The following is a 119,734-nucleotide window of genomic DNA, read 5'->3' as shown; positions in this document are numbered from 1 at the left end:
AGACCTGATTGAAATAAGCTTGAAAACCTGTTTTCTTAAAAGTAGCAGTAGAACAGAGTAATAATTTTTTTACATTTACTTTATAATGAGAACCATCCTCAAGATGTTTACATATTTGAATGTAAAAAGCTTAAGTAGTTTGTAATAGAGATTTTTAAAACAAACACCCTGGTTTTTTGTTATCTTGAATATCACATTAACCTTATAACAGCACTTTAAGAGCCATTTTGAAGATGCTTACATGTACACACACACACAAGTTTTATAAATTAAGTATGCCAGGAAAAACTGTCAACTTAAGAGTGCATAAGACAAGCTGGAATTTCAGGAGTAAATTAAATATTGCCCACTGCTTTAAACAAATTCACACACATACCCACAAATTAGAGTGCACTCTCAAAAAAAAAAAAGAAAAAGAAAAAAGTGTTTAAATTATACCCACAGGGCTATCCAGTGGAATGGTGGATGATGCATCTGTTCTCTTGGGAGTTTCCCCCCTTTGGAACTGATTTTTTTTAATCCATCCCTTAACCTCAGTTGTGATTATTTCCCAGGAAAAGCTCAAGTCCCCATTAACTCTTGGAGGTGTCTTTTGTATTGCACAGCGCTTCCACCCCACTCCCCAAACCTGAGAGACCAAAAGGTGGTTACTAATGGTCTCTGGGTGGTGATCAATCTCCCTTTCTGCCTCCTGAGGAAAGCCTGAGTTTGAACCTGGGTTCTTATCAGGCTGATGAGCAGTGCTTCCAAATTGGTTCCTGCTCCTCACTGGGTTCCACTGTGCATCTGAGGCCTTCACCCCAACTCACTGGGAGGACAAATCCCCCTCCAGATAAAGCTGTCCATTGGCACCTGGTGGGATCTCCTCCCAGCAGTCTGGGGAATACACCCCAGATGATAACTCATCATCTCCACAATCCCAGACAATCCCCCAAGTAATGTTGCAGGAAATAAAGAGCTGAGATACGAGACTCTGAGGCAGATTAGCAGGAAGAAACATTTTATTGTGCCAGCACAGATCCAGAGGACTCGTGTTCAAAGGCTGAGCCCTGAGAACAAAGAGGACGCACCTTATATACCCTTGCAAGCAGGTTATAGAAGCAGAAAGCAAAGCTCAACCCACATGTGGCTGCATGTGACTTTATTGGCTATTTCATTTTCCCAGTGCTATGTGACCTTCATATTTCAATTCTTTAAGTTTTGTCTATCTGCTTTGCCATCATCCCTCCCCCGTCTCATCAGAACACAGCCTGTTTCTCTTTTAGCCTTCCTCCCTGTTACACTGATAGTTCAATGCTGAGATTAGCTTTTTGCCCCTCCCCCCTTCTCTGGTGCAGTTGCAGAGTTCCACCCTCTGCTGTCCATGTTTGACTACAGTTTTCTGTTTGTTATTCAGTTTTGTTGGGTAGGGGATCAGTCTGGCCAGGGACTGTGCTGGTTTATGTTCCTGGGGGTGGATAGGGGATTCCCTCGTGGTGCATGTTGCTCACCTGTTTGTTCTGTCAATTGATGTGCAGGCAGGTTTGGAGCCAGCAGTGGTGGTAGTGGTGAGAAATGGTGCCAAATTTTCTCAGCGTAATGTGGTGTGAGGAGGCTTTCCGCGGGCTAGGGGTTCAGGGTGTCAAAAGTTTGATTCTGATTGGTGCTTTATTTCTGCTTGATCAAGGAAGGAGAAGAGAAGGAAAAGAAAAAAGAAAAAGTAAAAAATCACCATGGGGGAGGAGGGTTTCCTGGGACTGGACCTGCCTTGCTGGCTGTGCAGCAGGTCGCAGTTGTTAGGTGCAATTAAAGGCTGATTTGAGGGTCAGTGTTTGAATTTTTTCCTGCACCTAGTTTGATGGCAGTTATTATTTTGGCTAGAAGCAGTCAGAATTACCCAAATGTGGCTCCAATGTCTCAGGGAAGTTTTGGAGTCTTGGAGCTTAGGCTTTCTGCTAATGTACCCTAGTTTCCATCTTGGATCCCCCCACCCCCCACCATGCTTGTCTCCTTAATGTAACTTTTTTTGAGAGCTTTGAAGCTTAGAGGGATCAGAAAAATCACAACCATGAATAAAATCAGGAACTGGCTCATCCTAAAGCAGAACCATCTTGTGGCATACTATTGGAAGCTATTCTAGAGTAAATGAAAAACTTCATCTAAGTGCTGCTATCAGTGGGAAAAGAAGTTGTGGGAGCTGATGTCAAGATGGATGCCACCAAGAGCTACTGAACTTACTGAAGGGACCAATTATGAACCAGGAGAATAATGTTGAGTTTTCTAATTGTGGTCAAAATTACTAATAGAAGTTAAATTGAACAAGGGGAAGAAAAGGAATTTTTGGTGGCACTGGTGTTTGAACTCAGGGCTTCCTGCTTGCTACTCAGGCACACTACCACATGAGCCACTCTGCCAGTCCAAGAAAAGGAAATTTATTGTATGGTAGTCTCCTTCCTTTTCTCCATTGTATGGAGAAAAAATCAAATTTTTCTCCACAATGGATTGTTTGTTGGGTAGGTGATTGTCTCTCATTGGGGAGAAAACAATTTTGCAATTCTACCTTTTCCATGTGAATAAATGACTCATATGAATGCAAATGTTTTAAAAAGTCACTTCTTAATCTGAAATTGTATAGTATGGGTGAATAAAATGCATGAACTCTTGGGAAAACAGAAAATAAGTATATAATTATGAGGAAATAGATATGGTAACATAGTCTCAAAGGGGTAGAACAAAGAATATCAAATAGATATATGTCAAAAATCCAATCCTATATAGCATCGTCATTTCCTTTCAAAATACTTTCTTTTCCTTCTGTGTAGGCCTCTATTTTTAGCACCTATTATATATTTACATATTCAATAATGCAGCTCTGCATGTTTAGCAAGAATTAGGGTTGAATTTTGTAAATCCAAATGGTTCAATCATTTATTTTAGATATAATATGTTAGAATTGCTTGCCAATACAGTTAGTTAAAATGCAGGTACTCAAAACAATATTGAGGTTATTGAATGAATGCATTTGTTCCTTGATTTAATATAAATGAGTCGTGTGTGTGTGTATATATATATATGTGTATATATATATATATATATATATACAAATGAATCACACACACACACACACACACACACACACACACACACACACATATATATGTATGAGTCATACATATCCAGACATATATGGATGTTTAAACTTTTTAAAAATTTTTAGAGGTTATACAGCATACCGTGGGGTGATGGACTCTGGGGCATCCCAGAGATGTGCTGTCTCCACATGTCTGGTTCTGTGAATCCAGTCCTACCCTTCACACCTTACATTCAATTACCCAAGAACTAGCAAATCATTTCATGACTTGACTTGTATATATTCATTAGAATCTCTGGCCTTTTACCTTACCAAACCTCCAGAAATTTTAATTTATACTAAAGAAAAATATTCTTTCACAGGAAACTTCTTTCAAGGAAATTGTTAAAGGCAACTTTCACATCCTTATTTCTCAGACTGTAGATCATGGGGTTCAACATGGGCACAACAATGGTGTAAAGCACAGAGGACACTTTCCCTTGGTCCATGGAGCTGACTGAGGATGGATGCAGGTACATGACTGTGAGAGAACCAAAGAAGACAGCAACAGCAGAGATGTGAGAGCTGCAGGTGCTGAAGGCTTTGGACCTGCCCTCAGTGGAACAAATGCAGAGGATGCTGGCAATGATGAAAATGTAAGAGCCAAGGATGATCAGGGTTAGAACAATAAAATTAAATGCCCTGAAGCACAGACCTCCTACCTCATTGATAAAAGTACTAGAGCAGGAGAGCTCCAGTCATAGAAGATCACATTAGTAATGGTTTGTTACATCAGCCTTACAGAACATCAGTCTTACCATGCAGACTGTGAGGCACCAAACAAGCCCATGCCATACACCCCACCCACCATTCAGTAACAGACTTGATAAGACATTGTAACAGTGTAAAGTAGAAGGTTACAGATGGCAACATAGCAGTTATAAGCTATTGCAGCCAACATGTAACATTCTGCAATAACAAATATAGTTAGGAAGTACAGCTGAATAATGCATCAGGGTAGGAAATGATGTTCTTCTCTGTTACAAAGTTTGCCAGCGTTTTGGGGGTAATTTCTGTGGACTGACACAGTTCAGTAAAGGATAGACTGGCGAGTAAATAGTTCACGGGTGTGTGCAGGTGAGAATCGAATTCAATCAAGATGACCATGCATAAGTTTCCCACTACTGTGACCATATAGATTCCTAGGAAGAGGAGAAAGAGTGGCAGTTGGAGCTCTAATTTCTTTGTTAATGCAGCAAGGATCAACAAAGTCACTGTGTAATGATTTCCTTCGGCCATTTCCACTGGGAATCTTGTGTAGGAAGAGAAGAAAATGCTTCATATATGTGTGTATTATGGTTTCATTCAATGAATTGTAAACCAAAATTTATGTCTTTTCAGCAATGTATCTTCAATTCTCTGCATTCTCTTCATGTATTTTAGCAGTCAAAGATCTTAGGATTCAATAAATATGAAACATATAAAGAAATGTCACATAGTGCTACTCTTGTGTCCAGCTACTTGTTGTAACTCAATCCCTTATATCCAAAGATTATTTCCCTAAATTGAGTGAGTTGTAGAAGAACTCCCCATGCCTTATTTTTTGATACTCTCCCCTGTTCAGTGACAATGTGGGTTTATTTTTGCTAAAATAACATAAAACAGCATCCACAAAAATCTCACAGTCAATACTGAGTTTAATGGTGAAGGACTGAATAACTCCCATGTATGATAATGAGCAATACAAGATATCAACTCCCTATACTTTAATTCAGCATTATACTGGAATTCTTAGAGAAGACAAAGGCAGAAAAATGGAATTAAAGGGAATTTTGGAAAGCAAGAAGTAAAATTATCTGAGTTTATAAATAACACAATCTTGAATATAGAAAATCCTATGGAATATGTCCAATGTAATATAAGAACTTACTAAAAGTTAACCAATGTATTAGAAAGCAAGGTATACATAAAACTGAATTGTATTTCCATATAATTTTAATCAATAATAAGAATTGCATTTGGTATGCCATGAAAAAGAATAAATTACTTAGGAATTAAACACAATAAATATAAGATAATGCATATAAAATTACAAAACATTGTTAAATATAATCAGAAACTTATGTAGAAAAACACTCCCTTTTCATGAATCAAAAGATTAAGTATTTTTAAATGGCAGTATTGTGAAGTGGATTTGCAAACTCTGTGTCCTCCCTATCAAAATCCCCGATTTGGACTGGGTGAGGAGTCTTAGACCTACAACTCCATCTGCTTGGTAGGTGGAGACCAGGAGGTTCGTGGTTTGGGGCCCTGGGAAAAAAAGTGAGACTTAATATCCAAAACCAAAAGCCAGATGTGGTGGTACATGTCTGTATTTCAGCTATGTAGGAGATATAGGTCGGAGGATAGCAGATAGAAAAAACTATGTCATCTACCAGGTAATATAAATTAACAGGGACACAAAGGAATAAAAATAATTAAGGAGGACTAAAACCATGGTGCTTTTGAGAGATTGTGAGAAGTTTTCCAACAGATATAAGTAAGGAACCCAGTTATTTATTGAGTGACCCCTTTCTTTCTTCTGCCTCTCCAGTTGGTCATCTCCTACAGAGAACATGTCTACCCACATTCTGTGTCAATTATGTACCATAGAAGCTCAACTATGTCTAGAGGACGAAAGAGTTGACTCGTGTTGTTAAGTTGTAAATTCAGAGCTGACAGTTCACTATGCTTCATAAAACCAAATTCATTTATTTTACATCACCCAATTTTACCTCCATTAAAGAAGCTAAGATTTCACATTGCTATAGTTTTAATCTGTCCCTGAGTTTATGTCTTGGAAACTTAGTTCCCAATGCAACATTGTTGAGAGGTAGGGCCTCCAAGAGAATATTCGGTTATCAGGTCATGGATTAATATTTCTATTAGAGCAAGACATCACAGAGGTGGATACTTCATATAAGGATGAGTTTGACCACTTCTGATAACTCTCTCATGTGTGCTCCTTTGATCTTCAACCTTACATCACAGCATCATTCAGCATGAAGGCCCTTGACCGATGCATTGTTTTGACCTTGGACTTCCAGATCCCCTACTTTGAATCAAATAAATTACTGATCTTTGTATATTATGCCATCTATAGTGTTCTGTAGTAATAGGATAAAGCAGAGTAACACATATATCCATCCATATTTCTGATTCTTTTCATTGCTGTGCTGTTTCTAGAATTCATCACCCCTCACCAGGGTATCCCATTTTCACTTGCCCAATCATTGTAGTTTTGACAGCAGGTATAGAGTTGTGACTCGTTTTATGTTCCCAGCTCCTGCTAAAGTTTTGCTCTGGCACATGCTTTTAATTTCTACTGCTTTCTGTTCTTCTCTGTTATTACCACCAGTGTATTTTCCTGGTTTGACCTTGGTAGAGAATTCCCAAGTCACTTGCCCTGCGTCAGTTGTCCTAGTCTTCCTTTGTCTTATGTATCTTAAAGATGAATGAATCATGAACACAATTCCTTTCCAACACTAAAAACTATATTAAACAGGGTTTAAAGGAAATTAAAACAGAACTAGGAGAAGTACAGTTTTAGAATAGTATCAAATTTCTATAACAATTTTATACTCAGTGGGGAAAATAACTGATTCCAGTGATGATCATTTTGCTTTCATCTGTGATAGTCATGGTATTCTTTTATTTTCCTTGGGGTATTGAAAATGAGCTGGAGAAACTGAACAAGTTTTCATTTCTTTCTACAATATTTTTATTTGGTTTGTGAGCTGTTGAAATTGTAACTTTTAATTGCCTTCTTAAAAATGGAGATTTAATATGATGTCTGATCTCAACTGAACAAGTTAGATATCTCAGTTGCTCTTTGGTTCAACTGGCTTATAGCCTCTCCCTTCCCCTCCCACCCCCCCTCCTTCTTTCACCTCCCCTGCCCCATACACACAATTTCATCACATTTTCAACTGAACTTGATTCAACTGATTATGCTTAATACTCAAGAGTCACACTACAGTACTACAGTGCATCAGATTTATTTTTGCAGCAATAATTCCTAGTTCTTTGTTTATGATTCCACTTAACAAAAAGCTTACAAGGAGTTGTTTATCATTTGAATAACTGGACAGAATATAATTGTTGGTTTTCACTCCATACACAGGTGTGCTTCGTTGTCAAGTGCATATTTAGATTAGATTTAAAATTAGCTAGCATTTGTTTCCCTTAACGCAGAGAAACTAAAGCAGATACCTTAAAAGCAACTGAGACCAATAGGAGAAGGGGACCAGGAACTAGAGAAAAGGTTAGATTGAAAAAGAATTAATCTAGAAGGTAACACACATGCACAGGAAATTAATGTGAGTCAACTCCCTGTATAGCTATCCTTATCTCAACCAGCAAAAACACTTGTTCCTTCCCATTATTGCTTATACTCTCTCTTCAACAAAATTAGAGATAAGGGCAAAATTGAGAAGGAGGGGGCGGAGTGGGTGGTAAGGGAGGGGGTGGGGGTAGGGGGGAGAAATGACCCAAGCCTTGTATGCACATATGAATAATAAAACAATAAAAAAAACTGTAACTTTGATCTGTTTTTAACAAAATAATATTTGAAAATGTTCCAAAAATAAAAATAAATGACACAAGTGTAAAATAGGGGGATTGTTTGGGAGTGGGAGCCAGGGGAGGGAGGAAGGTGAAGTGGGGATAGACTAAGTACTTCATATGCATGTATGAAAACAGAATAATAAAACCCATTAAAATGTTTTGAAAAGGGAGAGAGGAAGAAGAAAGAATAGTAGAGGGGTGAATTTGATCAAAGTACATTATATACATATATGGAAATATCACAGTGAAATCCCTTTGTACAGTGAATATATGCTATTGAAGAGAAAAAATTTCAACAGAAACTTCGCACAGCTAAAGAATCAACAGAGTGAAAAGAGTATGCAAAATGGGAAAAATCTTTGTCATATGTTCATCTGACAGGGATTAATAGAATATAAAGAATTCAAAAACTTTTAACACCAAAAATAATAAGCCAATCAACAAATGGGTAAATGAACTGAAAAGACACTTTTCAAATGAAGAAGTACAAATAGACGATAAATGCATGAAAACGTTCTACTGTCTTATCCATCAGGTACATGTAAGCCAAAACTACACTGAGCTCATCTCACCCTAGTCAGAATGGCTGTCATCAGGAAAATAAATAACAGGATTGGCAGAGTGGCTTACATGGTACAGCACCTATCTAGCAAGCGTGAGGCCTTGAGTTCAAACTCCAGTACTGCAAAACAAACAAACAAAAAACCAGTGCTAGCAAAGATGAAGGGGGAAACGAACACTTACTCGCTGCTGTGGGGATGTAAATTAGTCTAATCCCGATGGAAATCAGTATGGAGGAGCCTCAAAACATTAAAATAGAATTTCCATATGATCCAGTCATACCTCTTCTGGGTATATCCTCAAAAGAATCAAAGTCAGCTTACTACAGAGATACCTAAACACTCATGTTTATAGCAGCACTATTCACAGTAGCCAAACAATGGAACCAGCCTTGATGCTCATCACCAGATGAGTGAAGAAAATATATACACAGTGGAATTTTACTTGTCATGCTCACCGTGTTGGCCAACAGTTCTGGAGTAGGTCCAATGAAGCTAGGGGTAACGGCATACAGGAGGCTTTATGGCAAGCAACACTACAGGGAAGTAGAGCCCCTCCCACATTCTTACCTCAGCATGCAGTTTATTTTCTTCATAGCCCACTGCTTTCTGAAATGAGCTTCTGCATTATCTCATGGCTTATTTATTTTGTTTTAGCTTTTTTTTTTGTTCATATGTGCATACAATGTTTGGGTCATTCCTGCCCCCTCTTACCCACCCTAACCTTTCGCTTCCAGGCAGAAACTATTTTGCCCTTCTCTCTAATTTTGTTGAAGAGAGAGTATAAGCAATAATAGGAAGGATCAAGGGTTTTTGCTAGTTGAAATAAGGATAGCTATACAGGGAGTTGACTTTCCTGTACATGTGTGTTACCTTCTAAATTAATTCTTCTCGAGCTAACCTTTTCTCTAGTTCCTGGTCCCCTTCTCCTATTGGCCTCAGTTGCTTTAAAGTATCTGCTTTAGTTTCTCTGTGTTGAGGGCAATAAATGCTATCTAGTTTTTTGGGTGTCTTACCTATCCCCATACCTCCCTTGTATGCTCTCACTTTATCATGTGATCAAAGTCCAATCTCCTTGTTGTGTTTGCCCTTGATCTAATGTCCGCATATGAGGGAGAACATACGATTTTTGGTCTTTTGGGCCAGGCTAACCTCACTCAGAATTGTGTTCTCCGGTTCCATCCATTTACTTGCAAATGATAATATTTCATTCTTCTTCATGGCTGCGTAAAATTCTATTGTGTATAAATACCACGTTCTCATAATCCCTTCATCAGTAGTGGGGCATCTTGGCTGTTTCCATAGCTTGGCTATTGTGAATAGTGCCGCAATAAACATGGGTGTGCAAGTGCCTCTGGAGTAACCTGTGTCACATTCTTTTGGGTATATCCCCAAGAGCGGTATTGCTGGATCATACGGCAGATCTATGTTTAGATTTTTAAGAAGCCTCCAAATTTTTTTCCATAGTGGTTGTACTAGTTTGCATTCCCACCAGCAGTGTAAAAGGGTTCCTTTTCCCCTGCATCCTCGCCAACACCTGTTGTTAGTGGTGTTGGTAATGATGGCTATTCTAACGGGGGTGAAGTGGAATCTTAGTGAAATAAACAAGTCTTTAGGCTAAAGTATATCCTGTGAGATTTCTGACACATTTTTACTAGTTTGTTGTTCTTCTTCTTTTTTTATTTTATTTTTATTTTTTGTTCATTTATTCACATGTGCATACATTGTTTGGGTCATTTCTGCCCCCTGCTCCCCCTCCCTCCCATCCCCCCTCCACCCCACTGTTCCAGGCAGGTCCCGTTCTGGCCTTATCACTGATTTTGTTGAAGAAAAGACATGAGTATAATAAGGAAGACAAAGCATTTTTGCCAGTTGAGTTAAGGATAACTATACAGAAAGATCCCTACTATTGCTTTTCTGTACCCATGTGTTATGAACCATGTTGACTCAACTCTAACTGATCTTTATGTTGGCTCCTGATCCCCTGCTCATGATAACCTGTTGTTTTTAGGTTTCTGTACTAGTTCCTCTGGAGTGGGGACATCAAATGCTTTCATGTTTTGGGCTTTCTACCTATTCCTATATCTCTCGTATGTGCTCTCCCCTTGTCTTGTGATCCAAGTTCAACAACATTGCTGCATTTGCCCTGGATCTAACATCCGCATATGAGGGAGAACATATGATTTTTGGTCTTCTGAGTCTGGCTGACCTCACTCAGAATGATGTTCTCCAGTTCCATCCATTTACCTGCAAATGATAAGATTTCATTTTTCTTCATGGTTGAGTAAAATTCCATTGTGTGCAAGTACCACATTTTCTTGATCCATTCATCAGTAATGGGGCATCTTGGTTGTTTCCATAACTTGGCTATTGTGAATAATGCTGCAATAAACATGGGTGTGCAGGTGCCTCTGGAGTAACCTGTGTTGCATTCCTTTGGTCATATTCCCAGGAGTGGGATTGCTGGATCATATGGCAGGTCTATGTTTAGATTGTTAAGAAGTCTCCAAATTTTTTTCCATAGTGGTTGCACCAGCTTGCATCTCCACCAGCAGTGGATTAAGGTTCCTTTTTCCCCACATCCTTGCCAACACTTGTTGTTGGTGGTGTTTTTGATGATGGGTATTCTAACAGGGGTGAAGTGGAATCTTAGTGTGGTTTTGATTTGCATTTCCTTTAGGGCCAGAGATGGTGAGCATTTTTTCATGTGTTTTTTGGCCATTTGAATTTCTTTTTTTGAAAAAGTTCTGTTTAGTTCAGTTGCCCATTTCTTAATTGGTTCATTGATGTTAGGAGAGTTTAGTTTCTTAAGTTCCCTGTATATTCTGGTTATCACTCCTTTGTCTGATGTATAGCTGGCAAATAATTGCTCCCACTCTGTAGGTGATCTTTTTAGTTTAGAGACCATTTCTTTTGTTGTGCAGAAGCTTTTTAATTTTGTGAAGTCCCATTTATTCATCCTTTCTCTTAGTTGCTGGGCTGCTGGGGTTCTATTGAGGAAGTCTTTGCCTATACCTATTTGTTCCAGAGTGTTTCCTGCTCCTTCCTGTAGTAACTTCAGTGTTTCAGGTCTGATATTTAGGTCCTTGATCCACTTTGAGCTGATACTAGTACAGGGTGATAGACATGGATCTAGTTTCAGTTTCTTGCAGATGGGTAACCACTTTTCCCAGAAACATTTGTTGAAGAGGCTGTCTTTTCTCCATCTTATATTTTTGGCACCTTTGTAAAAAATGAGGTGGGTATAGCTGTGTGGATTCATATCTGGGTCCTCTATTCTGTTTCACTGGTCTTCATGTCTGTTTTTGTGCCAGTACCATGCTGTTTATATTGCTATTGCTTTGTAATATAGTTTGAAGTTGGGTACTGTGATACCTCCAGCATTGCTCTTTTTGCTGAATATTGCCTTGGCTATTCGTGGTCTCTTGTGTTTCCAAATGAACTTTAGGGTAGATTTTTCAATTCTGTGATGAAAGTCATTGGGATTTTGATGGGAATTGCATTAAACATGTATGCTTTTGGTAGTATAGCCATTTTTACTATGTTGATTCTACCGATCCATGAGCACGGGAGATCTTTCCATCTTCTGTAGTCTTCCTCGATCTCTTTCTTTAGGAGTTTGTAATTCTCCTTGTAGAAGTCATTCACATCCTTTGTTAAATTTACTCCTAGGTATTTGATTTTTTTTTAGGCTATTGTGAATGGAAATGTTTCCATGTGTTCCTTCTCAGTTTGTTCATTGTTGTTGTATAGAAAAGCTAATAATTTTTGTAGGTTGATTTTGTATCCTGCCACCTTACTGTAGCTGTTTATGGTGTCTAAGAGTTTTCAGGTAGAGTTTTTTGGGGTCTTTAAGGTATAGGATCATATAGTGTGCAAATAAGGATATTTTGACAGTTTCTTTACCTATTTGTATTCCTTTTATTTCTTCTTCTTGTCCAATTGTTCAGGCTAGAAATTCTAGTACTATGTTGAATAGGAGTGGGGATAGTGGGCACCCTTGTCTTGTTCCTGATTTTAGGGGAAATGGTTTCAGTTTTTCACCATTAAGTATGATGTTGGCTGTAGGTTTGTCATATATAGCCTTTCCAATGTTGATGTACATTCCTTTTATTCTTAGTTTTCCTAGAGCTTTTATCATGAAGTGGTGTTGGATCTTGTCAAAGGCTTTTTCTGCATCTATTCAGATGATCAAGTGGTTTTTGTCTTTGCTTCTATTATGTGCTGTATTACATTTATACATTTGTGTATGTTGAACCACCCCTGCATCACTGGGATGAAGCCAACTTGGTTGTGGTGTAAGATCTTTCTGATGTGTTGTTGGATTTGGTTTGCCATTATTTCATTGAGGACTTTTACATTGATATTCATTTGGGAAATTGGCCTGTTTTTCTCTTTTTTGGAGGTGTCTTTGTCTGGTTTTGGGATGAGAGTAATATTGGCTTCATAAAATGAGTTAGGCGGTGTTTTTTCCCTTTCTATTTCACAGAACAGTTTAAGGAGAGTTGGTATTAGTTCTTCTTTAAATGTCTGATAGAATTTCAGCAGTGAATCTGTTAGGTCCTGGACTTTTCTTTTTTGGGAGGCTCTTGATGGCAGCTTCAATTTTTTTTGTGTTATAGATCTATTCAGATGATTAATATCCTCTTGGTTCAGTTTTGGGTGGTTGTAAGTTTCTAGAAATCTGTCCATTTCTTCGAGCTTTTCAAATTTGTTAGAGTAAAGGCTCTTAAAGTATCTCTGATGATTTCCTGGATTTCTGTGGTGTTTGTTGTTATCTCTCCTTTTGAATTTCTGATTTTACTGATTTGGGTTTTTTCTCTCCTCATTTTAGTCAGGTTTGCTAGAGGTCTGTCAATCTTACTTAGTTTTTCAAAGAACCAGCTTTTCCTTTCATTGACTCTTTGTATTTTTTTTTTTTGGTTTCTATTTCATTGATTTCAGCCCTTATCTTAATTATTTCTTTCCTTCTACTTGTTTTGGGATTTGTTTGTTCTTGTTTTTCTAGGTGTTTGAGCTGTAGTGTTAGGTCATTGGTTTGAGATCTTTCTGTCCTTTTAATATATGCACTCATGACTATAAACTTTCCTCTTAGGACTGCCTTTGCTGTGTCCCATAGGTTCTGGTAGGTTGTGTTTTCATCTTTTTCACTTCCAGAAACCTTTTAATTTCCTCTTTTATTTCATCAGTGACCCATTCATTGTTGAGTAATGTGTTGTTCAGCTTCCAATTGTTTGTGTGTTTTTTAAATTGTTTTATTATTCATATGTGCCTACAATTCTTGGGTCATTTCTCCCCCCTGCCCCCACCCCCTCCCTTACCACCCACTCCGCCCCCTCCCTCTCCCCCTCACCCCCTCACCTCCTTGATACCTGGCAGAAACTATTTTGCCCTTATTTCTAATTTTGTTGAAGAGAGAGTATAAGCCATAATAGGAAGGAACAAGGGTTTTTGCTAGTTGAGATAAGGTTAGCTATACAGGGAGTTGACTCACATTGATTTCCTGTGCATGTGTGTTACCTTCTAGGTTAATTCTGTTTGATCTAAACTTTTCTCTAGTTCCTGGTCCCCTTCTCCTATTGGCCTCAGTTGCTTTTAAGGTATCTGCTTTAGTTTCTCTGTGTTGAGAGCAACCAATGCTAGCTAGTTTTTTAGGTGTCTTACCTATCCTCACCCCTCCCTTGTGTGCTCTCGCTTTTATCATGTGCTCAAAGTCCAATCCCATTGTTGTGTTTGCCCTTGATCTAATGTCCGCATATGAGGGAGAACATATGATTTTTGGTCTTTTGGGCCAGGCTAACCTCACTCAGAATGATGTTCTCCAGATCCATCCATTTACCAGTGAATGACAACATTTCATTCTTCTTCATGGCTGCATAAAATTCCATCCTGTATAGATACCACATTTTCTTAATCCATTCGTCAGTGGTGGGGCATCTTGGCTGTTTCCATAACTTGGCTATTGTGAATAGTGCTGCAATAAACATGGGGGTGCAGGTGCCTCTAGAGTAACCTGTGTCACATTCTTTTGGGTATATCCCCAAGAGTGGTATTGCTGGATCAGATGGTAGATCAATGTTTGGCTTTTTTAAGTAGCCTCCATATTTTTTTCCAGAGTGGTTATACTAGTTTACATTCCCACCAACAGTGTAGAGGGTTCCTTTTTCCTCGAATCCTCACCAACACCTGTTTTTAGTGGTGTTGCTAATGATGGCTATTCTAACAGGGGTGAGGTGGAATCTTAGTGTGGTTTTGATTTGCATTTCCTTTAGGGCCAGAGATGGTGAGCATTTTTTCATGTGTTTTTTGGCCATTTGAATTTCTTCTTTTGAGAAAGTTCCGTTTAGTTCACTTGCCCATTTCTTTATTGGTTCATTAGTTTTGGGAGAATTTAGTTTTTTAAGTTCCCTATATATTCTGGTTATCAGTCCTTTGTCTGATGTGTAGCTGGCAAATATTTTCTCCCACTCTGTGGGTGTTCTCTTCAGTTTAGAGACCATTTCTTTTGATGAACAGAAGCTTTTTAGTTTTATGTTAGCATATTAAGATAACTAGTATTGTTGATTTCTAGTTTTAATGCATTGTGGTCAGACAGAATGCATGGGATTATTTTTATTTTCTTATATTTGCTGAGGTTTGCTTTGTGCCCTAAGACATGATCAATTTTGGGAAAGATTCCATGGGCTGCTGAGAGGAATGTATAGAGTGCAGAAATTGGATGAAATATTCTGTAGACATCAGCTAGGTCCGTTTGATCTATGGTATATTTTAGATCTAGGATTTCTTTATTGATTTTTTGCTTGGATGACCTATCTATTGATGATAGTGGGTGTTAAAGTCTCCCACAACCACTGTGTTGGATTTAATATATGCTTTTCAGTCCTTCAGGGTATGTTTGATGAAATTGGGTGCATTGACATTAGGTGCATATAGGTTGATAATTGTTATTTCCTTTTGGTGTATTTCCCCTTTTATTAGTATGGAGTGTCCTTCTTTATCTCATTTGATCAAAGTAGGTTTGAAATCTACTTTGTCTGAGATAGGTATTGCTACCCTTGCCTGTTTTCGGGGTTTATTGGCTTGGTAAATCTTCCGGCCTTTCACTCTCAGCCAGTGCTTATTTCTGTCAATGAGATGGGTCTCCTGTAGGCAGCAGATTGTTGGATCTTCCTTTTTAATCTGAAATTAAAATTTACCTTGGCACCCTGTATTTTATTGTGGCAACTTCACAACAAGCCAAGGTCCCTGGGAGTTAAGGATGACATGGAGACCAGCAGCCAGAGGATGTAGTTAAGGAGCACCTTAGGAACAACTCCTGTGGAAGGGAGGATCTGGCAGCAGGAGAGACACAGAGTGCAAATTTGTGATGCACACAGATTTGGAAGAAAGAAGGGGGACTCTGACACTAGAATGGCCCTTTACCATAATTCCAAGGTGGGCTGCAATGTCTAGGCCTTTACACTCATGCATTGATCAGTCATCGGATGAGGGGCACATCCTTGGGCTATGTGGCTTTGTGCAGCTCTAGCAAATCCTGCAGAGGCTGACAACTGAAGGTGGTGGGCTGACAGCAGTTCCAGCTCCAGAAGCAGGAAGTGGATCCATGAAAGCGAGTGCATCAGAATATCAGCTACATTTGGGGAGGATTTAAACATGGAGTAGAAAAGAGATGCTTCTGGGGTTTTCACTTGGGCATCTCTGAGTAAGTGAAGTAATTTGTGCAAATGGTCTAGAGCTGGTGAGCACCACATGGTGGTTACTTTGAAGTTTCTAGAACTTTGGGCAAGGAAGGGCCACCTGGCAGCATAGGCAGTTTTTAAAGTAACAGGTGGTGCTGGGCTTCGTCCTGCCCATGTATTATTTCCCAGGTGATTGTTGGCATTTCTGAGTGATGAACTCAGAAATGTCTGACTAGGCTGGTTTTGGCATATTCTGCTACATGTAGATTTTAAAAGTGGAGTGTCAGCTGGGTGCTGGTGGCTCACACCTATAATTCTAGCTACTTGGGAGGCTGAGATTGGGAGGATTGTGGCTTAAGTTCAGCCCAGACAAATACTTCATGAGACCCAACTCCAAAACAGCCAGAGCAAAATGGACTGGAGGTGTGGCTCAATTGACAAGAGTGCCTATTTTGCATGAATGAAGGCCTGAGTTCAAACCCTAGTCCCACAAAAAAATGTCTTTTACAAACAAGCTCAAAGTTAATTATTTTCACTTTCCAATGATAAGAACCATGGCAGAATAAGGTGGGAAAGAAAGTAAAGTGCGTCTGTTCTTAACTCTGGCACTTCACTGTAAGATGGGGTGAGTTAGTTGTCCTCTCTGTTTTGTTTTGGGTAGCACTGGGGTTTGAACTCAGGGCCTCAAGCTTGCTAGGCAGGTGCTCTATCACTTGAGCTACTCTGCCAGTCCAGTCATCCTCTCTGGTCTTGCTTTCCTAGGCTTGAGAATGAGGGGTTGGATGAAGTGTTCTGTGAGGGTCCCATTTAGGGTTGACCTCTTATCATTCTGTGATAGTGGACATGGCCCCTTGGCTGCATTCAATGCCAGACTGCTTGACACAAGAATCAGATTTGAGATGTAGTTTAAACTCTTCTTGACTTGACTCAGCTGTTAAGTTATATTTTTCTCCTCTAGGTCTTCAGAGACTGCAGAGAAAAGCAGTGAGACAGAGAGATGAATTTTACCCTTATCTTCAATCTACAGTGAACAGCTCCAAGATTTAGATATCTTAAAATCACATGCAAGGCCAGAATGGCCCACTAGTTTTTGGACTTCTCTTTTAGATTTGTAATATTTTAATTACAAAAGTCATTGTCAGCCAGGCACTGGTGGCTCACCCCTGTCATCCTAGCTACTCAGGAGGCAGAGATCAGGAGGATTGGTTTGAAGCCAGCCAGGGCAAACAGTTCATGAGAAAAAAATCCATCATAAAAAAGGGCTGGTGGAGTGACTCAAGGTGTAGGCCCTGAGTTCAAACCCCAGCACCGCAAAAAAAAAAAGAAAAAAGAAAAAAGTCATTGGCAGGTTGTAAGGAGGTCAGAGCAGAAGGTTTCTGAACTGTCTTTCCACTGTTTGAAGGCAGGTTTAATGTAAATTCATTGTCCGACTAAGGGACCATTTTTGGTGGTCTGACAATGTTACCTACCTGATCAAACAGATCAGCATGAGGAAACTATTGTCCTTGTGTCCCTTTTCTGTAGCCCTAGATAAGGCTGTAAGAATAGCATGATTCTGGCTCCCTTAGGACAAACTAGAAAAGTAAGAATTATAATTTATCAAGAATTGTATAATTATCAGAGCAATTCACAGAAAAATCAAGTGAAGTAAGTCCTACTACCCACCTTTCATGAATGAATCTGAGGCTCCAAAGGATTGAGACTTGTCCAAATTCACACAAATCTAGTTTTTAAAAGTGGTTATTTTTATTCTTAGCCCCAAATACTGTTTTCAGGTGTCTTGTCCATGCTGACATAGAAGCAAATCTCCACATGTATTTATCCAGAATCAGTAATTCTACCAAGAAGATTTCTATTTTTCATGTTTTTCTATAGCAAAAACAGTCCAGGCCAACAGTTCTTCCATATTCAGAGGGAACTAGCAAATCATGAAAGTTCCTACAGAGCAGCAACCTATATAATTCTATTATATTGTTTAGATTTATTTTTTTCTTTAAAATATTACATATAAGTTAACAAGAGACAAAAGTAACAAAATACTTGTTTCAACATGGGGTTGTTTTATGTGATTATTTTATTTGACTAAAGTTATATAAATTACAATAAAAAGACATTCACCATTATTTATTTGTTGCTCAGAATCTGTGCTTACGATTAAAACTTACACAAGGTCATAGCAGCTGGGTGGAAATTACGATGCCTTGTCACTCACTTCTCCTTCAGATAGTTTGACACCAGATAGTTATAGCCAAAATGTACTTTGTGGATGGAAAACAGCACTTCCCTCTTCAAGAATTATATGGATTCAATTATCTTTCACCTGGTGACACTGAAGGTAATAACTCCTCATTTAAAATCTTTCCACCCAGAACTTTTTCTCTGTCCCAACACCAGTGTCTCGTGACAGATGGAGGCCACAGCCACCTGCACAGCTGCACAGCTTTTATTAGCTGAAAGAAAATGCTTTGAAATAGGGTCTGGCCTAGCTGTGAAGTTGGAATGACTGGTTTTATTTACTTTCCAGTGGTAAACTATCTACTTTAGATTCGAGCGAATTAGAGAGTTATTTGCTTTGCTGCTGACATCAGAAGCGCAGAGAATTGGAGGGTGCTTTAAAGCAACTTTGGTTATAAGTGAGAGTGTGAACTGCTAAAACAGTGTCTTGACATAACATTAGATTGTGCATTCTCTTTTATCAGTGAGCCTGAAACTTTTAAAAAATCAAGTAAAAATCTGTTTGCGGGAAAGAATAAATCAAATCTTAATTCCTTTTATTCTAAAGACAAACTGTCAGATTATAAAATTCCCCACTGTCATTAAACACTGATCAAATTAACTTGTTTTTATATTAACTGTACCATTGCAAAAAAAGAAAAAAATCAGGGCTGGCGGAATGACTCAAGCCCTAAGAGCACCTGCTTAGCAAGTGTGAGGCCCTGAGTTCAAACCCCAGGGCCATCAAAAAAAAAAATCAGTATGAGATTCTCTAATAGTAACCATGATTCCCTGCCCACAATTAAGAGAACCAAAGAACCAGGGTCAGTGGTGCCTGCCTATAGTGCCAGCTGCGAGGGAGACTAAGCAGGAGGACCACTTGATACCAGGAGTCCCAGGCCACCATGAGCAACAAAGCGAGACCCTAACTCCCCCCATACCCCCAAAAGCTAAGACTGCTCAGATACCAAAATTGGGTCTTCTAGAACATTTTCTTAAAAGGAACATGTGTTTATTCAATAACTAAACTCTTTTACTTGCTTTATATACATTAGTATTTTATATTTCCACTGACATTATTACCATGAAATTGTGTCCATATCCACGTCTACTGTCTTCAGAAACAGCAACACTCATTTAAATACTTTAAAAGAACACTATTATTTATTAGATACAATGATCAAAATGAAACTCATTACAAAACAGGAATCTAAGAAGAGTATTTTCTAAAAGCAGTGGTGACATGAATCTAATTAAAAAGTATACATGTGTGAAGTTTCAAAACCCATTCTCTTGAGAACTTGACAATAACAAACACATCACGAACAGCTGCCTGGGTATTTTCAGGGGATGTAGAGATTTAAATATTTAAATCTGCACACCCCCTAGGTTTACAAATGCGTCTATTAATATAGTATAAACAGGATTCAGAGTCACTGAGGATGGACGTGAGCCCAGAGAAAAGGCTTCAGAACATACAAACAAGTTGGGGCAGATTGCTGACCGATCTTTTTAAGAGTTTTCTAGCTTCTCTTTCTAGGGCGCAGTGAATTTTACAGGTGATTCTGTATTCTCAGTGACTATACCCAGAGCTCAGTGTTAGGTGGAAAGATGACTGAAGAATCAAGATGGCCAAAAATATGCATGTTTTAGTGCATTTAGGAGCAAATTAAACTGGATCCTTTTCCTGATACCCAAGGGGACGAGATCATCCTTTAAAACTGTTTGGGAAAGACAGCTCCAACTGCTTTTGCGGAGGCCCACTTCATTTTATGCTGTTCTCAGTCTTCCCCTCTGCCAACAACTCAGATCATATCAAAGGCCACTCCTTAAAACAAAACAGATTCTGGAGAGTAAGCCCTTCAAGAAACAGGCTCACTTTGTATTCCAGATCCACATTTTCTGGAAAGGGCTAGATAGTAATGTTTTGGATTTATAGAGCCACACAGTGTCTATTGCAACTACTAAACTCTGCTGTTGAACAAAAGTAGTCATGAGCTATAATACATAAACACATGAATATGACATGTTCCAATAAAATTTTATTTACAAACAGGTGAGGGGCTGGCTTTGGCTGTTTAGCCATGGTTTGCTCACCCTTGTTCTAGATAACCACAAATGGTACCTCTTCTGAAAACTGAAAAGTGCTTCTTATGATTCTAGCCAGATTAATGTCCACTCACTCAGTATTCAGTACCCTGAGAGTGATCCACAGTTATGGTAGAAGCAGCCAAAGTGATCTGAGGGCTCAGGTTCATGATCTTCAGCACAAATCAACATGTTTAGACATTGACAGGAACCTGAAAGAGCTCGATTCTGTATCATTCAACAGAAACCTGAGCCTACTACTGTTCCTGGATTTTGTTAATCTTAGAGTTGCAATCAGGAGCTGAGGACAATGGCCATTCTGTGGTAGCATTCAGAGAAAAGCAGTAAATTATTGATAATGTGGCACTTTAGATGCCTTAAAGGATCAGTGAGCCTTCCCAAGGTCCCAAATATAAGTCAGCACTGAGAAATTCACTGCTCAAGCAACAGGGACTGTCAACTACAAGGAAGATTTTCTCACATGTGACTAGCCCCCCGATCCCCCCAAACAAAGCAATATATATATATATATATATATATATATATATATATATATATAAAATACGTTATATATGTTATACGTTATAAGAATAGTAACAACTAAGAATTTCATAATTTCCTACAGGTAGAGGGACTCTTACCATTCAATTTAGCCAGCTGTTTCACATCACCAATGTGGAAACCAAGCCCCAAGAAAGGAGAGCTAACTTGCCCAGAGAGTTTGTGGAGGAATCACCAAGACAAGTTTTCTGTGGAGATGGAAATGGCCTCAGAAAACACATGGAAAGTACTGAGGGGAACAGAGAGGAGGGCATCACTGGTTTAATGTAGTTGACAGAAAGTGCACAGGATAAAGCATTAGATGGCCATCTTCCCAGGAATACAAATGCTGATCCCTCATGTTGTATGATAACATGGCAAGAACAGACTGGGAAGTTCTTAAATCAAAGTTGGCGTTGATCTGTTTCCCTCCTAACAAATCAAAGGCAAATGTGATCCTCACATCTTTGGTGTCTGTGACATAGAGGATTCCCTGAGCTATGAAGGCATTGCCAGCCTTGGATTTGGGGTACGTGGTGTTGACGTGCTGCAACACAGAGAATGTCCTCTCATCCAGCTGTGCTACAAGAATGCTTGAGCCATCCACACTTGAAGCATAGATAATCCAAAGCCCCTTTTCATCTACAGCCAGGTTGAAATAAGTCTTGGAATTTGCAAAAAGGTATTTGCGATCAAAATACAAGGCGTTTTCAAGCTTCAGAGTTTGGGATGTTTCTTTGCCAAATTCAAATCTGAAACATAAAGAATAGAGATGAGTTAGAATTTTGTGAACAGCAGGAGTTTTCTAGGCTCCTTAATAATGTGAATTAGTAGTTCTGGGGTGAGGTCTGGTGTTCTGCACTGCTGCCAAGATCCAAGGAGTCCCTACTCTACTGGTCTTTCCAAAGAGCTATGAGTAGCAAGGCCCTGAAGAACAGTGGTGGCAGAAGAAACAGGAGGCAGCAGTGTAGTGTGAAGGACCAGTGGGTGTTAGAATGAACTTGGATCTAAGCAACTGCTCACTAACCATGTGAGCCTGGGAAAATGAACCCCACTCATCCTTTCGCATGTTGGACCAACTGCATGACCTCTCAAAGGTCCAGATCTTTCCTTTGACATTTGAAAAGGAAGTGGCCAGTTCCTGATACAAATAGCAGAGCCAGAGTTTGAACTTAGGTTTCCTAACTCCAACTTTTGTCAGTTATTCTTTTATTGCATGTTGGGATTTTAAGAAAAAATAAACCAAACTCACAGTATTTCAAATTAAGGAAAAAGTTACCAGCCTAGAAGAAAAGTAGCAAAGTTAGGGCTGAGTAGACAATTTTCTTGTCAGGTAGGCAGTTGATAACTTAAACTATGGTGTTGAATTCCATCACCTTAGCTCCTGGGGGCTGCCTGACTTGGCAGATTCCAACCACAGATGGCATCCAAAAAGTGAATTATGATTCAAAAACTACCTAAATCCAGGAATGACAATTCAGTGATGTTAGGCTAAAAGCAGACACCAGAGGATGCTATTGAGCAGCAGAGGAAAAGTGGAACGAATGACTCTGAGGCAGAGCATTTGAGCACAGACCTAAAGTTGATTAAGAAAACTTGAAATGAATCTGAACAGAAACTAGAGAAGAATGAGGACTCGGGAAGCGCCCTGGCCATCTCAGGTCACAGGAGTTCCCCTTCCTCTGAGTGCTGCTGTGAGCTATGAGCACCTGGTGGCTGCATTTCTTGTGAGGCTTATCTCTCCCAGAAAGAGCAGGCCCTGATCCAGCCTCCCAGCCTGTGGCATGGCACGGAGCAGGCCTCTTGACTGGTCCCCTAACCAGCTAGCAAAGTTGAGCTTCCATAGAAGACAAACTTCCTTAAAGAGGCCAATCTTCATTCTGAGACTCCTTCACCCCAAAACTCCCCTAGTATGCCACCCCTGCACCAATGGCAGCCCAGAGCCCCAGTTTAGATGAGAAGCATCAGGCAGGAGTGTGTCTTGTGAGGTGAATCAGTTGTCCCTTTTCCACCAGCATGAGACTCTGCCCAAGTGGAGTGACAGGGAAGACAAAGGAGAGGGGACTTCCTGCCACAGCTGACACCTGAGTCTTATGTCGTAGATCCAACTGCAAGCTAACCTGAGCTCTCAAATGCCAAAATGATTGTTAGGTAGGAAGAAGATGAGAAAGAAGGGGCCCAGTCCCTCCTCAAGGTCATTGTCTTGAATGACTAGGAGCATGGTAGTCTTAATACTGGGATTATGTTTCACATGGGGGTAGAGCTGGAAGGAGGCAGAGGATATATTTCACTCTTTATTGAGGTGAGGCCACAGAGTCCATTATCTGTCTTATCAAGGAATAGGTGCAAGAGTTGGAACCAGAAACCAGGTGTCCTGACTTTCTGTTCATTGCTCTCTTGATTCGCCCAAGATGACCTGCTTCTACCTCTAAAGCTCAGAGCTTTATTTCTTCTTGAACCATAAAGATAAAACTTTAACAATTCTTGTGGGGTGGCAGGAAGACTCAGGTATCTGCCGAGGTAGCTCCCTCCCTTCTCCTGGGGAAAGCAAAGGAGAAGGCGAGCTGGTCCCCAGGTCGGCTCCATCAGAATGATAGGTTAACCAGAAGGTAAAGACACCTGACTTTGGGTTACAGTCCTAGTCTTCAATGATCTCAGTTGTGACATGAAATTTCTTACACCCCAGTTTCTTCAAAACAAAACTGATATCAGAGCCAGGCATGATGCTGTAATCTCAGCACTCAGGAGGCTGAGGAAGGTGGATGGAAAGTTCCAGGCTAGTCTAGGCTACATGGTGAGATCTTGTCTCAAAAGAAACAAAAAAACAAAACAAAGCAAAACTCAGATATCAAGGAGTACCACCTTGCAATCAGAGGGAGCTCTGGGTTCTCTTTCTTTTCTCACAGGGTGAGTAAGCTGGAGCTCTCAGCGTTCATGTGTCCACCTGCTTGCCTCTGACCTTCCCTCACAGTGTTCAGATCCCAGGAAGGGGCTGGGCATGAGATCTCTCCCTGTCTCCTGCCATTCATTTGGTCAACAAACCTTGGTTAACTTCCAACTATGTGTCAGCCTTGGAGACAGAAAGATGGCAGAAACACAGTCCCCACTCTTAAGTGGCTTAGGAGGGTACCACATAGTAGGCACTGTCCGGGATGTGAGAAAGGGGCTGTGGGACATGGGGAGGGTGGTCCAGGTGGCTCACCTCACTATGGTGTTGGAGCCCCCTTTGTGGTAGTAGAGACAGTCATTGTAAACAGCATGCCCACAGCCATGGAAGTAATGCGGGAGGTGGATGAGTCTATAACTGCCGTTCAGAAGCGCAGGCTGGTCTTTGAATTCCTTCACCATGATGCCTGCAGGAGGGAAGGCAGGGGAAGGTGGTTACCTGCTGCCAGCAGTCCCTTTTGGACAGTGAGTCAGGGAGGAAGGTGACAGGAGGGAACTTGAGAGTGAGATCTTCCTTCCCTGAGGTCCCTTGTCCAGTGCGAAGAGCCGGAGACTCCCAGACTTAAAGTCTGGTCCACCCTATGGGTTCCTGAAAAGTCTTCTGGACATGGTCATTGCAGCTTTTGCTCCTCCTGAGAGAATACATGCCTCCCTCCATAGTGTTTATAAAACCTTTGAGCAGCGTGGGTCTATACCACGAACAGCAAACACTTGGCACTGTGAAGCAGCTCTCTCTGTCCCCAACCCCTTCCCGCACTGTGGCGGCCAATGCGGATGTTCGGCATGAGCGCCAGGTTCTTCTCAGCTGGTAATCTGGGCGGTTACTACCAGCTGACCAGTTAGCCCTGGTGAAATCAAAACACTGTTTCTTCTCAGCAACTTTGCCAAGCAGTGCAAATGGCCTGACCCCTTACTGGAAGGAGAAATGTTGTAACCACCATAGGCAATCTCTGATCCCAGCTCTTTGCAGGGTGACTGCAAGGTGGCCCTTTGCCTTCTTGTGCAGCAGATCCCCAAGGAAGATGGTGCCCACTGTAGACAGACAGTGCACAAATAATTTATCTCTAACACCCCTTCTCAATTGTGGCCTTGGGATTCTTAAGGCCTCAGTCATCATGCTTTTTGTTTGCTGCTGGGTATTTTCCCTAAAATTGAATAGGCTACATTGTCCTGCTTATGTCCCCGTGACCTGAACTACAAGATTTGTCACCAATATGCTCAAAGGAGGAAAGGATTCTGCCTCCACTTTTATGCTTTCTAAAATTAGGGGCAAGTGGCTGGGCCCAGTGGCTCATGCCTATAATCCTAGCTACTCAGGAGCTAGACACTGGTTTGAGGTCAGACCCTATGTCGACCAATGGCTGGGCACAGTGGGGCGTACCTGTCATCCCAGCTACATGATCAAGCATAAATAGTAGGATTGCAGTGCAGGCTAGCCTGGGCATAAAGATAATCAATGCAAAGAATCAATGCAAAAAGGACTGGTAAAACGGCTCAAGTGGTAGAGTGCCTGCCTAGCAAGCATGAGTTATGAGTTATGAGGGCGTGAGTTCAACCCTTAGTATTGCCAAAGTAAAACAAATAAAGAGCAACATAGTATACCAGTAATAGCGAGGATTTCAGACACAGAAAAAAGTCTGAAGGTGGGCAACAGATGGAAAATACAATTAATTACCAGGCACATTTGGATCTTCTGTTGAGTGAAAGTACCTGAAAAATGTTCTGTCACCCAAATCCGGTCATCACTCTTGTTAGCAGACTCTCTTATCCAAGTTCCGAATGTCTCTCTAACTTTTAGTACTTGTGTTGGGTTTCCAATGGAAGTGATCATGGATTCTGCCAAAAGAAGAGAAAGGAAAGTTACTTACCTGGCAATTCTAATTTTAAGGCATCCAATGTATGAATTTCAAAACAGGTTTTTTGTGAGGGGTGGGGGGTTGGAAATGAAACCCAGCTCTACCATTGAGCTACACTTCCCCCCCAGCATGCTTTGCTTCTGTACCTGCTTGTGGGGAACGGTGCTCACTGACTTTCTCATCAGCTTTTCCCACCAGGGTATCATCATTTGGTATGGTACATGTCTCACCTAGAACAACAACAGTAATAATAAAGCAAATTACAGTTGGCACAGTGAGATCGTTTAGCTTTATAACTATATCCCCACCTCATTCTAGGCCACATCCCATAAGCATCCCTGTCACTTGTCCACTAGATTTCATGGCTGCTTGCTTTGAACAACCATAGTTATGCTTCCAATTCCACCCCACCCCCATGACTGCTGTCCCATGACCATATGTTAGTTGTTATGACAATGCAATTCTAAGAGGATGTCAGCATCTTATTCTGTTTTGTACTGCCACAAAAGAACACCACAGGTTGGGGAATTTATCATCAACACTGCTCTGGAGACTGCGAAGTTCAAGATGGAGGGGCTGGATCTGGTGAGAGCCTTCTTGCTCGTCATACGTGGTAGAAAGCATCACATGATGACAGAGAGTGGGAAGGGACTAAAGTCCTCCTTTATAAAGAACTCTCTCCAGTGATAGAGGCGTAATCCATTCAGAAGGGCAGAGCCTTTGTGACCTAATTACCCTTTAAGGATCCCACTTTTCAATGCTATTTCCAATATATGACTTTGGGGTACATGTTAAAACCAGAGTGGTCAGTGATGGTGAAAAAGGGCCCGAGCCAGCTCATTAGGCCCTCTGCAGTTTGAGGAAAGAGGCTTTTTCAGCCTCCTGCCTCTCTGTTGGGCAGCACCTCTCTCAGAGTGGAAGGATTTTTGCTTTTAGGAGAGTGGGTTGGGAAAGGTAAAGGAGCAGCCTCCCAGATGGAGTGGCTCACATGACCATGTCTTCCTGGGAGAGCCTCAAAGGAGGAAGGAACCTACAGGTAGCCTGGCCCAGAGACATCGGAAGGCCCTCGAACTGTTTTCCCACCTATGTTCCTCTGCTTGAAGACCTTTAGGGACACAGGACTTTGACAGGTGTCAAAGTTATTCATCCTCCTTGCTTCATCAAAGGTCCCCTCTAACAAGTGAGCTGAACGTGGGCCTTTAGTGAAGAGGTGTGTTAATGTGACAAAAGCAAGGCAGGTGAAGGGGAGAAATGTGCTCAGTGGGAAGGTGATGATGGGCAGGGCCTTGGGTTGGAGGTAGGGACTGTGGGCTGGGGTAGATTGGGCAAAGCCAGGCCCACTCACCTAGACAATCCTAGCCGGACAGAACAGGCAGCCCCTCCATTGTCATTAGGGGAGCTCACAGAATGGTCTGAAGGGGTTTCTTGGTCAGTAACACAGAGGGGCCAGGTACTACATGATAGCTAAGCTTGTTTCTAGCTGGATGAGCCTGGGTTTCTCTGAAGTCCTCTGTCACCCAAGGAGAGCAGTCTCGGACTTTTTCACCCCCAACATTTGCAATCTTGCGGTCTCTGGCTTACATCTGGAATTTCCACTTGGGACTTTAAAGGGTGTTAAAGAAATGGAACAGGAGCAGGAGAAAGGGCCAAGTTCAGATGCAAATGCCTGACAACCACCGACTCATTTCTAGGAGGCAGAGTAATGGCCTCTCATTTAAAGCAGTTTTCACAATTCTGCGCCCAAGCCCTGCCAACCAGTCTCTTGGAAGAAAGGCTAAGCAGAGGAGAATGTTTCTCCAGGTCTAACTGTTGACCATCAGAGCTAACTAAGCCTTTGGCAAATTAGAATTCTGCAAACACTCAGGTTAGACCCATGAAGGTCCCTGCTCTGCTCATTCTAGAGAAGCCGAATAAAGGGCTGATGCTAAGGGATGGGGTGGTGTTGACCCCAAGGAAGGAGCCAGACTGTCTCTTGCTAACTGCCAGACAGAATCATTCTTAAATCCATCTACTGGGGAGAGAGGAGGTGACATCTTTAAAAGCACAGACTCACTCACTCTGACACAGTGCCCCATATACAATACAGACTGTTAGGAAAGGCTGAGAGGAGCCCCAGTCAGGATCTTCCTCAAAATCTTTTGCTGAAGTGAAGTCATCAAGCTGTGCCCCTCCTGGTCTAAGTGAACTGACATGTCTGGGGTCACCACTCTTGGGTGACTAACACCACCCCAGAAATCTTCTCCATGAATATGATTCTTGATTTCTAATTAATGGTCAAACCTGCGGCTACCTGGGTCACAAATTGGCTGAAGAAAGTTCTTTAGGCCTGCTGGAGGTCAGGCATTCCCTGCCCTTGGATGGCCTGACTTGGGTCCCAAAGTGTAACTTTTTATCTCTGACAGGATGATGATCTGAGAGCCAGGGCTTCCCAGCAAGTCAGGTCTAGATTGAATCCCAGCACTGCTACCTACTAACTGAGCGACCTTGGGAAAGTGACAAAGCTTTCTGTAAGTTGAAGACAACACAGGATAGTTGTGAGAAACAAAAGAACTAAGCACACGTGTGGCTTATTATCAACACTCAAAAACTAGTGGTGTAGCTCAGTGGTAGAGTGCCTGCTCAGCATGTGCAATGCTTGGGTTTGATCCCTACACCAAGACACTACACACACACACACACACACACACACACACACACACACACACACACACACACTAGTGGTGGTGATGGTGGTACTGTAGTTACTACCTATGGGGAGTTAACCAATCTGAGTGCATCACAATCTCTGGTGCGCATCTGTCAAGCCCTTCACGCTCCTGCTGCAAACGTTTACAACTTAATGACCAAGACTACTCCAGGGGAGAGGGAGAATGGAAATGTCTGGAGGAGGAATAGTCTGGTGGTAAGTGACAGGCGAGGGAGGAGGGAAAGGAGTGAGTTCAAGTTCGGCTGCCCCCAGTCCTCATCCTCAGGAGCAAGCACTGACCCTCCCCTTAGCCTGTTGTAAGAGGAACTCTCATTGGAGCAAAATCCCCTCCTGTTTCTCAGAATTTGTTTGCAGAGCCTGGGGGCATCATTAGCGCAAGAGGCAGGTTTCCTGGGGCAGGGGCTGGTGACCTGCACACTGGCCATTGAACATGTTTGGCTGCCGAGGGCCTTTGGATCTTCTGCCTCCAGGGGGCCCTGGAGGGCCTGGAGGGCCTGGAGGGCCAGGGGGTCCAGGTGGGCCAGGTGGGCCTTGGTCACCTTTGGCACCTGGAGGGAGAGAAAGAGAGAGAGAGAGAGAGAGAGGGAGAAATTGGTAAATTGCTATCCACAAAGACTGACTTTCCCATGACAGAAAGGACAAGCGAGCAGATCCAGAGGCCCCACTGAGCTCCCCCCTTACCCAGAGGCAACTTACCTTAGCATTTGTCTCTACTGAGTTGAGGAGCTGCTGTGCGGGGTACTGAGGACCCACTATGTGCCCGGATCTGTGCTACAAGTTTTACAAATGTGCCCCGAGTTCTTCCAAACCACTCTGTGAGGAGTAGGAGGGTCCATCCTCCCTCCCCCCAGACAGTCTTGGGAAGTAAAGCAGTTGGCCCAGGCTCACAAGATGAGTGGAGCGGGAAGTGAACTTCAGCGGGCCTCCCTGCTTAACCTGGACTGCTTCACAGAACCACTAAGGAGCCTTGGTAGCTTCTAACGCCTGGCCCCATCCCAGACCAGTCACAATGCTTGTGGGGAAGTTGGTCACCCATACGTTTTAAACCCTTCTTATATGCAGCCAGGAAGGAGAAGTATTGCTCCATGCAGTGGAACAATCACAAGCTCTTTGGACTCTTCTCTGTTCAGCTTTGTGACCTTAGCAGAGAACTTGACTCTTCTGAGGCCTGTTTCTTCATCTCCACATTGAGTCTCACAACCCTCACTCTGCCCTGTGAGAACCTATGAGGTCACTGCTGTGAGTGCTCCAATAGCAGCCACTCCTCTAACTTAGGAGGCCAACGTGGGTGCCACCCTTTGCAGGGATGTTGTGCTGAAGCCTTCTTTCATGAAGATGCCACTCTCAGTCAGGTACCAGTGGCTCATGCCTGTAATCCTAGCTACTTGGGACACTAAGATCAGGAGGATCTTGGTTTGAGGCCAGCCCAGGCTAATAATTAGTGAGATCCCATCTCCAAAATAACCAGAGCAAAATGGACTGGAGGCATGGCTCAAGGGGGAAAGCTTTGCAAGTGCGATGCCTTGAGATTAAATCCCAGTTCCACCAAAAAAAAGAAAAAAAAAAAAAGCCAGCCTCAAAGGGATGTTCATCCCTTTGGTTTTACCATTCTGGGCAGAGACTGGTGAGCTAAGGTCTTGTCAGCTGCCTCTTCCCAGCAAGACCAAGTACACCTTCCAGTCCCTCTAGAATGGGCAAGTGTGTGTGTGGTGGGGGGAGACCACAGAAGCTGCAGATGGGACTACATCTACTCTGGATAGGGTAGAGATCTGGAGGCAGGACAGACAATGTGCTACCTCTAGACCCCTTCTCCTTTCTCCCAGAGGAAACATTCATTTCTGGCTTAGTCTCTGGTGCTTTTCTGAATGGGTTCTCAGCACCCCTAGTCTGCTTAGCAGTGTAGGGGAACTCAGGGCTCTGGATGTGTAGGTTTCCTGTGTAACTGAAGTGAGACAGTATCTTCACCTATATGTATATTGCCTGCCAAAGCACTTCTTAGATTTTACAGAGTCTGCGTAGCAATGTCCCATTTACAAAACAAAGTATGCTACACATAATTTGATCTTTCCTTGGTGTTTTGGGCTTAGCACAGTGCCAGGAAAAGAAGAGGTACTCAATCCATCTTGAACTGGGAGATTGGCAGTTGGAAGGGAGACTGATTAGAGTCATTATTTTGAACTTCTATTATCATCCTAGCTTCTGGTGAGCTGACACTATATATACCTCCCTCATTTTCATATTTACACTTCCAGCTACTGGCAAAGTTCCTGATTTATAAAATGGTGTTCTTGGGTATCCAATAAATGTTTATTGATCACATTGATTGGATAGTTATGTTTTCATGATATAGATGGTTTCCAAAGCACTGTGATTTTTAAATTCTTCTGCATCCTCCTTCTCCATGACAAGGAGCTGTCACCTACTTTTCCTGACACGTGATTGTCGGGATGGCTGCTGCCCCACAACCTCCTACCCCACAAACATCAACTATCTGCTGTTTCTCTGTACTGGAAAGACAGCCACTGAATTTCCCCCAATTCTAAGTCCAATGGCTTAGGATCCAGGGCTTAAAATGACTCTACCTTGACTGAGAAGTAAATGTTGTGCCTTTGGTCAGTTGTCCTCTGAGACATCTTACGTGGCTTCCTTACTTGTCCTGTTCTGGGTTATGCTGGATTTCAAGAGACATCTGGACAAGGGAGCTTCCATGATCTTGTTCAATCCAACCCTGGCTTTTGGACCTGACTTACTTGAACGACTCATGCTACATTCAGATCTGGTCTTGCCTAGATGGAGAAACATTAACTAACAGCCTTCTCTCCTCTACATGTACAAAATTCCAGAACATGCTGCAAAATAGATGACCACAGAAGTCCAATAAAGAGAGAAGACACAGAATAGCTCTTGGTCTGAAAAACGGGCAGATCTGTGGCCCACAGACCCTGGAAGAGAGCCGAGACTTCCTACCTGATGGAAGCACGTCATTGGACACGTCTCCTTTGTCTCCCTTTTCACCCTTCTGTCCTGGTGGGCCCTCGTTTCCAGGTGAACCAAGTTCACCAGGGTCTCCCTTTTCTCCCTTCTCCCCTGGATTTCCTGTGGCTCCCGGTATCCCTGAGAAGAAAATAACATATTAGCCTGCTGTGCAAGAAATCCTGATAGAGCACTTAGCACGTTATCCTTCACTACCATTTTAGAGTGGCAAGATGGCTATCCATTCATTAAAGAATAGTGTTTGAAAATGATTAAAAAAAATTAAAAAGAATAGTGTTTGCAGGGCTGAGGATATGGCTGAGTAGTAGAGCGCCAGCATAGCGTGCACAAAGCCCTGGGTTCAATCTCCACTACTGCCAAAAAAAGTACTCCCGTAAGAGGTGCTTAAACTGCTCTTGCTGAAAAGCACTGACTCCTTACTTGGGCACACAAATTAACTAAAAACAGGAGGAAAGCTTGGCATCTCTGTCTCCATCTTGTTTCTGCCCTGAGTCATTCTCTCCCGCAGCCACCTTGGAATCAAGGAAGGATAAAAATGGTTGATAATATCTTTATGACAAGGGACTGAAACTTCCCCTAGGGAATAGCCTTGCAGACAATTACCTATAATTACCTATAATGATAAGGCTGCACCCTGAAGCAGGAGTAATCATGTCTTAGGAATCAGATCGCTCTTCTCCGGAACCCTTCTTAGAGACCTCAGATTGAGATAATGGTCAACCAGAACACACCTGTGACTAGGACTGTTCATGCGTACCTCATCCCCTGCCCCCAGTTCTTTGTCTACTTAAACCTGTAGCTTATGTCTATACTCTGAAGATGGCTAAAGATGGGTTTAGTGCTTATTTTGCCTCTTCCCACGGCATGTCCTAAAGCGTGTGATAAATTTCCTTATTGTGCCCTTCACCAAACCTCTTTATTTGGCATATAGGGGTGAGTTGCTGGACTTGGCATGTGAAATCCCAGGATTTTGGGCCTTGGGTCCAAAAGTCCAGTTTCATTACCAGGTGGACTGTTTTTAGAGAAATTTGGTTGGGCCAGCAGGTAGGAGAGGGAAGAAGAGGAGGAAAGCCCTATCCCCACATAGGATGTCCGTGACCTCAGAGGGATAACAGTATTATCTTTATTCTTTAGCTCATTTCTCACAGCATATTGGAGTGCTGGGTGTATAGTCACCCTTACTTTCATTTTATCAAAGATGGAACCAGTCCTACAGTGATTATAACTGATGCTAAGCCAATAGCCAAGGGCCTTTGATTCCGTCTCCACAGCCCACTCCTGTGACGTTCCAATCAAAGGCTGTTAATCACGATAGCAAAGCATGTGAAGCTGCTTTAGAACAACCATAAATAGGGATGGTGATGGTGTGAACAAAAGATAGTGGGTAAAATTTCTGCTTCTGTTTGTGGGGAGCCGTGACTACAGGGATTGCCCTCTGTCCTCCCTCAGACAGCTAGAAATTAGAGAAGATCAGAGGGACAGTGCCTCAGCCTGGACTGTGGGCAGGGCAGGGCATCCAAGATTGTCTCAGCTTTCTGCAAGGAGGTGGTTCCCAGCAGCATGGCAATGGGGCCCCAAACAGAGACCAGCAAACTCTGAGTTGAGGAGCCAAAAATCAGTACAGGGAGATGGAGGTGCTAGAATATGTGAGATAGAATAGCAGAGAGGACAGAGCTGTTCAGTATAAAAGGAAAAGGAAAATTACAGTAAAAGCCTTGGAAGATGATGTTGTCTGGAAGCTTATGCATAATTCTACCTGCTGCCTTCAAGTGGAACTTTTGTCCCTCCACCCTTTAATCTGAAGGCATCTAGAACAATGAGAAAGGAGAGTTACATTGTGCCCAGATGCTGATGATACCTACCAAGAGGTCATGGGATTCTTACCTCATGGACATTACCATTCTGTTTATACATTCCTTTCTTTCTCTTCCATTAGTCTCAACACTCAATAAGTTGCCACCTTTCCCACCTTCCTCAGAAATGCAATTCGGATATGGCTGAACCCATGTATTCCAAATAAAAATCTTTTTACTTTTGCAGTTTCTGAGTTTTCATTGATTGACAGTAGAAAGAACCCCAGAGACTCCCATGAGGCTTTCCTCTCCACAGTACTGGGGTTTGAACTCAGGGCCTCATGCTTGCTAGGCAGGCCACCCTACCACTTGAGCCACTCTGCCGGGCCTTTTTTTGTTGTTGTTGTTTATTTATTTATTTATTGGTAGCACTGGGGTCGGGCTTTTTTTTTGTGTTGAGTATTTTTGAGACAGGGTCTGGCTTTTTGCCTGGGCTGGCCTTGAACCATGATCCTCCTGATCGCTGCTTCCTGAGTAACTAGGATTACAGGTGTAAACCACAATCAACAGTACAGACTCTAAAATTTGAATCATTCAGTCAATTAATTCATAAAATAAACAATTTAAGCAAGAAAAATCATATCATCTCAATTGATGCAGAAAAGACATTTGATACAATTCAACATCATTTTTAATCAAAATTCTCATCAAAATAGGAATAAAGGGAATTGCCTCAATTTGACAAAGGTATCTGAAAAACCTACAACTAGTCTCATCCTTACCAGTGAAGGAATAAATGCTTTCCCACACATCAGAAACAAGACAAGTGTGTCTATGCTCATCAATTTGTTTAATATTCTACTAGAGGTAGAATGCAATAAAGCAGAGGAAAAAATAGAGGGCATATTGATTGGAAAGGATGAATTAAAACTACTCTTACTTATAAATGATTGTTGTTGTAGAAATTTCAAGAACTGTATAAAAAAGCTACCAGAACTTACGAGTACATAGGAATCTCAGGGCTCTGAGAGGGAAGTGGTTGCCTAATATTGTACAAAGACATTGCTAGCTATGGATCAGCCTACCATGATACCCATCCCAGGGAATATTTGTTCACGTTGATAAGAATCTGATGAAGACATCGCTTAACGGTGAAACTGCTCAAAAGGACAGAGATTGCAGGATAAAGGAAGAGCCTGAGACATATAAGCAAAACTGCAGAACCTCTTGAGTGCTGGGGTACCACAACACCCAACTTCTCCCTCCAAATTTAAAACCATATCTGGACCACCCTATCTATCTCTTGCCAGTTCTCCTAGAATCCAACATAGTCATCCAAAGAGAATCCCAGAATTCCAGATGGGAAGGTACTTTATGGGTCACTTAGAACAACCTGCCATCCAGTCCTAGAGTTCTATGCTATCTGGTTAGCTCATCTCAAGCCCTTTCTGTGATGGGGAGGGTGTCACCTAGAACACATCATAGTTCATACTCAATACTGTACTTCCATCAAGGTCAATTATTCCTTAAGATATAAATCTGGAGCTCTTAGAACCTTGCATTTACTCCAGGAGAGTTATAAATACTCCAGGAGAGTGGGTTTTGCTCTTCCACATTCAAAGAACCATCTACAGACCATCCTAAGAAAGGCAACAATGTCTAAAAACCCCACAAGGTATTAATCACTGTTAGAAAGTACAGTGAACAGGGCTGAAAGCATGGCTCAAATGGTAGAGTGTCTAACTAGCAAGCACCAGGTCCTGAGTTCTAACCCCATACCTCCAGAAAAAAGGTGAACAGCTAGGGTTGTGTCTCAGTGGCAAAGAGCTAGCATAATTGCCCATTAAATAATAACACAACAAGGATAACAACTTAGTGAAAAGCATGACATTCTATAACCTAAGTCCTTGTGGAGACACCCTTCACAACAGCACTGCAAACTCCTGCTCCCCGTGATCCCTACCCATGGACACCAGGTCATCTGGCTGGAAAGTGACTCACTCGTTTGACAAGAGCCCTTATGCAACGCTCTCTGTATGTGAAGATGTTTCTTTGTCAATATTTTAAACGGGCAGTTTGGCGCATTATCGGGAGGAGACAAAAGACTAGATTGTTGCCATAGATTCCAGCCTGCACCCTGTGCCAAGCGCAACCGACACCTTTTACAGGTTTCACACGCCCCAGATTCAGCAGCGCTCAGGGAAATGGTATCTGCTGTCTACTGCAAGGTTTTCTTTCTCAGGCATTTATCCGAGCCCAAAGAGTCTTTTTTCATCAGCATCTGATTTCACCTTCCTTTCTTATATTTCTTCCTCTTGTTTTCTTTCTCAAAAAGTCCACGTGTGGAATAGGAATGTGGTCATACTATAATGTAGCCCCTACGGAGCTGGTTAAAGCACTAAAGGCCATTGCTGCAGGCTGTATTTGGTCTCGTAGCTGTGTGTGGAGGGGGGCAGGGGAGCATTGTCATTTTCCAGCTTTCATTAAGAAAGGGTGGGAGATTTTTTTGGCAGGGGCGGTACTGGGTTTGAACTCAGCCCTAGGCAGGTGATTTATCACTTGAGCTACCCTCCAGAATGGGACGTTTTGTCTGTGTGCAATCTGCCTTTGCCATCTGATTGACCATCAAATATGACAAAGCAACTCCTCACCTTTGTGGGCAAAATCACCTTGGCCTTGCATTAGCCAAAGTGTGTCAGTGGGCATTCACCATCAGAGGACCTGAGTACAACATTTTCTGCTCTGACTTAGGGAAGGCCAAGACTGCAGGCCCTGTGGCTATGTAGTCTGCACCCTGTCTCTATCAGTCCTGTGACTCCTGGCTGGCTGAGTCAGCACATTCTGCCAGACAGAAAAGGCCAGACTCTGCATGCATAACTCACATGCTAGAAGTGGCTCTCTGCTATTTTTCTTCTGGTGTCACCCACTCAAAACAAACAGTTCCACCTGGATTAGAGTTTGGGGTGTGATAGCTCCAGGCTGGGGTCAGTTCTATCATCTTCACAACAGGGGGTGAGGGAGGACAATTTATTTTGGACAGATACCATCTGTCACCAACTAAGGCGGAGGGAAAGGGGGCCAGGGGTGTCACACAAAGCCCAGTCTCAAGCATGAATAGGGAGGGGGGGAATTATTTTGTTTGTTTTTTTACTGAAGATTTGATTTTTTAGAGAAGACACTGCAGCATTAACTCTTCAGTGACAAAAGGAGAGAGGTGGAAAGAGAGAAGATGCTGATTTTGATGTACCAGACTTCACAGAAGATGTTAGTTGCATAACTGGGAATGTATAAGTCTCTTTCAGTTTTAACTCTCCTCTCCATGTCTAAGTCTGTGTTTTCACTTAGTTTCCTTTTGTTCAGGACATTATGTTACATGAAATAAGCCAGGTAAATACCACACATTCTTACTTATATGAGGTAGCTAAAGTTGATCCCGAAGAAGTAGAGTGGGAACTGGGGATGTTGCTTAGTGGTTAAGAGTTTGCCTAGCATGCACAAAGCCCTGGGTTTGATAACCAGTTCCACAAAAAAAAAAAAAAAAAAAAAAAAAGAGAGAGAGAGAGAGAGAGAAGTAGAGAGTGGAATAGTGGTCTGGGAAGGGGTGAGGGATAGAGAGAGGATGGCTAATGGGTATAGGAGTGCACCTGGATGGGAGAAATAACTTCTAATGTTCTACTGCAAAATAGAAAAATGATGGTTCACCCAATTAACTGAATATTTCAAAATAGCTAATTCATTCATTCTTCATACGTCAGTTATATATTAAGCCTGGCTAACAGCTATGATGAACAGTGAAATCTAGAAGACATAATCCCTGCTTTCATAGACAAACACTATAGTGGAATATTTAAAACAGGAAACCATGATGGAAGTGTTGTCCGGGCCCCGAGGGTGGGCTGTTATGCCCAAGACCTTAAAGCCAGAGAAGGACAGAGGCAGGTGCTCCCAGAACTCCTTCCACTGTCTCTTTGCCTTGAAAGTGGGGAACAGAGGCCTGAAACCAGCTCTATCTGACAGGCAAGTCATCACGATGGAACCATGTGCTCTCACAAATGTCCTCAGGCCTCTCTGTGAGGCTGGACATCTGCCTAGCTTTACCAGTAGGACTCAGCTTCGGGGTTCAGGGTGGAGTGTTTGAAGCCCTGAGTCTTACAGTTAGCTACACCAGCTCTGGAGGCCCAGGCTGCCTCTCTGCTGCTGCTCTGTGGTGCCCCCAATAACCTGGGCTCACAAACTGGGCTCCATCCTCAGGTAGGGAAAATGAGTGTCATTGTGGGTGTAGGAGTCAGAGACCTGGGCTCAAGTCTTGCTTGCTTTATTTATCTTATTCTTTCTTTCTCCTCTTTCTCCCTCCTTTTTCTTCTTCTTCTTTTCATTTTTGACAGAGTTTCTCTATGTAGCCCAGGCTGACCTCAAACTCTCAATCCTCATGCTTCAGGCTTCTAAGTGCTGGACTTACAGATATGCAGCATCAGACCCGGCCTTATTAGCTTTTATGTTATACAAGTTACGCTCATCTGTGACTATACTGACTCCTTCACTGGCATCAGAGGGAGGGATTAAACAAGACAGACATGGCTGGCTCTCACGGATCTCATGGTCTACCTAGGGACTCAGATAAATACACACTGTGAAGTAACTTCAGGGAGGGATAAGGCCTTCATAGAGAGCAGGAGCAGTGACTGGGTTGGGGAGGCAGGGGCTGGATACAGAGGTCAGGAGTAATCTTGCAGAGCAGGTGACATCTGAGCTGAGATCTGCACCATGGAAGGACCAGCCAGGGAAGGAAAGGGAGAGGGCACAGCAGTGCAAAGGCCCTTGGGGCAAGCGTGGGCTAGGCTGCCTGTGAAACAGAAAAGTAAGGAATATGGCTAACAAAAATATCCTCCCCTTGGGTTGTGCTGTGAGGACCAAGTAAGCTAAGTATACAGAGAGCTTGGTAGTGTGCCTGTCATCAGCAGTAGCTGTTTATTATTCAGAAGACTGCTGCTAGAGCACACATCCCACCTTCACCGAGTCCCTGTCTCTGTGGAACACAGATCCTTTTTCAGCACTTGTTCCCTCCTTCTGGAATGTACTCCCACTGCTCCCCACTCCCTTCCTTACCTGGCTAGACTCTAATGATCTTCAACTCTCAGCTTACAGGGAGGCCCTTCCTTCTCTGGGGTCACATCTCTGCTTAAGACTGTGCAGTGCTCTTCTGGGAGGTGACAGGAAGACCTCTACTGCTTACTTGAAGGTTTTGGAGAGGCCTGGCCCCTCTTCTAGCTTCATGCCCTGTTCTGCCCACCCCGCTAGTCACAGTGGCAGGGTCTTTGGTTGCATGGTGCCCTCCCTATGGGCCCCTCTCTGCTTCCCTCTCATCCTTCATATCTGACTTAAGGTGTGACCTCCTGGGCTCTATTATTGTTTGACACAGGGCCCTGTTTCCTTGCAATATGAGTCTCCCCTTGTGACTGTGCTATATATGACTGTAGACTATTAATGTCAGCCTCTCTTCCAAAGATGGAAGGTTCCAGAACAGGAGTGCCTCTGTTTGTTTCCCCACTAAGCATTTGAAACGGGCTCAATAAATACCTGCTGATGAATATGCCCTCCCTCTCGAGGCCTCCTGCCCATGCATAGTGCCCTCCTTGGTCTCCTTTGCCAGCTGGTCCCTTTCTAGCTGTCAGGAGATGCTGCAGATTTTTGGGGCTCCACCAAAGTCCCCTCCTACCATGCTCCCATTCTAAATGACTGCACTCAGGCTCAATGCCCAGTTGGCCACAAGGCCTGGAGCCCCCAGGTCTCTTCTGACGGCAGGCCTGCCTATATCCCAGGGCCCCAGACATCTCCTTCTGGATGGGTACCTCAAGGCATCTCAGCTCAGCATATCCCTAAGTTCAAGTCAGGAGCAGGGAAGCCTACTGCCCATCCAGCCAGACAGGACAGAAACCTTGGCATCAGTCTTGATGCTTCCCTTGCCCCTCGCTCCTTACTTCAACCCACCACCAGGCCCACTGACTTCACCTCTAAATATCACTCCCTTTATCGGACTTGGCACACCCCACCTGCTATCCTTGCCTCTTGTTCACTCCTGTGTTGTGTCAAAGTATGATCGGCAGGCAGCAGGCACCACGGGAACCCCTCAGGGGCTCCTTATTGATCTCCTCCTCTCTTTAGCCTTCCTTTACCCACAGTCCCTCCTAGGGCTCAGGAATGGTGGAGGGGGGAAGGCACAGCCTTAGAGTCTGCTGCAGGGTGACCAAGACAGTGTGGCTCTTGCTCTGGAATGTGAGCTGGCTCAAGGCTGAGCAATACTTCGAACAACCTCTTTCCATGGCCAGGCTCTTCAGAAATCCTTTGCCTCTGCACAACTGGTCTCCCACATCCCCTGGCTGGGACATAGACTTCCTGATTGGGCCTTAGGTGCTCTTACTTCTATCTTAAACCTTAGTGGAGATTTCTGGACCTAGTGTGGTTGACCCCTGGCACAACCTCTTCTCCCTAGGAGGTCACTGAGGAGGAGGGTCTGGTCTTTGCCATAGCTCTGATGGGTCAAGGTCTACAAACCTCACTCTTCTGGTTGTCCCTGTCCTGATCCTCCCTGCTTCCCTTCTAGGCTGACAGGACTGTCCTCTCACAGAATGTCAGGAGTGGCTTTCTTTTCTTCAGATCCTCCCTTCCTTGCTCTGAGCACTTCTTCAAAATGCCCAGAGCCCACCTGATTTCGTCTTTTTGCTGCATTGATTTCTTCTAGACTATGCTAGCCTCACATTTCACCATCCAGTACCCTGTTCTCCTTGCTGTCCCTCAAGCTGGTCAGGCACACTGGACTGATGCAAAACCCTCTCCCCAGTGGGAACTGAAGTTCTCTGAAGAAGCTCTATCTACAGTCAAGATCCTACAGACTGTGTGACCTTGGCTGAGTAGAACGCAGTGATGTGTACAGATAGAAAGTTGTAGGTAAAGAGCCCAAATTATTTGGGCTATTTAGCCCCTGACCATAGCTATTTGCTATCAACTTCTGTATCTGACCAAATATCTTCTTGCCTTTTAGATAAAACTCTTGGAAAGTGCCTGCCTAATAAGCACAAGGCCCCAAGTCCAAACCCCAGTACTGCCCTTCCTCATCCCCCAAAAAATTTCTTGGAATCTGAGCTTGACACACCTCTATCCTCCACCACCTGTAAGAATGTGATTAAAGACAACATCTAAATCCTATAGCAGAGGGCAGGGCATGGTGGGGCATGCCTTATAAGTCCAGCTAATTTGGAGGCAAAGATCAGGAAGATAATGGTCTAAGGTTGGCCCTGAACAAAAACATAAGACTCTACCTGAAAAATAGCTAAAAGCAAAAACAGGGCTGTGACATGGCTTAGGTGGTAGAGTGAGAGCCTTCCTAGTAAGGATGAGGCCCTGAGTTCAAACTCAAGTCTCGCAAAAACCAGTATCTTATACATTCCCCCATCTTGCTGTAGCCCACCTACCTGATGATCCCTCTTATGTATTTGATAAATGCATTGATTCATGGCGCTCTTTTCTGTAACTATAAGAGGTCATGTAATCTTTTCCATTGTGGAACAAGTCATTCAGGGTAACTTGAATCTATGTTCCTTGTAACTTGACCAATTTATGTTGGTTACTCATATTTGGCACAAAATAAACTCTTTTCTTTTCTTTTCTTTTTTGATGCTGGGGTTTGAACCCAGGGTCTTGCACATGGTAGGTGGGGGCTCTACCACTAAGCTACATCCAAGCCCATAAACTATTTTCTTATTTCCTTAAAGTAGACACTAAGATACCCCCATAACTCCCTCTCTCACCTCCTCCAAGAATTTGCTCAAAGGTCTTTTCTCAGGGAGGACATCTCTGGCCTCCCAATCCAAAATGAGCGCTCCCAGCCCCAACTTAAACCTTCTGTCCCTTTCTCTGCCTTGTTGTTTCTTTTTTAGCTATTACTGAACCGTTGTGTGACAGGCCCTATATTCTACTAATTATCTTGCTCATTGTCTGCTCTCCCAGCTAGAACACCAGCCTCATAAAGTTGGGGCTCAGAGACTGCACCCCCAGTATGATATTTTTTGGCATGCTGAGCAAACTAATCTGAAGTAAATTAAAGATTCAGAATCAGGGTCCTCTGAGCTTGCTTTGCTTCCACACGCGCAGGGAGAGCCTCTCTCTGGAATTCCTGCTCTCTGCAGGAAGTCCAGACTACAGGACGATATCTGGACACCAGTGCCTTCCATCCCAACCCACACAGAATTACCTATCTCAGAAAAGAAGCCTGAGGACTGCACCAGTGCCTGGATTCACTTCTCTGCCAAGATAATGGTCGTCACTTGGGCTCATTTGAACTCCAAAGAGAATCTTTCTACAAGCTTATTTCATTCCCCCTAATAATCAATGGCAACCTTCTGAAACTGTCATCATTCCCCCTTCTCCCCTCTGTCATAGGAAAAGGGACATAGAAGCTTCTGGAAGTTGCTCATAGGGGGTAACTACACCTTGAGACTGCCTCCTGCCCTAGTGAATGGTATATACCTTGTCTCCTGTTTAGCGTCTTTGTCAGGTGACCCTTCAGAGGGTGGAGGGGTATTTCCCTTTGTCCCTACAAAGGCAGGGTGTTGTCAGTTTTGTCAATTTTGGATCTCCAGTGTCTGGAAAAATATCTTTCATATTAAACTTATACTCCATAAATGAATGAACTTTTTCTTTTTTGCCCTGGTTTGTGGGTTGCACCCTGAGCACATCTCCCTCAAGGCCAAGAATCTGTGTTAAATCTTTTTGAGAACCAAACCCTTTTTAACTCCTTCCTTGCCCAGCTCTAGCATGGTGTCTCCTGCCGTAAGTCTGCCTTCATTGTTCTCATCACTGAGCACACGGGACCGGGATCGTGGGTTTGGAGTCTTCCCAGAATAAACTCGTATCTGCACGTGATGGTCATCATTATTCTCTGCCAACGTTCATGTGTAATTATCATTATCCCACATGAATGGCCCACCCTGGCTCTGTAATTCCAGTTGTAATTGTTGGCCTCCCTCGGCTGAGCCAACTTGGACTGTGCATGTGATTTTCATCCACAGGGCTGCCCCCGGGAACAGGGGCAGGTGGCTTGCCAAGGGGCATAGATGCACAGCAATTCCTCCTTCCCTGCTGCTCTCGCTTAAATTGCTTAAGGGAATAGCAGCAGAGGTGCTCAAAGTGGTAACTGTGCTGAATTTTCTAGAATTTCTTCTAGCCCAGTGCCTATCCAAGTGACTTTGGGTACAGAGCCAAGAGGCTGAACATAAGAGGGTGGGGTGGCATCTCTAGCTAAAAATCAACTTCTCCCTGCCTCTCTGCAGTGGCCTTGACTGGTGTTAAAACAGGGCCTTCTAGAAGCTTCCTAAGCAGTCTCTACCATGCAATGTGCCAGCTTTCTTCAGGTGGTTCTGCCTAGTGCTTCTCCACAGACCCCCTAAACTGATGCTCACAGCTCTTCAGAATCCATTGCACACTGGCCCCAGCCTCTACACCAGCCCCACTGCTCCCTAAATGCACCTGACACCTGGGTCCTTCTGGCCTTTGCTTAAACCATGCCAATGCCCCTACTCATGGGAGGGCAAAGGAAGTTCCTTTGAGGTGGCAACCATATCTCTGTAGACCTTCCTCAGAGGGAACCCTACAAGAGCTGAGTGTCAGCCTTGGGAGGCTTGGGTGCTGCCTTTCTGTTCAGATAGTTAGAGCTGCTCCTTTAGCCAGGGCAGTCCTTCACAGGGGACAATAGCAGTCCACTGATTATCACCCAAACACAAGGAACAGAGGGCAAAGCAGGAGCTGAGCCTTGAAAGAACACGGAGGTGTCAGCACCTACGGCTGTCACACAGCTCATAGAGAGTCCCTCCCAAGATTGTTGGCCCCTGCTCCCCAAACATTTCCATCTGCATCAGAGAAAGGAGAAAGGTCAAATCATTCTCAGGGGACAGCCTCCTCTGTCTGACATAAACATCTGTCAGGGTCCAACAAGATTAGTGCCCTAGGCATCTAATCTCCAGGTGGGAGGTAAACCAGCCTCTGTGCAGAAGACAGACACCCTACCTTCTCCGCACACAGCATTAGCCCATTGCAAACGCCATCACAGAGATAAGAAATAAGGAAATTAATCAGAAGAATTGCCAGAATACCCATTTTTCCTCTCTTCCCATTTGCTCCTTTTTCGCCTTTTGGGCCTTGGGGACCAGGCTGCCCATCTGATCCATTGTGTCCTGGTAACCCACCTGCTCCTGGAGGCCCTGTGTCAAAACATGAAAACAGGAACAGTTAAAAGAAAATCTTAGCCGGACATGGTATGCACACCTGTAATCCCAGCTACTCTGAAGGTGAAGATTGGAAAGATTGTGACTCAAGGTCAGCCTGGGCAAAAAGAAGAGAGACTCTGTCTCAACAAAGCAAGCCAGGTCTGTAATCTCAGCTATGCAGAAGATGTAGGTAGGAGGATCAAGGTCCGAGGCTAGACCAGGGGCAAAACTTGAGACACTTTCTGAAAAAATAACTATAAAGTCATAAGGAGGGAGGGTGTACAGGGTGGGAGTACGTGTGCAGCAAGCATGAAGCCAAGTTCAGATCCCAGACCACATCCCCACAATTTTCCTGAAGTTGATATTTTCTTTAGCCCGTGAAACTGGGCCAGAATCGGAGCCTTCCCACATCCTCTCCTACTCCTTCCCATCCTTTTCCTGAAGCAGTGACAAGTGGTGGAAGTGGTGACAGCTGGTTCTTGATTGAGAAGGGCACAGAGAAGGATGGAGATCTAGCTAGGATGCCTCCACATCCTTCCCCGACCTGTGTCCCAGGAGATCCTTGGAAGGATCCCGGGGATCCAGCCACCCATATCCTCCCCTTGAACTAGGAAAGCCCATGGGCTCTTACCTGGTGGGCCAGGTGGTCCTACAACAGAAAAAGAAAATCAGAGAGTTAACAACAAGTACAAGAAAGAAAACCAGCACCACAGACCCCCTCCCCTCTCCTTAAAATGTCTTAGTCACTTACTGACACCCAGAAACCAATTCCACACCTTTAATTTAGAGCTCATTATATTCGTCCAATTCAACAGAGACCTATTGCTAATCAAACCTCTTCTACTTAAGTTTCAACAGACCAAGAATAACTTCTGAGCTGGTTTCAGTATGGAGTCATACACTAGTTATCTCTGAAGCAGACACCCTAATTGGCTGAGAGTCAGGGACAATGCAGGTGGCTTCTGTGCAGCCCAGGCACAGGATAGGTGTCAGCACAGCATTCCCCACCTCCAATGGAGCCATATCCAGAGGCACAGATAGAAGAAGGATATTTGACTGCAAAAACCAAGTTGCCTCTATGTAGTAGCATTCAAGAGCTCCCAGCAGAGCCCCCAACAATGTCCATGGGGGCGGGACTTGGTGAGAACTCCCTTGAAGCTGTACAGGTAGGGCAAATTAGTCCTGGCCAAGTCTCAATACCATCATCACTTCATTTCAATGCAGACCTGATTGGCTTTGAACTCATTATCCTCTTGCCTCAGTTTCCCCGTATGAAGTGTTTAGACTAGAGGTCCTCAAAAACTCCCTGAAACCCTGGCAGCATGAATCCACAGAACTGCTTGCTGTGCTTGCTAGAATGCAGATACCTGGGAGAATGATGGTGGGGTGCACCTAACCAAGGTTCATTGTAAGCACAAATGGAAATATCACAATGAAACCCCCTGTGTAACTAATATATGCTAATAACAATGTTTAAAAATAATAAAAGCCTTTGAAAACATAAAAAAAGAATGCAGATAGCTGGGTCCTGTCTGGAGATTCTAGTTCATTCTGGATTTAGAGTGAGGCCCAGGAACCTGCATTTTTACTAAACACCACAAGTGATGGGGATGCGGATGATCAAGGGATCCCCTGATACAGTATGAAAATTTTCTGGCAAAATAATTGGCCACTATTGGCCAATCCTTACGGGGGTCCCTGGCTGGTGGACCCCCTAACAGGCCTTGGCAGCCCTCTGAGGGCTGTGGAACCCCTCAGAGGAAGTGAGACACTTCTATACTTGGTCTTCAAGAGCACTGAATGCCATCCTTCTGTCTTCTCTTCTTGGGAGAGTGGGGGGCTACCTTGGTGCCTGTGCTGAGACGATGGAGCCACAAGAGGGCAGCAGCCTGGTTCCCTAAATCACCAGAGAAAAACGAATTTCCCAGGAGAGCTCTGCACACATCACTGGACTTCATGGAGTGAGAAATATGCTTTTGTTGAGGCCTCTGTCCTCACTTCATGTGCCTGGAACACCCTCTGAGCTGCCCCCTGCCACCACCTATTGAGCCAGTTCTAGAACACCTGACTTGGGAAAGTATTTCTTCTCACGTGTCCCCAACCACAGCTTCAGTTCAACATCATTTATTGGGTGCATTTCAACTTTGGGTTGTGGCCGTAGTAACCTTAAAACATTAGAGCATGGTGGCTCATGACTGCAATCCCTGCACTGGGGATACTGAGAGAGGAGTCAGTCTAGACTATACAGCAAGACCTTGCCTCAAGCTCCCACACTCCAAAAAAGAATTAGTCCAGGGATAGCAGATAGGTTTGAAGTGCCAATTCTAATCAATTCATAGTGGCTTTCTAGAACACCAGGAGAGAATGACAGGAGGCCATTTTCAGCAGAACCTGACATCCATGACTGATGCTTGCCTGGGTAGAGGATAAGGGAGTAGTTAGTGACAAGTACCATCACTGGGTTAGATCACTAAGCTGCAAGGGGACTGATGCTGTGGATTTGACGTGCTCTGCCCCTAAAAGCAGTTTGGCAACACGATGGCTTAGGCATTGTCCAAGTCCATGTGCAAAAGCCACTGTAAGTGAAGAATAACCCAATTTCTTTGAGCCATCTGTTCTTCTAGAAGATGTGCTTCTGGGGTCAAAGGAAATCTGGGCCTGGGAGTGCAATGTATCCAGAAAAGCAACTGTCATATGTCGTCTGACAAATTCTGCACCAGAAAAACACCTAACCACTGCAGCTAGGCATTACCCTCACTACTGATCCTGGATGTCACAGGCTACCCCAAACTACATGGAATCTGTCCTGATCACAGAAACTACGACCAAGGTAAAAAGAGGAAACAGAAACAGGGTTTCATGGTCACAGCTCAACTAACCCCCAGTTAGCAAGCACCTGCTTATTTACTTATTTTTGTGGTATTGGACTTTGAATTCAGGGACTTGGGCTTGCTAACCAGGTACTCTACCACTTGAGTCACACCCTCAGCAAATTATTCATTTGTATTTATTTATTTTTGTGTGGTGCTGGGGATTGAATCCAGGGCCTGGGGCCTATCCCTGAGCTATACTCCCAGTTCCCAGTATTCTTTTGGTACTGGGGTTTGAACTCAGGGCTTTGTGTGTGCGAGGCAGGTGCTCTACTGCTCCAACCCCTTTTACTTTGGTTATTTTGGAGACTGGGTATTGCTTTTGGCCCAGGCTGGCCTGGATGGTAATCTTCCTTTTTGGCGTCTGGCTATAAGTGGGATGACAGGTGTGCATCACCATGCCCAGCCCTAAAGAAAACTGAGGTAGAGGTCTCACAAACTTTTTTTGCCTGGAATGACCTGGAAATGCATTGTTAGCCTCCCAAGTAGCTAGGATTATAGGTGTGAGGCACTAGCACCCAGCTTCCCATGTGCTTTTTAAAAGATGACTCTTGTAAAGTTTAATCTTGTTCTGGGGCTCAAACCCAGTCTCTGCCCTAGAGAACCTTCTGCTTAGCATCCTCTCTGGTCTGTATACCCAGGGTTGCCCATTCAGTCCTGGTACTGTCACTCACCCTTTTGTCCCTGTTCCAAGATGGTCTGGGAGGTGTGATCTCAGGGAGTTCAGAAACATGGTGCTTCAGGCATTTTCCAAAGCAAATCTTGCTTCTCTTTGCAACTTGTACTTTTCTCACCTGGGTTTGTAATTGGAGAGCTTTCTGTGTAAAGGGAGGCCTGCTTTCAAGCTGTTATGAAAGGAGAAAGTGCTGGCTTTTGAGAATATTTGAGGTGTCAAAGAATCACCTATTCAACCCATTTCTAGCAGGGCCGCCATCTGTCACTCTCTCTAAGTGCTCTCTATAGCTCTGTCCTGGGCATCCTTTGTGTAGCCTGGCTTTCACACTGTCACTATACAAATCAGAAAGGAAGAGGCTTTTCCTGTGCCTCTTGTCAAGGCTTTTATGCTTGTCATTCCATCCATCTGAGTGTTTCTCTAGCACTCATTACTGTCATACGTGGGAGCTCTAAAAGGGGACTTCCAGCGATGGAAGGAAGGTGCTTAACTTATGAGAGTTTCAGAACAAAAGACCAGGCTGTTCTGAAGATACTTAATTTTCTGTGAGGGCTGAAATGTGATTTGGGTAACTTAATTAGCATTTCTCAAGAAACCACAGGATTGCAGTTTTTCCTTTCTGGGGCCAAAATAAGCAAAGGAGGGTTAGCCTTGGATTTGGGATTCCTTTGGGATGCTCACCACTTCAGTCACTCAGAGACTGCAGGTTTATTCTTTTTGTGGGACTGGGATTTGAACTCAGGGCTTCATGGTTGCAAAGCAGGCGCTCTACTGCTTGAGCCACACCTCTAGTCCATTTTGCTCTGCTTTTTTTTGTTTGTTTTGTTTTTTTTGAGATTGGGTTTCACGTTATTTGCCTTGGTGGCCATGAACCTTGATCCTCCTGATCTTGGCTTCCAAAGTAGCTAGGATTACAGTGTGAGCCACCAGTGCCTGGTTCATAGGTCTATTCTTTTGACAAACTCTTATTGCACAACACAGTAATGAGAAGAACTGGGGGTGATGTCATAGAAGATGGCCAGGTTCCTTACAGCCAGGCATGGATGTGCTGGGTCTGTCCTGTGAAGTGTTAATGTGACCTCCCCTGAGTCTGGGGCCAGAAACCCAACAAAAGCTTCAGCTGATTCATGATCTTCTGATCAGGTTTTAAAGCCCAAGGAAGCTGTACTTCTCCCTCACAGTCTACTATTCCAATGTAAATACAATTTCCCTATTTCCTCAGAGTGCTGCCCCCTCCCCCACACGCATACTCCCCTAAGGGGCAAGGAATGCAGTATCTGGAGTTAGGGGCTGTAGGCCTGTCCTTGGCCTGGCCAGAGCCTCCCTTGGCTTGAGGGGGCAGTGTTGAGTGACTCTGGGGTCTGTGCTTTCCCTTGCCCTCACCTTTTGAAGGCCCACACCTTTGCAGGGCCCCTCCCTCAGGTGAGACACAGGCTTCTGTTAGACTCACATATGGCAAATCTTACCCTCCCATCAGCCATTCCTGTCTCAAGGCTTTGTGTTCCTCCTGGCTAGTTTCTTTCCTCCTCTCTATGTGTCCTTGAGTCATTGAGTGAAGGGGTCAGGGTATGGTCAGGCTCCAGGTCCACTTAGCACATGGAATGTGCCACCCAGAAAATTCTTTTTTTTTTTTTTAATAGTAAAGTTTATTAGGAAAGCAATATACTTTTTTGTTTCTGTGTGTGTGGTACTGGGGTTTGAACTCATGGCTCCCACTTGCTAGGCAGGCACTCTTCCTGCCCAGGAGCCACACCTCTAGTCCAAGAAAATTTTTTGTGAAAAGAACTTAGCTGGGTACCAGTGGCTCATGACTGTAATCCTAGCTACTCAGGAGGCAGAGATCAGGAGGATCTGGGTTTGAACCCAGCCCCTGCAAATAGTTCAAGAGACTTTATCTCAAAAATACCCTACACACACACAAAAAAAAAGGTGGTGGGGGGCTGGCAGAGTGGCTCAAGGTGTTGGGTCTGAGTTCAAGCCCCAGTATCACAAAAAAAGAAAGAAAAAAAAAAAGAACTCTGTCTCTCATAACCACTTAGCAAACTCTTTTCCCTTCTTTATTTCTCCTCTTAAACCTAATGGGAATAAAAAAACCTCTGGTCCTGGTTCAAGGTGCCACATGTTTCTAATTACCCAAGTCCTAGGGATTTTCTATGGTTCTATTTCTATGGCAATACCAGAAAATATTACTTTTCACAATTATATTACAATTGGTTTCCGTTTCATTAAAAACTATCTGGTTAAAATAAAGCAATGCGTATTTTTTATAACAGTGAGTGTTCCGAGGTGTTCACTCTGCCGCTGGCCCCTGGGCCAGCACTGGCATTGGCTGAGTGAGCAGCACTCGGTCAGCGGCCAGCCTACCTGTCAGGCAGATGCCCTTGGTGCTGTTGCACAGGTCCACCATCACTCGGATCTGCAGGGAGACAGGGTGGTCAGCACACAGTAAGCAACGGACCCTGAACTTGCCCTGTATTCAGACAGGCAGAAAGCAACCACAGAAATCTACCAGATAACTTGAGGAGAAAATGCAGAAGTCTGAGGGAAACAGTTAACTTCAAACTGAAAAGAAACCCTTAAAAAAACCCTAAGGATGTTAACGTACATTCTTATCTACCAACACCATCACCAGAATTCCCTTGGTTTCTGTCAACTCTGAGAAGTCAGAGAGTTGTGGAGGAATTACCAAATCCAATTTCCCCCAATGGAATGAGTTGACACTCATCCTTCCATGGGCCTCAATATAAAAGGGTGGTGAGCTTGCTGGTCAGAAGCAAACACTTGCTAACTGAGTAAGGACAGAGGAGGTGTTTAACCTTTTGTGTGTGTGTGTGTGGTGCTGGGGCTTGAATCCAAGGCCTAATACCTGGAGCCACTTCACCAGCCTTTTTTTGCACTGGGTTTTTTTTCAAGATGAGGTTTTGTGAACTATTTTGCCCAGGCTGGCTTCTAACCTCAATCCTCCTGATCTCTGCCTCCTGAGGAGCTGGGATTACAGGCATGAGCCACCAGTGCCAGGTGTGTTTAACCTCTTGATGGTCTGGTTCCCTTTTCTGAAAACGCAGTAAGATGAGCACCTACCTTGAGGCTAAGCTCCTAGGTAGCAGTGATTCTCACACTGTGTAGACACTGCCTGTTCACCCCTAGGTAACCACCATCCTGGGTGGTCACTGTTGCAAGGTATTACTTGATTTCTGGTTCCCTCACACCCACTTGCACTCCTACTAGTCTCTTTCACTGTCTCCCTAAACCAAGCTTGGTCATGTCAAATCCATAAGCTGATATTGACAGATCTCTAAGATGAACGATAAAATGCAAAGTACAGAGCAGGATAGAGAACATGATTTCATTACGTACAACAGTGGTCCACACACAAATGCCACTCGAGGGCTGGTTTTAACTCCCTTTGTCTTTTGTCTTTCTAGAATGTGTCTGCAGACAGAACAGAAAAACCTCAAGGAGGGGGAGTAGAGGGTCAGGATGGAAGGGAGCATGATGTGTCCTTTGTTTTCTTCAAAATTTTCACTGATGACACTTTCATTTAATCTATTTTTTAAAAGAACATTTTTGATTTGAAGGAAAGATGATTTTTGTCTTTAACACTTTTTTTTTTTTGGCAGAATTGGGGTTTGAACTCAGGGCCTTGCACTTGCTAGGCAGTTGCTCTACCACTTGAACCATGCCCCCAAAACCATGATTTTGTCTTTTATCTAGGTCTGTTCTGTTTGCTAAAAGGCAAACTAATTCTACATTTACTTTTTGCCTGGTATGTCAACAGGCTTTCATTAGAAGCTTGCTGTGAACTACATCATACATATCACCGATAGATGATATGTGTGAACAACTGAAAGATGAATTATATAAGAAACACATGCAGGTGGTCCTCTCTACCTGAGAGTCTACCCCCACAGATTCAAGCAATCAACTGCAGGCTCAAAACAACTGCATCTGTACTGAACAAGTACAGCCTTTATTTGTTGTCGTTACTCTCTAAGCAATATAGTCTCATAACTACTTACACTGTATTAGGTATTATAAATAATCTAGAGATGATTTATTTATTTTGTCTTTTATCTAGGTCTATTCTGTTTGCTAAAAGGCAAACTCATTCTACATTTACTTTTTGCCTGGTATGTCAACAGGCTTTCATTAGAAGCTTGCTGTGAACTACATCATACATATCACCGATGGATGAAATGTGTGAACAACTGAAAGATGTTCTAGGAAGATGTGTATTGGTTATACGCAAATACTCTACCATCCTCAGAATTTGGTATCTGAGGAGGGTCCTGCAATCCCTCCACCCTGTGGATACTGAGGCCTGATGTCCACTACCCTAGCCTAAGAGCTGGCAACTTACTAAAACCTTCGAAGCATCTTGGGTGCTCTTATCCACCCCATGAACTCTGTGATCTCCCCCCAGAGGAGAAAACAGAGGCTTGGAACGGTGACATCTTTTGTGCAAGCGCACGAAGCTTGCTGGCAGAGAGGTGAGGCTCAACTCCATTCTCTATTATGGTTCTGGTGTTTGTCTTAACATGACCAGACAGAAAAGAAGTTTTGATTCACTGCTTTTTAGTCATTTTTCATAAATGACTGTAATCAGATACACTATGGATAAAAATGTATTATCTTTAAAAATGTGTAATTGGTCATTGAGAGGACCAGAAAAGACTTCACAATGCTTCATTTGCTGCCTGGGGGATCACAGCGGGAGTGGTTAAAAACAACAGACACATCAATAGGAAAAATTAGTCTTTCTCTGTGATACTCCTCACTGGCCTGAGACCAGCACCGCTACAAACCTCGAGAAAAATGTTCATTTCCTCACTTATTGGCTTCATTTCTACGCTAAATGTCAATTTAGGTATTTTCCAGTAAATTATTGCAATCTTCCCTTAGAAATATTTTCTTAACAACAAACAGGCTGTGTAACGTTATATTGGAATGAAATGTACAGTATGAAAACGTGTGGCCATAAAGCCAGAAGCTTTTTTCCCCCCGCTGATCACAAAGATTAAAGAACTTAAGTGAAAATATGAAAATTCAAAATTGAAAGCCACACAATCTAGACTGTCAAATGAAGGAGTCACATTTGCATAGAGGGCTTCTTGGGTCTTGGCTTAGCACTGGAGGATGTTGAAGCCAGAAAAGGCCTTTGAGGATCCTTCTATGACATGGCCCTGCCCCTTCTGGAGGCCACTGTCCATCACGCTCTCTTGCCCCTTTGTCTATCACAGGTCATGTTGTGTCCCCACAGCTGTCCCTGGTCAGCTCCACTGAGGCATCAAGCCAGACATTCCCTGATTCCCAGGTAATAGAAGCCCAGGCAGCACCCTTCCCCACCACTACCACCATCTCACCTGGCTTTTATCTTAGTAGCACTTACTACTACCCAATATTATCTTGCTTATGTATCTATTTTTTTATGTACTGAAAAGGTTTTTTTCTAATTCTTCATGTATATAGTTTTACAAGCTATGTTTGAATGTGTATGACTTTTACTTTGTAGAGCCCTTTATTTTTTGACACACTGGGGTTTGAACTCAGGGCCTCACATTTGCTAGGCAGGCATTCTTAACACTTGAACCACTTCGACAGCCCTTTTTCGTGATGGGTTTTTTTCAAGATACAGTCTCTTGAACTATTTGCCAAGGCTGGCTTTGAACCTTGATCCTCCTGATCTCTACCTCCTGAGTAGCTAGGATTATAAGTGCGAACCATCAGCTTTGCTGTGCTTTTACTAACACAGAAAAAAGAGCGGGTGAGTGGAATGTGGGGGAGGGGGTTCTAACCACACAGATTTCCTTGGAGGGGGGGGGCGGTGCATTCAGAGGCCCTAGAGTGAGGGGAGGAGGGATGAGAACAAGTGGGGTAGCTAGCCCAGGCTCACCCAGCACCTGCTAGAGCTGACACCACTGCCACTCATCCACTTTCTCATACTGCTTAGTATGGACTTGCAGAAGGAACTGTCTGAATGCAACTTGAAATGCAGATTTTTCCTTTACTTTGCATATGATCAGGATGTTAATTTTTTTTTAAAGATGCAACTGAAATTGCGTTCGTTTCTGTATAAAATTGAGAGGTTTAAACAAAAGTATACATACATTTTGGGGGGAGTGGGGTGATTTAGAGTCTTACTGTGATCTTCCTATCTCATGCTCCTAAGTGCTGGGCTTACAGGCGTGCACCACCATGTACGGCTGAAGTATATCTTTCTTATCAGAATGAGTGGAGCACTTACAGTAAACTGCCACTACTCTTTTGAACTCAAAGCCTCACAGAGGCTTTTTTTTTTTTGGCTGCCCTTTTGAACTGCCTCCCTCTCACCCTCTACCCCGGGGATGAATTCCTGAAGGAGTGAGTCGCAAGCTGCCCATCTTCAAGCTCACTCTGGTGCTACAAAAACAATAGGGCTTGTCTGGTTTCTCTGCATTGCCCCCACTCAGCCTCCCATTACTACTTGGAACATTGTTTAGATACTAAGTCACCTTTCAGATCTGACCTGTTTTATAACTTAGATTCTTAGACAATTGAATACTCTTTATGACTCTCCCTAATTATGCAAATTGCACTACTATGTGCATGAAAGTGATCCCTTTAGAGAAAGGAACCTGATAATCAGCCTGTCATTGACAGGGACCTTGGGCTATGAGTGGGGTGGCCCAGCTTCCTGTCACTAGAAGGTTAGGCCACAGATGCTGGAGGAACCTCTTGGAGTCTGAAGCTGAGCTCAGACAACCGGGACTCACCCTGGAAAAGGCAGGAATTGAACAGCAGCCAAGACACAGCACAGACAATCTACAAACCTCAACGGGCATGTGGTTTGAACGTTTTTAGATACCCAAAGCCAACAGCTCATGGCCTCCTAACCAAAACTGAAGTCTTTGTGATTTCCCTTTACCAAACACTAACCCCAAACATAAACAAAACACAAGTATGCCTTTTGTCATTGTCAGCAAGACTCAGTGAAATTAAACCCATCAGCCATGGACAAGTCAGCTTACACAGCTGTTTGCCTTTTTTTTTAGTTGCTTTTGGCAATACTGCAGTTTAAACTCAGAGCCCATGCTTCCTAGATAGGTACTGTACGGTTTGAGCCATGCCCCTTTTGGCTTTGGTTGTTTGTGACATAGGGTCTGGAGTTTTTGGCAGAGCTGGCCTGTACCACAATCTTCCTATTTAGCTTCCCTCATAGTTAGGATGACGGGTGCATGCCACCATGCCCAGCTTTTTTGTTGTTGTTGAGATGGGGTCCCACTGATTTTTTGGGCAGGCTGGCCTTGAACCATGGTCCTCCCAATCTGTGCTTCCTGAGTAGCTAGGATTACAGACATGAGCCACAGAGCCTGGCTTAGTTTGTTTTTCAGATAAGGTCTCATTCTAATTTTGCCCAGGCTGGTTTTAAACCTTGATGCTCCTATCGCTTTCAATAAACTCTTAAAATTATAACCTGACTTGATTTTGGATTTGGGACCTTGTATGGAGATGTCCTGAGGTACACGCAACAGTGAAATTCTGGAGTCTGACATCTAGCTAGTGTTGACTTGCAACCCCTGTGGAAGACCAGCAAAGGCCCGTGTATCAGGTACTTATCAGCACAAGTCAGCATGTCCTGGCCAGCTTCTGCCAGCCCGGGGCCAGGGCTCCTGAGTTCATTCTGCTTGGGATGCTGGAAGCACAGTTGAATGTTACTCCAACTTCCCTGAAAGTCCAATTTCACTGCCTGCGCCTTCTGAACCAGCAAGGCAAGGGGACAGTTCTTGGCTCACTTTGTCACTTATCTGGCATCTTGGCCAGGCTTTTCCTGTAGGAACTACTGAGTTCTGTTTGCCCACTCATTCATTCACTTCCTTCCCCTGCACTAGAATTCTAGGTGCTCAATAAATACTGCAGGATCACTTGCTTGCTCAGTGGAGGGGAATGTGACCCTCACCCAATGATATTATTTCTTTCTGACTGGCAGTGACATTGTTTAGTGTCGGGCCTCAGAGAACCATACCTTAGCTGGTTGTGCCTGTAATCCTAGCTACTCAGGAAGTGGAGATTGGGAGGATTGTTGTTCAAAGCCGGCCTGGGCAAAAAAAGTTTGTGAGACCCCATCTCAACCAATAAAAAAGCTGGACACTATGGTTTTTACCTGTCATCCAGTTACACAGGAAGTGTAAATAGGAGGATTGTGGTACAGACTGGCCTGAGCATAAACATGAGACTCTATGCAAAGAATAGTTAAAGCAAAAAGGACTGGAGGCATGGCTATTGCGGTAGAGCACCTGCCTAGCCAGTGCAAGGCCCTGAGTTCAAACCCTAATACTGCCAAAAAGAAAAGAAAAGAAAAGAAAGCCATACCCCAAAGAATGATACTTTGGCATGCTGAGTATTTTTTCATTCATTAATTTATGTATCTATAATTATCTATATCTATCATTTATTCTTGTATCTCTCTATCAATCATCTCACATGTAGCCCCAGCCAGCCTTAAACTCAAATCCTCCTGCCTCAGCCTCCTGAGTCTAGGGATTACAGACATGCACCACCACACCTGGCTTAAGAAATTGTCTGAAACACTTTCTTTTGGAGTCTCATAAAATAATTGGGAAAGTTTCACTACTAGAAAAGAGAGAAATTAAAAGTCACCATCATAGAGACTTTTTAATCTCTTTATCACAGGGAGCCTCAGAGATTCCCCGGGAGACTTTATCTTCATAATAACTTTGTTCACAAAGAAGTTCCAGCTGTCATGCTACTGTAACCTGCTGCCACCTTCCCTCAGAAGCCTCATGCCTCTCCCCTCCCTCCCTCCCTCTCTCCCTCCCTCCCTCCCTTCCCTCCTTCCTCCCCTCCCTCCCTCCTTCCTTCCTTCCTCTTTCTTTCTTTTTTGGTGGTACTGGGGTTTGAAGTCAGGGCCTCAAGCTTGCTAGGCAGGTCACACTCCCATACATTTTTGCTTTAGTTATTTTTCTAATAAGGTCTTGTGGGGTTTGCCCTAGCTTGTGGACTGCGATGCTATCTATGCTTCTGCTTTCTGCATAGCTGGGATGACAGGCATGCCTACTACGACGGGCTCTTTACTGGTTGAGATGGAATCTTGCTAACTTTTTGCCTGGGGTGGACTTGAGCTATGATCCTTTGGATCTGTGTGTCCTGAATGGCTGGGATTTCAGACGTGAGCCACATATAATTATCTATATCTATCATCTATTCACGTATCTATCAATCATCTATCTCTCTTTTCCTTTCTGTAGTTCAAAATGCTGTCTAAGCTTCAACCCTCTGGCCGTTTCTCGGAGTTTCATTCATATTCTGTGCAATTCCTGGCTCTGTATGCTTCTATTTATTAATCTGTCTATTGTCGGTTCATTGCAGCAGCCTCAATTTGAGCCTTTGGAGGGAAAGTCTACCTTCCCTACAATAGGAGCTACAAGTCTGTTATGTGCTTACTTGTTCCTCTTCATGCTTGCTGGTTTATAGTACTTTTATTTTTTCAGACACTCCAATACTCCCTAGAAAGCAGAACCAGGCTGATGCTAGGGTTATCTAGAGTCCCAAAGACATGGCTGTTACCCTGCTGCCCAAATCATCACCATAGCAAGACCAGAAACTGTTGATGTGCCCTGGGGATAGGGTAAGAATGCACAAACTTGTCACACTATCAGGGTGCACGAGGTTCTGCATCCAGGGCTGGCAGGGCCTGGGCTGTTGGTATGGAGAGAAGACTGAAACAAAAGGCACTCACCAGATTTCTTGCTTTCCCTAGTGGATTAGGTGGGGGGGGCAGCCTCCTTCCAAGGGGTGGGGCTCAACTCACACATATTATTTTGCTGAACAGAGTCCTAAGAGCTGGGTAGAACTACTGCAAGCTGAGTGCAGCCTCCAGCAGCCCTCTTTCTTCTCCCCCCACCTCAATCATTGCTTGGATCTGTAATGTTGGACAAATACTTAACAAGCGTTTGCTTGAAATCCATCCACAAACACTGGCCTGCTCTCTTGCACACAAGCACTGTGAGAGTCACAGAAGCGGAGGCAGCATGGGCTGGGCCCAGGACTGCTCCACACTCTCATATGCAAGAGGCATTCCAGCAAACATCTGCATGCCAGTATCTCTGGCAAAAATCTTTTGACAAAGACAGAGCCTGTGGAAGGACCCTGAGGGATGCTGATGACTATCGGGAGCATGTGAGAGTGTGAGGGTGCTTGGCTAAAGTTCCAAAAGGAGCACATTCTCCCCCTAGGACTTCAAGGCCATCTACGGGACTTGACCTCGGGTCCAAGGAAGGCAGGGCAAGCCTGACAGGGGCTGCGGATAGCCTGGTTGCTTTTTCTAATTAATTGTGAGGGCCCTGACCAGGTTCCCCAGCCCCTCTGACCAAATAGGAAACACTGTTGAAAAATGACAATACTTGCCCCATGGGGCAGTTGTGAAGATTAAATGAAGTCCTTATAAAACTGAGTCAGTGGCCAGGTGCCAGTGTCTCACGCCTATATGTAATCCTAGCTACTCAACAGGCAGAGATCAGGAGGATCGAGGTTCAAAGCCAGCCTAGGCAAGTAGTTTGAGAGACCCTCTCTCAAAAAACCCTTCACAAAAATAGGGCTGGTGGAGTGGCTCAAGGTGAAGGCCTTGACTTCAAGTCCCAGTACCGAACATAAATAAGTAAATTAACTGAATCTATAATCTGCTGTTACAGAACATACTTGCTCATGAGTTGCTCGTAAATCAGCTGATTCTGTATTCTGATAAATCAGTTCACACTGGGGTTTGAATGCTTGCTAGTGAGCATTTTACCATTTAAGCCATGTCCCAGTCCAGTTCATACTATTTCAGTAAAGACATTTCATTAAAGTCTAATTACCTGCCTGGCTCATCAATTGAATTCAAAATGTAATCCAAAGTAGACCTATAGAAATAACTGGGCACGTAAGTGTCAGGACCCACTAAAGCAAACCATCATTGGTTATTATAACCCCTGTCCTCTGCTCTGCCCTTGTTCTGCCTGAAGCCCAGCCTGGCCCTGCCTGCACTTGGACTGTCACTCAATAGTAAAAACTCTTGTTTTTTCCTCCTATTGCCTGGCTCTTTGGAGAGTCAGGATCCTTGCAGCCAGGATGACTGGTTGCACTAACTTTCTGACCCAGCTCCAGAACCAGAAATGCTGGGCCATTCTCAAAGGAGACCCTGGACGTGTGCAGCTCAAGGGCACTTGTCTAACAAGGGTAAGGCCCTGGGTTTGATCCTCAGCAAGCAAAAATAAAATAAGTTAAAAAGGAGGCTCAGACCAGACTCTGCCAGGTTTCCTGTGCTTGATCCTTCTTCTTTAGGGTCAGAAACAACCACACGACAACTTGATGCTATATCTGATTAAATAGGATATCTGATCCCGAGATGGTTCTCCCTCAGTAATTAAAAAAAAAACAAACAAAACAGCAGCTACATATCAAGTTACGAATCTCAAATCCTTGTCAATTATTTCTTAAGAAGTTGCTTTGTAGTGAATTGTCTATTTGCAAGACCTGCAGTTTTAGAACTTATTCTGACCAATTTCCTTTTTTTTTTTTTTTGTTAATAGGGTTTGAACTTGGGGTCTTGTGCTTGCTAGGCAAGTGCTACCTCTTGAGCTGACCCCAGTCCTTTTTGTTCTGTTGTTTGGCTTTTGGTTTTTTTAGTGAGGTAAGTGTTTTTTATCCTCCTAGTTATGCCTCCTGCATAGCTGGGATGACAGATGCATATATTAGTTGAGATGGGGGCGGGGGAATCTCATGAACTCCATCCCCCCCATCCCCCCCATCCCTCTTACCCACCCCCCCATACCACGACCCTCCCAATCTCTGCCTCCCAAGTAGCTGGAAGCCACCAGGCATGGCTACAGGACTCTTCTTGCTCTTATTACACACAGTTTGTACCTGCACTGTCTATAATGGGCCCTAAGCCTCTGCTATATTGACTTAAATTTTACTAGGCTGCTAAAGGTTTCAAAGCTTCTTTCGAAGATTTTTTTTGACTGGTTTAGAAGTACTTATTTATTCATCAGAAAACACTTGATAAGCCATGTCCTAAGCTTTTCAAGGTCAGACAAAAATCTCTGTGTACAAAAGGTTCACAGTGTGGTTAATTAACTTAACTTGGCTGTATATAAAAGAGCTCTCTTGCCCCCTCCCCCATCACCATGCAGTGTAGCTCAAATGAGGAGTATACAGATTCCTGATGAGAGCCTCCCTGTGGCAGGTAATTAATTATGTCATGGTCAGCATCTCTACCTGTCATGGTGAGTATGTCACTGGGACTCCCTCCAGACCCATATATGAAGCAACTTCACTTGGACTGATGGTGTCCCAGGCTGAACTCCTGATCCTCTCCCCACACATGTCCCATCTGCAGTTCTGCTATCTCACCCAATGCCAATGACCTAGGGGTCACTTAACTCTTATGTTTAAACTGTCAAAAAATGTCATCAGTGCAAATCTCAGGCATATCTAGATACTATCTACCTCTTAGCTCACTGCTACCACCTGGTGTAGGCCACAGTTCCTCTTTTACCTGGATTATTGCAATACCTAATTGGTCTCCTACTTCCACCATCCAACCTTCCCCTCTCCCCCAGTCTATTCTTAATGTAGAGAAATCAGAGTGATTTTTTGGTTATTCCTCTGCTCCAAATTCTCCGAAGATTCCTTACAACAGTTTGCAAGGCCCATGCTCAGAAACTGGTCCCCTTGTTCCTCCTCCTCAATAATCTTTCTGACCTCCTTTCTTATCACTCACTCTGTTCCAGTCTCCTTGATATTCCCCGAGTTCTCTAGACACCATCTGACCTCAGGGCCTTTGTACTTGCCCAAATGGCCCTTCTCCCATAGCTCACACCCTTATCCGCCGCCCCCCCCCATTGAGAATTACATCTTCTAATCCCCTTCCTTAGTACTTGTCACCTTCTACTGTTGCAGATAATCTATTTACTTTGTTTCTTTTTGGCTGCCTTTCTCCCCCTCAACCTAACATAAACTCCAATAGGACTGTCATTTGTATGTTTTATTCGTACCGGTTCTTGGCTTCTCCAGTGGTGCCTGGGATGTACGTAATAGGAGCTCAGTGACTATATTTTGAATGAATGAATGAATCTTTGTGGGTAGAGCAGGTCTCTAAGTCAAGCTTACCAATGCTTAGTGGTATTTCCTGAGTTATACTTGTACTTGTTGAGTTGCCCAGTCAAGCAGGTATCCATCAGATACCTCACTAGAGGCAGTTAAGGACTGGGAGATACATGTAAAAAGACAAGGTGCTGATGGTGAAATTGAGACCAAAACATACACAAATGTTTAGTACTATGCAAACAAATATGTGCAGAAGTTAAGGTGGGAAGAGATGGGTGTTTTGAAGTGGGCTGAGAACCACTATGTATCCCCCAGGCCGCTAATGGATCGTCTGAGGCAAGGGGGTTGCTAGAATAATCTTTTGCTAACCACAGATAGCAGTGTTTTGGGCTCACAGTGGTCCCTTCAACAAGCATCTCAGATAACATCTGATATTTATCTAAGCATTCTTACCCTTACCTCATAGTCAGTAAAGTGTGCATAAACCACAGCTAAGGAACTTATTTGATATTAGGGGGAATGGGCAAAAAAAAATAAAATAAAAACTAAGCCATTATCCCTCAACTGTGCCCTGTGGCATTCTTTGTCCCCAACAAAAGCATTTGTGAAGAGGTTTCATCAACCTACTCAGCCCCTCCCCCCAGCACAGGGAGATCTACAAGTGGCTACTCCAGAAAACATTTGGGTGTAGTGAGGTACTCACAAACAAAACAATTGTTGATGTTCTTAGCATCAGTTTGATGGATGGCTTGGTCTAACAAGATTTAGTCAGTGAAAGAACAAATACGTAAGTTTACTTTGGACATAATGAATACAAAATTTGCAAATTATGCTTAGGGTAATTAACGTCTCTAAATTTAATACCCAAAACATACCCCCCCCACACACACACCTTGAACCCATTAACCATCAAAAGAACTATCTGGGAAAGAACATTTTTTACTAGAAGTCTGGGTGTTGCCCCAGTTGCCTGAGATTCTGAACTTCAGAGTTGTCCTTGATTTTATTTCCAAATTCTTTTTATTACAAGGTTTCCAAATTCCCAGAAGCACAGAAAGGGAGCATGTGAGAAGTACAAAAACAATTGCAATGAAGGGCACATACTGAGCTGCAGGCAGTGTGTGACGGCCTTACCTGGGTTATCTACCTGAATCCTCATGTCAACATGCAAGTTAGGTGCTGCTGGGGAAACTGAGATGCAAAGAGGTTGAATGATCGGGTGAAGGTGTCGAAGCTAATTGAGAGCCATCTGATTCCAGTGCTCACATTCTTAACCAGGGTAAAGGGCTGAATCATTAGGGGGTCTGCCTCTTTTATTTTTCAGATTTGTAAAGTCCTCTGTCAGAGAAAAGAGTTCTGGCAAGTAAGATGCTTTCCTTTCCCCAAATCCTCTCGTTTTGTCTCAGATTTCCTTCCCTGTTTTCTTTTTTTTCATGTCATACTGAGTCCCCAAATGCACTCAGCATCTTCACTTCTAAACTAACCTGTCTCCACGATGTCCTCTGGAGGAAGTGGTTCCTTTTCTTTCTGTCCAATTAGTTATTGTGTTCAATTCATCCTTCTTTCTTGGTTACTTCTAGGACATAGTCAACCTTCCTCGTTCTCAAGGACAAAGTGTTGGCCAAACATGAACTTTTTCCTGCACAGATTAATGTAATAGTTTCTAGCTTTCTTCCTACCTCTGGTCTTGAGGCAGGTTAGTGACAGGGAAAATAACCTGTAAATGGACTCCCTTCTCTTAAACAAACAGATATCCCCATGCTAGACTTTTTTTCACTACTCCCCCAGCACCACCTTGAGCCATCTCTAGAGCAATAAATCCCCTCTAAGCTGTAAATACCCTGGCAGTAATAAATATCTTTGCAAGATAGTGTCCAAAGAAGCACCTCTGAGTCGGTCTGCCCGGTAAAAGAGAGGTCTGCCCCCAATTTGACTTCTCAGGCAAAGACCTCTACATAAGACCTAAATCTAAGAATATTGGTTGCATCCCACACATACAATTAAAGACCTAAAAATTAGCATAAGCACATATGCAAAACACCCCATGTTATGTGATAAGCTGTGCTAATTAAACCTGCCAGCCACCCTAGCCTCTCCCTAAGGACTGCCTAGATCTTTCCTGTCTTACAACTTATAAATTGATCTTTAGACAAAGAGGTCAATGCTTTTGTGCCACCTGGCAGGAGCCCATCACTTTTTCTCTTGCAGAATTTCCTCTTACTCTTTCTTCCCTTTTCTTTCAGTAAAGTTTTACAATTTGCATCTCTGTCCAGTTTTCTGTTCAGGTGACACAAGAACTTGGGATCTTCTGGACTAGTGTCTTAGACTACTCAGCTCAGTACCAGTCTCTCCCTACTTGTCTTTCTAGTCCATTTCAGCTGTCATCTTGTAAACCCACTTTTGTTATGATATCCCTTGGTAAAGGGTCTATGATGCTCCCAATTGATCACCAAGTTAATTCTCAACTTCCCAAAAGTAGATATTCAATGCTATCTCTAACCTAGCCAACCTTAGTTCCCCTCTCCCCAGCCCAGGAAGGTCTTCCTGGGTTTCCTGCTTTTCCTGACCGGCATTGCTGTGTTCTAGTTCCTAGATCCTCAGTCAAGTTAGTACCTACACTTGGAATGATTTGTCCTCCTTGCCAGCCCAGACTCATCATTCAAATTCAGTCTCCTCCATGCGACTGTCCTTTATTACTTTTGAGAGGATTGATTTCCTCTCTTATTTTTTTTCCTGACATGCCGGGGATTGAACCCAGGGACTTCTGCACACTAGGCAAGCCCTCTACCACTGAACTATACTCGAGTCCTAGATTCCCTCTTCTTGACAGTTCCTGTGCTCATCACACAACTCACTGTTCAAAAGATTTTTGTTCAGAGAATTTGATTTCAGGGTCCTCAAGAGTTACCTTATGGGGAGAGGGCATTTTCCATCTTCTAATGAACAGGATTTCAGACTCCAACATTCACTTGTGGAGTTACTTTGCAGTCACAGAATTTTTGCTTGTACAGTTAACCATCATTCATTCCTAGGACTTTACAGTCTTTATATATAGCCCAGGCAGGGCTTCCAAAGTTCCCAGCACTTGGGTGTACACAAGTCAGTTTTAAGAAACTTTATTCTGAGTGGCAGATGAAGGGGTTACTCTATTGCATTCAAGAACAAACTCTACAAATTGCATTTTGAATGATCTTTAGTTGGGCTGTTGTTTTAATTCTACTTTTCAGTAAAGGAAATTGTGTCTTGAACTTTAGTTAAACTGGAAGCAAATTATGCCTGTTTAAAACATAGAGCCATTAAAACACAAAGATCTACATAAAAGCCACTGATGGGCTGAAAAATACTCTTTTTGTAGCTGAATCACAACTAACAGCTTCAGCTTGTTTTATACAACATGACCTTTAGTCTGTAGATAAAATGCATGTAAATTAAGCTTGAATGTCAACTAGATTTGGCCAAGGATTTCTTTTTTTGGTGGTGGTGGTGGGGAGTTTGTGGAATGTAGAGAATCAAGGAAAAAAGAATGTCCTTTTCCAAAATCACACAAGTTTTTTTTTTTTAAATCAAACTAAGTATTGTTCTGATGGTATGATAGGTAACCATATCCTGGTAAGCACGAGACCCCTAACAAGTACATTGCTGTCTTTTCTTAGAAGTTGTCTTTGTTTTGCCTTCCCCTCGTATTTTCTCAAATTTCCAAATGCCACCAACAGGAATCGACAGAAGTTGAAGGGGCGAAGATGTCTCTGTCAGTAGGCAGTGGGACACAGCGTGTGGGGGCGGAGGGGAGGTTTGGGAAATCCTGAATCATTAGAAGCCCATTTGCCATATCAAGGGTAATTCTGTTTTGTTGTCATTGCTGAGATGACTACTGCTTGTGTGGTCATAATCTAGGCTTTGAGAGGCCAACTATCAGGAGGAATAGGGAAGAAGATTGTTGGCTCAAAGTCATCCTGGACAAAAACTCAAGTTCCTATCTGAAAAATAACCTAGAGCAAAAACAAACAAACAAAAGGGCTAGGAGCAAATCAAGTCACACAGTGCCTAGCAAATATAAACTCTGAGTTCAAACTCCAGAACCACCAAAGGAAAAAAAAAAGCCAAATACTTTCACAGAGCAACAGCTGATGGATGCAGAGAGATGTACAGATGTACAGTCAACTGACTGCCTGAAGCAATTGGGAGTAGAGTAAAAATCAGGAAATCAGGTGCAAAATGCCCAGGAGATAGGGCAAGAAGGACTAACAATTAAGTAATAATGACTGCTGAGGCTTGAATGTTTTCTATTTCCCAAACCCCAAATTTATATGTTGAAGCCCATGTGATGATATCAGAAGATGAGGCCATCAAATGTGATGTGATTAAGACATGAAGGTGAAGGATTTGTGAGTAGGATTTGTGTCTTTATAAAAATAAAAACAAGGCCTCAGTGAGCTGCTTTGTCCTTCCACCATTGGAAGGTGCCGTCTATGAACCAGAAACTGGGCCCTTATCAGACACTTGAATATGCTGGCATTTTGAGCTTAGATTTCGCAGTCATCAGCACTGTGAGAAATAAATTTCTGCTGTTTAAAAAATACCCGTTCTATGGTATTTAGTGATAGTAGCCTGAATGGGCTAAGATAGCAATTCATCTTTTTGCTTTGTTTTTTTGTGGTGCTGGAGATTGAACCCAGGACCTTGCACATGCTAGGAAAGGACTCTTTCAATGACTTTCACCCCCAACCCAGTGATTAATCCTTTTTTTTCCCCAGGACTATAGTTTGAACTCAGGGCTTCACACTTGCTAGGTAGGGCCTCCACCACACCTCCAGTCCCCAGTGAGTAATCTTAATAACAGCAACAGTGAACACTATTGAAGGTCCTGACTAATCCATGTACCATGCTTTACCTATATTATACGTAAGTCTCCTGACACTATGAGCTAAACATTCTCTCATTCCTGCAGATGATGAAACTGAGGCTTGGAAAAATCAAAAGCCTTGTCCAAGGTCACATGGCTACTAAGCCATGGGGCCAGGATGAGTGTTCATCTGACTCCTGGGTCCACACACTTCAGAGTCCAATTAGGAAAGAGAGTTCATCTGGGAACTTAAGCGTGAAGAAAGGATGATGCCAGGTTGCTTGAGTTGCTTGCACCTCGGCAGGCGCACAAGTGGAAGTGAGCCTGGGCCTGCTGCAGAGAGATGCTGGGACAAGGGCATTGGACCCGTGGTCTAAGAACTCACCCAGGAAGGGTTCTTTGCCCAGGATGTCTTAGCCTGTGGCCTAGTGCATGGTGCTGTTCCATGAGGAGCTGGGCTGAGGGGTTCACTCATCTCCCCAGAGTGAAGAGGAACTTTTCAGAGAAGCCTATGGCTTTGAGTTCTAAGACACAAGTCCATTTTGTCCTCAGCATGGTGTCAGTGAAGTGGAGGGAGAGGCAGGAAAGTAATAGGCGTAAAGATGAGACAGGCAATTCAACAGGCCCCAGAGGGCTCCATCCAGCTTAGGCTATAAGGGCCTGGCAGGCTTGCTCCTATGCCCTCCACCCGTGCTACTTTGCTTAGAAAGAGACCAGGGGCTTACTAGGTCTGGGATCTGGAAGCAGGTCCAAATTTTTGCATGCTATTCATTTGCTGAACCCAATTGTCCTTTTCCCATGGGTCCAGATGCTCAGTCATGACCCACTTGTTCCTTAAAGTTCCTTAAAGTGTCAGGGGGCTCTATCTCCAGGGGAGGTCTTAGACCCTAGAGTTAATCAAAGCTGAACAATGTTGGTTTAGCTGCTTGGGCTCTCTGTAGGATCCCCACTAGAGCCACGCCAGAGGATTACAGTGTGCACAGGTTGGCTGGCAAACTTTTTCTGTAAAGGATCAGACAGAAAATGCTTTCAGCCTGTGGGCCACACGGTCTCTGCTGTTACTATGAAATTCTGCCACCGGGGTGTGAAAGCAGGCCTAGACAGAATGGAAGCAGGTAGCCAAGATGCATTCCCAATAAACATTAACTGTGGTTACTGAATTTGATTTTGCTGTATTGCTCACATCACAAAACGGTTTTGTTCTGTTGATTTTTCCTCCAACCATTTATAAATATAAAAACCATTCTTACTTTGTGGACTGTAGAAAAACAAGAAGCAAGCTACGTTTGGCCCATGGGCCACAGTGTGCTAATACCCACTCTAAATCTGTAGCTTTTATACCATCTGAAAGTCACTTAATCCAAGAAAGTAAGAAGGGAGGCAGACCCTGGGACAGCCAATTGAGGGAAATATTGTCCCTAAGCAAGCTGGAGCTGTGACTACAGGTAATGTCACGTTTCTGCTACGAACAAAAGCATGTACAGATCCGCACAAGTGTGGTATACAGTACTAAAAAGCTGTATGTTTGTGTAACATGTTATGCTTAACCAAACTCAAGTCCTCCTTGGAACTATGATCAGAATCACAGCCCATGTTTTTGAAAGCCACAGTGACAGGTGGTAGGAAATCTCCACTGAAAGTCAAGTTGATTCTTAAAAGCAGAAACAAAACAAAACCCAAGCCAAACCAATGCAAAAATTCACTTTCACCTCACTCAATGATAACAGCCATAACAGCTCAGACTAGCGAATACTGGGGCTGTGGCCAAGCTAAATAAAGCCAATTTTGTTTAAAACCACTCACGATTATATGACGAGACTGTCAGAATCTCATGACCGGATGTCCGAACATGGCCTCCAAAGATGTGAACATTGTGCAACCACACAGTGTTGGCCAATTTTTTGAAAAATGACTTTTGCATTGCTCTCAATACTTAAAAGGCAAGAGATTTCACAAAAAGTGTCAGCTTTTTCTTCTCAATTCTCTTGAAAAACATCAAAAGATCAAGCATGTTAGGTTCTGGTTCTTTGAAGCAACCATCAGTGGAAGAGTGGCTTTCTAAAAGGAAGAGTGATTTGAGTTAACAAGCTTGCTCTGTTTTGCCAGGTGGTGCCTTCTCTCGTGTTCTGATGAAGCTAGAAGGCCCTCAGCAGATGCCAGCCTCCAAAACTATGAACCTAATAAACTTCTATTCTTTATAAACTATCCAGTGTCAGGTATGTTATTACGCAACAGAAAATGGACTAAGACAGAATCTTGGGAAGCCATCATCCCTATTAATGCCAAGTAGCAGGTGCTGAGTAATCTGAAGTTTATGGGCCTTTTTACTCACATTAAGAGAGTCACACAGTCACATGGTTCAAGAGTCACAACACACACACACACACACACACACAGGCCTATTTTCACCCTCTAGAAGTAAGCACTTTTGTTAATTTATTTTCCCCCTTCTTGCTTACACAAGGAAATATAATATATATATTTTTCTCTGCCTTGATTTCTTCACCTGGAATACACCCTGGGACTGTACCAAGAAGTACACAGAGAATTTCCTCATTCTGGCTTTCCAGCTCTCTAACAGCGGGTGTAGGGCTCAGCTCGTCTAACTGGTCCTGGGTTGAAGGACATGGTCACTTACACTCTTTTGCTTTTGCAAATATTCTGCAGTGAATGGCTACGTACATGTTATTCTCAGGTGATAAAGTCTATTGTGCAGGATAAATACCCATGGGTGAGAATGTGGGTGAGCGGCTTTGTGATTTTTCTAGATTTTTGCCAAATTTCTTTCCACATGGGTTGTATCCACTCCAAACAGCAAAGCAAGAACATTGCTTCAGCTTCCTCAGTAGACCATGTTGTCAAACTTCTGTAGTTTTATCACCCTGACAGGTGAAAGTTATATTTCAGGGTAGTTGTAATTTGCATTTCTAAACTAAGAAATCTTTTCCCACATGCTAAAAAGACATTTGCATTTCTTTTCCTAAGAAATAAATGTCTGCTCCATTTTCCTACTGGGTTCTTACTTTTGTTGCTGATTTTGTTATCAAATTCCTGTATGTTTTTATCAGCTTTTTTCTTTTATTTTTTTGCAGTACTGGGTCTTGAACTCAGGTCTTTCACCTTGAGCCATTCCTGCCAGCCCTTTTTGTGTTAGGTTTTTTTCAAGATAGGGTCTCAACAACTACTTGCCTGGGCTGGCTTCAAACTGAGCTCCTCTTGATCTCTGCCTCCTGAGCAGCTAGTACAGGCAGGAGCCACCGGCGCCCAGCTTCTTATCAGCTTTTAAGAATGGTACACTTATTAAGAAGATTACGTATGGGTTGCAAGTACTTTTTCTAGTTGGCCATTTACCTTTGCTTTGGTTTACAGTGTTTCTGTTTGTTTGCCATGTAAAAGTTTTGTTGTGGTTCCTGTGCTTTGAAAATGTTACGTTCGTGGTTGCAGACATACATGGCTCAGTGGCAGAGCAAGAGGCTGGCCTGAGACTCTGAGTACAAGTCCCAGAGAAGCCACAAAAATGTTGTCTGTCTGTCATCTATCTATCTATCATTTGTTTGTGTCCAACTTTTGAGTCACAGTTTGAAAGACCTTTCCTTATTCATATTTTCTTTCAGTAATTTTAGTTCCATTAAAAAGTACGTCTTTGATTCATTTATTCCTTGCTAAGGTGCACATTGTGAGAACAAAACTATATTCAGACCTTCACTCTCTTCTATTGTCTCTCTTTTTTTTTTTTTCAAAAGACGGTTTTACTATGTAGCCCAGGCCGGCAGTTAACTCATGACTCTCCTGCCTCAGCCTCCTGAGTGCTGGCAGTGGTGGGATTATAGACACGCCTTACAGCATACACTTCAACATCCTTTATTAAATCATTCTTCCCATCGATGTGAGGTGTGATCTTTACCATGTACTACGTTGACATATGTATTTGGGACTATTTGTGGACTTTCTCTTCTGTCCTATTGATCTGTCTATTCATACCTTGTACTGTCTTAACCACTCAAGTTTTAATTATATTTTCACACCTGATGGCACTAGTCCTCTTCATTCTTCTTCTTTTTCAGACATTCCCTTGCCAGGTATGCTTGGCAACTTTATTTTTCCATGTGAACTTTAGAATTGGTGTCTAATTCCAGGGGGAAAATAACCTATTGGTATTTTAATGTTGGGATAGCATTATATTGACAACTAACTTAAGGAGAGGTACTTAATATGATGCTAAGTTTCCTATCAAAAGGCATGCTATTTACTTTCTTTCCATTTGTTTGACTCTCTTGGCAGTTTTCTTTTTCCCCCCAGAAATGGGGATCATACTCAGGGTCTTGCTCATGCCAGGCAAGTGCTGAAATACATCCTCAGACCTTGCTTTTTTGAGATAGGGTCTTAGTATTTGGCTCAGGCTGGCCTTGAACTGACTATGTGGCCCAGGCTGTCTTGAATTATCAGTCCCGCCTTTATCTCCCAGGGTCATTTGTTTGAATCTTTTGTGATCTTCAAGAATGGCCCTCCCAGCCCTTTCTTAACAGCAAGGATAAAGATATACACGGACACAATCTTTTGTGTATCTTCTCTCTCATTATATTTTTCAACAGATTGCTGTTTGGATGTAACAAATCCACTGATGTCTTTTTAATACTTTTATTTCTTCCTCCTCACTGAATTCTGTTATTGTTTATGGTAGATTATCAACAGGGTCTCTTGGCTTTCCAGGGATATAATCATATGATCTGACTGTAGTCAGACCTTAACTTCCTAACACATTTTAAGACCACTTTCCTTTGTCTGTCTGACTCTTCTAGAACAACTTGAGATAATAATAGTAATAATGGATAGCCCCGACTTACATCTAATTACTAGAACTATCTCTGGGGTTTCTCTGTTAAAAGGAAGGCTAATTCTGGGGGTGAGAGATAAAAATTATACTTTTTCAGGTTAAGGAAGAATTCACTGATATTCGTAATATTACATATTTAAAAAAAATCAAGTTTGGTAGTGTACGTCTGTAATCTCAGCCCTTCCGAAGCTGAGGTAGGAGGACTGACGGTTCAAGGCCAGTGAGGGCTATGTATTGTGACCCCTTCTTAAAAGAAAAAAATCAAGCATAGCTGTAAAATTTTGTCAATGCCTTCTCAGTACCTGACAGTCATTGAATTCTATTTGCCTTCCTTGAATAAATCATTTGAATTATCAACCACTAATTTTTCAATGGTTTAACTTTCTTGTTGGAGAGGTGCTCAGATTTTTAAACAAGGTCTTAGGTATAGCAATGCATATGACCCCCAAAGACGATGACTATTGTGGACATCAGCCATGATGCACTATGTCTTCCCTACGTTTGAGTTTCAGGAAATTCCTGGATGCTTTGGATTTGGAACAAGAAAAGACAGGATGATAAAAGCACCAGTAAAGGTGGGATTTGAAGAGTGGAACAGGAGAGAGCAGCTGCTGGGAAGAGATGCAAGAATATGAGAGGCTTGGAGAAAGTGACTCAATGGAGGCAGCGGGGGAATGTGGGGGAATTGCTCTACTCCCCTGGGCTCACTGCACCCCCAGGTCTCCATTCCCCTTTCTGACCTGGCTCCGTACTTCCCGAGCCCCAACCACTTTTAATCCTTTCCTCCAAAGCACCCACTTGATTTTTAAAGATTTAGTATTCTTGGCTGTAGCAAATTAACTGCACTTCGGGAACAATTAATTGTCTTGTCTTTTTAACAAAGACATTCACCGTTGCCAAGCAGCTCTGGACAGAAGGTGCCGCTCAGAATCATCACGCTGATTGATGTACTTTCAGCCAGTTAGCTTGAGGAGGCTCATCTTGGATAAGCGGTTCTGGAAGGTTCTTTGAAATCCTGTCATTAGTCTGCACAGATCTCTAAGGACATAGAGCCTCAGAGTGAGGCCCTCAGATAGGCCCTGGAATCTCATTCTCATTCAAGATCTGAGCTGTGTGAAAAGGACTCATGATATAATCTAAATCATCTCTTAGTTTCTGTATAAGAGGTGACTTAATTATTATTATTATTATTTTTTGGCAGTACTGAGGTTTGAACTCAGGGCCTTGTGCTTGCTAGGCAGGTGCTCTACCACTTTAGTCACTCCCAAGCCCTTTTACTTTGGTTATTTTTGAGTAGGGTCTTGTTTTTATGCCCAGGCCAGTCTGGACCACCATCCTCCTATTTATGCTTCCTGCATAGCTAGGGTGACAGGTGCATGCCACCACACCCAGCTTTTATTGGTTGAGATGGAGTCTCTTAAACTTTTTGCCAGGGCTACCCTCAAGCCTCCATCCTCCCGATCTCTGCCTCCTGAGTAGTAGCTAGTATTACAAGTATTAGCCACTGCACCCAGCTCCAGTGATGTTTTTTTAAAGAATTATTTTCTCATGTGACTAATTCTCATTTTTGGACAGCAGGGAGTAAAGATGAGATGATTTGTAAAGATGGTGAGAATATCGCAAAAATAAGAGGCTTTTCAGCCATAAAACTGCCTCCTCTGCTGGAAGCAAGGTGTTGATTTCGAGTGCCATGCTCACCCAACCGAATGGCATTAGGAAGTCATGCCAAGCTCCTGCCTGCTGATGATTCAATCAGAATCTCTGGGGTTGGGATTTGAGCATCAGTCATTTTGCAAGGTGCCCAGGTGATTCCAATATTCAACCTGCACTCCAGGACCTCTGTACTACGTGGTCCACAGACTGGCAGAATCGTATCTGCCATCGTGGTCGCCATGCAGACTCTCAGGCCCCACCTCAGGTCTTCTGAGGCAGAATCTGCATTTTAACAAGATCTCTGAGATACTTGTGTGCAGGAAAGTTGGAACTGCAGTTTCTTGGTGTGGCACCTGGACCACCTGCATCAGAGCCGTGAGGGAAGGAGAGAGTGAGGGATGGGTATGAGTGTATGAGTGTGTGAGTGTGTGTGTGTGTGTGTGTGTGTGTGTGTGTGTGTGTGTGTGTGTCTCTCTTGGCCTCTGAATCTGCTTTCTGGAGGTAATGAGTCCATGGGTTTGAGGGTGGGGCCCTGGAATCTGCATTTTAATGAACTTGCAGGTGATTCTAAGCCTGCCATGTGAGAACTGCTCCCAAAAGGAAATTCAGCAGTGTGACAGTTGCTTTCTCCTGGCCTCCTGGCAAGTCCCTCAGTTACTCAGAAAGGTCAAAACACATGCATGCATTGTGGCGCTTGCCTTGCAAGCTCCAGGCCCTGAGTTCAATCCCCAGTACAGCCAAAACACAAACATTGCCGGAGAGGTGAGAATCCACAAATACTCCCCACCCCCCTGCCTGGCAATTCCTGTGTTCCTGCCCTCTGAGTTGTAACAGCTGGTGGTGGCTCTGCCAGGTCACATAGAGTTAAATCTAGCTTTCAGCACGAGACAGAAATGACTCTCTCCACTCTTTGTGGTAGTGACTGAACAGGTTGCAATTTGAATACAAATGCCTCTACCTTAAAAGCAGAATTAAAAATATAAAGTGTGGGTGCTTAGAGGGCATTTTTTCTCTTGGAGAGTAAAAAAAAATCCTTAATCCTTAAAATGCAGGACAGAGAGCCAAGAGAAGACAAGCGAATTTCCCAAATAGGTTTCTTCTTATTTTTGCTTGGGCTCAGATTTTTTGGGGGGAACTTGGCCTCACATTGGGCTTAGATTTTTCAATGTAAGAAAATGAAGCCAGAAATGAAAAAATGTGAACCCTCTCTACGATGTACTTGAAGTGTGTAGTACTTGTTTGTAATTTTAAAAAGCACTCAAGCTCATGTAAGATATTTGAAAGCTTCCATAAGGGATGCGTTAAGTAGATTTCTTTCTCTTCAGGTACCTAGGATTCCAAAGTATGGCTCACTGGATCTGCGGTGACAACTGAAAAATCTCTAATTATGAAGTGAAATAAGACCATAGCTATTGGAATGGATGAGATGGAACGGGAAACTGCAATGTGACCTAAATGTTCTTGTGAAAGAATTATTGACTTAAAATCAGCAAAAGCAAAGAAACTCAAAACTGGAAAAAAGATTGAGAGTGTTATTTCAAGGTGGGGGGGTATAATGGGGCTGTTTTGAAAATGTCATAAAAAGCAATGGATGGTCCTGCAGAAATACACACACACACACACACACACACACACACACACACAGAGGCAATTTTAGAGTTCCATCCCCTTTCTAGAGCCTACGTAGAGAGCAATCTGCGGGCCCCATATTAAGAGCCTCAGCTTGACAGTGCGTTTTGTTTTTGTTTTTGTTTTTTTGAAGTTGCTTTGTATTAATTTCTCCTGTTTGGACCAGGAACAATTTTCTCAACATCTAGGTCTCAGATGGGAAATAAAGTGAGGGCTGGTTGTTTTCATTTAAACGAAGACAATTCTGTCTGCAAAGTTTGGGGATTTGGTGAGGACCAGGTGAAAAGCTGGGTCACTAGACTGTACCAAGGGAAGAATCCCTTCATTGAAGAAGCTTGCACTCTCTCAGAAAAGTCGCCTCCATCCTTTCAGAGGGCCCTTGCCACAGGGAGAGCCTGGAGGCCGCCGTGCCTCCGTTCCCAATAGGAGGCGAAAACTTTTGCCAAAAGCTGGGAAGGCAGTAGGCTCTTAAAGCCTGCCCAGGTCCTCCATTTCCCTTCACACTCAACATATGCCACCCCGCCACTTCTCCGCCGCGGAAGAGGACGATCGCACCAAAGAGTTAAGACGCTGCCTGGCTGACCTCCCTAGCCACACCCCGCGCCAGGCTCTGCGCAGCTCAAGGGGAGTTGCGGGCGGCGGGCGCCCTTTCCGGTCCCCTCCCTCCGCCCAGCCCGGCGGGGGCGCCACGGGAGGCCAATCCCCCGCCTACCGGCACCATGGAGTAGGTCATCATCATCAGCATGTCCTGGCTCTCGGCGCGGATGTGCGGCGCGGGCTCCCCGCCGTGGCTGCGCTTGTTGCGGGCGGCGCTCGCGGGGTCCGGCGGTGGCGCGGGCGCCCGGCGCGGCGCGCGGCTCAGCTCTGCCAGGAAGGCGCGCAGGGCGCTGTCCTCGCGCTGCTCCCGGCCGCGCTGCGCCTCCAGCGCCCGCAGCGCCGCGCTTAGTCCGCGCCACTGGCACAGAGCGAACACGGTGCCCGCGGCGTTGAGCGCCGAGAGCAAGGCCACGGCCGCCAGCGCGCCACGCAGCCCCCAGCCTGCGGCCCCGCGGCCTCGCTCGGCACCGCGGGCCATATCTGCGTGCTATGGCCGGGCAGGGCAGAGATGGGTAGGGCAGGGCAAGGCTCGCCCGCCTCTTGCAGGGCAGTCTTTATACGCCTAGCGCAAGCCGTGGGCTGCTGGCAGCTGTGTGAGTCACGCCGCCCTTTGGCACGTCTGGCGAGGCGGGTTGGGGACAGTAGTGGTGGCGCCCCGAGCAGCCCAGAGGGACAGGCAGCCTGCGGAGGAGGGGCGGACAGGGCTCAAGCTCCCAGAACCCAGCCGGCCAAGCAAACCAATAAACCGGCCGCTCCCTCTTTTCTCTGCTGCCCTGCCTGTGGGCACTGCCATGGTCCAGACAGCAGAGGAGGGTCAGACTGAGGGGGAGGTCAGGAATTCTTACGGCCTGAGAAAGCTCTAGATTCCACGCCCTTCTTCCCCACCCTCACCCCACCCCCGACACTGCGTACCCAGATGCCAAGGCCCGTGCCCACTGGTACTGGGAGGTCTGCTGCTGCCCCTAGCCCCTGTCTGCCCATCACCCCTCCCCAAGGCACCATGGCCACTGAAGATCTTAAGATACATTTCCCAGAAAAGGGGATGAGGAGACAGTTGGCATTAGAGCTAAAAAGAACCAGAAGAGCTCTGCCTGCCCTGCAAGCAGGGGTCATTCCAAAGGGACACTTCAGGATTGGACAAGCCAAGCTCTCCCTTGAGAACCATACTTGGGAGGCAGCAGGTTCTTTTGTGCTGATGGACTGGCCAGCCTGGTTAGAGTTGGGACCTCACTTAGCCTACCTCCACTTGTCCCACGACTACTCCTATAACTCTTCACAACATAACGGATTTCCTGTCAGCTCAGGTGCCTGCCCTGCCTCAACAGCCACTGTCCCTCAGAATCACTTCTGTGCCTCCTTGGAGGACCTTTTCATATCTTTTTCTCAACTTTTCCCAGAATTGTACTGCTTTCCTGGGGCCCCAGGGCCTGCAGGAGGCCTTGGTCATATGGAAAGACCCAACCAGAAGTCAAGATTGCTATTTCCACTGTTCAATAACCCAAGGAGGAGGTGGCTCTCAGCCATCAGGCTACCTGGAGCGATCAAGAAGAAAGGACTTTTAGCACAGGGACCACACTTTCAGCCAACGCTAGGGGGAGAGTAATAGGATGGTGGGGTGGGGGGTCAAGTACCTTTTGACCTAGCAGTGGAACTTTGTACCCATCCACTTTCCAAAGATTTCCATTCCAGTTCCAGGTAGAATTTTTGGCACAAGAGAGAAAACTCAGCCAGTATTAAACTTCTTGCTTCCTCTTCAGTGAGTCAGGGTAGAGCCTGGAAAGGAAGCACAAAGAAAACTGAAGTTCCATCTCAACCAGACTCAGTGTAAAGGTTGGGATTCTCAAGTTTGAATAGGAGCCTTGAAGCATCCTTAGAAGAGCATCCAGAATGAGGCAGAATTGGGAGAGCATGGAGGTCCTCTATGGGGGACATGATGCCTGTGAGGGGGTGGCAGCAATGTAGACAACTTTACCAGGTTCCTTTCAACTCTAACATGCTGTGGCCTGCATGTTAAAAGAATTGTTATGCATCTTTCTTTCTTATCTAATCCATGCCAGGATGAGGGCTAATGGGGATTAGGCATTGTAGTAGACAGAGTTGGGGCTCAGCTCTGTAAGATCTTCATTTAATTCAGGAAACACTTACTGAATGCCTACTGTGTGTGTCAGGCAGTGTGTGTGCATTGGAGACACAGGGATGAACAAAGCAAGCGGTGTGAGCTGCTGGCAAACCATGGTACCTGCTGGGCTTCATTACAGGTGTCTGCTGTAACATTCATTATAGTGACTGTGGGCCATCTGACACCAGTACTCACCATCAGCAACAGAATCTATGTCTCCTGAAGTTAAGTGACACATCTTGTTTGACCCTGTTACCTCCATCAGTTGGTACAATCAAAATGGGCACTGGGTAATTATCTGCTGAATGAGTGACTGAGTGAGTGAGTGAAAGGCTGTGTAGAAGGGGTATTTCTGTGTAGAACAATGTGCAGGTGGTGGCAATGGAACTTAAGAACTGAGCTATTCTATTAAGCCATGGGACTGGCTATTCTGTTTTTGGGGTACTGGGGCTCGAACTCAGGGCCTTCACCTTGAGCCACTCGACCAGCCCTATTTTTGTGAAGGGTTTTTTGAGATAGGGTCTTGTGGAACTATTTGCCTGGGCTGGCTTTGAACTGTGATCCTCCTGATCTCTGCCTCCTCAGTAGCTAGGATAACAGGCATGAGCCACTGGTGCCCGGCGGAACTGGATATTCTTATGCCATGGAACTGACCTCTCATCTTCCTTTCAAGGCTGGCTGTCCAGTGTTTGGAAGAGTGCATGGTAGTCTAAAATACAACCTTTCTCTGAGTCCAGAGCCCAGAGTTAGTGGAGTGAAGATGAGTCCTACTTAGAACCAGCCAGGCTGCATCTGATAACCTCAGGCTAAGATGCTGCCCCTTTTGGGACACAGGACTCAAAAGGCTTTTGGCATGGCCACCTGGTGTGCTGTGTGGGTGGGGCAGTCAGAATATTGCACTGGCGCCAAGGGAGGGGCAGAAGAAGGGCAAAGGAATGGCGAGGCTCATTCCCGTGAGACCCTCTTTTGGATCCATTCCAAATCTTTCTATGTGGGATTATGGCTTTTGACAAGGAAGAAGGTTAGCCATGTTAATATCACCTGCAAGACAGATGTCTTCATTTATCCCTAACTTCAAGGTGTCTCTAAGCTGCTGCCTTGCTCCATCCTCCTTCCCCTCTGTCTTCTGTCTTTGACCCTCCTTCTGCCACAGTGCCACACATCCACCTTCTTCCTTCACTGGTCTGCCTCGGTGGTATCCCTTTTCTCATTTTCTAGTCCCCCTCTCCCCCATTGCCTCTTCTCCCTGAACTCTGTGAAGTACAGGGTCTCACATGGACTTTGGAATCCGGAAGACATGAACCTGAGACTGTTGTTTTTGTTTCTTTGAGACAAAGTCTTCCTATGTAGCCCAGACTGGGCTTGAACTCAAGCTCCTGCTGCCTCAGTGTCCCAAGTGCTGGGAGGTGGGTGCCACCATGCCCGGCTGAAACTGCTTTTTAATTTTGTGACTTTAGCAACTTTCTTTGACTTCTCTAAAAGCACCAGAACTGTGAAGATTTCATGAGAAAATGCTTGTTAGTGATTTTTTTTTGAGGAATGAACTTGTGAGTATATGGCAAACCTGAGTTTTTGCCTGAGTGTGGTGACTTCAAGGTTGGTTCTGTTGGGCCCTTTAATCTGTGGATTCCTAAGCCTTTGAAACTTCTTGAGAGGTAGATACATCTGCATAGTGTGGTCTGCCTGATACGTTTCATGATGGCTGGTACTTTCTACTTAATAATAATAATAATAAATTAGTTTTCAATCTGGCCTACTTTGCTGACTTAGAAGGTTGAAGATATAGTGAGGGCATGAGGAGGTATCTGAATTCCTTTTCCTGGAGACCAAAGAAGCCAAGAACATTGTGTGCTGTCTTTACAATGAGAAGCAATTTTTCCATTAAAAGGCAGAGACTTAGTTTCTAAAGGAAATAGAATGGTCCCCCAAAATGATTCCAGCTAGTCAAACTTAGGGCTCTGGAGAGGGACATCCAATTCAGGAATACGCTCCAACTTTCATCCCGCAGCTTCACCTCCTCATTGTGAAGTGAATCATCTTCATTTACTCTAAGGGCTGGCCCTTGGGTATTTTGAGCTTCTTTTGTGATGGAGGGTGGCAGCTCTGCTGTGATTTCCCATGGTGCTTTGCTATCTCTCTATTCTAGCTTTCCTCCCTGTCTGGGGAGAAAGTTTCTTTAAAAGTTGCCACAATATATATCTTTCACTCATCCTCCTTTGGTTTAACTCCTATTACTACTGTTTTAAATTTTTTTGGGGGGGAGTCTTCTTTATGTAGCCTAGGCTGACCTCAAACTGGCCATCTTCCTTTCTCAGCCTCCTAAGTGCAGGTGTAAGGAATGCAACAGATTCATATCTTGATGAGTGCAAAGCCAAAACAAGCACAGCCAAGACATCAAAAAAGAGGAGAAAGATTCATTACCTGAAGAAGGTAAAGAGCGTGGGTGTTACTTTCAAAGCAATATCCTCCCCAAACAAAGGAAGTATGGGGACTTTATTTGGGAAGCCTATACACATTTGTATAGGAGAGCACTTTAGGGTGGGCACATGTCTAAGCATGCTAAGTTTAATGTAATATTTGAAGAAGATGGCAAACACATTTTTGGGCACACTTAGTTCAAGGTCATGGAGCACAAGTTTGAAAACTTAAATTGATGCACAGGAATGCCTTTGGGCATGCTCAGCTCTCCTCATAAAGTTTTAGCAGAAAATAAAGGAAAGGACACTTTGAAGGTACATTAATGTAAGAGTTTGCCTCTAAAGATTGACAGTCTTGCTTAGCAGCAATTGCTGGGATTACAGGTGTGCACCACCACACCCAGCTCTGAATGGGTATAATTCTAAACAGGACCACAAGACAAATGCTCTGAAGACGGGAGCAGGATTCTGTAAAGTCATCTGGCTGAGGACCTGGCTTCCCTGGGGGAAATGATGCCCGGGCTGGAATCTGAAGAAGAGTAGTTAACCAGGCAAGGGTGGGGACAGGTTGGAAAGAATTTCAGGCAGAGGACTGAGTTCAAGCTCAAGACCCCATGGTAGCAAGTACTGTAGTTTATTTGAGGAACCATGAGAAGGATGAAGGGCAATGTGGCAGCAGCATGGGCAGCATCAGGAGCAGGGAGAAAGGTAAACAGACCCTGGAGCCAAGTCAGGGATCAGGCTCTGTGGGCAGGTCTTTGTAGCATCTGTCTGGGTCCTTGTTACAAAAGCAATCGGAGGCCCACGGCAAGTTTCACATGTAAGGTGCACGGCAAGTTTCACATGTAAGGTGCACGGCAAGTTTCACATGTAAGGTGCATGGCAAGTTTCACATGTAAGGTGCAGAGGGGAGGGTTGGGTAGATGGATGACAGGTTTTTATCTTAAAATATTATCTTTTATTACTAGCACCTGCAGTCACTATAGAACCTGTGGGTGGTCTCCAGTCTCCACCAGCGGCTTCTCAGCCGTTAAACCCATCTTTCCAAATGAAATAAGAGTGTTGCATTCTAGAACTCAACATCTGCACATTTATAATTGAGAAGGAGACTGGTGACTGACACTTAGGTTATTTGGCTAATCTTGATCCTAACTGGGTTTTTTTTTTTTTATACAATATCCAGCATGTCTTTGCATTTTCTTAGAAATTAGCTTTTGGTACTTCTAGGTAAGAGTATTAAATTGGAGTACTTCTAGGGTTGGGAATAAGAATAGGTGACATTGCTTCCCTTGTGAGATTTGGGTCTAAGTTGGGCAGGTATCAACAGATTTCCACATACCATAGTTATGGTATCTTGGACCCTGGGGTCACCCATTCATCATTAGATGTGGAGCTACCCGTGATCATAGCAATGGCATCATCTGAAATTCCCCTATCCATTCTGATCTCTGTCGGCAACAGATATACCCTCCCCCATCCCATTGTCACAGGTTGGGCTTTCTGAAAGCAGCTGCTGAGATGAAATTTAGGATGCAAGATGTTTTTTAGGGATCAGTACCTGTAAAGGAAAGAGGGTTGAACAGAGAAGTCCATCTTGACGCAGCCCTGCAAAGCCTGTGCCAACCCACTAGGGAGCTTTGGATCATGGATTTCCCATCTAAGTATCCTGTGTAGAGCCAAAATGGCTGGGCTCTCATCCCTGTCTCACTTGGGTCACAGGGCAGATGTGGGCTGCCCCCAGATAGATGCGACCTTGGACCAGGCAGCTTTCTGAAGCTGAGGCATGTCCTAACCTCAACCAAGCAACCAGGCAGCAAGTGTTTCTTGAAGGGACTTGGGCTCATCTGTCTGTATATACATCTGACACTTGATTAGTGCAGAAGGGGGGAGGGGAAGGTCTGCCAGTGCCAACATCAGCAGACCAAGTCAGACTGTGGAGAGGAGCTTTGGCCTTTTTCATGTCAAGTTATGGCCTTTCAGTGAAGAGAAACAATTAGAATATGAAGGGAAGCCCTTGGAGTGGATTCTGTACGAATATGAAAATCACTCATGAATCTGAAACTGCTAAATCCATGGAAGTAAGTCAATACTGCAAAGCCCACATAGGAAATGTGAACCACCGTCTTTGCAAGGATAAAACAAAGCCTTACATGTGTAGTGTGCTTCAATTTTCACAGACCTTTCACATGCCACTTGATCCCATAATAAGCCTGGGAAGTGGGCAGGGCAGACCTCTATTAGTTTTTAAGGTGGTGCTAGAGATTGAACCCAGGGTCTTACACAAACTATACATATGCTTTACCACTGAGTGACATCCCCAACCCCAAGGGCAAATCTTATAACTATTTTATAGATGAGGAAGGAAACTAAGGCTCAGGAAGGTTAAGTGACTGCTCAAAGTCCAGGTCTCATTGGAAATAGGAGCGTTCTTAGGATGGGGTCTATCAAGACAATAAGAAGGGAAAGAGTTCAGACCGCTGAAATAGAAAAAGGCTAAGGTGGCATTTGGCTCCAAGGCTTAAAAACAAAGGCAGGCACAAGAAATTAATGTGAGTCAACTCCCTGTATAGCTATCCTTATCTCAACTAGCAAAAACCTTTGTTCCTTCCTATTATTGCTTATACCCTCTCTTCAACAAAATTAGAGATAAGGGCAAAATAGTTTCTGCCGGGTATCCAAGGGGTGGGGGGGAGAAGAAGGGGGCGGAGTGGGTGGTAAGGGAAGGGGTGGGGGCAGGGGAGAGAAATGACCCAAGCATTATTTGCACATATGAATAATAAAAAAAAATTAAAACAAAACAAAACAAAAAAAACAAAAGCAGGGCAAGCATTGAATACTAGACTGTGTAAGCCAGACAAGAACGAAAACCAGAGGAGGTATGGTGAACACAATGATGTAAGAACATGATTTTATAGAGACCAGGTAGGGAAGTTGTTATCTCTGTAGCTTGGATGTCAGTACAGGTCATGACAGAAAGGTGCATTTGGAGGCACAGGTGGCTCACTCCTGTACTCCTAGCTACTCATGAAGCAGAGGATAATGGTGGTTCAAAGCCAGCCGAGGCAAATAGTTCATGAGACCCTATATAAAAACAAATCCATCACAGAAATAGGATTGGTGGAATGGCTCAAGGTGAAGGTCCTGAGTTCTAACTCAAGTACCACACACACACAAAAAAAGTACATTTGGGACTATGATCCTAAGGCCTTTCTCCTGAGTTCAGAAAACAGAGTGCTAAGCAAGATTAGACAGGCTCAGCTCTCCAGAGGCTGGGCAAGAGCCTGTTGCCCCAGCTTTGTGGGAAGCATAACTAGCAGGGTTGTGGTCCAGGCCAGCCTGGGCATAAAGTGAGACCCTTTCTCAAAAATAACCAAAACACAAAAGGGCCAGGGGTGTGACTCAAGCAGTAGAGCACCTATCTAGCAAGCATGAAGTCCTGAGCTCAAAACTCAATTCCACCCGCCCCCCCAAAAAAAAAAGAGGAAAGATCTCATTTGGTTCATGATTTCAGAGGTTTCAGTCCATGGTCACTGGGCTGTGCTGCCTTTGGGCCTATGGTGAGGAGCTACATGGAAGTGGGCAGCAAGTGGAGCAAAGCTGCTTATGTCATGGTGGCCAGGAAACACAGAGGGATACTGGGCCCTAATACTATCCCTTTCAAGGACACACTTCCAATAATCTAACTTCCTCCCCTTAGGGCCCACTTTCCAAAGGTTCCACAACCTCCTGATAGTGCCATCAGCCCGGGACCATGTGCCTTGGAGCACATTCAACATCCAAGTCATCACAGGGAGGAATGTCTTAGCAGATTCATCGTCTTCCCCCTTGTCCTCCCTCTGTGCAGCCCGTCATCCCAGCAAGCTCTCTTTCCCATCTGTTCTCACATGGTTTAAGTTCTCTAGGAGCTGCCTCTGTGCAGGGAGACCAGGTGCTCTGGTGCTGCCTGGGATCTGTGGGTCTTTCTCATTTTGGAAAATTACTGCTTAATGCCACTTTCACATTTGCTTTATCCATACCAGAGGTGACATTCTGATTTCCATCTGCCACACTGTTTTATCCTACCATTCAGTGGTTTAGAATCCTGGTGGGAAAAGCAGAGCTGTATTTTGGGGACCTCCTTTAAACTCCAATCCTAAACTGGGCATGGTGGTACACATCTGTAATCCCAAGTACTCAGGAGACTGAGGCAGGAGGATCTCGAGTTTATGGATAGCCCAGGCAAATTTAGTGAGACCCTATCTCAAAAACAAACTAAAATCAAAAGTGCTGGGGGCATGGCTCAAATGGTAGAGCCTAGAATGTTCGAGGCCCTGGATTCATTCCCCAGTACTGCAAAAAGAAGACATATGCTCACCACCACAACAAGCTCCAAGCCCACCTTATTCTTCTAAATGTCAACCAGCCATTTTGAGTAGTGTTACTGGGCTTCTCTTCTCTACTTCCTCTCCTACATGCATCCTTCGAATCCCAGCCAAACACTGACCCCATCCTGCTTAGGTCACTGAATACAGCCTTCCAGTCCTAAGGCACTCTTATTTGAACTTTCTGCAACCTTTGACATTCTCTGTCATTTCCTCTTTCTTTGTTTTTTTAAGACAGGATCTCACTATATAGTCCAAGCTGGCATTGACTTTCAATATTCCTGCCTTAGTCTCATGAGTGCTGGGATTTCACTTCACCCATTTCTTTTTTGGCAGGACTGGGGTTTGAACTCAGGGTCTCACACCTGGTAGGCAGGCACTCCACCAACCCCACTTCCTCCTTCTTGATGGCCCTCCCTGTCTTGGCTTCTGTGACAGTACTGTCTCTTGGTTTTCCTCCTACTTGATTCACCTCCATTGCTAGTGCTTCTCAGGGTTTTGCCTGACTTCTGTCTTCAGAGACTCACCTTTAGTGATCACACCACTTCCAAAGCTTCTGATCACATAACCATCTCCTGCCAAGACACGTCTTCAGAGCTCCAGACCGACAAAACCAACTACCACTGGTATAGAGAGACTCACAAGAACCTCAAACCTTCCTCTTACATTCCCCCCTCCCCACACTCTTTCTTTTGACACAGGGTCTCACTATGTAGCACAGGCTACACACTCACGATGCTGTGCAGCTTCTTGAGTGCTGGGATAACAGCCATAAGTCCAGCAAGGCATAGGTTTGCCCTCTGACATTTCGTAGAGCCATTACTACTACAGTCTTCCCCAAAAGGCCCTCCTTGTTTTGCCAGAGGCCCAAGTCAGAATGTCCAATAGACACTGAAAAGGAGCAGATGTCCCAGACACTAGTCAGCTCTCAGAGGATGTTTTCTTGGTCCCTGTTCCCTTTCTTGTTTGCCATTGTTGGTTTTTGCTGAGTCTGAGGTGGGGGTAGGGATTCTGTGTGCCCAAGTTGTAGCTTCCTGATTTGGGGCTCTGGGCTGTTTGAGGGTGGAATAAGGGTGAGATGGCTGAGAACCCAACATCCTGGGATCAGGGACCAGAAAGCAGGAGGGAGGCTAGTGCCAGGACCTGGCTCAGATGTCCATGAGAGTATATCAGTGAGAGTTCTTCAGAGCCACAGACAAATAGATACATTTATAAAAAGAGTTGTTATAAGGAATCGGCTCCCACGATTACGGATGCCAACAAATCCCACCATCTCCAGGATGAGTTCTCAAACTGAAGACCCAGGAGAGCCAATGGTGATTGTCCAGTCCTCTGGGACACCTGCCCCTTTTCAGTGTCTGTTTGCAGATTTGCGCTTTGGCCTCTCGTGAAACAGGGAGGGCCTTTTGAGAAACGGATGGGTAGTAGTGTGCTCACAAGAAATGTAGCAGGAAAATCAAGAAGGCTAGGCCAATGTCACAGGGAATTTTACAAGGTAAAAGGAAATACAGCACCCTCTTCAAGTCCAGCTGGAACAGAGGAAGCATCTCAAGGAGGTACCATCTCCTGTTAGGCAGGATCCACATACAGCAAGAACGAATGTTTTTGTTGAGTCTGATGGCAAGAGAAAGCTTATGTCAGCTTGAAGACCTCATCTTACTTGGGGACAGGATCAGCCTTTTTGTTCTATTTAGGCCTTCCACTGACTTTGTGAGGTCCGTTCTTCAGAAACTTCCTCATAGACACACGTAGAATAATATTCAACCAAATACCTAGATACACCATGGCCCAGTCAAATTGACACATAAATTAACTGTCACAAAGAGCACTAGGGTGATCAGGTGACTCCTCACTCCAGGTGTTAGAAAACACATCTAACTTGCCACCCCCATCACACACCTCACACACACTTGCCCTCTCTTTGGCTCCAAGTGCCAAGAGGTGATTTGTGGTAGCATTTGTCACAATGATGGGGCTGCCTCTGGCATTAGTGGATGGGAACATCTTTTGCAGTAGTCAGGACAACAGTCTGAGATTCTAACTGTGCGTGTGTTCATTTGTCTGTTGGGCAGAAGCCAGGTTCCAAGGAGCCTGCATACAATGAGGTTACTGGGTCCTGATAACTTTATCTTCCATTTTGAGGGAATTTTGGAAATTAACAAATCCCCAAGCAACTGGGTAATTTGTCCTATTCCTCAGTGTCACCGAGGTAGTTCTCTGTTCAGCAAAGGGATGACAGGCCTCACACTGAGTTCCTCTCAGGAACTTGCTCTGCCTCCTCCATGAAGGCCTCCTTGGATAGCTCTGCCTTGGGAAACTCTCCCACTTTCTATGCCACCTGTACTTGCTCTACCTTAGCTTCTTTTTAGTGGTTCTGGGGTTTGAATTTAGGGCCTCTTGCTTGCTAGGCAGGTGCTCTACTACTTGAGCCGCTTTACCAGACGTTTTTTGTGTTGGGTGTTTTTCCAGATAGGGTCTCAAGAACTATTTGCCCAGGCTGGCTTCAAACTGCCATCCTCCTGATTGCTGCCTCCTGAGTAGATGGGATTACCGATGTGAACCACTAGCACCCGCACCTTAACATATTATTTTTTTTCCATGAGTTTGTTTCTTATCTTCTCAAATGAATTGAATATTCCTTCAGGGGAGAGATTGGTGTGCTCTGTGTTCAAGGAACCAAATAAGAATGCTGAAGGAGGACTGGGTATGTTGGCTCATTCTGTAATCACAGAGATTGGGAGGCTCGAGGTCAAGGCCAACTCCAGCAAAAAGTTAGCAAGACTTGAATCTCAACAAACAAGCTGGGTGTGGTAATCCATGTCTCTAATCTCAGCTATGCAGGAGGCACAGATAGGAGGATTGCAGGAGATTTCCCAGGATTGCCCGGGAAAAAACAAACAAACAAAAAAATCCAAGACCCTATCTGAAAAATAACTTACAGCAAAAAAGCAAAAAGGGTTAGCGGTATGGCTTAAGTGGTAGAGTGCCTGCCTAGTAAGCACAAGGCCCTGGTTCTAACTGCAGTAATATATATAAATGTCGCAGGAATGGATGTGTGTGTGATAGGGCGAGTTTTGTGCAATGGCTCCTCATTTAATCCCAGTGCCCGTAGAAATCAAGTAGAGAGAGCTGCTTTGTGCCTTCTGTCTAGCCAGCTTGCCAGCTGAGCCCCAAGTGGTGCCTTGTGCGTTAATCAGGAGTCTAATCAGCCCTGGCAGTTGATTCTGAAAGAACTAGAGGAGCACAGTGAGCATTAGCAGAACAGCTAGACTGTCACATGCCAGTTTTCATGCAGGGCTGGACTAAGTCCTAGGTACCTTCTAAATGTTAGAAGTGCTTATTCTTTCAAGATGCTAGATGATTAAGACCTGTTATTGACTGCCCTAACTAAACCAAAAAAACCAAATAATATGAACTACTTTTGGATGATTAGTGGCTTATACAAAATAGTTGGGGATGTAGCATGTGTGGGGAAAACAGTACTGGACTGGGATTCAAAAGACCGGGTTTGACCCCTGACTTTTCTACCAACCAGCTGTATGGCCACGGACAAGCAAGTTTTTATTTCCAGGTTTAAAGTCTACAATTTGAGCTGGGAGTATGGCTCAAGTTTCAAGCCCCAGTACCACCAAAACAAATAAAGTCGACCATTCAATAAAATGTAGTAAGCAAGTATTTAAAGAAATCATATGGTGATGTGCCCTGTGTTCATGGTAGATCAGCCATGAAGCTCAGGTTGCTGCTTGCATGGGCCTCTCCCAGCACCCTGTGTGTCATATCTGCCAGATGGCATGTGATCCTATTCCCAGGTCTCCCAGTAAGGTCTCTTCCACGTTTAATGTTCTGTGTTTCTGGTCAACAGGCTTGAGGAAGGGCATTTTCTGTTATACAACTGTTCTATTTTATAACTTGCAATTTTTGAATGTCAAGGACACCATTATGTCACACGTACATTGTACATTGTTCCTTTCTTTAGGTACTTAACACGATTTTAGACAATCCCGATTAGTAAAACAAAGCAAAACACCCAAGTGAAAGCAGAGATCCCTGGGATTTACTAGTATAATATTTAAACTTGAACCCCATTCTACTTTTCTCTTGTAGCTGAAAATTCTACCAGCAAGAACGTTTTTACTATGAGGTCCACAGGATGCTTCAATTAGTTTTGCTCAGTTTCCCCTCCTGTCCAGGACTGGTTGACATTTGACCAACGTGTTGCAGCTGCTTGTTTCTTCGTTTTCCTCGAAGAATTTTACCTATGGCCAATTAGTGGTCAGGTATTGGGAGATTCTGGGGTAAACTATGCATCTGGAATTCTCTTCCTTTAAGTGCATTTTTATTAACATATACTGATCGTATAAGGGGTTTCACTGTCACATTTCCATATGTGTTTACAAGGTACCTTGGTTAGATTCACTCCCTCCATCATTCTTCCTCACCCCTACTTAAACCAATTTCAACAGGTTTCATTGTTCTATTTTCATACAAATATACAAAGTTCATCAACCATATCCACCTTCCTTCACCCCTCCATTTACACTCCCCCTTCCATTAGTACTGTCTTCTTAACAGGACCTGTTTTATAGTTCTGTCTTTCATCATTTAAGTGTATATTAATTGTTCAAAGGGGTTTCACCATGGTAGTTCATGAACATATGGTACTTTAATCAGATTACCCCTCTCTATACTCTCCCTTACCCTTTCCCCCTCCCCCTATTATTCAACACAGATGAAATGCATTTAGACATTACTCTCTCTCATTCTCTTTTCCTCTCCTTCCTCTCACTAGTCCCCTTCAACACTCCCACTATTTTTGTGTGCGTGTGTGGTAGCTGGGTTTGAACTCAAGGCTTTCACCTTGAACCACTCTACCAGCCCTCTTTTTGTGAAGTGTTTTTCTAGAACTATTTGCCCAGCTGACTTCCAGCTGAGATCCTCCTGATGTCTGCCTCCTGAGTGGCTAGGATTTTAGGCATGAGCCACTGGTACTTGTTTCTCCAACTGTTTTTGAGAGAGTGTCTCTCTGTTGTCTAGCTGGTCTTGAACTCAATATGTAGCCCAGACTGACCTTGAACTCACCATCCTTTTCCCTCCACACCTGAATTACTCTGTTTTTCTTCAAACTATCATTTTTCTTTCCTTTTCTGGGGAGTAGAGAAGAAAATGTTTTATTTTTTGGTTTTTTTTTCTATTTATTCTTGGTCATTTTCACAAAAAATGAGGTTATAGCTCTACCCCTGCCTGACTTCAGTTTGTGTCAAACACGAACCCCAGAATTTATTACCATTTTGCCTGTGACTTCTGTCTTTCCAAAATTAAATCACTTCTACTTCAGAATTATAATCCTCTAGGATTCCTGGATCTAGTAAAAACCCCTATCAGTAGAAAGATAAAATGGATTTCCACTTAACATTCACTTGTCTGACATCTGAATTTTTCCATTTATGCTTTGTATCATTTGATTTCCATGTGTGACAGTTAGATTTTATTGGACACTTCGTTTCTAACCAGTCATGAAGTTACTTTTTAATTTTTTGGCTCACAATTACATTTTAGTTTATGTTATTTTATCGCCATGTTTTTCTCTACTACAGAAGAGTAGGATTCAAATAACTGGGTCTAAGGCAGCTTGGATTAGTTATGTGACCTTGCCACACAAGATGAATGACTAAATTCATCACACTACAGCTTAATTAATATGATCGTCCCGCTCTTTACCTTCTAGTAAAGTCTAGGGATTGGCTTTACTTGCTCTTATTTCTTTGTTAGAATTTTTAGAAAAATCCCCAAACTTGTTTAGGAATAAATCATTATCATATGAGCCTATTGGCAACTAAGAATATCTAGAAAGCTTCCCAGGATGTTAATGCTTTTATAAAATAATAATCTTTGTAAAGGACTAGAAATGTCTAAATTTAGCTAAGTGAAAGTGTCCTCTCTTTTGGGGACTGGAGGGCCAACTTCTGACTGGCCTCCATGTGTAGGACTCTATTCTATGTGCTGTCTGATTTTAAAAGAGTACCCAGCCTGTCATGGTGCTGCCCAGTCTTTAAGGGTCTGAGAGATGTGGTGAATTTGTCAGAAGGGACATAGGTTTAAAAAACCAGGAATCTCCCCATGTCTTCTGATTTTGCCCATGATATAGAAAAGCTACACAGTGACCCTCTTCCCTACCACCTAGCACAGTCTCTTGCTGTCCTGTTACAAAAGCCCATGGTTCAATTCAGCCTGTGGGGTTCAGAAGTTTGGAGTATTTCTCTGAGGAGTAAAATCGACACACAAAAACAACATTTGGAATCTCTGTGGTGAGTTAGGAGGTGGGGAGGGCTGGAAAGGAAATGCTGGTGGCTTATTTTGCTCCTTCCCTCTTCTTCTCAGTAGAGTTCTTGGTGTCTGAGCTAAGATAGAAATGACACAGGGTAGGGTGGATCCAAATACCCTGGTTGGGGAGGAGCCAGGGTATGGGTCATTGACATCTGTATACCACTTTATAGCTTACAAGTACTTCCACATCTCTTAGGAGTATGTCAGTGGCTGATGTCCATGTTATAGTCAGAGAAGTGGATTTTGGAGAGGGCTAAATAAATTTTCCAAGACCACACACACTTGGGAAAAAAAAAACAACAACAACCAAGTACAGCCACACCCAAATCCAAAAATTTGGAGTTGGAAAGCTCCCATGCCACAAAAACATTTCTCTCTTGGTTCATCTTGGATGGCTCAAGTTCTGCTATTTAAAATTAGTTTCTTTGGGAACTTAGTTGATTTTTTTTCCCTCTGTAGGATATCTGTATTTGAATTTGTGTGTATGTGTATTGTGCTAGAGATCGAACCCAGGGCCTTGTTCATGCTAGGCAAGTGCTCTACCACTGAGCTACACTCCAGCCTCTTGTGTTTGAATTCTTTAGGAAGCATTGTGCCTAAGCATGGCTACTTCCCATCTGAGAGTAGCTTCCTACAGAAGGAGCAGGCAGGGAAGGAGAAGGATGGAAGAAAGGCCAGATCTGATGAGCAACCCTAGGCCTGGACTCTTGGGGCACTGATGACATGATGTAGGAGTTTAGGGAGAAGTCCTGGTTCAGTGGTCCAGAGGGCTACTAAGGGAAAGTGTGAAAAGGACAGGAGGTCCTTACTTACTGGGCCAACAAAGGCCTGATGAGGTCCCTTGCTCTCCAGCATTCATTTGGTGGAGAAGAAACCACTAAAGTCCCTAGAGCCATTACTGAGGACTGGAAGTCTGGAACTCTGTGCTAGCAGAAGTTAAGAGAAGTTCAGAAATGAGATATGTTCCCTGTAGACCTCCAAGTCTAGAGACGGCTTTGTTTCTTCATGGGATGGACCAATGCTTATGGACTCAGGGATCCGGCAGGGCTCCATGAAGGTGGGAAACTAAGAGGGTCTTTGTTAAGCCAGTGAGACTCAGAGGATGGGGACTTGCCCAAACCACACAATGAGTTACATTTCAGCCAAGGTTGTTGCAGCCAACTGTACTTGCAATTCCCTGATGGAGGAGGTTGGGGAGGGATGTTTGGAAAACATATTGTCAAGCATCCGATTATGGCAAATTTCATTCCAGAAATATAAAGATGTAATTAACTAAGAGGATCTAGGATATATTTTTAAGCTACTTCGAGGTGTCACTGACATCTGAATATTTCTATTTTGCTCTTATTGTTTAGATAGATGACTATCAACAGTAAGATAGAAGCAAACATAAAATTGATCTCTAAATGTGTAAATAGCTCTTTTCTCTAAATATAGTACACTAAGAAACAGGTGTCCACGTAAAGAGGCTCTCTGTTAAGTTTCCCTTCGTGTTTCCAAACCAGGTAAAGGCTGAAGGGTTTCCAGCAAAAAGCCAGGCTTGTTGCATCCTGCTCAGCTGTCTCAGCAGGAGACTGAGGAGGATGCCCTCCTGCCTTGACATTAGGATACCTTTTTCTGTGGAGGCCAGGGCTCTCAAACTCACAGACCACTCCTTCCCCCTATAACGTAGGCTGGAGGGACTTTCAGGTGTCTACTCAGTCTACTTCAAGTCCAAAAGCAGTCCCTATGCCCGCAGAGCCCAGCTCTGGCCCATGGCCTGTGTTGGCAAGGCCATACCAGACAAGGAAATGGAATGGGGCTGCAGCTCAGTCTTCCTCTTGTCTTCCAGAAAGTGACAAGTGCTCCTGGATTTAGCTGCTGCTGTCCAGAATTTCATTTATTGTGCTTTCTATGCAGCATCCATGGTTTCTTTTCCCTCTTCCCAGGGAGCTCTTCTGAGCACCTCCTTTCTGCACAAGAGCCTAGGCCTTCCCTCTTCCCAAGACCAGGACAGCCTGCCTATACACTGCTTCCTGGGTCCCTAGTGCTATCTGTTCTGTTTACCTCTGCTCCATTCACTAGATGTTCATGAAAGAGCAACCCCGGGGGAAGGCTCCAGGCTTGGCCTGGTGAACTGAGCAATGGAAATGTCTGCTATCTGACCTTTGAGGGAGACAAATAGGCTCATTAAAAAAATGAGGCTTGGACTGCTTTCTTTCTTCCAGCCCTTCCCACAGGGGAGTCTCTGCTCTTTCTCCTGCTTTGCTTTCCTTCCTAATAAAATTCTGTCACTTTACATCTCAATTTTTTTTTTTACAAGACTAACAGATGTGATTTAGATAGGAGGTCTTTTCTGGAAGACACCAGAGATCATCTAGCCACTTGGTGGTAGGAGAAAAGAGGTCAAGAAAGGAGATTTCAGATCATGAGATGAGGGAAGGAGCTCCTGCTGGTGGTGGAAATTGGGCAGGCAATTTGTGAGGTGACCAAGACTCTGACAAATCCATGCAGAGCATTGCAGGCAGAAAGAAGCATGAAGGAGGCTGGGAAGAGGAAGGCACTGTGGGCTCTGGCATGTTTAGCCGTCCTGGAAGATGAGGATTGGGACAGGGGAGGGTGTGGATGGGGAGAGATTTTTGTAGGGTCCATCAGGGATCATTGTGCAGAGCCCTGAATTCCACAGGCAGTGGAGAGGCACTGGGGGTCACAGTTGTCTGGGAGGGGAGGCTTGACCAGCAGTGGGAAGGGTGCGTAAGAAAAGGTAGAGCAAGAGCCAGTTTGAAGGCCATTGCTTGGGCGTGGGCAGGAGAGAGTGAGGGTCCTGGGGTGGGTGGTGCAGTGAGGACAGGGATGGGTTGAGGGCATGGAGGTGAGAGACTCAACCCATTTGTTTCCAGCTGCACCATCCCCTAGAGGCCAAGAGACATGTGTGGCTATCAAGCAATCAAATGTGGCCAGTCTGGACTGAGATGCACCAATTTCAATGGCTTTGGATGGGATGTGAGGGCGATCTGGCTGTAACATCTGTCACTCCATTGATTGCCAGGGTTGGTTCTGCTGATCTGCCTGGGTAGGTGGGTATCCCCTTCCTCCCTCCCCGCTCCACGTGCATCCCTCCCGAAGCTGCCCGCTCGGTCGAAGAGGACGACCATCCCTAATAGAGGAGGACCATTCTTCTGTCAAGGGTGTAGGAGTAGCTGCGCTCCCCTGCTAGAACCTCCAAACAAGCTCTAAATGGCTTTGGATGAAGAAGGTAAAATTTCTTAATCATTTTCTTATATGGATTCCATGATGAAATAATAACATTTAAGGTATATTGGATTAGAGGAAATACATTATTAAAGTTGTTTCATCTGTTTCTCTGTTTAATGTGTGTGTTAGCACATTTAGAATGACCTGTGTGATGCATATTTTATTTCTGTGGGATATTGCTGGGTTGGGGATGAGGGCAAGAGAAAGAGCTGTACCGGGGTTTGAACTCAGGGTCTTGCACTTGTTGGGCACATGCTCTACCAGTTGAGTCACATCCCCAGCCTATTTTGCTTTGGTTATTTTTCAAATAGGGTATCACATTTTTGCCCGGGGTCAGATTGGACTGCTATCCTTCTAGTTACACCTCCTGCATACCTAGCAGGACAAGTGTGTGCTGCCATGTCCAGCTAACTGGTTGAAATGGGGTCTTGTAATTTTTTGCCCAATCTCTACCTTCTGAGTTGCTGGGATTACAGGTATAAGCCATCATGTCCAACCTCTGAAGTTCTTGCCTTGGTCACATCAAAAGCTTCCTCTAGGCAGTGCCATTGATTGCTCTCTTCTTTCCTGAGTGCGCAAGCAGCTTGCAGATAGAAGGTGCTCCCTACGGGCTTGGCAAACATACTCAGGTTGGAGGAGCTAGGCTGCGCTGAGGTGGGGGGCCCAGGGGGGTGGGGGGTGGTAAGGGGCAGGGATCATGGCTAGCTTCCTCTGGTACCCCTTTTCCTGTTGTAGGGCTCTGGACAACTGATCTGATTCCAGACTAAGGCCAAGGGCTCAATGATGTGATGCTCATAGCGTCCAGACCGTGCAGCTAAGGCCAGCGACGGAAGCCATGGGTTGTGCCTCAGTCCAGGGGGGACAAAGGATGGGGAGATTTGGATTTAAAATCCTGATATTATGATACATGTCTTTTGATTTTCACCACAATTCCTGGCTTATAACTCCCATGGCCCTTGGTATTTCCTAAGTGGCTATAATACTGGAGTACTTAAGACCTCGGAAATCAAAGTCTTTCTCTCCTTCTCCTAACCTCTTATCTGCTGCCCCCACTATCAATCCAAGACAAGTCATAGCAGGTAGAATTTCTCTTTTCATGATGGGTCATAGAAAGAAAAAGTGTATTTTAGTTCTAGGAGCATGGTTCAAGTGGTAGAGCACTTGCCTAACAAGCACAAAGCCTTGAGTTCAAACTCCTGTACCGCCAAAACAAACAAAATCCCTTTACTCTTCCCTGCCTTTGTGTCTTGATCATAAAGCAATCCTCTATCTTGTCTGACAGTCAATCACAATACCCCCATGCCCAGAAGGGGTCCTGCCCCATGCCTTCGAGGCAGGAATGTTGGAGATTCTGAAGGGACAGGCTCTGCTGTGTCTCCCCACTTAGAATACTCAGCACAAGGTCAGACCCCTTCTGTCCAATCATCCATCAGCTATCAGTGCTACAATCGTGCCAGTCTCCATAAAAACCCATGTGGACAGGGTTTGAACATCTGGACAGCCAAACGTGGATGGCTGCAGGAAGGTGAACAAGATTCATCCACATCCAGGGAGGCTGACGCACCCCAACTCCGTAGGGTCAGGAGCAACTGTGCTTGGGACCCTTCCTAACCTCATCCTAGGTACATCTTCATCTGCCTGGTTATTTGTATCTTAAAATGTCTTTTTATAACATACAGGTAAATGTAAGTACAGTGTTTTCCTGAGTTCCTTACACTGCTCTGGTAAGTTAATTGAAACTGTGGTGGGGAATGTGGGAACCCCAATTTGCAGCTGGTCGTCAGAATTTCTGAAAGTCTAGACTAGTAACAGGGTTTGAAGTGGGGACAGTCGTGGGGACCCAGCCAACCACCTGTGGGATCTGATGCTAGACAGTGTCACAACTGAATTGAGTAACAGGATGCCCAGCTGGTGTCTGCTGCAGCAGAACTGCCTGCTTGCCAGAGGGAAGAAATCTTCCCATAGCTTGTGGTCACAGAGGTGATCTATGTTGTGAATGAATAGTGACAGAAACTGAGTCTGAGTTTGCTTTTTCTACTCAGGACCTCTTTTCCTCAGGTGATTGTTTACTTGTGCTGTCACATCTGTGGAAAGGGGAGGTGCTGTCGACATCCCGATGCTGGGACAATTAGAGTTAGTGCACTAGAAGGAATAATGGCTGCTGTTGGAGAGTTCTGCGTCGACTACAAAATGCTTTCACATCTATTATTTCATGCAAACCTCACTGCAGAGCAGGCGTTACTGCAATTTCCATCCTACAAATGAAAAACCTGAGTTTCAGAGACTAAATGACCTAAGAGAGGTCCCAAGACTATGCCAGGCCTGGTGGCTCATGCCTATAATTTCAGCTAAACTGGTTCAAGTGGTAGAATGTTTGCTTTGCAAGAGGCCCTGAGTTCAAATCCTGGTATTTCCAGAGAGAGGGGGGCATTGGAGAAAGAGAAAGAGAAAAGAGAGAGAAAGATCCCACAACTATTGAGAGGTAGAACTGGGTCTGGAGCGCAGCCTGACTTCTGTTGCTGTCCTTTGCTGCCTATCTGAAAGGACAGCACATGGTAAGTGAGTGATACAGGGTCCCAAAGCCCTTTCATGTGCATTAACCGATTATATATTTTTTGGGGGGGTACACGTGCATGCTAGGCAAACACTTAACCATGGAACTGTTTCCAGCCCATAACTGGTTATTCTTGCTAGGAGGTTGTATAGACATGAAGTGTTGCTGTATATGTGAAACACAAAAGGCAAGATTCTCATGACGGTGATGCAGCCAATGAAACAGTCTTTGGTCATTATGTGAATCCAACTGTTTAACTAAAGGTGTAATGGCAAGCTCTTGTCAGGTCTTTCAGCCTGCTTCAGTATCTGAAAGTGTAAGAACTGTATGTGCTGTTGCACCTGACAGGATTTGCTTATATCTTCAAAATTTGCTTCTATTTTTATTATAAACAACTTTAAATAATTCTTTCACCTCTGATCTTCAGGTGCTTTAAGTGGCACATCTAAGAATGGGAGTGTTGATTAAGGTGTTTATAAGGGGATGGATGAATATTCTGTTAATAACTATTAAAACCCATTATATTTAGGTATAATAAAATAAAGTGAACACATTTTGATGTCAGCCTGATTGGGGGCAGGGTGTACAGGTGAGAGAATTAGGATGAGCTTGGAAGGGAATAGTAAGAATTCAGCTGATGGGAAGGGAGGTTGTGCTGGACAGGAATGGGGTAGACTGTGACAACCAAGAGCAGAGCCTGGCAAAGTGCTTGACCCTGCATATTTGGACAATGAATGCAGAGCAGCAGGTTTGCAGAGGGGTTCTGCCGTTGCCTTTGGAACTGCAGGGTGTCACCTGTGGAATTCCTGTGGAAGGACATGGTTATGGCAATCTTGGAGGATATGTAGTTCATGTTAGAACATTTAATGTACCACATTACTGGAAAGACACAGCCTGGATGACTGGCCAAGTAAAACTTGACTTTCCAAATGTTGGCAGTGAGAGGAGTTTCATTTGCAATGACCAGTTGTTTCCTGAAATCATAAATGCATTCTAACCAGGATAGCCACAGGCAGGACACATAGAACAGAGTGTGCCTTGATCCCATGAAAGAGATTGTTGGAATCTGTGACTTCTAGAACCTAGACTGGGAGGACTCTGACAGTCTTGCTCTATGACCAGCCAAGACTAAGAGACTTGAGAGCATCGAGGCTACAAAGGTTGGGTGACTGAGGTCTCCCTAGGAAATCCTGACCCACATGAGGTTATGGGCAGAGCAGGGCTGATGTGATTGCAGGATGGGACGCTGGTCTTGGTTGCAGGGGGTGTGCACAGCTGCAACCTGGCAGGGGGTCCTTGTTGTGGTTACCCTACCAACACAGGTAAGTCCTTGGATCCTGGAGTTTGTAGAAATAGTTGAACTGGAATTATTGAACTTGTATACTTTATTAATTGGTGTCACTTGAACAGGGACAGGAGATTATTCTGTACTTTGGTTGCAGTTGGGAAGATATTAGAAGGTAGTGCTAAGAACTTGTCTTTGGGGTTCAACAAATATGGCCTTTACCTCAATTTTGCTATCAACTGAGCAAATTTGAGTGGATGGCTTCATTTCCTAGAGCTTCAGTTCCTTCATCTCTGTCTGTAAAACAGGGGTGGCATTACTTTCTTTCCAGGTTGTTCAGAGAAATAAATTAGGTAGTATTTATAAAACTGTTAGCACTGTACCTGACACTTGACATTTTCTGTGTAGTAAAATAGTGCCCAGCTACTGCAGCCTTGTGAGTATGGCTAAGCAAGGGACCTGGGACCCATCCTCTGAGTTAAAGTACATCTGGATCCTAGATTTCTGCCACACCCAAGCTGCATCTTAGAGGTGTGAGGGTGTGGTGGGAGTTGGCAACACAGTTCAGTTCTCTGGCTGCGTCAAAGTACAAAACCAACATTCCTGCTCCTTCTGCTCTGGATTCTCTCAGAGGCAGTCCAGGATTGTGGATGGTGCTGAGCCAAGTGGCAGGAGGTCGGCTCTGCTGCTTCCTGGATGAGTGATCTTGGAAACGTCCTGTTTAGGGGCAAGTTTATCTGCCCTTATCATCTGTCACTCCAACCTCATACCCTGGAGTTGAAGCTCCTTTGCCTTGCTCCTTTCCCTTGCCTCTCCACCCATAACTCCTCTTCAGGACCACATGGTCCTGCCAAAATCTTGGTGCTTCTTTCAGCCTGGGACAGAACTATCTTGCCCAAGTCTTTGCGTGTCTAAATCCTATGGACCTTTGCATCCTCTGCAGCATCTAGCACAGGGTCCGGCATAAAGCAGATGATCTTTTAATTAGTTAGGATTTAGATTGGAATGGCAAGTGAAAATAAGAATAGTTTCAACAAGATAGGAGCTATTTCTCTGTATGTTAAAGAAGCCCAAAAGAAGGCTCGCCCAGGGCTGGAGGGATGGCTTCATGTGTTAGGAGCCAGGCTCCTTTCTCTTGCTGTTCTGCCATTCTAAGCACATTAAGTCATGATCTAATATGGTTGTCCAAGTTCCAGACATCTTATGCTCCTTCAGTCAGCAGAAAGGATGAAGAGGGCAAAGGAGGTATTTTCTCCCTTGAGGGAGGCTTGTTGAATGCCACATATGACATGTGCTTACATCTTATGGGCTAGAACTTAGTCACATGGTCATATCTAGCTGTGCTGGGGGAGGGTGGGGAATACTATCTTTAACTGTGTATATTGCTATTTCAAACAAAATTGATTGGGAAGATGGAGGAGAATGTACTTTGGCCATACTTACATACAGTAAAGTTCTGGTCAACGACAGATATGATGGTGGTCCCTTAAGATCATGTCACCTATAACATCATGGCCGCTGTGGTACACTGTATGATGTTCGCGCAACCATGAAATTGTCTACTCAGAATATATCCCATTGTTAAGTGACCCACGACTGTAGTTGCCTCTGCCATAGTTATTGAGAGAAGAAAAAATATGAATCCTCACTACAAAATTTGAACCCCCATATGAGATTATTAAAAAAATAATAATTTGCAATGATACCCGTGTCCTAATTTGTAGGTTGGAAGTAGCCCACTTCTTCACCTCTGGTGGGAGGGCACTGACATGGTTCTTCATAGAATAAGAACCCAGAGTTTACATGAAGATAAAGTTTCAGTCCTTCCCCTCCCCTCAGTTAAGTAATGTGACAACTGACCTCAAAGGGGATGAGAGACTTACCCACAGTCAGAGCTGAGTAGTGAAGAACCAGGACTAGAATTTGAGCTTCTGGATCTTCTATTGACAGCCTTCTCTGCTACTTCTTGATGAGTGGCTGATCATGTTCTGCCAGATGTCACTGGAGGCCTTGAGTTCTGTGTGCTTCCCAAGTCTAGCTGATTCCCTGCCTCTAGGGCAAATCTGTGTCATCTGCATTCCAGACAGCATGTCCCTCAAAAACCTTCAGTCTGAAGCCAGAAAGACATATGATTAAAGGGAGCATGCTATCACAATAAGAAGGCTTTATTTTGCTAAGAGCAAATAATCACTTCTTTGCCCTTGAAATCCACAGGACCCTTACTTAGAAGGTGATATAGAAAAGCATAAGTAATGGCTGCCATCCCGGAGGCTTTTTTTTTTTTCTTTTCCGGTACTAGGGCTTGAACTCAGGGCCTTTACCTTGAGCCACTCCACCAGCCCTATTTTTTGTGAAGGGTTTTTGAGATAGGGTCTCACAAACTATTTGCCTGGGCTGGTTTTGAACCTCTATCCTCCTGATCTCTGCCTCCTGAGTAGCTAGGATTATAGGCGTGAGCCACCAGTACCTGGCTTAGAGATATGTTCCTTTCATTCATTCATTCCGAAAACAATTTATTGAGCATCTATGAGAGCTAGGGCTCTGGGGATACAAAAGTAAGCTGTGCAAATCTGGGTCTTGCTCTGAAGCTCCTTACAGTTTAGTAGGGAGCAGGTAACTACAAAACAGAAGGAAAACTGCTGTGATGCGGAGGGGAACAGGTACTCTGTGTATGTCCCCTAGGTTGGGGGTGGCAGTCAAGGTTTAGTGATAACCTGAAGACTTGAAGACTGAGTGTATGTGTGTCAGGCATACACTGTGCATGTTGGGAAGGGAGAGGCAAGGTGGGTGGAAGGATATGTTCCAGAGGGAGGGAATGTCCAGGACAGCATCCACGTGGTGCATGTCAGGAGCTGAGGGAACTTTCTCCTGACTAGAGTGTGGCAGGCCTTGGTGAGGGGGTGGGAAATGTTGAGCAATGCTACTGACAAGGTGGGCAGGGACCAGTAAGTAAAGGACTTTGAAAGGTCTATTAGAGATATGATTTAAGTCAAGGCCTTTATCATGGGATAAAGGACTAGAGGCTGGTGTGTGTGTTAGAAGGAGTCCAGAAGCCTCAGAGTGGACTGTGGACTAGAGGGGGCATGACCAGATATAGGGAGGCCAGTTAGATGGCAGCTTTTGCCCATCGTGGTTCAAAACTGGAAATGGCCCTGAAAAGTAGAGAAAAGTTGACAGGTCTGAGTAATCTTTCAGATGAACAACTCATAGGCTTTGGTGACTGATTTCTCAACAGAAATGTGAAAAATGGAGAAAACCAACAGTCATGAAGGAAAAAAAAAAATAACAAAGACAGATGTTAACACCCAAAGCAATAGACTAAAGAGTTGTCCAAAAAGAAAATGGCTGTGTGACCACATGTTTGGAGGACGGGACAATGGCTATGGGCCAGAGATTTTGGAGGGTGGAATGGAAGAATTGGGATTGGAACTGGATTTGGGTGGGTGGAGAGCCATTGTTGTGGCTGAACAATGATGTGAGTTTGAGTGTTGAGGCAGCCCAGTGTGAGGGGACATGTTTTTTTTCAGAGCACCCAGTGAGTTGGTTCTCCAGGGCGGCTATTGAAACTCCTGTCAAAAAGAGGGGCACAGGAGCTGGGCCTTGTCACTCTCCCAGAGTGGTACAGAGCTCATTGTGTACCTCAGGCCACCCGTATAGGAAAATCATGGAGTTGTGGACCATAACACAGTGCAGCATAACTGAAACTCCTCAGAACTGGAAAACACAGTAAGTCCTTCCTTCTAAAAGGAATGCTTTTCCTTCATGGGCTTCTTGCTGTGCCCTGTTAAGAACTGCTGTTGCAGGGTATTGCTTCACTACTCCTCACCCTGCAGAGCCCTGCTGGCAGCCTGCATTGGTGACCAAGGCATTTGGACTCATCAGAGTGACTGCATCAGCCCACGGCTGTGAAAGATAGTCATTATCACTGGGTGTGTGGACCAGCAGCTTGGACATCTGTCTCTCTTGCCAGGTGTTATGTCCTCCCTACTTATCCTTCTCAACTCTAGGTACCTGTCCCTGCCTGTACCCTGATGCCACACCAGTCTCACCTGTTCTGACCCAAAATCCATTGGTATTTCCTGATTTGGCCTAGAATTCAGGCTCTACCACCAGCTCTGATCTAAGGACATCTATGACCTTCCCAGGAACCCCTGCTAGGGGCACTGGTCCCTAACAGTGACCACTAAGATAAGCATGAAAACTATGCATTATGTCAGGGTCCACTGTCAGCCAGTGTGGTGCTGGACGCTTACCATGTTATCTTTGACAACTCTTGGCTGTCAATAAGATTAAATGAGTAAGAGTAAATGACTATGTTCAAGACCACCCAAGCCTACCTGTCCATTATCCTATTCATCCTGCATTTGAGGTGTGACTCCAGTGGAAGAGGGCCTCTCTAACAAGCACAAGGCCTTGAGTTCATATCTCAGTATCATAAAGTGGGAAAAAAGACTTCCTGAGTCAGGGGATATTGACATTGAACTGTGTCAAGTGTGGTGCTAGACATTTCATAAGTGATATGTTTTATCCTATTAAAGATAAGTCATACTATTCCATTTTAATGAGGAAACAAGACTCAGAGAGGATAAGCTATATTTCCGAGGTCACACAGCTAGGAAGTGACAGAGGTGGTACCCAAACCTGAATCTGACAGCAAAGCTGCTTTCTTCTTCCCTAGTGCCTAAGTCAGGCGAAGGTGGAACTTCCTTTTCTGAATAACTGTTCCAACTTCCAACTAGGAAAGTGTGGTGACTTAGGTACACAGTTACAGTAAGGTTATGTACCCGATCCTTTCCCAACCCTGGCCTGTGTGATACTTCTGAGATTTTTGAGACATGGTCTTGCTGTAAAGGGAAGCTGGCCTCAAACTTGAGATCCTCCTGCCTCTGCTTCCAGAGTGCTACCCAGATGTGTGTATAATATTTTCTGTAGTACTAGGGTTTTAATTCAGGGCCTTGCACTTGCTAGGCAGGTACTCTATCAATTGAGCCATACCTCTAGCTCAAAGTTTTGTCTTCCTGACATACTGTGATAGGTTTTTGGCAGTACTCGGGTTTGAACCCAGGCCTTCAAACTTTCTAGGCAGGCTCTCTACCACTTGAGCCACTCTGCCAGTCTTCCTTTTGAGATTTTTACACATGGGAAGACTGAGGTCCAGATGTGACCAAGGGCTCCACATTGCTGCCATGATACCAGCAATGGTATCTATTTTCACAGTCCCCTTTGCATACTCTGTGAAACATGGACATGGCCCTGGTGTAGATGGTACCTACTTGCTGCTTTCCCAGCTCCAGGCTCCTATTAGAAGGCCAGGTCACGGGGTGCCGGTGGCTCACACTTATAATCCTAGCTACTCAGGAGGCAGAGATCAGGGGGATTGCAGTATGAAGCCAGCCTGGGCAAATAGTTTGTGAAACCCTATCTCAAAACAACCCATTACGTTAAAAAAAAAAAAAAAAGGGCTGGTGGAGTGGCTCAAGGTATAGGCCCTGAGTTCAAGCCCTAGAACCACAAAAAAAAAAAAAAAAAAAAAGGCCAGGTCTCTGAGCTTTGATTCTGGTTGAATGAGCCACAGAGGATGAAGCAGAGAAGGCCTGTCCCCAAGTAGATGAAGAAATGAACACACCCACCTTTTGACTCCTCTTTGTTCTGAAATGGTGATAATAGGCAATGACTCAATCTCACTCAAAGAGACTACTTTGTATGTTTCTTGAAAAGGAAGACACAGTGTGTGGAGGCAGGCTTATGAAGGGACAGAGGGAGGGATGACCTCCAGCATTGCAGAGTGGGGCCAAGTGACTATGGGAGCAGGAGGAAGCAACCACGCCTTGGCAGGGAGGAGAACAGAGTGGAAGCAGATGTTGGTGATACACAGTAAAGCCCATCAGAGCCACTCAATGGCAAAACCAGAAGAGGCACCACCAGTTCCCCAGGTCACCTGGGTGAATCTCTAGCCCATTCCCAAGCAGCTGAAGAGGGAAGAGGAAAGAGATTTTCAAAAGAGTCAGGGTGTGAGGGTTCAGAACTTTCTATGTCTAACACCAGAGCCTCTTTAAGCCAAGAGGTGTGGGCAGGAACAAATGACAGGATGGGAAAGGGACAGAAAAGACTTGGATCTGGCTCTCGACACTGTGTTTCCTTCTAGAGGGAAGACCTGAGAGGATCAGAATTCACCATAGCTTGCTCTTCAGTTGGGAGGCAACTGGCCCCTTGCCCAATGACTGTGGCTCACACTTTGGCTCCAGTATTGCTCAGAACACTGTACCCTGGAGGTGGGAAAAATAGGACAAACTTGGATGCCAGGAGAGCTGGCTCTTTGTCCAACTTAGTGCAGATGATCTAAACCTCTTTCAGACTGTTTCTTCTAGGGAAACAGGTAATTGCTACCACCATGGAAAATGAGATGATACATGTGGAACTGCTCTGAAGACTGTCAGATGCTGTACAAATGGTAGCTATTACAGACAGGGCAAATTAATATTATGACAGAAATGACATCAAACTCAGACACTGAGGCCATAGTGCATTGTCTTCCATCTATTAATGTCTAAAAAACATGGAAAAACTGCAAATGTGCTTATTGATAGTGAAAAGTTTTCAACAGAGCTTCCAGTGAATTCCAGGCTTCCCATAGTGCTTGCAGGGCTCTGAAGGAAGCTGTGAGGAATGCTGACTTCCATGCTGGTGGCTACAAAACTCCCATTTTTGTGTTCATCTTCATTTCAGTTACTTGCACCATTATGAAGGCTAGAAAGACTCTTGGCAGGAAAGTACCAAGTTTCTCCTTTCATAGCATTAGATTTTGGCAATATTTGTTTCAAAAAGAGAAAGTCCATGTAGGAGCTAGTAAGGGTGCCATTTTGGAGCTAAAAGTGACTTAGAAGACCATCTGGTTTAACCCAGAAATTTTTTTTTTATTTTTTAGATGAGGAACTAAGACCCAGGCAGGGGAGCTGGTTTTCTGTGGACCTTACACTTCAGTCAGTAAAGGAAGATTCATCTCTAGGCTCTGACACCTAATTCCTGTGTCCTTTCCTTATCTTAAGGTCACAAATCCCGATGCCTCCAGGGCCTAGGCCCAGAGGAGAAGGGGAAGACACTGGTGAGTAAGAGGCTAGGAAGTGGTGGGACCTCCAGTCTCATTTTCTTCAAGTTGTTCCTGTTTGGGGTTTGCTGAGCTACATGAATCTGTAAATCTGTCTCTTGCAAAAGTTTTCAGCCATTGTTTTTCAAATCCTTCTTTGTTTCTATACCAATCTTTCTCCCTCCTTCAAGGATTCCAATGACGTGAAAATTATTTGATACTGTCCCACAGATACTTGAGGCTCCAACTCATTATTTTTCAAACATTTACTTTCTGTTCATTAGATTGGATCATTTTTATTGATGTACTGAGTCCTTCTTCTGTTGGTTGTATTCTGCTGTTGAGTCCATCCAGTGAATTTGTTATTTCAGATGTTGTATTTTTTAAGTTCTAAAACTTTCACTGGGTTCTTTAAAGATATAGTTTCAGCACTGAGAACTTCTACCTCCCTACCAATTTTGAGAGCGTTTCCTTTACATCATGAAGGATGGTTATAACAGGTTGTAACATTTGATAATTCCAATGCTGTATTTCCCCTCTAGAGCAGACCAGGTTTTCCTCATCCTTATCATGTTGGGTAACTCTAAGATTGTATCCTGGACATTTTGAATGGTGTGTTATGAGACTCCAGATTCTGTTAAAATCATAGAGAGTGTTCATTTTTGTTTGTTTTTTTGCAGTACTGGAGCTTAAACACAGGGCCTACACCTGGAGTCACTCCACCAGCCCTTTTTTTTTTTTTTAAATGGTTTTTTTTTGTTTTAGATACACATACTATTTGCCTGGGCTAGCTTTGAACCGTGATCCTCCTAATCCCTGCCTCCTGAGTAGCTAGGATTACAGGTGTGAGCCACCTGCGCCTGGCTGAGCATGTTGATTTTTATCTGTTTTCTTTTGCTTTAGCAGGCAATGCAGCCCAGACTGTAAGTTCTGTCTCACCTTCTGTGGGCAGTAGATCTAATGCTCAGTTTTCAAAGCCTTTGTTGTGCTGTTTGGGTGTGTCCCATACATGTGCAGTGTGGAGCTGAGCTTATAACATATATTTCATACATGGAATTCTTATCTCTCAGTCTTTCCTCTGCAGGACTTTGCTCACATTCTTCAGCACCCCAGCATCCTTTGCCCTGATTCTCTGGCTAGATGGATGGGTCTGTCTCAGAGAGCCACTGATGATGTTGCAAAGTTTTATGCCACTTGGCCTGCCCTCAGGGCAAAGTGAGGACTCTTCTACACTCTTTGTATTACAAGGGCCCCTTTTCTGAGTTCCTTTATCCTGAGGACAAGTTTTCTCCTTAGGGATTGTAGGTGCCCACACTGCTGTAATCACCATGGCAGCAGTGCAGTTTTGGGGCTACATCTGGCCTTGGGGCTGAAAGAGGAAAAAAAGCAGTAAGGAAAAATCACAAAGATTTTCTTCACACTCTCTGGTTTCTTCTGGTTTCTGTCCTGGGCCCCTCTTTGAGGTCATCTGTCTGGAAAGACAGACTGTTTCTTGGGGGTCATTGATGTTTATGACAGCTAGTTCCATTGTTCAGCTTACCCCTGAGTCAAAGCCAGAGGAAATTACCACCATCATCTTGGATTTATTCTTTTTTCTTTTTTGGGGAGTTCTGGGGGTTGAACTCAAGGCCTCTTGATTGTAAGGCAGGTGCACTACCACTTGCCTACTACCAGCCTACTACCACCTACTACCACCATATTTGTCATAAGCCAAAGTATGATTTCTTTCCTCCTCTCCCCATCCAGCTGCTTTTATTCCCTTTTCAGACTCCTCAATTAGTTGCTTTTTTGTGTGTTTTGTATAGAGAGTTGAGTCGTAATTAGTGAGACAGATCGCAATTCAAGTCCTCCATTCAATTGAAACCTGAAGTCTAGAATACACTTGGAATCTCTTTTAGTTGATGCTCTCCTAGGACTTTTACTGGTAGAAGCCCACTGGTAAAACCTGGACCTGGTGGTGCCAAGTCCTAGGTGTGTATGGCTTCAAGCATTCATTCTTATTTGGGTACATACTTGCAATGGATATTCACTCAACAAAGATATAGTGGTGTCTATCATGTGCTACATTGTGGAGATACAAAATGGTGAAAACATGGTGTCCACCTTCAAGGAGCTCACAGACTAGTGAAATAAAAAGAATTTGGACCAAAAACAGGGTCTGAACTTGAAAGCTTCTTTCCTATATTCTGTGGACTCCAGAACCCCATGCAGAGAGCATTTCCTGGCCTGATTGTGGGGCTATTTCTTTCCAGAAACATCTTTGATTGCTTTTCTCTTCTAAGAGGAACCAAGAGCAAAGCACTTTTACAAAATAGTACAGAAAGTACTACTTTTAAGAACTCTACAAAGTCTTTTAATGGGTACATGAAACAGTCTTCTTTACATAGTAAACAGAGTCTTACAAGTCACAGTTGGTTTGGGACTCTAGTACTCAAAGGGAAGTGAAGACACTGCAGGGTGTCCAGAGTAGCACTTGAAAAAAGGATTGAATGGGGATAATCCTTTATAAGCAGGATCACTATCTCCTTGATTCAGTAGTTCAGACTGCTATTACAAATTATTATAGACTGGGTGGCTTAACCAACAAACATTTACTTCTCACAGTTCTGGAGGCTGGAAGTCTGAGGTCAGGAGCCAACAGGGTCAGGGTCTGGTGAGGGACCTCTTCCAGGTTGTTGACTACTGATTTCTTGTATCTTCATGTGGAAGAGAGACAGCTAAAGAGTTCTCTGAGTCTTTTCTTACAACGGCACTAATTATTTAGAAGGGGTCCATCCTCATGAGCTAATTTCCAACTAAAGTCCCTATTTTCCTAATACCATCACATTGGAGGCTAAATTTGACCATATGAATTTAAGGAGCATAGAAGCATTCAGTCTACAACACTCTCCCAGTGGTTGCTCTTTGAATGCACTTACTTGTCTCTTTCAACACTGAAGTAATGACAAATCGTAGAATCTGGGAACAGGAGTTAAGGGTAGAAGGGAAGAACAGGACCGTAGCCATTTAGCCATGTGTTAGCAAGGGTGTCCTGAGCATTGGTTATCTTGTCACACACAGGACAACCCAGCAGACCTGTACAATAAATGTTGCCATTACCGTGTGGGAGGTGAGGAGATAGACATTCAGAGGTCATGTGATTTTCTCAAGATATCAACCTGCAAAACATCATCTAGAATCCAGGTTTTCTGGGTGTGGGTTCTGTTTTTTCCACCAGGCCAGCCTCTAAGACTGAATATGTTCCCCTTTGACACCACTATGGTCACCACAGTCTTCCAAGTGGCTTTAACGTGACATATACATTATACTGGGGAGGTGTTTGGAGAAAAATCCTACTACCAACAATGAGCTCTGGGTGTTCACAGACAGGAAGATGCCCACTGGGCAGCCAGTCCCAGCTTCTCCAGACCTAGAGCTCCTTGGAGTATAATTTAAGCAACAAAGAGTGAGGGGAGACAGGGATCATTTCCCAGGACCTGTTCCTCTGACTAGGAGGGTGATCGGTGGTGGAAGGCTGGCTATATGGTGGGGATGAGAGGCACCTTGGGGCAGCAGGGTCATCTCTCCTTGCTTGCCATCTTCCCCCAGTGCTGGCTCTGGCTCAAAGCAGGACTCAAAGCCCATTGACCTGGGCTCTCTCCTTTCTGAGTGGTCAGTGAGGAGGCAGCATCTCTTCTTTCTCCCCTAACAGGGTCAAGGGAGACTGCATGTTGCATTCCAGAACAGCCAGGGCCTCTTGCTGTCAGTTCTCTACCTTCCTTTCTGATTCCTTCCTTTCTGCCACTTCCTGTCTACTTTCTAATTGAACAGCAGGAAGACAGGAGGTGAACCTTGACTGAGCCCTGACTGTTCCAAGCACTTTACGGTCTCTAGTTTCTAGGAAAGGGCAGGGAACTGTAGGGGTCTATAGATGTGAGTTCTTACCCTTGGTGTCTCCATCTCCTTCATTTCTCTAGTCTCTAGGCACAAGGCAGCAGGGAGGTAGCCACTCAGTTTCACAGGTGCTGCAGAGAAGAGGCAAGAACAATGTCAAATTGGCAGGGGTGAAAATGAGGCTAGTTCTAGAGCTAATCGAACACCTTTCTCAGGATGTGCTTTCATTTTTTTGGCAGTACTTGGGGTTGAACTCGAGATCTTGTGCTTGCTAGGCAAGTGCTCTACCACTTGAGCCACTCTGCCAGCCCTTTTGGCTTTGTTTATTGTTGAGATAGGGTCTGACCTGGACCATGATCCATCTGTTTGTGCTTCCCTGTGTAGCTTGGGATGACAGGCATGCCCCACTGTGCCCAGCAATTGGTTGAGATGAGGACTTGCAAACTTTTTGCCCAAGTTGGCTTCAAACCTTAACTTCCCAGTCTCCACATCCTGAGTAGCTAGGATTACAGTCTTGAGCTATCACACCTGGCTGAAATGAGGCCCTGCTTCCGTGAGGAGGAAACTGAGGTAACCTAGGAACTGACAGTTTACCTGGGAGGCAACAGTTACGTGGAAGCCTATGGAAACTCTAGCTCAAGAAGTACCTTTTGGTGCCAATTTGCACCTAAAGAGCATCTTTAAAAGTTGGCTTATACTTGCCCCAGAGTGGGTTTTTCATACCACTACAATGCTCTGTTCCAGATGAAACTAATATTTTAACTTCTGAAATTCTCAATTAATCATGAGCTAATTCTGCAGGAACACTAGAGTAAGCCCACAATAATTATAGTCTCTTGCAAAGAGAATGGATTATTGCCTGAGACCACTCATCCCCCACCAAATCATCAGAGTCTCTGCCAATATCTCTGAAGCCTTGTGACATTAGTAGATTCCCTGGAATGGTGCCACATTCTTTTGATTTTTCTATGTACCATATTTTGAATGCCACCATATCCTCTCCTTTTCTACTGCCATTGCCCTAACTGGGTTTTTTGTTTTTTTTTTTTATCACTTTTGCCACAAACTCTCATTCAGGCTCTCTGCCACAAATCCAAATCAAATCTTATTAATTGTGGATCTTCATGAAACATCTCCTTTTGTCTGATCCACTGCACATAGCAAAGAACTACACTCAGCAATCAAAACCTTTCATTGTTGGCTGCGTTTTAAAAATATTCCTCCTACTCCCTGATGGACCCAACTGGTTTTCTTATTGCTTACACAAACATGCCTAGACCTTTCCAATCTTCCCAACTTTGACCTCTTTCAGCCCTCTCCTCCTCACACCTCGTCAGTGAGGGAGGATTGCTTTGCTTCAAAGATAGACTCAAGTCTGGTCACCTGGGCCATAAGTGATTTTCCTTCTCCTCGGCACTAATAGTTTTTTATTGTCTGTGATCCTCATGCCACATACAGTCATCTTGTGTTATTGTCTTCATATGCCTGCAATTTGCTTCCACATGTGTATGTGACAGTAGCTCCATGCCGTTCCTTCCCCACAGAAGAGGTACTCAATGTTCTATGGCTCAAACTAGTTTGTAATTTCAGGAAAATAACTATGCCATTGAAAATTATGTGCAGTGAGACCAGGGCCCTTGTGATGGTGAAAGGAAAGAAGATGGAGGGCTTTCTTTTTAAAGTTACTTGCCTGTCTGTGCATATCATACAAGCCCTAATGATTTCTGGTGTTAAAAAATAGTCTCTCTGAACCCTTTTAAGTGATTCAAACGTTGAAATAATTCACTAGTTCAAAAAATGCTGTGACCCTTCCAAAAACTGAAAGGAAGAAAGAAAAAAGAAAGGGAAGGAAGGAAGGAATGAAGGGAAAGGAAGAAAAGGGAAGGAGGGAGGGAGGATCAAATAAATATTGGCTAGATTTAGGGGAAAATTAACTGGCTATGCTATTATTTCATCAACATTCTGAAAGAACTAGGGATGTACCACAAGAGAGAACGTGTTTTTGTGCCTTTGGGAACATGTAATAAGATGGAAGAAAGTTTTAGAAAATAACTAAATTCTGAAATTCAAAGTTTACTGGGACAGGACAGCATTTGCCTTTGACTGAAACGCATTGCTGAGCCTTTCCAGGGAAGGTGTAAGTTTCATCTCTACCCTGATTACAGACTTCCCACCAGTGTCTGTTAGACAGGGCTCACCTGAGCACTCCCCCCTGGAAGGGAAGGCTTGGGGTTAATCCCCAACAGGGGGCTCAAGGTGGCTGCTCTGAGTGAGAGGATGGGCTTCTTTGCAGGGCTTTATATTCCAGCACTTCTGCCAGGGTGATTCAGATGGGCATAGCGCTTTGTTGCCTACCAGCTTTGCTTAGGCTCTAGCGTTCACACCCACTGTCTTCCACATTTACTCCCTCCTCTGCCCACTACATTAGTTCCCCATTGCTATGTAATTAGCTTAAAACATTATGAGTGGATTATCTCCTGTGCACCCGGAGTGTGGTGAAGGTGGGCTGGGTCCTCTGCTTGGGTCTCACCAGGTGAAATCAAGGTGTAGGTCAGGGTCACACTCTCCTCTGAGGCTTGGGTTCTCTTCCAAGCTCCCTGCTTATTGGCAGAATTTAGTTCCAACTCATAGGCTACCTGCTGTTTCTTGTCATGTGGCTTTCTGAACAATGTGGAAGGTTGCTTCTTCAAGGCCACCTATGGAGATGCCCTGAATTACTTGGACTTTTGAGAAAGCCTTTTAAAGGGTTCGCCTGATTAGGTCAGGCCCATCTAGGAAAAATCTCTCTTTTAATTAACGCCAAGTCAGCTGATTAGGAGCTTTGATAACATCTACAAAAGCCCTTTAGTCATATAAGGTTAAATAATTGTAGGCATGAAATCACATCATACTCACAAGTCCTGCCCATACTTATTATTTTTTGGTGGTATTAGGGTTGAACTCAAGATCTAGAGTTTGCTAGGCAGGCACCCTACAACTTGAGCTATGCCTCCAGCCTATTTTGTTTATTTGTTATAGTTATTTTTTGGATAGGGTCTTGAGATCTTGCTCAGGATCAGCATCAGTCTAAGATCCCCCTACCTACAGCCTCCAGCACAGCTGGGATTATAGCTGTGAACTACTGCATGGACCCAAGTCCTGTGTGTGTGTGTGATTTTATGACAACCAACTCTTGTGGTAGCTAATCTAATCCCACAAGAACTGCACTATATCACCTCTTACAGGCTCCGTCTTCCAATACCACTGGAATAGCAATCAATTTTCAACATGATGGTCAGGAGAGACAAACCAAATTAAATTATAACAGGGACTCTCTCTACTCCCCAGCATAACCGTATTTGTTTCTGTGCCCACAGTGATCTGCTAACTGAGATGTTGGTATGGCTCTATCTCCTCCTAGCTTCTAAGTCTCATTAGGGGATAGCATCTTCCCTATCCACATCTGCCATCTCAAGAGCCAAAGCATGCTGAAGGTGACATTTTATTTAATTATTTTTTTGTGGCACTGGGGTTTGAACTCAGGGCCTTCACTTTGAGCCACTCTGTCAGCCCTTTGGTGATGAGTTTCAAGATAGGGTCTCACAAACTATTTGCCTGGGCTGGCTTCAAACTGCATCTTGATCTCTGCCTCCTGAGTATCTAGGATTACATGTGAGAGCCATTGGTGTGCCAGGCTTTACTAATTCTACGGGCTTTGTGTGTGTGTGTGTGTGTGTGTGTGTGTGGTGCTGGGGTTTGAACTCAGGGTCTCAAACTTGCTAGGCAGGCACTCTACCACTTGAGCCACTCCTTCCAGCTAAGGGGACATTTTAGGTGCTCAGTAAAGTTTGGGTTAATGAACAGAAGGCCCTGCCACAGGCAAGGGGAGAGTGTATGTAGCAATGGAGGTCATCAGTTGTCCCAGAGCATGTGTTGTGGCAGTGTAGTCAGAGGAGGAACCAAGTGACACTCAGAGGAGTGGAGAACTCAGATTTTAATTTTACGCTAGTGGGCCCAGACGTGTACCTGTGTCTGAGCCCTGAACAAAGGATTCACAGGATATTTAAAAGGCAGTGCAGGGCATCAGGTTACAAGGAATGTGCTCTCCCATAAATTAGGGGCTAGTAGTGGGTTAGAGAACTAAGGTTTAGATAAGAACAACAGGGGAGTCCTGCTTTGGAAAGTTTATTTACAAGTGGAGACAAAGGAATGCAGGAATGAGTGTTTATCTCTGTATGGTGCCCTTCACCTGGATCCTGAACTTTTTGCATGGCTCTAATGGGCAATTCCTCATGTTTTACAGCTCTGTCTGAGGTTACAGCTTTTAATTGACAGCTTACCATGTCTTAAGACCCTGTTTCAAGGCTATCTTCCTCTTCATTCCCCCCTTTTGATGCTTTTTTCACTTGTGGATAAGCATCAACACTAGACTTTAGAAATCTTATAAGGTTTTTTCCTTGTCCTATATTGTGTTACCAGGAGCTGCAACTTTATCTTCTCCATTTGCGAGCTAATGAAGTTAGTTATGGCATTAAGAAGGCTCATACCAAACACAAGTGCCAGTAGAAGCATAAGGAGAGGGTCAGATAATGGAATCAGCCATATCTCGGACTATTTCCATCTGATTTTCATAGAACAACACTCTGTGTTTAAGAAAAGTCAAAGCCCTCCTTTTTGGCAGTGAGTAAATCCAACCCTGTCTGGTTTTGGGGGAACCACTGATGTTAGAGAGTTTAGCTGGTCCTGCATGGTCACTATAGACCTAGCCACTTGTTCTATGTCATTTGTTAGGTCCACAGATAATTGATTATAGTAGGTGACTGACGAGGCAGTCCCTCCTATGCCTGTTCCTTTTCCAGTCATTATCCCCAGTCCGATTAATAAAGGTATGAATTGGATAGCTCTCTTTGACCGCATATGAGCCATTAAAGGTGTGTGTGTGGGTCTGATTGTTAGGCACTATGTTTATCTGGGGTGAGGAATGCTAATGTGCAAATGCCCTTCCAGTCAGCTGGCAAGCACTGATAAGCAAGGGTCCCTCAGACAAGGAAGATTCCCAGGCTGGTGCACCATAACCTGTCAACTGTACATCTAATGGCGGTAACTGTGCAGTTGAGATTCCAAGTTAAGGTTTCCTGTCCTAGAAGGAAGCCTTAATGGGGGGGGGGTCATAGTAGTGGCAGATCAATGTCTTTTTCTGGCCCAGGTCTACCTAGGTAATCACCTCTGGGTGGCCTCTCTAGATCTGCAGCTCTCCCCTTAATAAATTGATATGGGGGTGGGGTGGAAGGGTAGGGTGACACAAGGAGGTTTATTTCCTCCCCTGTTTTATGACTTTAAGGGGTCCCTGTCTTTCTGCCAGCAAACAATCTGCCCTATAGTGCCTTTGTTTTTGCAACCCAGTTAACCCAGTCAGCTTTCTTTATAGTAAATCATCCCTCTCCTGGTGCATTCAAAGATTGATATGCTGCACACGGGTGACAGATACTGATAAAAGGTGAAGGCATACCTCAGTTTTCCCTGGAAGGAAAGCGGCCTTACGCAGGCTGAGCAGTCATCCCAGCCTCCCAATTGGACAACCTCAAAATGTAGCAGAGTCAGAAGGCAATAACACATCAGAGATCTCATGCCTGAGACTGAAGTCTGGGCTACAGATGACACCAAACAGCAGTAAGGCTTCCTACTATGAGGAGATAACAGAAGGCCAGCAGTAATCTCTGGCCTACGTTCCAACCTTGGGGAGCAGTGACAGCCAGTCCTAGTGCAAACAGATTGCACAATGCTAATCAGCAGGATAAGGTATGGGTGACAGAGAAGAGGATACATTTGTGTCATGGTGAATGAATCCTCAGGCTTCCACTATGTGTTGACCAACCAGCTTCCGGGATGTGGCTGGGGCAGGGCTTGGAGATCTCTCCAGTGATGGCATGCTGTTGTGACGTTCTCTGGAACCTTAATCTGAGGAGGGTTAGTTGAGGCACGGATAGCCTGTCAGACGTTGGGCTCTGCAGGGGCAGCTGTCCTTTTATCCAGGAGTGATGAGTCCCGGGAGTGACATATGTAACTTTAACAGCTGTAAGAGCTGCTAACATTACTAGATGGGGACCCGTCCAACTGGGTTGGAGTAGTTTCTTTTTAATCTTTTATGTATCATCTCTCTCTTTTTTTAAACTAAATAGAATTACCTTGGCAACAATATACTGTCAGTATATATGTCCAAGAAAACTCGTTTTTTTTTTTTAAAGTTAAACACCATCTTTAAGTATTAAAGGACATGTTTAGATACAGTAAAAATAGTTATTTTGTCTCTATTTTAGTAAAAATAGAGACAAAAAATATGAGTTTGTGTGTGGAAAAGCTTTAATGTCAGATAGTCACAAATGCATAAGGACCATTTCTTTAATCCTCTCAGCCTTGGTTATCTTTGAAGGGTCTGGCACCAATGACTCCATTGGAACTTTGATGGCATTCCCCCCTTTGTCTCCAAATTGTTAGTCTCTAAACAGTCTCTTCTGAAGATCTGTCTTCCATCCAAGTACTAACCGGGCCTGACCCTGCTTAGCTTCCAAGATCAGACAAGATTGGGCACATTCAGGGTGGTATGGCCATAGACTGAAGATCCTTCTTGATTGTCTGCTTTTTCCTGGATTCTGTTTGTTTGGTTTTGGTCCCACGTTGGGAGGGAATAACGAGCAGATCAGGTGGGTGTCAGTGCCAACTAGACTCTTTTGGCCAAATTTAAGCAACAAAGAGGCTTAGAAGGAGGGGCTCTTAGGCAGTGGACTTTTAGACAAGGACAATACAAAACAAAATCTAACAAAAGCAGATGTCTAAAGAGCTAGCTTGGTTGAAACATAAGCACTTATTAGAGTCATTTTTTGTGGACTTGATTGTAAATGTCCCAGGAGGATCAGAACTGAAATGACAAAAACTTAAAAGAGCCATGGTTAAAATTTTGATGTACAATTTAGCAACTAACAGAACAGTACATCAGTACCACTAACTTTTTGTTACCATGTTTATCTAAATTTTGTACTGTAGAAGGCTTGATTTACTTGAAAAATACAAATATATTTAATACACAGGAACCAGCAACAGCATCACAACTCTATAGAGATTAATACACATATTAATTCAGTTGTTGTTCTTGAAGTAAAACTTTAGATTTTTATCAGTTGTAGGGGGAAAGAACAGTTTTAGTAAACCCAAACAGCCCCGTCACAAGCTAGCCCAGGGTACAAACTGTATTAGAATCATCCAAGACATCAGTTGTTTAACCATGAGGTCATCTAGAAAGTTTTATATAACTGTTAGAAAATAAGAGGCATGGAATAGGAACAGAGACAGCTGAAACACTGGTATAGGGTTTATTGTTTAGGCAGGAGACCTGTGGAGGGGGACCCCAGCAAGATAGCAAGAGCCCATTGCCACATACAGGCTTGGGCTAGACATAGGGGGCTAGTGGAAAAGTACCAGGAAGTTCACTGTCTGCCCAACTGTCCCTGGCATCTATCCAGGATGATAAAGGTAAGCCATCTGCAAGGGGGAGGGGTCTAGTCCTAACATGGCTGTCCTTGTTAACCCCAACAAAAACCAACTCTTAAATGAGCATGACTCGGTTACCTTAGTAGTTAAAACCCTGACAAAAATCACCAGAGAACACAGGTAAATATTTATGGGAACTAAGTGTGGAGTTAAGAAACATAGTGGCCAAGAATCATGGCTCAGATGTTGATAAGGGATCACATCCCAGATTGTTGACATTAACACATTGTTCATGACATATAGCAGGATCCCAGCAACCTGTAGTCAATGGAAATAACAGGACCAATCTGGCCATCCCTGGGAAAAAGTTCCCTCCACCTGCCATCCCCACTTTGTTATGTCTAATAAAAACTGGAGATCTTGACTTCCAGTGTAGTGCTCTTTTGGGGTTTTTATTTATTTATTTATATCCTATCTGGAGGGTGCACTTTGGCTTTACATAAGTAAATCTGTCTTAACCCTCATATCAGTGCAGCAGTACTCCCTGTGTTCAGCTGCCTCTTGTTTCTCTTTGTTTTAATACTCTTGTTATGTTGACAAATTTATGGATTAACCTGTAGTATTAAAAATTTCTGAGTTATCTTGATAAAACAAAACCATTATAAGACAATTTATTGTAAATGTTATCTAGACTAATATAATATTTTTAAGGTAAACTTGTTGTTATGAGCTTAGAGAATTAAGTTTTAGTTTAACATCAGTACATTAAATTTTGACCTTATAAAACCTTTAATGTAACTGGATTTTAGTTAACCAGTTATATACCATCTATAAGCTGTATCATTTAATGACAATTTACTCTGTATCTTTGTGACAATTTATTTTGTATCCTCTGGGGAGCTGGTCTTTATCCTCCTCTTTATCTAAAAGTATTCTTTTAACCATTTATTTATTTTGAAAAAAACCATATCCTTAATACCTTTTATATATTTTGTTACTTGTTGAAAATAACTCATAAAATCTTTTAACTTAGAGCCTTACATTTGCATGAAAAAACAAGAAAGAAAGCAACCCTGAAATTATTTTTTTGTATAAAAGCTCATTTGTTAATAGACCCATATATTATGAGAGAATTAAATCCCAGATTTTATTTATGACAGAATGAAACAGGCTAAGGTCATTTTAACTACCTAAATTCTAAGATTTTGTTGCAGACTGTAGCCTCTTTTTTCCTTTCTGGCTAAGCCAGAGTGTTAACCCCTGAATGTGTGTATCCTAGTGAGACCTGACTGAAATAAGTTTGAAAACCTGTTTTTTTGTTGTTGTTGTTAAGGTAGCAGTAGAACAGAGTAATAACTTTTACATTTACTCTATAATAAGAATTGTCCTTAAGATGTTTACATATTTAAATGTAAAAGCTTAAGCAGTTTATAACAAAGATCTTTAAAACAAATATCCTGGTTTTTGTTACCTTGAGTATCATATTAACCTTATAGTAGCAATTTAAGAACCATTTTGAAGATGTTTACATAACATACACAAAAAGTTTTATAAATTAAGCATGCCAGAAAAAATGTCAACTTAAGCGTGCATAAAATGAGCTGGAATTCCAGGAGCAGATTAAATTTTGCCCATGCCTTAAACAAATTTACACACACACACACATAATTACACCGAAGTTATAACAGTTTCCTTCCCCCCTTTGGGAGAAGTACCTGACCTGTGGAACTCCTCTAGGAGGTTCCCAGGAGTGGATCAAGCTCCCCTACCGTCCAGTGGGGTGGGACCTGACTTAGGACTGCTTTCCCAGGGGTGGTGCTTACCGAGTCCGGACAAGACTGCCAGATGAGTTGGTCCATTTCTCCTTGGAGTCCAAGCTGAGTCAAGACTGCTCAGAGAGTTAGGGCACCGGGTGAAGGAGGACCCGGAATACCATCAGATGGTGCGCCACCTTGTTCAGTCCCGTGTCCCGCCCTACTCTGATGCAGCCCAGCCGCCAGCTGGTGGCACAAGCCAGTCGGTTGGAATCTTGCTGGGGCCTCCAAATGTTGTGGCAATATAGTCAGAGGAGAAACCAAGTGACACTCAGAGGAGAACTCAGATTTTAATTGTACGCTAGTGGGCCCAGACCTGTACCTGTGTCTGAGCCCTGAATAAAGGATTCACAGGATATTTAAAAGGCAGTGCAGGGCATCAGGTTACAAGGAATGTGCTCTCCCATAAATTAGGGGCTAGTAGTGTATTAGAGATCTAAGGTTTAGATAAGAACAGCAGGGGAATCCTGCTTTGGAAAGTTTATTTACAAGTGGAGACAAAGGAATGCAGGAATGAGTGTTTATCTCTGTATGGTGCCCTTCACCTGGATCCTGAACTTTTGTGTGGCTCTAATGGGCAATTCCTCATGTTTTACAGCTCTGTCTGAGGTTGCAGCTTTTAAATGACAGCTTACCATGTCTTAAGACCCTGTCTCAAGGCTATCTTCCTCTTCACATGGAGGGATGAAGATAGGCACTGAACTCAAGTGAAGAGTGCCTTGTCTACATTTGGTTTCAAGATCATCATAACATGATGACTGCTTTCTCCACTCTTCCCTGCTAGCTGAAAAAATAAACAACTTGAATATATTATTGATGATTTTCTCCTGAAAGAGACTGAGAGGCATGCCAAGTCACTAGGAATTTTGTGGCTTAGGAAGAAAGATTCTTTTAGAAGAGTTTCTAAGAGTTACACAACTTCAGGAATTTCTCATCTATGTGTCTTTCTTTCAAACAAATTTAAGGATGGAGGTAATATTTAGAATAAAGAAAATGAGCATTCCCCATAATCTCATCATCCATTGAAAACTACTGCTAATGTGACATGGGAGTGGCCTTGTTTTGGAAAAAAAAAGCAGGAAGAGGTTTATTTCTGGCAAAATCACCACTGTGGCTCCCTTGTAAACTTATAAGCAAACATTAGCTCAGTGATGTTGGACAGAAGAGAAGCACAAGCCACATAAAGATGGTTTTATTTGGCAAGATATACTACCTGGTTGGAAACTAGAGGGAGATGAAAAGGGAGGAAGTGATGGTTTCCATAACACTCTTGAGACAGGGGTACCACTCCAGCAAATCAAGTTTGTTTCAATACTTATGGAACCTTGATATATCTCCAAATCCCAAAAAACAAAATGTTGATTTTTAAAAAACTTGCCAGGTAAATATGTCAATACTTCTTTTAAACAAATACTGTCTTTACAGCCAGTTTAGGTTTCTAATGCTTTCCTTCTCTATTATCATCTATTTTTCTCCCTGTCCTTGTCTTTCTGAACTTCTTGCTGCAATTGGTGAGCTCAGAAGGGCTGAAACAATGAGACCCACCACCATCCCTAGCCCTGTCATTTCCTTTTGAACACCTCGCTGCATCCTTCCCCTTGCCTTTCCTTTGCACTTGGTTCCTTCATGTGCTCCCTTGTAGTCCTAGGTCCTACCTCTCCCCATTCAGTCTGGGATCTTCTGGCTCCTAGAAGACATTTTCTCTTTTTGACTTACCAACACATGCAATTGTAACTCAAAGTTCAATTGTTATTATATCTCCCTTCAGCTTGACTCCTCAATCTCTTCCTGCTGTCACCTGCCATCTAATTGGCTCCATTTGTTCAAAGTCTCTTAGAAGAACCATCTCTTCAGTCGTTAGCTATTCCCTGTGCACACACAATCTGCTGCTTTTCACTTCCCTGTCTTTTCTCATGCTGTTCCCACCACCAGAGAGGAGGATGCTTCAAAACCTGGATTAATATCACCTCTCAGAATTGCTGTTTAACCAAACTCACCTACATCTGCCACTTGGTATCACCAAGCACTCGTGTTTAGAGTAGCTATGAGTGCTTTCATATGCTCTTGCCCTTGACTTTATGGTAATGAAAATAATAAGAACAATTACTTGTTAAAGGGCTATTATTTGCTAGGACACATACCTTTTTAAAAAGGGGATAGGCAAAAGGAGAAGAAAAGTGGCTAAGAGTACTAAGTAATTGGTAATTGAAGCAATATCAAGAACTAGCACTCTCACCCTTAACCTTCTCCTCCTTTGCTTCTGTTTCCTGATTTCCAGGAGGTGTACAACTTTCCTCTACCTCTATCACTACCATGATAGTACGCCAAAGCACATGGAGCCAAATAACCATGGACTGAACCATCTAAAACCAAGAGCCAAAAATCAATCTCCTTTTAAGTTGTTCTCTTGGTTATTTTGGTCAAAGCACTGAGAATGCTAACATATAGTGGATCACAGTCCTAAATGTAAAATGCAAAGCCATTAAGCTCTCAAAAAATAACATAGTAGAAAACCTAAATTACCCTGGGCTTGGCGATGAATTTTTAAAATATAATACCAAAGGATCATCCATGAAAGAAATCAGAAACTCCTGCTCTGTGAATGACAGAGAAGCATATGAAAAGATACCCTACATCATATGTCATCAGTAATTTTCCTGATGTTGCAAACTAAAGCAACAATGAAATATGTTTGTGAGAATGGTCACAATCCTGACTGTGACAACACAAAATGTGGGTGAGGATGTGGAACAAGGAGAACCCTCTTTCATTGCTTACAAGAATGCCAAATGGCACAGCTACTCTGATGTTACCCTTTACTATTTTTCTGTGTGTTGGTACTGGGTGTTGAACTCAGGTTCTTATGGGTGCTAGACAGCTGCTCCACCACTTGAGTCATGCACTATCCTTTTGCTTTTAGTGTTTTATTGATATAGGGTCTTGTGTTTTTGCCCTGGCTGAACTCAAGACTGTGTTCCTCAAGTTGCTGGGATTATAAGCATGGGTCAACACACTTTACTTGTTTTGGAGACATGGTGGCACAGCTACTCTGGAGGACAGTCTGCAGTTTCTTATACAAGTGAGCATAGTCTGATCGTGTGACCCAGCAATCACAGTCCTTGCAACTTACTCAAAGGAGTTGAAAACTTTTGTTCATACAAAATCTGCTTGGGTGTTCATAGTGTAAAGCAGTACAACTTTTGCCTCACTCCCAGTCTTTCTCCTTATCTTTTCCCTAATCTTTGTCCTTATTCTTGAACTACCCATCCTTTTGCATGGTACTCTAAATCCTGAAAAGACAGACCTTTCTAATGCCCTACTTTTCTCAGCTCAAATTAATCAACCTGCAGAAAAGTAATGTGTGTGTCTGAAAAGAAGCATAGATTCTGGCCCCAGACGGTTGACAGTTGAGGTCCAGATAAGTTTTTGAAGAGGAGACAGGCTTTGTAGAGAAAGACCTTGCCCCACAGGGAATTTTTTCCCATTATCTCTGTACCCACTTTATGTTCCACAAAAACACTTTGCAATCCTGGGCCTCCTTGTCTCCCTGAAGAAGACAGAAAAATCTCCTTTATTTTCTTCCAGGATGGCCTTAATAAATCTATTTCTTTCCACTAAAAACCAAACCAAAACAAGCCAAAAAACCTAAGTCCTCCTTTGCTCAGCCTGTCCTGCCTAAATCCTCTAAAAAAGTAGAACATGACATTAGGGAGCAAAGGTTTTTACCCTT

At 43.8% G+C, this 119,734-nt stretch overlaps 1 protein-coding gene and 1 pseudogene across 1 annotated transcript; both read right to left on the bottom strand.

The window, feature by feature from the left end:
* Positions 1 to 3,426: 3,426 nt before the first annotated feature.
* Positions 3,427 to 4,348, bottom strand: LOC109679169 (olfactory receptor 8G50-like; annotated as a pseudogene).
* Positions 4,349 to 19,249: 14,901 nt separating this feature from the next.
* Positions 19,250 to 74,166, bottom strand: Gldn (gliomedin). Its single transcript, XM_020154475.2, has 10 exons — positions 73,591 to 74,166; positions 49,198 to 49,249; positions 43,922 to 43,939; positions 43,177 to 43,284; positions 31,212 to 31,358; positions 28,655 to 28,792; positions 25,684 to 25,767; positions 25,392 to 25,517; positions 23,938 to 24,088; positions 19,250 to 21,487 (listed from the first exon to the last, which is right to left on the bottom strand). Exons 1-10 carry the CDS (start codon positions 73,951 to 73,953, stop codon positions 21,010 to 21,012), a joined length of 1,665 nt encoding a protein of 554 aa, XP_020010064.2. The 5' UTR covers positions 73,954 to 74,166; the 3' UTR covers positions 19,250 to 21,009.
* Positions 74,167 to 119,734: the final 45,568 nt, after the last annotated feature.

This window comes from Castor canadensis, chromosome 2, assembly GCF_047511655.1.
Source record: "Castor canadensis chromosome 2, mCasCan1.hap1v2, whole genome shotgun sequence".
Taxonomy (NCBI): domain Eukaryota; kingdom Metazoa; phylum Chordata; class Mammalia; order Rodentia; family Castoridae; genus Castor; species Castor canadensis.
Note: the sequence above shows the minus strand (reverse complement) of the source record. Positions and strands in the feature narration are given on the sequence as shown.

Excerpts from the sequence above, each read along its gene's own strand:
- Gldn (XM_020154475.2), bottom strand. The coding sequence starts at position 73,953 with ATGGCCCGCGGTGCCGAGCGAGGCCGCGGGGCCGCAGGCTGGGGGCTG. Across the intron at positions 31,359-43,176 it reads TGGGAAGAGAGGAAAAATGG|GGATACCGGGAGCCACAGGA; the intron begins GTATTCTGGCAA and ends TTTTCTTCTCAG. Across the intron at positions 25,518-25,683 it reads GCACCGTTCCCCACAAGCAG|AATCCATGATCACTTCCATT; the intron begins GTACAGAAGCAA and ends TTCTTTTGGCAG.